The following is a 101,560-nucleotide window of genomic DNA, read 5'->3' on the forward strand; positions in this document are numbered from 1 at the left end:
GCCTTGCTGGAGAGGATATAGCTATATCAAAAAGCTTACACTTTTGACACAACTATTACATTCTAACTAGTGTGATTGTAGCAATGAACTCAATAAACTTTCAGGAAATGGAGAAAGAAATAGAAACTATAATCTTCAGAGAAGACTTAAAGGAGGAAGTGAAACGGAGCTAAGGCTTAAAAGATGGGTAGACTCTAAACAGTTCAGGAGTATATAGAAGACGAAAAGACAGTACAGGCTGCAGGTGGAGGCAGGTAGTAATGAAACTAACCTGATAGCACCACACAATGTAGAGAGGGAGCTTCCAATTTCTACTGCCCACTCCTTCATTCCCTCTTATTCTGAATTCCCCTCTTTCTGAAACAGCAGTGTCCAAAATCTCTGATAATTTGTTTGAACAAAATCCCCATAACTCACGCTTCTAGGTTTCCAGGCAATTGATTCTGTGAGCATTCCCTCCTTCCTGAGTCCTCCTCCTATCTCTCTGACTACACCTGCTTTAATTCTTTTTTTTTTTTTAACTCTGTTTCCCACTGTTTTAGTCTGAAGACAAATTTCTTAACTCTGAACAGGGAATTAAGACTAGGAATTTTTTTCTTCTAACCAAGAGACCCCTTACCTAGAAAGTACAGTCTTACTATATAGGTGTAAGAACAAAGCAAGCCAGAATTCTGTCTCCTACTAACCTTTGTTCCCTGGAACACCTGGTGAGGACTGAGGCGAGTCTCCAGCTCAGGGAGAGAGAAAGGGTTTACAGTTCTCTCCAGTTTTGCAGGGCAATGACTTGGGAGGGGGGGTACTGGATGCCCAGAAGGTACCTGAGGAGCAGAGCTACCTGCAAGTTTACATCAATAGCAGAACCAGAGTTTTGTCTGGTTTGTCTGACCTGGGATCCTGAGGAAAGGGCCAAAGGATTCTCTTCATGGGGTTAACTGAGTATAGTCATAGCTCTTAAAGAGAGTGGCCACAGATCCTGGGCACATGCCCAAGTAAGCCAGCAACCCTTTAAAATCATACCATGGAAACTTTTGTGCTTCAGATACGGCTTTTGCATCTAAAATCAAATTGCTACACTTTAACTAAATTGCTTCATTTTGTGCATATGTTAAACCCTGCACTGCACACTCTGATCAATTTCCAATCAGTCTACTAACCAACACCATGAACTTCTCAACAAGGTAGCATTTTTTGGCAGGCTTAGGCCCCACAAGAAAGACTTTCCCTCCTATCAGCACAGTGTACTTGATCTCTGCAACAGCTGATCCCCCCGACTCATCTTTCCCATCTCTAATTCATCTGCTCACTGCTACTGGCATGATCTAAGTAAAACAACACCTTTTATCATATTAATCCCCTCCTCAAAAACTTCCCTCTTGAAATTCAACTTTCCAGGGCAACCATAATCTGGCCTCACCCTACTTCCCACCATTCATTCCACTAGTTTTCACTTGGCGCTTTTGATTGAGGGAATGACAAAATGATACTTGTGTTTTAGAAAGGTTAAACTGCTCATGAAACAAGGATGAATTGAAAAGCAGAATAGTGGCAGGAAGGAGACTGTTGTAATAGGGAATGGTAACCTTTAACAAACAGAGCAGTTTCAGGAGAGTATTATGTACAAGTTTAGGTAACATGAAGTTAAGTGACTAGGTAGACAGAAAACTGGAACAACAGTTTGGATAGTGCAATTTATCTTGACAAAATAAAGGAGTTTTTCTAATTAGGATGACATCTTATGTTTGAAAGAAGTAAATATAATAATAACTTTGAAGTTTTAAAGTTTTAAAACTAAGAAGTTATTGATCTAAAGAATTTTGACACTAAAGATTTTGAAAATGTGCCTTATTTTTACAATAAAAGTATTTTACATGATTTTTTTGTGATTTATATGAAGGTTTAGGTGTACAAAATCAAAAGTTTTCTTCTCTGGTTAGTATTCATTGGTAGACTTTTATGGTCCTGCTCTCTTATCTATGACCTGTGACACTGAAGGAGAGACTACCAACTGTGAAAAAACAGTTCATGGGTGTCAATGAAAAACTTAATCAACAGTCGATCTAAGAAAGAAGTGGAAAATTTTATTCCAGTCAACCTGATGATTGTAACCCAAAAAGCTCTGAGGACTCTTCTGTCCATTAGAGGTCAAAGCATGGTTATGTTGCAGGAAGGGGGACCTCTTCCAGGGCCTGAGAGAGGGCTCTTGTCTAACACTTGGAAATGAATTGTCCGAGGAGACACACATGTTGACAAAGCAGGAGACTTTATTGGGAAGGGGCACCCAGGTGGAGAGCAGGAGGGTAAGGGAACCCAGGAGAACTACTCTGCCATGTGGCTCCTAATCTCGGGTTTTATGGTGATAGAATTAGTTTCCAGGTTGTCTCTGGCCAATCATTCTGACTCAGGGTCCTTCCTGGTGGTGCACGCATCACTCAGCCAAGATGGATTCCAGCGAGGAGGATTCTGGGAAGTCGGTAGGACACGTGGACTTGTGTCTCCTTTTGACCTTTCCCAAATTCTTCCAGTTGGTGGTGGCTCGTTAATTCCATGTTCTTTACCAGGTCATCCTGTTTAAGATAACTCATTCAAATGGTTACTGTGGTGCCTGGCCAGGGTGGGTGGTGTCAACCAGTGTTTCTTCTAAAGTTATATAAGTTTTTGAGACAAATTAGGTATTATTGACAGTTTACACAGTCCATATCTACAGTACAAAGCGAGTACTTTGTACTCACTGGGGGCCATCGTGGCCCCTTACAAGATTAAGAGGGAAGGTTATCTTCTAAGGAGTTGTGACCTTGTGTGAGATTAAGAAGGAAGGTTATCTCCTAAGGAGGTCTGGTTAATGCAGATGCACAATACACACTAAAGGAGGCCCAAACGGGCAGTGAAAATTTTGTTTAAAATTTCTTGTCATGCCATAAAATATGAATTTTATTTCATCACGGGTTATCTAGAAGCTCCAAATGAGCATTAACTTTCCTCATTATTAGTTATCATTATTTAATAGGTGTTACATACACAATAATAAAAACTAAACAGTGCACAAGGTTATACACATAGTTTCAAGTGTTTTGTCTGTGCACTCATCTAGAAGAGGAGATGCAGCTCTTTCAAATTATCGAAGTGGTCTGTAAATCAAAAAGAAGTTCAGAACCACAGTGAAAGAATTTCAGTAATAAAATTCTACAATAATATTTGGATGGAGGGGCTAACTACTCTGCCTTATTATTTTTTATTTTATTTTTATTTCTAGCTGCATTGGGTCTTTGTTGCTGCACGTGGGCTTTCTCTAGTTGCAGCGAGAGGGGGCTACTCCTCATTGAGGGGCACAGGCTTCTCATTGCGGTGGCTTCTCTTTTTGCGGAGCATGGGCTCTAGGCGCGCCAGCTTCAGTAGTTGTGGTTTGTGGGCTCTAGAGCGCAGGCTCAGTACTTGTGGCACAGGGGCTTAGTTGCTCTGCTGCATGTGGGATCTTCCCGGAGTAGGGCTCAAACCCCTGTCCCCTGCATTTGCAGGCAAATTCTTAACCACTGCACCACCAGGGAAGCCCCTGCTTTATTATTATAAGGAGGTTCTAGCTGGGCTTCTGTCTAGAGATTAGTGCTGAACAAATAGGAAGCTCTCTCTGGGAGAGGAAAATAAAATAGTTTGGGGGAACCAGTGAATGATTGTCTCCACCACCCCTCTGGATGTAAACTGCCAGCCCACCATTCTCCAAAGCAGTGAGATTTCAGGAAGGCCAACAGAACAGTCTTAAAGAATTGATCCCAAATAGCATGAAATGTCAGGGCCAAAATAATTTAGAAGAGTTAGCCATCTCAAGATGAGATACTAAATATTTTATTTTATTTTCCCCCATATGACATATCAGCTAATATCTGAGAAAAAGAAGAGGTGAAAGTAAAAATAAATTTCAAGAATAAAGCCACTGTCACATATATACAATGGAATATTACTCAGCCATAAAAAGAAACGAAATTGAGTTATTTGTAGTGAGGTGGATGGACCTAGAGTCTGTCATACAGAGTGAAGTAAGTCAAAGAGAAAAACAAATACCATATGCTAACACATATATATGGAATCTAAAAAAAAAAAATGGTCACGAAGAACCTAGGGGCAGGACAGGAATAAAGACGTAGACCTACTAGAGAATGGACTTGAGGACACGGGGAGGGGGAAGGGTAAGCTGGGACAAATTGAGAGAGTGGCATGGACATATATACACTACCAAATGTAAAATAGATAGCTAGTGGGAAGCAGCCGCATAGCACAGGGAGATCAGCTCGGTGCTTTGTGACCACCTAGAGGGGTGGGATAGTGAGGGTAGAAGGGAGGGAGATGCAAGAGGGAAGAGATATGGGGATATATGAATATGTATAGCTGATTCACTTTGTTATAAAGCAAAAACTAACACACCATTGTAAAGCAATTATACTCCAATAAAGATATTTAAAAAAAAGAGAATAAAGGCACTGTGAAATACTTTTCAGGTGACTTTGCCTAACTAACTGGGAAGAAGATGACTTTTGTTTAAAAGAATAATAAAGGAGGGACTTCCCTTGTGGCGTAGTGGAGAGTGCAGGGGGGCCGGTGTTCGACCCCTGGTCAGGGAACTACATCCCACATGCATGCCACAACTAAGAGTTCGCACGTCACAACTAAGGAGCTCACGTGCTGCAACTAAGGAGCCCTGGAGCCACAACTAAGACCCGGTGCAACCAAATAAATAAATAAATATTTTTTTTAAAAAAAGAATAATAAAGGAATCCTTGACAGCTTTATTTCATCATCTCTTTTGAAGTGCTTCTAAAAGGCAGTGAAACCTATATAAGTGATTCATCATATTTCCAATTCAAAATTAAGTGTATGTTTAAATAAAAAATTGTAATTTTAATTTATATTTGGAACACTATGAGTGCTTAAAAGCTCAAAAAGTTCATTTTTATAAGAGTGGTAGTTTTACTCTCTACCCCACCCCCCCAACATGATTCATTTTTTAAAAATAAGTGGTGCAGGGACTTCTCTGGTGGTCCAGTGGTAAAGAATCTGCCTTCCAATGCAGGGGACTTGGGTTTGATCCCTGGTCAGGGAACTAAGATTCCATATGCCGCAGGGCAACTATGCCCGCACGCCACAACTACTGAGCTCATGCACCTCAACGAGAGAGCCCGCGTGCTGCAAACTACAGAGCCCACGTGCCCTGGAGCCTACACACCACAACTAGAGAGAAAACCCACACGCCACAGCTACAGAGAAGCCCATGCACCACAACTGGAGAAGCCCGCGCACCGAAATGAAAGATCCCGCACACCTCAATGAAGATCCAACGTGTTGCAACTAAGACCCAATGCAGCCAAAAAAAAAAAAGAGAAAAAAGTGGTATAATGGTTAATTTCATGTGTCAACTTGGCTCGGCCACAGTGCCCAGATATATCATCAAACATTATTTTGAATGCCTTCTGTGAGGGTGTTTCGGATAAGATTTACATTTAAATTGGTAGACTTTGAGTAAAGCAGATTGCCCTCCATAATGTGGGTCAGCCTCATCCAATCAGCTGAGGATCTAGATATAACAATAGACTGACCTCCCTGGAACAGCGTGGAATTCTCAGGCAGTCTTTGGACTTGAACCGCAACACTGGCTCCTTGCTGAGTTTCCAACCTGCCAGTCCACCCTGCAGATTTTGGAAACCCCAGCCTTCACAATCATGTCAGCCAGTTCCTTAAAATAAATCTCTTCATCTATATATCTATCTATATCTATATCTATCTATATCTATCTATATATCTATATCTATATCTATATCTATATCTATATCTATATATATATATACTATTGGTTCTGTTTCTCTGGAGAACCCTGGCTAATACAGGAGGCAGAGAGGTAACCAACTTCCAAGTAGCTTTTAAATACTAAAGGCTTCATTTTGTAATTATATGTGATGGTTCACCTCATTTGGGGCTCCATTGACATCAGATAGAGGTATGAAAAATTTAGTCAGTTCTGAAAAAAATTTCTCTGAAGAGAAAGAAAATTCAGAGTATCAGTGAATTATGTGTCTCTCATATATGGCATACAGCAGTGTAGCTGATATAAGTGATCTAGCTACAGTAATTATCAGAATAGCTTTCCTACACAGTTGCTTGTACACAGAATGTTACACAAGTTTTCAAACCTAATTTAATTTGCAAAAAATAATCTCCAGGGACTGCCCTGGTGGTGCAGTGGTTAAGAATCCACCTGCCAATGCAGGGGACACAGGTTCAATCTCTGGTCCGGGAAGATCCCACATGCTTCAGAGCAACTACTGAGGCCCACATGCTCTAGGTCCCATGTGCCGCAACTATTGAGCCCACGTGCTGCATCTGCTGAAGCCCAAGCGCCTAGAGCCCATGCTCCGCAACAAGAAAAGCCACCACAATAAGCCCTCGCATGGCAACAGAGTAGCCCCCGATCTCCGCAGCTAGAGAAAGCCTGAACGCAGCAACAAAGACCCAACTCAGCCAAAAATAAAATAAAATTTTAAAATAATAATAATCTCTAAAGGAGTCTAAATATATCTTTAGATGTTCTCTTTGTCCTTCAGGATATATTTTCTATTTTAAAATAATGTAGCATGCGCCAACTTTAAAAACATGTTACTGTAAAAATCTTAGAAAATATAGGCAAGCAAAAAAGTAAAAATAACAATCTTCCGTAATTCCCCTACGCAGAGATAGTCACTGTTAACATGTTGTGTTTCCTTTTAATCTATTTTTATCTATGGGACTATATCTAGATTCCCTGCCTCCCGTATTTTTTTTTTAACAAAAATGGATGTATACTGCACATAGATTTGAGACTGCTATTTTCAGGTAATATGTTTGTAAATTTCCCTGTGACCTATTTTTGGTTATCTCATGCACTTTTAAGAAATTTACCTTTTCTTCCTTTCCAGTTAAGAGAGGATATTGTCGAACAGAAATATATAAAGTATATTACTACACTGAGGAATTCAAGTATATGTGTTAAATTTTTCTCTTCTGAAATTGTACTTTCAAAACTTTGAAATCACTAAGATTTTCACATTTAACTACAACACAAAGTCTATAATACAGAAAGAATATTAATAATCTCTTTAAGCTAAAATACAAATTCCCTTGGGATCGACATATACACACTACTCTTCTTGCCTCAGCACAAAAGAATTCAGAGATGAAGTGATAGGTAAGAAATGGATTTATTTAGAAAGAAACACACTCCACAGACAAAGTGTGGACCATCTCAGAAGGCGAATGAGCCTCGAAATATGCTGTGGTAAGTTTTTATGGGTTGGGTAATTTCATAGGCTAATGAGTGGGAGGATTATTCCAATTATTTCGGGGAAGGGGTGGGAATTTCCAGGAATTGGGCCACCGCCCACTTTTTGACCTCTTATGGTTGGCCTCAGAACTGTCACGCCGGTGGGTGTGTCATTTAGCATGCTAATGTATTACAATGAGCATATAATGAGGCTCAAGGTCTACTGGAAGTCAAATCTTCTGCCATCTTGGACTCAGTTGGTTCTAACCAGTCTTTGTCATGTCCTATGGCTGTATCATTGTTTTAAAGGTTGTGCCCTACCCCCTTCCCTCCTGTTTCACTACTATATATAAAATAGATAACCAATAATGACCTACTGTATAGCACAGGGAACTCTATTCTGTAATGACCTATATGGGAAAAGAATCTAAAAAAGAATGGATATATGTATATGTACAAGTGATTCACTTTGTTGTACACCTGAAACTAATACAACATTATAAATCAACTATACTCCAATAACATTTTTAAAAAATAAAATATAAATTTCCTTCCATGAAATAATAAACTCAAATGAAATAATCAACTCAAACGTCTACTTTACATAGATATTCTCTAGCAAAGGTTGGCAAACTACAGACTATGGGCTGAATCCAGCCTGGTGCCTAATTTTGTACAGCCTACAGCTAATATGGTTTTTACATTTTAAGTGACTGGGGAAAAAATAATAGTAACATTTTATGACACAAAATTATATGAAATTCATATTTCAGTGTCCATAAATAAAATTTCATTGGAATACAGTCATATTTATTTACCTATTGTCTACAGCTGCTTTTACACTACAATAACGGAGTCCTCATGACTGAGACCATATGTAGCATTCTGAGCTCTTATTAGTGCTGCTACACACTACAAATCACAGTAACACTTTTTTTTTTTTTTTTTTGCGGTACGCGGGCCTCTCACTGCTGTGGCCTCTCCCGCTGCGGAGCACAGGCTCCGGACGCGCAGGCTCAGCGGCCATGGCTCACGGGCCCAGCCGCTCCGCGGCATGGGGGATCCTCCCGGACCGCGGCTCCCGAACCGGGGCACGAAGCCGTGTCCCCTGCATCGGCAGGCGGACTCTCAACCACTGCGCCAACAGGGAAGCCCACAGTAACACATTTTTACTTGACAGCATTTCATGTGCCATGTGTATCGCCATACTGTGACATTTTATTATTAGTTTTATGACCAGCATATACCTATCATGTCAAAACAAAAAAAAAGAAAATGGTAAGCTTAAAATATTCCACCTTTTTTTTTTATTGCGGTGCGCGGGCCTCTCACTGCTGTGGCCTCTCCCGTTGCGGAGCACAGGCTCTGGACGCGCAGGCTCAGCGTCCATGGCTCACGGGCCCAGCCGCTCCACCGCATATGGGATCTTCCCGGACCAGGGCACGAACCCGTGTCCCCTGCATTGGCAGGCGGACTCTCAACCACTGTGCCACCAGGGAAGCCCAAAATATTCCATCTTTAAGATACTGTGAACTGCAGATTATTTTGTTAACAAATTAGATGGCAAAGCATTATGTTTATTACGCAGTGAACCTATATGCTAAAAGAATACAATATATGTCGACATTACCAGACTGAGCAGTCATTACAATATTCAAATCACAGAAAACAGAAAAGTTAGAAAAAGTAAATATAATATCTCATCATTGTAAAATTTCTTCACCAAAAAAAAAAAAAAGAGAGAGAGAAAGAAAATTAGGCTGCAACCAAAGTAATTTCCAAGTGGCTCATTTGTTAGGCAAGCAAGGAAAGTCATTTACTTATGGTGTGTTAATTAAATGATGTTTGACTGCAGCAGCTGAAGAAATGTATCCAGAAAAAATAAACTTGTTTAAGATCGTTAGCCTTTAGGTAAGAACAGCTGCTTTAAGTGTTGAGCACACTGGGAACATCAATAGTCAATTTAAATTATTTAGTGAAGCCTAATTATTTTGAATCGTTTTCCTTGGCTCTTAATGAGTTGACAGGTGTTATTGAAACTGCTCCTTTGTTCTGTTTATTCAAGGAGTCAATTTTTCAAGTGACTTTAGAATTAGCCTTTATGAATAGGCTGTATTGAACAGGTGAGAATATTTTTAAAGAAGTTGAGAAAACACTAATTCAATACACCTAAGTGGAATCTTCTGTTTTAAAAAGGTAGAAAAAGCCTTAGTTTGACAGATTTACAACACTTGTGAAAATGTAAGGTGTAAAGCCTATGGTTATAACATCATTGTATTATTAATTAGCAGATTCTTTGTGGAAAACATTTGAATCCACCACGTGTTGAGCCAGTGGTGTCAACAATAAACTTCATTTGTTCTTATGGGTTTACCATCATCAGCCCATGAATTTTTGTCAGAAATAGCAGCTGAATATCCTGACTTGCCCTACCACACAGTGTTTGATGACTTACCAGTGGTATCATTTTATTATTATTATTAATTTTTTTTAGCTCAGGGCCAAGATTGAAATTTTTTCAAATGAAAAGAACCTCCCTTAACCACTATTTTGGAACACTTATTGAATGGCTTTAGGATTCGTTTTTTGCTAATTTTGATCATGTGATGATGCTTCTTAACAAACTCAAGCTAAGGACAATGCAGCACTTACATGCAAAACTTATTCTGTGGTAAAGTCATTTCAATAATCACTAACGTTATTTGATTCAAAAGTTAAAAAGGAAGCTGTCCATTCTCAAACAAATTTGCAGTGGTTATATTTTTCGAGCTCAAATTACAGTTTTAGTAGTGTTGTTGAGACCTCAATGCAAATGCAAAGAAAATTTCCATGTTTCAAGACCAATTTAACTGTGCATTTTGGAGCTTTCACTTAACTTTCAATTGGAAATAATTAATCTGACATGCTAAAAGGAAAATATCAAGAAAATAGTCTAATTCTATAATTGCCTTCCAAGAGATTAATATGTTCAATTTAAATCATATGTCCTTGGATTGATGGCAGTATTTGTCAGGGTGAAAAGACATTTTTCAAAGACAAAAGTTGTAAAATCTCATTAGAGATCAGGATTAACAGATTAATATTTGCAATTGATTTTGATGATAGGGAAATGTTAAGAGAAATGTTATCCTCCCCCTCCCCAAAAAGAATTTCATTCTTTTCTTTAGTAGATCTGTTTTACAAAAACGTACTCAATATTATTATATTTTAAATTTTGTCAATGGATATATTGTGGAAATTGGTTTTCTCTCTTGTTATAGAAATACTTATATAAATATTCTCAATTTTGCCTCTTAGCCCATGAAGCCTAAAACACTTAATATTTCCAAACCTCTGTTCTGGAGGAAATAAAATCTGAGTAGGAAATTAGCCAGTGAAAGGGAGGAAAGATTCCAGCCAAAGAAGACAGCTGGGGCACATGCGTGAGAACCAATAGAGTATGTGAACAGTACTAAGCAGTTATTGCATTCTGAATCATATAAATACCATGCTTCGTTCCTCTTGCATTTTTGAGCCAATCGGTAATACCAGTTTCTTCCAGAAGATGGCTCCCTTCATTTAGCCAAAATTTTATTATGAAACATTTCCAACATACAGAAAATTTGAAAGAACTTTACAGGGAACACTCATAAACCCACCACTTTGATTCTCTTATCAACATTTTATTATACTTATTTTATCACATATCTATCCCTCCCCTCCATCCATCTCGTTTTTTGATGTATCTCCCTATATACTTCAACAAGTATTTCATTAACTAGTGTTCAAAATTTATTTAGTTTCCTGTTTTTTTTAAATAATAGTTACGGTAATTCCCTGGCGGTCCAATGATTAGGATTCCGAGCTTCACTTCAGGGGGCACAGGTTCAATCCCTGGTCAGGAACTAAGATGGTGCATGCCGCGTGGTACAGCCAAAAAAAAAAAAAAAAAAAAGATATAAAGTAAAATTTACATGAATACTCAAATCTTAAATGAACATTCACTGAGTTTTGACCAACTGTGTTTAATTAACCCAAAATCCATAAAGACATAGAACATTACCATTAAAACAGAAAGTTCTCTCATACCCTTTCCCATTCAATAATTCCTCTCCCACCCAGAAGCAACCACTGTTCTGATTTTTTTTTCCATCATAGGTTAGATTTGTATGGTGTAGAACTTGATACACACAGAATCATACAATATGTACTTTTTTTTTTTGGTAAGGCTTCTTTCATTTAGCATAAGGTTTTGGGGACTCATGTTGATGAGTAAGTCAGTAGTTTATTCCATTTTATTTGAGTAGTAGTCCATTATATGAATATATATTATAGTTTGTCTATATATTCACATTTGATACAACACCGAGAGTGTTTCTTGTATGTATTATGAATAAAGATGATATAAACATTCTTGTATAAAGTGGGTTTTTGTTTGTTTTAAAAATTTTTTAAATTACAAAATAATACAGGTGGTACTTATTCCTCCTATTTTCAGGATTGAATTGCGGGGCTTAAATCTTTCAATCCCTAAACACTTTATAATTGTTTGAAACTTTTTATCATGGAAAAGTAATTAAAAGAGTACATAACAGGACTTCCCTGGTGGCACAGTAGTTAAGAATCCACCTGGCAATGCAAGGGACACGGGTTTGATCCCTGATCTGGGAGGATCCCACATGCCGCGGAGCAACTAAGCCCATGCACCACAACTACTGAGCCTACACTCTAGAGCCTGTGAGCCACAACAACTGAGCCCACATGCTGCAACTACCGAAGCCCACGCGCCTAGAGCCCGTGCTCCACAAAGAGAAGCCACCGTGATGAGAAGCCCGGGCACCGCAATGAAGACCCAATGCAGCCAAAAATAAAGAAGAATAATAATTTTTTTAATTAAAAAAAAAGTACATAACTATATAGACTATTGTGATGAACTCTCCTACACAACACCCAGCTTCAACTATTATCCACTTCTGGCCAATCATTTTTTTCATCCATGCCCTTACCCACTAGTCCCTTCCTCAGATTATTTTAAGGCAAATCCCAGCCATCCTGCTATTTCATCTGTAAATATTTAGTATGTATCTCTAAATTTCAATATAAGAACTCTTTTTTTTTAATTAAACACACAGTACAATTACAATAGCTAAAGAATTGACAGTACATCTTAATATCAAAAGTCCAGTCAGTATTCAAATTACCCCTATGGTTTATCCAGCTTGGTTGTTCAAATCAGGCCTCAGTTAAAATCCATATGTTGCAATTAGTTGAGGAGGCTCTTAAATTTTTTTTAATCTATAGGCAGAGCCAGCTTCAAGTTGTGCAACCTATGCAGTCACACTGGGTCCCTTGCTCAGGGGTATCCCATGCTTGGAGTTTAATGCTCTGCAGTCGCTGTCTTGAAAGTCTTAATAATTGTATCCTTGCATTTGTGTTTTTTAAGTGAAGTATAATGGGACGATAGAGCATGTGCCTGGGGCTTGCCACCTCAGCTCCCTTGTAGGCCCACTCCTTGCAGCCTCCTCTCTTTCCAGGGATGGGTTCCAGAGGGCCGCTGGTTCTACAGTCCCTTGACTCACTCCTTCCCCTCCCCCTCAGCTCTCTCCAAAGCAGGCAGCACCATCATGCATTATGCCAGTTTGACATCTACCCAGGAGGATGGTGGAAGGAGATGGCTGGCTGAACTTCCCAGCAGCACTGAGGCAGTTTGTTGGTCCGGTGCCTCTAAGGAGGGGGACCTGAGAGCAGGTAGGCCTGGAATGTTCATGCACAATGTCAAGTCTCAGGGCAGGACCCTGGGCACCTATGAGGGGCTGCATTGGCCCAGCGAATGTCCTTGCCTGAGAGAGCATGAAGTTAAATAGCAATTGAAAAAATATCATGAAAGGTCGAGAGATAGATTGCAGAAGAAAGGAAATAGCTTATTTTAGTACTTTAAGGACATCTTTTTCCTGCTTTTTGACAAAGGGACCCCATACTTTCATTTTACACTGGACCCTGCAAATTATTTATATAGCTGGTTCTGTTCATTCGTTCTTCTCTCTCTCTCTCAATTTTACATGATGTTGAAGAAATTAAGTCATCCTGTAGATGCCAGTTGCAACCATGTGGAGTCATTTCACATGTTCCTCTGTCCCCTATAATTTATATAATGGGTAGATATGAAAACTTGATTAGAGTTATATTTTTAAGAGAATTCTTTAAATTTTAATAATGCTTCATAATTTTAAAGAAAGATTCATAATTGTTCACTTAGTAATTTATTGATTTATTGATTTATTTATTTTGCGGTACGCGGGCCTCACTGTTGTGGCCTCTCCCGTTGCGGAGCACAGCCCCCGGACGGGCAGGCTCAAAGGCCATGGCTCACGGGCCCAGCCGCTCCGCAGCATGTGGGATCTTCCCGGGCCGGGGCATGAACCCGTGTCCCCCGCATCAGCAGGCGGACTCTCAACCACTGAGCCACCAGGGAAGCCCCACTGAGTAATTTTTAAACCTAGTTATTTTCTAATCTAGTTACTAGGCATTCCTTTCAAAGCCCTCCCTGAGGCCAATGCCTGAGAGTCTTGGGATTGATCAGCCTACTGGGAACGCTGATGATAGATTCTAAAAAGGCAGGATCCCTCCCCACAACTGAGGAGAGAATGCTATTGGAAGAAAACACTAAGATTGGTGCCTAAGTCATTCCGAAGGCATTCGTGTTTACACATTCCTGTTGTTGTCTTATTTTAACTTTTTCTGCCTCTTAACGCTGTCAAAATTCTTCCATAGGCTTCTGTGAGATGACTGTCATGGATATCTATTTCCTTTGACCTCATCTGCTCAGCCTCCTTCAGTAAATTCTTTCTCCATTTCTCCTATCCCGTAAATATTAGTATTTCCTGATTCCTTTGGCTGACTCACTCTAGTCACTCTTTCTAGGGGTGGCAGACCCAGAGATGCCCTATCCAGATCCCTCTTCAAGCAAGAGCTTGAAGACATCATAGTTAGCAATGTCCTCCAGCTGTCAGCAGAGTCTGGCTCAGATGCTGAGCACCACCTCACTTAGGTCATGAACTCCCTGGGTCAACCCACATCTGCTGACTAAGCAAGGTGGGGGTATAAAGAGAATTGATCATTTGACTCAAAAAGGGATACTCTGACAGGCAATAATTGTTCCAGAGCTCCTGGCAGGGTTGACTGGGGTTTAGTTGGGCCAGTAATGCATTTGCCTTCTTCTGCCTAACATTGCTTCCTCCTTCCTTTCATAGGACCTGGTCCCTAATAAATACCTTTTACTCTAAACATAGTCTCAGTAAGTGCTTCCAGAGAAGACAGCCTGTGACAGCAGGTGATGCTATCCCACATATTCTACTATCACCTATAGATCCATTACTCCTAAAATACATCCTATTCCAAACACTCCTCTAAACTTGTTTATCTTCCCACTACACAATTCCACCTTAACATCCTACGGGCATCGTGAACTTGGTCTTTCCCAAAGTGACCCTTTCCTCACAAACACGCTCCTTCCTCTTATCTGTCTTCTTTTGACAAATGATACCGCTATTCACTAAGTCTCCATCTTCAAATTTTCCTTACTTCCTGCATTATCTATTGCTATGTTAACAAATTATTCCTAAAACAAAGTAGTTTAAAACAACGAACATTTATGATCTCACCATTTTTATGGGTTAGGAATTCAAGAGGGTTTATCTGGGCGGAAACTGGAAGAGCAAGAAACATGTTCTACCCCAGAGCCTCCGGAGGGAGCACGGATCGCTTGACTTCAGCCTAGTGATACTGATTTCAGACTTCCAGCCTCTAGACCCATAAGAGAATACATTTGTCATGTTTTAAGCCATCAAGTTTGTGGTTATTTGTTACAGCAACCACAGGAAACTAATACAGCAGGAGACTATGTATAAAAGGTGAAGAAACAGTGAAGAGAATGCTCTGTTCTCAGGAAGTATATAGACGCCCAGAAAAGCACCAATTTTGGAGTGAAGCTGTCTTTTGCCTATGAAAGAGAAAGGATAAAGTCTGCAAAAATTTATGGATGGTGTTGGAAACTGTGCTTTATGACACTATATAAAATGCTTTTAGGGGTTTCTGTATAATTTCTTCTTATTATAAGAGTGTTTGAACACAATGTAAGGTGTGATACATACAAAGTGTTATAAAGAACCCTGAAATGCCAGCTCTAGGAAAGAGTAAAAGAGCTAAAATCCATAAGACCGAGTCTCCTGCTTTTCCTCCACGGAGTTAGACCAAAAATAATTTCGAGGACCGACAGAACAAAATCTTCCTAAAATGCTTGGGAAGGGACTATAAATTCTGGGGTTCTGTGAAGTAAACAGATCCAAAATCCTGCAGGTAGATCTTGGCTCCACCCTCTACTCACATCCAGCTCTGCCTTGTGGAGCTTGTAGAAGCCAGGACTATTCCAGAAAGATTTTTTTTTAAGTGATCAAACAATTTTATCACCAGTAATTTAAAACAAAGAAAGTTAGATGGATGTCAGAGTCAAGTTCAAAAACCATGGAAGCTGAGGTATCCATCTGCCTGTAGTCTATTTAGACAAAGTCTTCTAAGTATACCAGACACTCTCAACAGCTGGTCAGAGTTGGTCAGGCTGTCAAATTCCTTCCCTTTGCTTCTTTGGTTTTTCAACTCCATTCATATCTCTATTCATTCATTCTTGAGATTGTTTCCAACATATGTGCAGCTTTCTTAATATCAGTCAGCCACCTTGTTGGACTTTTTAAATCTCTTCAACCACCTATTTGCAGAACTTTTTAGGGTGCGTTGCTTATATAGAGAGTGTCCAGAAGAAGGAAATTTCCTACTCTACCCATTTTGAGTTCTTGTGGCTGGACTAATAATAAAATCAACACACAACAGATGAACAGGAGAAAAAGAAAATTAAACAAATTTAATTCATGTGCACAGAGGTCTCACAGAAATAAGTCCTAAGTAAGAAGTTGCAAAAGCAGGCAGCTTTTATATTTTTTAGACAAAGGAACAATAATTAGTAAGGAATTTAAGCAAAGTTTGGGCTTTGGGTAGTAAATTAGTATCAAAGTTTGTTTACACAAGCTTCTGTGCCCTGAATTCCCTATCTCTGATAATAATGATGTCTTCCTATCTTCTGGTACAGTACAGCGAGAGAGTATGAGAGATTTATTTCCTGCTTCCAAGGGGACACAGAGGAGGGTCTAAGTATCCCTCTTGCACCTACCGGTTCTTAAGTAACATGAATGCAAAATATCCACTATGCCATTGAGGCATACTTTGGAGCAGCCTGCCAATGGGCTCCAACAACAGCATAAACCGATCATTAGATTTGTTTCCTAGTCAAGTACTCCAGCCTCGCACACAATTCAAGGATTCTCTTTTGCCATTCCCCATCATTTGCTGAAGTACAGAGCATTACAGAAGGGGTCAAGCGATCCAGGCATCGGCCTTCCCGGTGGGCCCGGGCAGGGCTGCCTTTTCCAGAGAAGGGCTTTACCGTTTCCTGAGCAACCACCGGCCGCTACCCCCACACCCCCGCCTCTAGGTAGCAGCCGGCAGCCTGGCAATCGACCGCCACCGGCAGTCGTCATTTTGCAATGCTTCGGCGCTTACTTAATATAGAGTTTGTAAACTAAATGAATTAATGTATGCATATGATTTAGCACGAGTCCTGGCACACAGAAAGAGAACACTCAACGAACGTTAATTATAATTAATGCAAAACGCCATCAAGCACAATTCCATTTGCACGGCCTCAGAGACAGTTCAGATGTCCTTATTTTTTTGCAAATGTGGAAACTATTACAATTTAATTTTGTTAGTTAAGGAAATGGGCCAGCACAGAAGGCAAAATATGATTTTAGGTTTTACCTAAGCGGTATTCATCTATACATCACTAAACTATAAGAGGGAGGGGAGAGAGGAGCCTCTTCTCTTTACCTCACGTTCCCTGCAGTAGGACGAAGCTCTAGGAGAGACGACAGAATGACTCAGAAAGCAACTGCCTGCCTGTCCCTCCCTCCCCGCCTGTAGAGCCTTAACGGCCTCTAGCACAGTTACTCCAGAGGCAGACGGCCACCGGGGAACTCTAGACGTGTCTCCCCGGCGAGGTGACGTCATCACCGAACGCCGGGGTTAGGGAAGAGAATTGTGGGAGGAGATTGCTTTCCCACGACCTTATAAGGGCTTTTCCCATGATCCTTTCCTTCTTTTCGCCATCTTTTCTTCTCGCCGGCGCTAGCAGCAATGAAGTAAGCAGGAACCTTATATCCCAATCCTCTTGCATCTTCGGGCAAAGGGCCTCTCCGGCATCCCAGGCATGGCTTCTTCTTTCCGAAGATATCCCCTACCCCACCTAATGTGCTTTCGCTTTTCGTTACAGGGTCGAGCTATGCAGTTTCAGCGGGTACAAGATCTACCCAGGACACGGGAGGCGCTACGCCAGGACCGACGGGAAGGTGAAAGGCCGCTTGGGCTAAACGCACCTTTGCTGCTAAGGAAAGACCGGTCTCGTTCAGTCTAGGCGGGATCCTTCACCACATCACCCTTGGTCCCTGAAAAGCTTGTTCCGGGGACCCTGTGTGCAATGATTGTTAGGATCAGAAACCTCTAAGTGAATCAGTCTTGAGCTTTGATCGAATGTAAATCAGGTCGGAAGTTAGGAGCTTGTGTAACATTAATGTTCCAGTGTAAGGGCAGTGGGCCACCGGGGTATTTGGCTATTTTATGGGCACCAGGTCCTTTTGGAATCTCGGGAGGGACAGGAGTTAGATGCCTTCCAGAATTTGACACCCAACTCTCCTCTGCGTTATGAACTTAGGTTTGTCTACTCGAGAAAAGGCAGGGCGAAACGCAGAGTTTCCTGCCAGTTCTGTGATACAAGCCTTTTGGTCTGTATGGGCCTCAGTTTTGTAAAATGAGAGGATAGAATTAGAATATTAATTCACTAGTAATTTCAAGCTCAAGACTCCTACTTTGAACTTGTCACGACAGGTTTTCCAATTTCTTAATGCAAAATGTGAGTCGGCATTCCTTTCCAAGAGGAATCCTCGTCAGATCAACTGGACTGTCCTCTACAGAAGAAAGCACAAAAAGGGACAGTCGGTAAGTGAAATGCACTTTCATGTTGTTGAAACTGAGCATCATTTACTGCTTTTTAAAGTTAAATGAGACAGTATGTGAAAGTACTTCTAACTGAAAAGCATCAGACAGTGAAGTGAAAATGATGGATATAGAGAGTGCCTCCTTATACATCTTAGGCTCACAGTAAAAATATCAAGTTGAAATTTGAAAGCATTCCCCCTTCCAGAGTTAGGTAAATTACATTAAGCTCACTTGGGTTATAGTGCACCATTAAAGTGTTTAAGATGTTCAAGTGGTGGCAACTAAATAGTTCTGTGAAAACTTGGTATTGGTTATAATGCTTATAGAATTATTCCCAATGTAGGTATCATATTGTGGAGTCTTCCAGCATATTAGTTCTTAAAACTGGTTGTGTTTTTTGAAGTGGTCTTTTAGGTTGTTGAAACAGATTTTTGAGAAAAGGTTTGAGTGTCATGGCAAGAGAATTAGTATTCAGGAGGCTTGTGAATATTTAGTGAGTGAGCACCTCCTGGGTGAAAGACATGGCTAGGTATTATGGGAGTTCAGAGGAAGGAAAAATTCTAAATAGGGGGATGTGACATACCCAGTAGGGTGGCCGTTATCCAAACGGGGGTGGGGGTGGGAGGAATTACAAATGTTGGTGGGGATGTGGAGAAATTGGAACCCTGTGCATTGCTGAATGAAGATGGTGCAGGCACTGTGGAAAGTGGTTTGGCAGTTTCTCAAAAAGTTAAAGAGAATTACCGTCATATGATCTAGCAATTCCATTTCTAAGTCTATATACGCAAAAGAATTGTAAGCAGGGACTTAAACAGATTACTTGTACACTGATGTTCACGGTGCTGTTATTCACAGTAGCCAAAAGGTGGAAACAACCAAATGTCCCATCAGTGGATGAATGGATAACTAAGTGTGATAAATACATACAGTGAAATATTATTCAGCCTTAAAAAGCTGACAGGCCTGACATTATGCTAAGTGAAATAAGCCAGACACAAGAAGACAAATATTGTATGATTCCACTTTTATGGGGTACCTAGTTGTGGACAAATTCATAAAGACAAAGTAGAGGTTACCAGGCAGGACTAGGGGGGAAGGTGGAATAGGGAGCTATTATTTAATGGGTGCAGAGTTCGTTTTGAATTATGAAAAAAGTTCTGGAGATGGAAGTTGGTGTTTGCACAATATTACAATGCCACTGAATTACACACTTAAAAATGCTTTAAAATGGTCAACTTAATGTTATATATATTTTACCACAATAAGAAAAATATTTTTTAAATGGATTTGAGGTAAGAAAAATATAAACAGGTAAATACTGGCATTTTCTACAATAAAATTTCACCTCTGTATAAAGTTTAAAGTATTGGTAAAACGAGCATTTTGGTTAACCACAAATGTGCCCTCTTTTCTCCATATGTCCTGTTTAAAAATTTTAAGATATTTTGCGTATCCCTGCTTTAATAAATAGTTCATTTTATTTTTTCTTGGACTTAGACAAGATCTTTTTTCTCACAAGCACTGTAGCATAGGTTTCAGTATAGAATCTGCAGCAGATGTGTGAATTGTACTGTCTTGACTCCCAGACATTCCCTACATTTGGTGGCTTTCCTGTCTTAAATCATCTACTAACTTGACTGTTTCTCCCAGTGTCAATACTTGGAGTAAAAACAAAATAGAGTTGAGGTTTGATAATTTTTTTCCGAAAGCACATTCTTTATCATAAAGTCTTGTTAAGATCACTTTTAAAGTACTATTCAGTTAACTTCCTTAGAGTTTAACTTTCTGTTCTTCTAAATAATGGCCAGGATTTGTAATAGATGGTTTAACCAATCCATAATCGGAAAACTTATCTGTGTATTGTAGTATTTTACATATAGATACTTTAAAAATATATATTTGTATGTATATTTCATTTCAAATAATTGCATGGATTATTTTTGGTCTTTTTTTTTTGCTGCACTGTGCAGCATGTGGGATCTCAGTTCCCCAACCAGGGATTGAACCTGGCAGTGAAAGCCCAGAGTCATAACGACTAAGCCACCAGGGAACTCCCTGGTTGTATATTTCTGTGGTCTGAATTGTGTTCCCCCCCAAATTCATATGTTGAAACTGAGCCTCCAAGGTGATGGTTAGGAGGTGGGACCTTTGGGAGGTGATACAGCCATGAGGGCAGAGCCCTCATGAATGGAATTAGTGCCCTTATAAAAAAGGCCCGAGAGAGAGCTCATTTGCCCCCTTCTGACATGTGATATATTTCCTTTCTTCCCGACATTCATGAAGCAAGGTTGCTAAGTGTGGTCCCCATCTTTTTGTTCTGTAGGAAGAAATTCAAAAGAAAAGAACCCGCCGTGCAGTCAAATTCCAGAGGGCCATAACTGGTGCATCTCTTGCTGATATAATGGCCAAGAGGAATCAGAAACCTGAAGTTAGGAAGGCTCAACGAGAACAAGCTATCAGGTGAGGAAGCTTTCATTATGAGCATTTCAGCTGTTGGAATGGATTTTAGGTTATGTTTGGGTTTATAGGCACAGAAATCTTAATCTCATGTTATTTTGTGTTGTGTTACTTGCATCTGTATAGGAATTGTGAAATTGTAAACACTCATGTTTAATAATACAGAAGTTTATACTATAGTCTAAATGATTTGTTGAAATTCTATATACAATTATAAAGATACTGTACAATTTCTAACAAATGTTAAGCTCACTTGGTGGTTAATGACATTTGTTAATAAATCCTTTGGATTTATCATACAAATAATTGCAGGTGGGGAAGGAATATGTTAATTCTACTTTTCCCAAACACTAGCCTCTTGTTAATAGACTATACCCTTAAGGAGTAAAGTGCTTTGCTTATGTTATTTTTAACCCCACAGGGCTGCCAAGGAAGCAAAAAAGGCTAAGCAAGCATCTAAAAAGACAGCAATGGCTGCTGCAAAGGTAATTGTGGGATTATCTTGGATTTCTCATTTAAAGCAACAGAAAGACTTATTTTTAATCCAAATTGTGGTAAATGAAAGTTTCAGTTTTTTTAAGGAATTTAGTGCAAGGCTCTAATGGAAATGGTGTCCATAATTGATTTCTGAGTGAGTGATTCCGGTCTCCAGAGAGGTCCCTTTGCTAAAGCCAAATGCGTATGTTAGTGCTATATAGAAATAGAAAGGGGGAAAATAAAGGTGTTTTAAAGTTTATTTTGAAATAATTCTAGATTTTCAGTAAAATTTTCTATAATTGTACAGAATTTACCCAGCTTTTATCAGTGTTAATTTCAATAACCATAGTAAAAATTTCAAACCAAAAAATTAGCATTGGTCCTTCTTCTGTTCTTAGGATACAGTTCAGGGTCCCACACTGCATCTAGTTGTGTCTCTTAACTCCTTCAATCTGATATCTTTGTCTTTCGTTTATATTTCATATAAAGGTGGACTTCATAATATTAGGAACACAGATAATTAGGAAAGCAGTCTAGGAAACAAACAGAATCTGGGCATAAGAGAGCAGTGATTGGGGGAAAAAAACCAAAACAAAACCTCACATGGAATAATGCCACATAACATATTGTCTTTTTACAGGCTCCCACAAAGGCAGCACCTAAGCAAAAGATTGTGAAGCCTGTGAAAGTTTCTGCTCCCCGTGTTGGTGGAAAACGCTAAGTTGGTAGCTTGGATTTTTAAATAAAGATCTGACTATAACTAGATTGTGGTGGAATTTTTACTCCTAAATTAGGCATGTTCAGCCTACACAGTAATAGCTAAACTACACAGTTAGGAATTTAAGAGCTAGGTGGGTTTTTTTGTTTTAATAAATTATTTATTTATGGCTGCATTGGGTCTTCTTTGCTGTGTGGGCTTTCTCTAGTTGCAGTGAGCAAGGGCTACTCTAAGTTGTGGAGCATGGGCTCTAGGCGCGCGGGCTTCAATAGTTGTGGCGTGTGGGCTCAGTAGTGTGGCTCACGGGCTTAGTTGCTCCGCGGCATGTGGGATCTTCACAGATCAGGGACCGAACCCGTGTCCCCTGCATTGGCAGGTGGATTCTTAACCACTGCACCACCAGGGAAGTCCAAGAGCTAGGTATTTTTTAAAGAGTTCATTTCTTGGGAATAGTGCCTCCTAATGTAAGCCTCTTGGAGAGATGTTAAGCAAGATGATGTAAATAAAATAAGATCTATATGGTTAAATGCAAGCTTTGCTCAGCTGAGGCTATAAGGGCATGTTACAGACTGCATTGTCTAAACTTTTTTTGTTACATAGCTACAAGTACTAGGATGTTGCATAGATTTTAGCCAGGTTGATTGCTAAAAGATGCATTTTTTTCTTATGTCTGCAGAAAGGAAGCCTTCTTAATGAGTTATTTTCTTGTTAAATTACCCTTCTCCATAATAGACACATTTATTTCATATTGGGGATGCCTTTTGGTTCACTAGTATCTCACCTTTTAACGATTAGCTTATAGCTGAGTTAAAACTACTTAGAACTATCACCTGTATAATCTGCTCTTGCTTCCAGAAAATAAGCTTAAATGAATACAATTTCTTTTACATAAATGGGGTAAGGAAAATAGTAATTGTAATTGTTGTTAAGAATAGGCTTACAGGGCTTCCCTGGTGGCGCAGTGGTTGAGAATCTGCCTGCCAGTGCAGGGGACACGGGTTCGAGCCCTGGTCTGGGAAGATCCTACATGCTGCGGAGCAACTGGGCCCATGAGCCACAATTACTGAGCCTGCGTGTCTGGGGCCTGTGCTCCGCAACAAGAGGCCGCGATAGTGAGAGGCCTGTGCACTGCGATGAAGAGTGGCCCCCACTTGCCACAACTAGAGAAAGCCCTTGCACAGAAACGAAGACCCAACACAGCCATAAATAAATAAATTAAAACTTAAAAAAAAAATTGGCTTGCACTTCTTCAAAAAGCAGATCATCACGTACCACACTGTGCTAAGTTGCAAGGAAACGATGAACAAGGTACATCCTCTTGAGAAACATGCTTTTTATACATAGGAATAGTATGTGAAGGTAAAATACATCAACACTGCCCCTCACCTCCATTCTATCCAGGGTGATGGAATTAATGATTATATCTGGTGCTTGTTAAATTCAGGCATTGGTCTAGGTGTTGGGGATAAAACAGTCTTTGGAGGACTTGAAAACTGAAAAGGTTTATAAAGTAAATATACATATACAAGGTAAGCTGGTTGGCTGGCTTTTGCTTAGATTTTGTTTGGAAAAAAACCCTTTTTATTGTGATTTTTAAAAAATATATGAAAAAAGAGGTCATGCAGCTGTGAACAGAGAAAGCTTAAAAGCCAGTCAAAATACCCAACGTGAATGCAGAGCTACATGTTCTTACTTCTGAACACAATAAAATGTCCCCTTAAAAGCACTGCTTTTTTCGTCTAAATGCCTTAAAATGGAACTGCCCATTCTGATTAACTTTGAGTCCTGAACAGCTTGCAGCTCAGGACAGTATAAACACTAAATACTTGTTCTCACAGGACAGCAAGTTTAGCTTTTCTCAGGAAGACCACTGGACCACGTGTAAAACATTTTACTAAAACATTTCTCTATTGGCCCAAAGGCACAGAGGAGAATCCCAAGTTTCAGTGGACTTCTCAGGGTTTTCACGGGGTGTGTTTTGATAGAAACTGATTTGGGTGTGGAGGGATTTCGACTAACTTAGCTTCTCTTAGCCATGTCCACAACTTGTTTACTTAAAATTTTAATCTACTTACATTAAATTTAGTTTTTTTTAATGTGTTTTCTTTAAAGGTTTATTTTTAATTTTTATAATTTTGGCTGCATCGGGTCTTAGTTGCGGCACGTGGGCTCTTAGTTGTGGTGGTGGGTTTTCTCTAATATAGTTGTGCGCAGGCTCCAGAGTGCATGGACTCTAGTTTGGGCAGGCAGGCTCTAGCTGAGGTGGGCGAGCTCAGTAGTTGTGGCATGCAGGCTTAGTTGCCTCGCGGCATGTGGGATCTTAGTTCCCTGACCAGGGATCGAATCCGCATCCCCTGCACTGCAAAGCGGATTCTTACTACTGGACCACCAGGAAAGTCCCACATTAAATTTAGTTTTAAAGGAAGTCTATTTCACAGCAAAACTGGTGGTGCTGGCCCAGCACATATACATCCCTTGGAGGGTGGATTTGGAAATCCATTCTGGGTGCCCCACCCCTTGGGAGCAGGGGTGTGTCTCCATCTTCTAATTCCTCCCTCACCCAGCTGTAGTCTGTGGAATGAGTGGCCCTAAGGCCTGGTAGTTCTATCTTTCCTCAGGGCCTGGGAGCTCATGTACCTACAGCTAGAATGTTCAACTGCCTCAAACAACCGGGCCGTTTGGAAATTCCTGCAATCCCCACCCCCAAGTGCTGGGGAACTGAGTGCATCCCGCTTTTTTTTGTTGTTTTAATTATTTCATTTATTTAGCTTGCGCTGGGTCTTAGTTGCGGTTCGTGGGCTCCTCTGTTGTGGCATGCAAACTCTTAGTTTGCATGTGGGATCTAGTTCCCTGGCCAGGGATAGAACCCGGATCCCCTGCATTGGAAGTACGGATTCTTAACCACTGCACCACTAGGGAAGTCCCGCATCCTGCTTTTTGAGCCCACTGTTCTCACCATCTGTCCACACCTATCTCCAAAGGGTCACCTCACTCTGACTGCAGACTCTAGGCTGGGAGAGGAGAGGGTTGGCCCAGAGTTTTCAGGCTCCAATAAAGCACCGCGCAGTCTGAGCCGCCTCGGCCTTTTGTGCATTCAGTATATGTTGGGTGTAAAATGGAGAATTTTTTCCCCTAAGTTTATGTAAAAATATATGCCAATAAAGCTGTAAGAAAACACTGCTAGCTGATCTTCCTCACTCCTTGCCAACATGACTACCTTCAGGTAAAAAATCGTCAATACATAAGCTGATCATTCCAGAAAAATGACTATTCCATGGGTAGTTAGGAACCAGCAGTCGCTTAGAAATTACATTAACTCCTATCACGGAGGGATTTAGATTTTATAACACTTAACTGGAAGCTACATTTCCATGTGAAAGGGCTTTCTTTGGTCTTACATCCAGTGGCTAATATTATACTAGGGGCCTCAAAATCTGGCGCTTTTATGTTGTCGGGTGTCTCAAAACGTAGGCGGGGTCAAAAAGACTCCTTTACACCTTGGGGTATTTCCGACGGGATTAACAACTGCCCACCACCGCCTCCTACACGTGCTCAGATCCTGGGAAAGAAGGGAAAAACAAAAAGGGAAACTGCCAGGACTTAAGATGTCTGCTCAAAACCACTTCGATTTCCCAGGAAGGGCCTACCCGCTACCAAAATGTCCGTCCGCAGTCCTAACGTCACTTGGTCGGCTAGATCAAGCTAGAAAGCCATTGCGCTCCAATCAGGTCTTAGCCCCCTCACCCACTGCCCTTGATTTGCGTCACTTCCGGTGGTGCAGCAGCCATTTTGTCAGTCGCCAGCGGATCCCGCGCGCTGGAGAAGTGCAGTTCCTTTTGGTTACCAACTCGTCAGTTCTCCCTCCACGGTGCGGGCGCCCTCGAAGAGCACTCACCACAGACACAGCCAGTCCTCCCTACAGTGCCGCCACTGCTGTTGCATCCGCCCGGAACTAGTGCGCTGTCTTCCTCCCTTGCCACTGACAGGCGCCCTCGGGGAGCCGCCGTCAGCGATGTCAAGCGAGGAAAGCTACCAGGCCATCCTGCGCTACCTGACGAACGAGTGCGAGCCGTACGCGCCGGGCACCGAGGGTAATGTCAAGCGTAAAATCCGCAAGGCGGCCGCCTGCTACGTGGTGCGCGACGGAACGCTGTATTACCAGCGGAGGCAGCGGCACCGCAAGACCTTCGCCGAGCTGGAGGTGGTGCTGCAGCCCGACCGGCGCCGGGGGCTTATCGAGGCTGCGCACCTGGGCCCGGGCGGCACTCACCACACCCAGCATCAGACCTGGCACGACTTGTCCAAGACGTACTGGTGGCGAGGTAAGACCTCGCCCGCGGTAAGGGGGGAGGGCGGGCGGCTTGCTCCCAGAAAAGGCCCGCAGCCAGAGGCGGGCCTGTCTGGGCACCCGCGAGTGTGAGGGTCCGGCACCCTCCTCCCGGACGCCGCTCGCGGGCCCAGCCTAGCCCGTGCCCGGCGGCGGAGCAGCTGCCAGGCGGAGCCGAGAGGGTGGGGGACGCGAAAGGAGCCGCACTTCCCACAGGAAGGAGGCCGGGGAAGCTGGGGGCGGGCCCTGGCCCGGGGTGGGGCGAAGGGGGCTTCGCCGGGGGCCGGCCCAGCCGCGGGGAGGGGCCGGGACGCGCGGGGTGCGCTGGGCCCGCCTCCTTCGGCGGCGCGGGAGGCGGTGGCTTCTTCCCTTTGCGGACGCCTTTGGGCGGCCGTTGCAGGTGCAGTGTGTGTGCGTTTAAAAATTCTGTTTGTGCGGATGGTTTGGGAGCGGCGCGGTCCGCCCAGAGCCCGGCCGCTTTCTGCAGTGCGTTCCGCTAGGGTGTTGGCCAGCGGGTTTGAGCTTCTGCTGATCCGCTTGCCGGGGTTCCTCTTTGTGCTACTGCGGCGTGAATAAGGAATCATACAGTTGTGTGCAGAAGTGATTTCGAGTGACTGTGTGGAAACAGTCATTTGAGCCTAGTTTTTAGGACAAGAATTTTAAAAGCAGGTACTCTCAATTCTGGGTATTTTAATATTCTTCCGTTTGCCGTAGTGAAGAGCGATTTGGACACTGTGAGGCACTGTGTATACCCCAGAAAAGATGAGGTTTCTGGGACTGTTATGGTTCGGGAGTGTGGCTTTAAAGTTTGACTCCTTGGGAACCAGGTTAGGGAAGGAGAGAAAGGGTCCTTCGGGTTTTTGTTTTTGTTTTTTACCGTCCTCACTCTCCAAAAAGTTGATGAATATTCAAATCGTTTATAATTTGTAAAAGTTTGCAGGCCTATAGAATAGGTTTCGTCAGGAACGATTCCGTATGGTTCTGCAGAAATTAACTTATGGAACTTAATCTGTGAGTAAGGAAGTTAGACTACTGAATATGAACTTTTCTGGACAGGTCTTTTTGCATCTTAAATAATTTTTTCGTGTTTTCAAAAACAGTCCAGCTCTCTATATTCTTCTTAAAAGCTTTTCCTTATTTTATATTTTAAACCAATATCTGACTTAAATTCCTATAGCGACATGACTGAAGGGTAAATATGGAGTAATTGCTGCATTTTGTTAGGATTGATTTGGTCAGACATAGTTTTGTTGAACAAATGTCTCAGGTTTAATATTTTATGACATGTTAAAACGATAATTATAGCTAAAGATAACACGGATCAAGCTTTTACATGCAGGCATAGTGCTGAGCACTTAATTTATTTTTACATAGTATTTAATCCTCATCAAACCTTGTAAGATGGAAACATTTGTCTCTGTTTTACAGATGGGAAAACTAAAAGCACCAGGAGCTGACCTTTGGGATTTCAAACTTTTCTTAATCACTATTATATGGTGCTAAATGGGCTTAGTGTTCAGAATTTTCCTTCCCTAAATTGATTATCTGTGAGTGATAATCTAATCCAGTATTTTGTTTGTTTGATTTTTGTTTTAGTGTGCAGTGTCTTAAAAGACAAAAAAAAAAAACCTGGGACTGTGTTGATGTTTATTTTTTTTAACGAGAGATACATTTGTGGATAAGTAGACTTTTGAAGTCCTTAAATGTCCAGAACAGCTGTTCTCTAAATTTGGTACTAAACCCCTGAACAGGGAGGCCCTGAGATCCTTTCAGAGAATCCCCAAAGTCAAAATTATATTCATAATAATACTAAGGCATTATTTGCCTTTTTACTTATTGTATCACAAGTATACAGTGGCGTTTTCCAGAGGTTACATGACATGTGATAATATGGCAATAGATTGAATGCATATATGATAATCTGTCTTCTGTTAAACCACGCATTAAAAAGACTTGCAAAAGGGGCTTCCCTGGTGGCGCAGTGGTTGAGAGTCCGCCTGCCGATGCAGGGGTCACGGGTTCGTGCCCCGGTCCGGGAAGATCCCACATGCTGCGGAGCGGCTGGGCCCGTGAGCCATGGCCGCTGAGCCTGCGTGTCCAGAGCCTGTGCTCCGCAACGGGAGAGGCCACAACAGTGAGAGGCCCACATACCGCAAAAAAATAAAAAATTTAAAAAATTAAAAAAAAATTTAAAAAAGACTTGCAAAAATGTAAAGTAGCACACTTTTCTCACTAATTTTTTTATGTTTTGGTAAATAGTGTTTTTCGTATAAATGCTATTTTTGTTAATATGTAATGGGTTTATGATACTATTTTATATCATTATTTTTATTATTTTAATATTTTTTCATTTAAAATGAGAATTCATAGCATCAGAGAAGTTTGCCCTCGATTATTAGCTATTCATTTTGATGTTTATTACATTAACACTTTGCTCATTTTACTTGTTTGTTATAGGCCTATTAAAATTATCAACACTGGGGACTTCCCTGGTGGTTCAGTGGTTAGGACTCCACGCTTCCACAGCAAGGGGCGTGGGTTCGATCCCTGGTTGGGGAACCAAGATCCCGCATGCTGCTTGGGACTGCCAAAAGGAAGAGAAAAAAAAAATTAACAACGCTGCATAGACAGAAAAATAAACATTCTTGGACCTGGAACTGATAGCTGATAAAACATTCTTAACTGTCAGTTTTTAATGTGTCATACACTACAAATGGACCCTTTTTATAACAAACATACTCCAAAGCCCTGTAGATGTTTATCTGGGAATTAATAAGATCTAATCAGTGTAGATGCCAAGAAAAAAACGATTCCAAAGTCAGGGGTAGTTTACTGGGATTTATTATTTATGCTGCTTTTTCTAGAATGTTGCCATCATAAGCAATGCCATTATATCCTGGTAATCAAGCAAGTTTGTAGCAACTTCACTTGTTTGAGCACCGTGAAAAACTGGCTCAGTGCCTAAAGTTGACATATAGCAAATTTATTTCAGAACGTAAAATGTTAGTAGATAGTCTCACCCTCTCAACCCCTTATTTTATCCTGTATTATAGTTGTATGCTGGAGTTTCAAAATAAATGACTCTCTCCCCTGCCTCAGTCAAATGCTGACTTACGGGGATCTACAATTAATGCAAAATGTGAAGAGAAAATTAAATTAGTAGGAAAAAAGATTAAACTACGAAAATTATGTAATAGGTTAAATTAGCCACCTGCAGAGGTTCCTACCCTAAGAACTGATTTGTTTTATGGGGATAAATTGATGCTGACATTATCTAATCTAGAAGAGGAGGGTGTAATTTCTGAAAACCCAGCAAGAACTGGGTCTATGTTAATACAGCTATAACTGATCACTTTGTAACCTCTTTGAAAAAAAATCTGAATGACTAATATGTGTGGAGAAATAGAAATAGGAGCCACTATTCTCTGGATCTCATCACTGATAGGGAGGGAGGGAGGTTCTTGAACAGCTAACAGGAGCAAATTGTTCAATTTGGCAGATCTCCGGAGTAAGGGTTCTCAACCCTGGACAGTTTTGCCTCCCAGGGAACATCTGACTATGTCTGGAGACAATACTGGTTGTCATAACTGGTGGTGGTGTTTGAGGGGCTGCTCTTGACGTCTGGTTAGGTGGAGGTCAGGAATGCTCCTAAACATTCCACAGTGCACAGGACAGGACAGTCTACCCACCTCTCCCTGCCCCACAAAAAGAATCATCTGGCCCAAAATGTCAACACTGCTGAGGTTGGAAAACGCTGCTCTAGAGTGAGAATCTGTTCCTCGAGTTGTTTTATCAGAGGTTGTTTACCCACTAAGTCTATGCTCAGTAAAGAACCTTTTAATGCTAATTTGGTATTTTATGTGGACTTTCTTTTTGGGGGGAGGGGCTGCATTGGGTCTTCGTTGCTGCGTGCGCTTTCTCTAGTTGCGGCGAGTGGGGACTTCTTTTGGTTTCAGTGCACAGGCTTCTCATTGTGGTAGCTTCTCTTGTTGCGGAGCACAGGCTCTAGGCGTGCAGGCTTCAGTAGTTGTGGCATGTGGGCTCAGTAGTTGTAGCACATGGGTTTAGTTGCTCCGCAGCATGTGGGATCTTCCTGGACCAGGGCTTGAACCTGTGTCCCCTGCATTGGCAGGTGGGTTCTTAACCACTGTGCCACCAGAGAAGTCCCCTATGTGGACGTTTTTATGGAGGTTGACCATTGAGCATCATTTAATGCTTACGTAGTAGTTACCTTGTCTCAGACACTGTTCAAAGTGATTTATAAATATTAATATTTTATCATTATAACATGCTGTGAAGGTAAGTGCTCTTATCCCCATTTTGGCACAGAGAGGTTAGGTGACTTGGACATGGTCACAAAGCTAGTCAGTGGATTCAAATTTTCCTGCATAAAGTAATTTCTACCCCTTGTGGTAATTACCCACTCTTAAAATAGTAAGTTAACTACCTTTACACATTTATGTCTTTTCAGTGATTAATTTGAGTCAGATTCTTTCAGCTTAATCAGCTCTGGGCAAGCTAAAGAGGTCAGGTTCATGAATCTGTAAAGCTAGATTTAAGATGCATCCCATCAAAACACTAACACTAGAGTTAAAGAACTCCTAAAATATGATAGGATGATTTTTTTCAGACAGTTGATCGACTGTCATACATTAATATCTTTTTTTCTATAAATTTATTTATTTTTTTATTTTTGGCTGCGTTGGGTCTTCGTTGCTGTGCAGCGAGCGGGGGTTACTCTTCGTTGTGGTGAGTGGGCTTCTCATTGCAGTGGCTTCTCTTGTTGAGGAGCAAGGGCTGTAGGCACACGGACTTCAGTAGTTGCGGCACGCGGGCTCAGTAGTTGTGGCACTTGGGCTTAGTTGCTCCGCGGCATGTGGGATCTTCCCGGACCAGGGCTTGAACCTGTGTCCCCTGCATTGGCAGGCGGATTCCTAACCACTGCACCACCAGGGAAGTCCCGAGAATATAATTTTCCGAATTCATTAGTCCAGTGTGTACTTCTTTTAGTAAGTATGGGATATCATACAATTTGAGGAATATTGCTTAAATACTATCTGAAGGTTGATGTGCAAGTAATTTGGTATAATTTATCATCTTGAAACTCTTTTCAGGAATTTTCTATATACCTCTGTATCATTTTAGCTAATTAACAGCCTTTTCATTGGCATTTTACTTGGGGATTGTGGGGGAAGAAGTTTCTGTCACAGGGATTGATAAATGTGTTCCTGGGTAAGTAGCATAGTATCCTGAAAGTCACATGACTTCTGGAGGCCCACTTATGCAGTTTACTAGGTGTGACTTTGGACAGGTTACCTCTTAGGGCTTCATTCTCCTTGTCTGTAGAATGGGAATTAATTGGTCCTCCCTTACAAGTATGATGGAGAGGGGGGAGTGTGTGTTAAGTGTTCCTCCCTGCTTCCTACCCCATCCCAACATATTGAGTTGAAAGTTGAAATTCAAGGAGCTTCCCTGGTGGTGCAGTGGTTGAGAGTCCGCCTGACGATGCAGAGGACACAGGTTTGTGCCCCGGTCCGGGAAGATCCCACGTGCTGCGGAGCGGCTGGGCCCGTGAACCATGGCCGCTGAGCCTGCGCGTCCGGAGCCTGTGCTCCGCGACGGGAGAGGCCGCAACAGTGAGAGGCCCGCGTACCGCAAAAAAAAAAAAAAAAGAAAGTTGAAATTCAAAGTAGGGTTTTATGAGTGGCTCGTGTATAATCAACTTTTGATAGATTGTGTATACTGTTATTTAATAAAACTCTAAAAGCTCATAGCTTTCAAAGACAAGAGATATATTTTACACTCATTACAAGTTTTGGTTGTGGTCCTTTTCAGGTTGCAGATTGGCTCCACCTGTTTTTTTCATCTACATTTCAGGCTAAAGGGCAGTATCCATCTGGAACATGCTGCTCTTTGACAGAGGGGACATAAGTCAGGGAACCGATGGCAAACATTGCTTCTTAAAGCTTCTGGTGACACATGGTATCCATCATATTCATTCATATTCCATTGGCCAAAGCTAATTGCATGGTGAAGCCTGATGGTAGTAGGGTGGAGAGTTATTAGCGTGAACCACATTATTATATTACTGTTTATGAAGGTCAAAAACAGTTGAATATTGGCAATTTCATATAGTTCCTATTGCATGAGTGAGTTGAAACTCACATGGAGATGGATGGTGCTACATAATCATACAGCGAGTAAATGAATAACTAAGAGTGAACAACAAAACAGTCTACTTCGGCATGGAGACAAATTGTCATTATAACATATCTTTGAAAAAAATGTATCTTAAATTCTAAATAATTCACTCTACATACTTTATGGGCATGTGTGTGTCTGTATACATGCACTTGAATATACATTAGTATACACAGATTAAATAATGAACAGTATAATCTTCAGTTTTCACATGAGAGCAGTATTAAATTTAACTAGTTAATTTTTGTTTCATTGTAGGTATATTAAAGCAAGTCAAAGATTACATTAAACAGTGTAGCAAATGCCAGGAGAAACTAGATCGATCCCGTCCTATATCAGATACTTCAGAAATGTTGGAAGAATTGGGACTAGACCTTGAATCTGGAGAAGAAAGTAATGAATCAGAGGATGACCTGAGCAACTTTACTTCGCCTCCAACTACAGCTTCCAAGCCTGCAAAAAAGAAGCCAGTATCCAAACATGAACTTGTATTTGTAAGTGGAACTTTCCATTCAGCTTAACATTGGTAACTAGTGTGTTAGTATTTATAGTCTTAACTGAATTTTTTCTTAAACCACTAAAACTGCTTCCCTTTTGGCACTGTCATTGTCATGTTGTTATATGCCCTAAAAGTTTGCTAATACTGCCTCTTCCTTAATCATAAGTATTCCTGTTGTTTCTTCTCATCAGAATGTAACTTGTTGGTTTGTTCTTAATTACTCCTCCTCTCTTCCTTTTAATAGTATATTGGTACAGGTAGACAGAATACATTTCTGGAAGCAGTCTCTGGGTCATGCAGCAAGGTAAAATTAAGCTGACTAGGTCTTTGTTTTTTGCCTGCATTAGTTTCTTATATCATCAAATAAATTTCTGACTAATAAGAGGAGGCAGCAAGAAGTGAGATGCAGATTTTCATTGGGTCAAGTAGAATGAACATAGCAGAAGACAGTGAGAACAACGTATCTTTTTATTGAAATACATAGGTAATAAAGAATATCAGGTTATTTCTTCATATTAGTGGAATCTTTTACAAGGGAATAATGTGTCTTGTTTTAAATTCTGTTAAGGGTAAAAATACAGATGATATGTAATGCAACTCTTGGTCTCAAACTTATTTTGATAGGTTGACACCAAAGGAGTGGTGAAACGTTCTTCTCCAAAACATTGTCAGGCTGTCTTAAAACAGCTGAATGAACAGAGACTCTCTAACCAGTTCTGTGATGTTACTTTGTTAATTGAAGGAGAAGAGTACAAAGCTCATAAATCTGTTCTGTCAGCTAATAGCGAATATTTTCGAGATCTTTTTATTGAAAAAGGAGCTGTTTCCAGTCATGAGGCAGTGGTGGATCTTTCTGGTAAGAATTTTCTGATATTCTTGTTTTTTGTTAATAAGTATATACTGGAAGAGGGGTGTGTATATCTTACAAACTCAGGTTTTATGCTCAAGTGAGAGAAGCCCACTTACAGAAACAGACTAAGCTGAACTGTAAGGTCCTTCCTTTTAGTAGGGTTTCCAAGATAGAGTTATGAAAAGGCTGTCATTTCCTATCACTATCCGTTAGCGGAGATGATTGTAGCAGTAGTAGAATTTCTGGGATTTACACTGTTAAAAACAGTTTGAGAGAAATCCATAATTGCACCAGTGTTATTACACTAAGTAAATATATTACTTTAAAATTGACTGCCTGAATCTTATGTTGTGCAACATGAAATTGTAGAGCACTTATGTAGGTCTGTTGTTTTTCATTTTTTAAGATTAATAATCGTCATTCATTAGATTCGATAATCAAATTGTCAATATAGAATAATCAGAATTCCAGATGTGGTTTTTTCGTTTCTTTGGGGCTGCTGCTGTTGTTGTTATTATTATTAAATGAATAATTTGACTTTCTTTTGGCCTCACTAGAATTTATGTATTGGCTTAGGAGTCAACAAATGAAAATTTAGGAAGCATTAAAATAGGTAACCTTATTTATACATTTCCTCATAATATTAATTTGCTGTAATTCTTGAATTACTGACACCACTGTGTGAAATGTCATTTCCCCTTTCTTAAACAAAAAAATGACTTTATCCAGATATATAAATACTTACCTAGTTAACCACTGATCCTTTTCTACCTTATACTTGTTAAAACTCACCTTCTCTGGAAAGACAAATTCATATATTTTTCCTTAACAGTAGCTATATGTTTAATTACTAAAAAATATTTCTGAAGCATCCATTGTTTGCAAGGAACTGGCCTGGGCTATGGGGATACAGTGGTGAACAAAAACTTTTACAGAGCATAGAGTTGCATTACATCCTAGATTCGTGATATTTACTTTGGTGACTCAGAGGAGAAAATACATCTTATTCTGGGCCATCTGAATAATAAAACCTATCACAAGTGTAGTCTTGATGTGTTAGCTTTGGAATTTTTTCCTTATCTTTCATGCATCTTTTTTTTTTTTTTTTTTGGCGGTATGTGGGCCTCTCAGTGTTGTGGCCTTGGGCCCAGCCACTCCGCGGCATGTGGGATCTTCCCAGACCGGGCACAAACCCGCGTCCCCTGCATCGGCAGGCGGACTCTCAACCACTGCGCCACCAGGGAAGCCCTCATGTATCTTTTTTTTTTTGCTGTATGCGGGCCTCTCCCACTGCGGAGCACAGGCTCCGGACGCGCAGGCTCAGCGGCCATGGCTCATGGGCCCAGCCGCTCCGCGGCATGTGGGATCTTCCCGGACTGGGGCACGAACCCATGTCCCCTGCATCGGCAGGCGGACTCTCAACCACTGCGCCACCAGGGAAGCCCCTTCATGCATCTTTTATGCATCTGAAGCAGAAAGAAGAGTGTGTTGCTCTTTTCCAGTTTCTCAGCAGCTTATAATAGCAAATGAAATGTCTGCCCCCAAATAACTGCAGCACAGCATTCTATTATTCCAACAAAATATCTCATTTATTCTTCATTCTATATGCTTATTTTTATATATTGTTCAGCAAATATGGTGTAAACCAATAGCAGGTGAAGTAGACATTGTTAAAAATTTTGTTTGATTTTTAAATATTTAGTAGACTAATTATAAAATATGTGTAATGTATAAAAAAGCAATGATAAATGACATCTGTTTTCTAATTACCTAGTTTAATGGTTGTTGAATTCATCAGTATTTTCCTTTATGTTGTTTATGCTTTAAAAAAAAATTCTTCCCTACTCAGTCGTAAAGATATTTTCATATACTGCCTTATAGTTTTCCTTTCATATTTAACTTTTAATCTATTTGGAATTTTTTTTTTTGATGGTGTGAGATAGGTGTTTGATTTCATTTTTTCCCATTTTGTTTCAGAACCATTTAGTGAAAACTCCCTTCTCTTCCTACCCATCAGCCATGCAAATTCTCTTAAAAAACACATTTTCACATGTTTGGTACTGATTATAAGCTTTTTTCCAGTCTATTGGTTGTCTCTTCTCACACTATTATTGCTTGGTCTTAATGACCTTAGCTTTATAATAATGAAAGTCTCCCACCTTAATTATTCAGGTGGGTCTTAGTTATCCATAACTCTTTGCTGTTCCATATAAACTATTAAAGCAGCTTGTCTGCTTCCATAAAAAGAAGAAAAATGTATTTTGTTAGGGATTACATCGAATTAATAAAGTTTTAGAGGTTTTTCCATAAAAGTCTCACACATCTTTTGTTAGATTATTCTAAGGTAGTTTATACTTTTTGATACTACTATAATTTGTTTTCTTAAAATTATATTATTTCTGATTTATTTTTGGTAACTGTTGATTCTATATACAGTAGTACTGAATATAGAATCAACAAAGTAGTACTGTATATAGAGTACTGTATATAGTAGTACTGTATATAGAATCAACAAAGAATCTATAGATAAATGTCTGAATGACTACTAGTCATTCAGACATTTATCTATACTCTTTGAGATTTTCCATATAAAACAAATACTGAATATATTAATATATTATCTGCTAATAGTAATTTTTTTTTCCCTACCTTTCCAGTCCTTATATTTTGAACTTTTTTTTCCTCACTTTACAGTGCTGTTTAGGACTTCAAAAGAACCCCAGCAGTTAAATAGAGGTAGTGATAGAGGGTTCATTTATTCCCATGGTAAAGAAAGACATGGGAATGCTTTTTTTTCTTTTTTAACCATGAAGTATATTATTTGGTGAATGTTTTAAATAGATAACCCTTTACCCCCTTTAACATTAAGGAAATTCCCTCTGAAATAGGTGTGGACTTACCACATACTTTTTCTGTATCCGTTGAGACCATCTTTTTTTCATTAACGTGGGAAATTACATTGGTTTACTAATGTTAACTCAATTTTTCATTCCTGAGATAAATCCAGTTTAGTCATAATATATCATCTTTTGTACAAACTGCTGTGTTTGGTTTAGAATGCTAATATTGTTAGACTGTTTCCAAGTGTATTCATGAGTAATTTTCCTTTTTCACACTGTTTCTGTCATGTTTTGATATCAGAGTTGGTTTAGTCTTATAGATTGTGTATTCCCTCCAATTTTTTACATTCACTGAAGTAGTTACTATGAGATTAGAATTATTTGTTTCTTGAATTTTTGGTAGAATGGTGGCTAAAATTGACTGGACTTTTGGGGGAAGATTTTTAGGTACTAATTCGACAAGTTTAATGGTTAGGGAATTCTTTAGGTTTTCTATTTCATCTTGAGTAATTTATAGAAAGTTTTGCCATAATATGTCCATTTCATCTAAATTTTCAAGTTTCTTGGCACAATTTTTGTTGGTGGTGGTGGTGGTGCCACGTGGCCTGTGGGATCTTAGTTCCCGACCACAGACTGAACCTGGACCCTCGGCAGTGAAAGCGCAGAGTCCTAACCACTGGACTGCCAAGGAATTCCAGCACAAAATTTTTTAATATTCTCTTCTAAATGCCTCCAGTGACTGTAGATTTGTCTCTTTCATTCCTTCTGCCTTCTCTCTCATTTCTGAATTTTTTTTACTAGAGGTTTACTGACTTTTTAAAAAAAAAGTTGGCAGACTATAACTTGTAGGGTGGCCCACTGCCTGCTTTTGTAAATAAAGTTTTATTGGGAGACAGCCACACCCATGTATTTATATATTGTCTGTGGCTGCTTTTGAGCTTACAAGGGCAGAATTGAATAGTTGCTACATAAACTAGTGACCCACAAAACCTAAAATATTTGCTTATCTTGCTCTTTACAGAAAAACTCTCCTAAGCCCTATGCCAAAGCATAATTTTTTAAATGTTAAAAACCTAACTTTTATGCAAATACTATAGTACAAGGTTTTATATGATTAATTTAGGAAACCAGTAAGATGTTAAAACTGTTTCTAATAGAATTCTGAAGAAAAGAATTGTATATATTGTCTTTCAACCAGAGGAATGAATTTGCTCAAAATGAGTTTGCTAACAGATTGGTTAATACTCTATAGAGAAATGAACTGTAAGTTTTGGAGTTATATTTCCTACCCTGATAGAAAAAGCTTCTTAATCTTTCACATTTCATTTGCATTTGCAATTACTTTTCTGTAAATTAATTTTTAGAGTTATAAAATAATCTAGTCAATAGCAGTCAATCAGTGGTGCCTGCTCAACACTACTTTTTTAAAAATTTTATTTATTTATTTTGGCTGCGTTGGGTCTGTTGCTGCGCGTGGGCTTTCTCTAGTTGCAGCGAGCAGGGGCTACTCTTTGTTGCGGTGCGCGGGCTTCTCATTGCAGTGGCTTCTCTTGTTGTGGAGCACAGGCTCTAGGCACACAGTCTTCAGTAGCTGTGGCATGCGGGCTCAGTAGTTGTGGCACATGGGCTCTAGAGCACAGGCTCAGTAGTTGCGGCACACGGGCTTAGTTGCTCCACAGCATTTGGGATCTTCCTGGATCAGGGCTTGAACCCGTGTCCCCTGCATTGGCAGGCGGGTTCTTAACCACTGTGCCACCAGGGAAGTCCCTCAACACTACTCTTAAAGAACACCTGACTACAAGGATATATTATACAGAACAGAAAATATAGCCAATATTTTACAGTAACTATAAATGGAACATAACCTTTAAAAATTGTGGAACACTATGTTGTATACCTGAAAATTATGTAATACTGTACGTACACTGTACCTTGATAAACAAAAACCCAATATTTTTGCCTGATAACCAAATTTTTCTTTATTGAAGTAGAGTTGGTTTACACTGTTGTGTTAATTTCTGCTGTACAGCAAAGTGATTCAGTTATACATATATATACATTCTTTCTTTCTTTTTTTTTTTTTTTTTTGTACGCGGGCCTCTCACTGTTGTGGCCTCTCCCGCTGCGGAGCACAGGCTCCAGACGCTCAGGCTCAGCGGCCATGGCTCACGGGCCCAGCCGCTCCACGGCATGTGGGATCTTCCCGGACCGGGGCACGAACCCGTGTCCTCTGCATCGGCAGGTGGACTCTCAAGCACTGCGCCACCAGAGAAGGCCCCTATACATTCTTTCTTAATTCTTTCCATTATGGTTTATTACTGGATATTGAATATAGTTCCCTGTGCTATACAGTAGGACCTTGCTGTTATCCATTCTACATAGAATAGTTTGCATCCGCTAACCCCAAACTCCCACTCCATCCCTCCACCACTCCCCCTCCCTGTTGGCAACTACAAGTCTGTTCTCTATGTCTGTGAGTCTTTCTGTTTCGTACACAAGTTCATTTGTGTCATATTTTAGATTCCACTTAAAACTGATATCATATGGTATTGTCTTTTGCTGTTTGACTTACTTCACTTAGTATGATAATCTCTAGGTCCAACCATGTTGCAGCAAATGGCATTATTTCATTCTTTTTTATGGCTGAGTAATATTCCATTGTATATATATGTACCACATCTTTATCCATTCATCTGTCAGTGAACATTTAGATTGTTTCTATGTCTTGGCTATTGTAAATAGTGCTGCTGTGATCATAGGGGTGCATGTATCTTTTTGAATTATAGTTTTGTGTGGATATATGCCCAGGAGTGGGATTGCTGGATCATATGGCAACTCTATTTTTAGTTTTTTGAAGAACCTCCATACTATTTTCCATAGTGGCTGCACCAATTTACATTCTCACCAACAGTGTAGGAGGGTTCCCTTTTCTCCACACCCTCTTCAGCATTTGTTATTTGTAGACTTTTTGGTGGTGGGTGGGGCGGTGGCACAGCATGGCTTGCGGGATCTTAGTTCCCTGACCAGAGATTGAACCAGCAGCGGTCCTCAGCAGTGAAAGCACAGAGTCATAACCACTGGACCGCCGAGGAATTCCCATTTGTAAGCTTTTTTTTTTTTTTACATCTTTATTGGAGTATAATTGCTTTACAATGGTGTGTTAGTTTCTGCTTTATAACAAAGTGAATCAGTTATACATATACATATGTTCCCATATAGCTTCCCTCTTGCGTCTCCCTCCCTCCCACCCTCCCTATCCCACCCCTCTAGGTGGTCACAGAGCACCAAGCTGATCTCCCTGTGCTATGCGGCTGCTTCCCACTAGCTATCTATTTTACGTTTGGTAGTGTATATATGTCCATGCCACTCTCTCACTTTGTCACAGCTTACCCTTCCCCCTCCCCATATCCTCAAGTCCATTCTCTGGTAGGTCTGTGTCTTTATTCCTGTCTTACCCCTAGGTTCTTCTTGATATTTTTTTTCTTAAATTGCATATATATGTGTTAGCATATGGTATTTGTCTTTCTCTTTCTGACTTACTTCACTCTGTATGACAGACTCTAGGTCCATCCACCTCATTACAAAGAGCTCAATTTCGTTTCTTTTTATGGCTGAGTAATATTCCATTGTATATATGTGCCACATCTTCTTTATCCATTCATCTGATGATGGACACTTAGGTTGTTTCCATCTACTGGCTATTGTAAATAGAGCTGCAATGAACATTTTGGTGCATGACTCTTTTTGAATTATGGTTTTCTCAGGGTATATGCCCAGTAGTGGGATTGCTGGGTCATATGGTAGTTCTATTTGTAGTTTTTTAAGGAAGCTCCATACTGTTCTCCATAGTGGCTGTACCAATTCACATTCCCACCAGCAGGGCAAGAGGGTTCCCTTTTCTCCACACCCTCTCCAGCATTTATTGTTTCTAGATTTTTTGATGATGGCCATTCTGACTGGTGTGAGATGATATCTCATTGTAGTTTTGATTTGCATTTCTCTAATGATTAATGACGTTGAGCATTCTTTCATGTGTTTGTTGGCAGTCTGTATATCTTCTTTGGAGAAATGTCTATTTAGGTCTTCTGCCCATTTTTGGATTGGGTTGTTTGTTTTCTTGTTATTGAGCTGCATGAGCTGCTTGTAAATTTTGGAGATTAATCCTTTGTCGGTTGCTTCATTTGCAAATATTTTCTCCCATTCTGAGGGTTGTCTTTTGGTCTTGTTTATGGTTTCCTTTGCTGTGCAAAAGCTTTGAAGTTTCATTAGGTCCCATTTGTTTATTTTTGTTTTTATTTCCATTACTCTAGGAGGTGGGTCAGAAAGGATCTTGCTGTGATTTATGTCATAGAGTGTTCTGCCTATGTTTTCCTCTAAGAGTTTGATAGTTTCTGGCCTTACATTTCTGGCCTCTGCATCTGTTGAGATGATCATATGGTTTTTCTCCTTCAATTTGTTAATATGGTTTATCACATTGATAGATTTGCATATATTGAAGAATCCTTGCATTCCTGGAATAAACCCCACTTGATTATGGTGTATGATCCTTTTAATGTGCTGTTGGATTCTGTTTGCTAGTATTTTGTTGAGGATTTTTGCATCTATGTTCATCAGTGATATTGGTCTGTAGTTTTCTTTCTTTGTGACATCCTTGCCTGGTTTTGGTATCAAGGTGATGGTGGCCTCGTAGAAGGAGTTTGGGAGTGTTCCTCCCTCTGCTATATTTTGGAAGAGTTTGAGAAGGATAGGTGTTAGCTCTCCTCTAAATGTTTGATAGAATTCACCCGTGAAGCCATCTGGTCCTGGGCTTTTGTTTGTTGGAAGATTTTTTTTTTTTTTTTTTTTTCCAGTACGCGGGCCTCTCACTGTTGTGGCTTCTCCCGTTGCAGAGCACAGGCTCCGGACGCGCAGGCTCAGCGGCCATGGCTCACGGGCCCAGCCGCTCCGCGGCATGTGGGATCTTCCCAGACCAGGGCACGAACCTGTGTCCCCTGCATCGGCAGGTGGACTCTTAACCACTGTGCCACCAGGGAAGCCCTAATAGTCTTTATTTTAAAGTCTGCTTTGTCTGATATGAGAATTGCTACTCCAGCTTTCTTTTGGTTTCCATTTGCATGGAATATCTTTTTGCATCTCCTCGGTTTCAGTCTGTATGTGTCCCTAGGTCTGAAGTGGGTCTCTTGTAGACAGCATATATATGGGTCTTGTTTTTGTATCCATTCAGCCAGTCTGTGTCTTTTGGTGGGAGCATTTAATCCATTTACATTTAAGGTAATTATTGATAAGTATTGTTCCTATTCCCATTTTCTTCATTGTTTTGGGTTTGTTATTATAGGTCTTTTCCTTCTCTTCTGTTTCTTGCCTAGAGAAGATCCTTTAGCATTTGTTGTAAAGTTGGTTTGGTGGTGGTGAACTCTCTCAGCTTTTGCTTGTCTGTAAAGGTTTTAATTTCTCCATCAAATCTGAATGAGATCCTTGCTGGGTACAGTAATCTTGGTTGTAGGTTTTTCTCCTTCATCACTTTAAATTTGTCCTGCCAGTCCCTTCTGGCTTGCAGAGTTTCTGCTGAAAGATCATTAACCTTATGGGGCTTCCCTTGTGTGTTACCTGTTGTTTTTCCCTTGCTGCTTTTAATATGTTTTCTTTGTATTTAATTTTTGACAGTTTGATTAATATGTGTCTTGGCATGTTTCTCCTTGGATTTATCCTTTATGGGACTCTCTGTGCTTCCTGGACTTGATTAACTATTTCCTTTCCCATATTAGGGAAGTTTTCAATTATAATCTCACATATTTTCTCAGTCCCTTTGTTTTTCTCTTCTTCTTCTGGAACCCCTATAATTCGAATGTTGGTGCGTTTAATGTTGTCCCAGAGGTCTCGGAGACTGTCCTCAGTTCTTTTCATTCTTTTTTCTTTATTCTGCTCTGCAGTAGTTATTTCCACTATTTTATCTTCCAGGTCACTTATCCATTCTTCTGCCTCAGTTGTTCTCCTATTGATCCCTTCTAGAGTATTTTTGTTTTTTTGTTTGTTTTTGAGGTATGCGGGCCTCTCACTGTTGTGGCCTCTCCTGTTGCAGAGCACAGGCTCCGGATGCGCAGGGTCAGCAGCCATGGCTCACGGACCCAGCCGCTCTGCAGCATGTGGGATCTTCCCGGACCGGGGCACGAACCTGTGTCCCCCGCATCGGCAGGTGGACTCTCAACCACTGTGCCACCAGGGAAGCCCCCTTCTAGAGTATTTTTAATTTCATTTATTGTGTTGTTCATCGTTGCTTGTTTCATCTTTAGTTCTTCTAGGTTCTTGTTAAATGTTTCTTGTATTTTCTCTATTCTATTTCCAAGATTTTGGATCATCTTTACTATCATTATTCTGAATTCTTTTTCAGGTAGACTGCCTATTTCGTCTTCATTTGTTAGGTCTGGTGGGTTTTTATCTTGCTCCTTCATCTGCTGTTTGTTTTTCTGTCTTCTCATTTTGCTTATCTTACTGTGTTTGGGGTCTCCTTTTTGCAGGCTGCAGGTTCATAGTTCCCGTTGTTTTGGGTGTCTGTCCCCAGTGGCTAAAGTTGGTTCAGTGGGTTGTGTAGGCTTCCTGGTGGAGGGGACTAGTGCCTGTGTTCTGCTGCATGAGGCTGGATCTTGTCTTTCTGGTGGGCAGGTCCACGTTTTGTGGTGTGTTTTGGGGTGTCTGTGGACTTACTATGATTTTAGGCAGCCTCTCTGCTAATGGGTGGGGTTGTGTTCCTGTTTTGCTAGTTGTTTGGCATAGGTTGTCCAGCACTGTAGCTTGCTGGTCATTGAGTGAAGCTGGGTGCTGGTGTTGAGATGGAGATCTCTGGGAGATTTTCACCATTTGATATTATGTGGAGCTGGGAGGTCCCTTGTGGACCAGTGTCCTGAAGTTGGCTCTCCCACCTCAGAGGCACAGCACTGACTCCTGGCTTCAGCACCAAGAGCCTTTCATCCACATGGCTCAGAATAAAAGGGAGAAAAAGTAGAAAGAAAGAAAGAGAGAAAGAGAGGAAGGAAGGAAGGAAGGAAGGATAAAAGAAAATAAAGTAAGGTAAAATAAAATAAAGTTATTAAAGTAAAAAAATATTTTAAAAAATTTTTAAGTAGAAAAACAAACAAAAAACTGGTCGGATAGAACCCTAGGACAAATGGTGAAAGAAAGCTACACAGACAAAACCTCACACAGAAGCATACACATACACACTCACAAGAAGAGGAAAAGGGGAAAAAATAATAAATCTTGCTCTCAAAGTCCACCTCCTCAATTTGGGATGATTCGTTGTCTATTCAGGTATTGCACAGATGCAGGGTACATCAAGTTGATTGTGGAGCTTTAATCTGCTGCTCCTGAGGCTGTTGGGAGAGATTTCCCTTTCTCTTCTTTGTTCTCACAGCTCCCAGGGGCTCAGCTTTGGATTTGGCCCCGCCTTTGCATGTAGGTCGCTGGAGGGTGGCTGCTCTTCGCTCACACAGGACGGGGTTAAAGGAGCCGCTGATTCGGGGGCTCTGGCTCACTCAGGCCAGTGGGAGGGAGGGGTACGGAGTGCGGGGCGAGCCTGCGGCGGCAGAAGCCAGCGTGACGTTGCACCAGCCTGAGGCTCGCTGTGCGTTCTCCTGGGGAAGTTGTCCCTGGATCCCGGGAACCTGGCAGTGGCGGGCTGCACAGGCTCTCGGGAGGGGAGGTGTGAACAGTGACCTGTGCTCGCACACAGGCTTCTTGGTGGCGGCAGCAGCAGCCTTAGCGTCTCATGCCCATCTCTGTGGTCCGCGCTTTTAGCCGCGGCTCGCGCCCGTCTGTGGAGCTCCTTTAAGCGGCGCTCTTAATCCCCTCTCCTTGCGCACCAGGAAACAAAGAGGGAAGAAAAAGTCTCTTGCCTCTTCGGCAGGTCCACACTTTTTCCCGGACTCCCTCCCGGCTAGCCGTGGTGCACTAACCTCTTCAGGCAGTGTTCAAGCTGCCAGTCCTCTCCCTGCGCTCTGCTCCAACTGAAGCCAGATCCTCAGCTCCCAGGTGAGCTGACAAGCCTCTCGGGCTGGTGAGTGCTGGTCGGGCTGGTGAGTGCTGGTCGGCAACGATCCTCTGTGCGGAAATCTCTCTGCTTTGCCTACTGCACCCCTGTGGCTGCGCTCTCCTCAGCAGCTCCAAAGCTCCCCCCGCTCCGCCCCCCACAATCTCCGCCAGTGAAGGGGCTTCTAGTGTGTGGAAACCTTTCCTCCTTCACAGCTCCCTCCCACTGGTGCAAGTCCCGTCCCTATTCTTTTGTCTCTGTTTATTCTTTTTTCTTTTGCCCTACCCAGGTACGTGGGGAGTTTTGTGCCTTTTGGAAGGTCTGAGGTCTTCTGCCAGCGTTCAGTAGGTGTTTTTTAGGAGTTCCACGTGTAGATGTATTTCTGATGTATCTGTGGATAGGAAGGTGATCTCTGCGTCTTACTCTTCTGCCATCTTTCCCCTCCGAGCACCCATTTGTAAACTTTTAATGATGGCCATTTTGACCAGTGTGAGGTGGTACCTCATTGTAGTTTTAATTTTCACTTCTCTAATAATTTAGCAATGATGAGCATCCTTTTTTTTTGTTTGTTTAATATTTATTTATTTGGCTGTGCCAAGTCTTAGTTGCAACATGCAGGATTTTTAGTTGTGCCATGCAAACTGTTAGTTGCAGCATGTGGAATCTAGTTGCCCAACCAGGAGTCAACCCCAGGCCCTCTGCATTGGGAGTGTGGAGTTCCAGCTCCTGGACCACCAGGGAAGTCCCTTGAGCATTTTTTCATAAACTTATTGGCCATCTTTGTGTTTTCTTTGCAGAAATGTCTCTTTAGTTCTTCTGCCCATTTTTTGATTGGGTTGTTTGTTTTTGTTGAATTGTATGAGCTGTTTGTATATTTTGGAGATTAAGCACTTGTCAGTCACATCTCTTGCAAATATTTTCTCCCATTCCATAGATTGTCTTTTCATTTTGTTTATGGTTTGCTTTGCTATGCAAAAGCTTGTAAGTTTAAGTCCCATTTGTTTATTTTTGCTTTTATGTCTATTGCCTTGGGCGACTGACCTAGGAAAACATTGGTACAATTTATGTCAGAGTATGTTGGGCCTATGTTCTTTTCTAGGAATTTTAGGGTGTCATGTCTTTTTTTTTAAATAAATTTATTTATTTTTGGCTGCATTGAGTCTTCGTTGCTACGTATGGGCTTTCTCGAGTTGTGGCGAGTTGGGGCTACCCTTCGTTGCGGTGCACGGGCTTCTCATTGCAGTGGCTTCTCTTGTTGTGGAGCACAGGCTCTAGGCACGTAGGCTTCAGTAGTTGTGGCATGCAGGCTCAAATAGTTGTGGCTCACAGGTTCTCGGGTGTAGGCTCAGTAGTTGTGGCGCATGGGCTTAGTTGCTCCGCGGCGTGTGGGATCTTCCCGGACCAGGGATCAAACCTGTGTTCCCTGCATTGGCAGGCGGATTCTTAACCACTGTGCCACCAGGAAAGTCCCGCCCCTTTTATTTTGATTAAAATGTTTTCCAGAGTGTGTGTATGTGTACATAAAAAGGCTAGGAGTAAAAACAAAATATCAAAATTATCTTGTGGCAATAGGATTATGAGTGGGTTTTTTTTTTTTTTCCCCGGTACGCGGGCCTCTCACTGCTGTGTGGCCCCTCCCGTTGCAGAGCACAGGCTCCGGACGCGCAGGCTCAGCGACCATGGCTTACGGGCCCAGCCGCTCTGCGGCACGTGGGATCCTCCCGGACCGGGGCACGAACCCGTGTCCCCTGCATCAGCAGGTGTACTCTCAACCACTGCGCCACCAGGGAAGCCCCTATGAGTGGTGTTTTTATCTTATTTTCTTTCGTGTTTTATAGCATTTTACAGTAAACATTTGACTTGTATCTTTGGGAAAAAATGGTTTTTGATATTTAAAGTTACTTGGAGCAGAGTTATTTCTTTCATGGAAAATTTTTCTTATGACTTCAACTTAGAAATTAAAAAGGTACTAGGTAAAAGACCAAAATACATTATTTTGTTGGTATCTGTTGCTTTTTTTTTAAGAAATATTCTTTCTTACCTCAACCTTATTTAACCCGGTTTTATAATTTGTAGCAGTATTAATATGACTTTAGCCTGGTTGATTATCAGCTTTCCTAGGAATGGCTGAATTAGCTATGATGGTCATGTTGATGTGTAGTCTCCCCAGCTTTCAACCTGAATCCTAATAGATCTCACAGTTTAAGGTTTCCCTGTATGCTTGTTACTTGTTTATCCACTATTTGCCTATATAAAAGGACCACATTTTATGTATCTTGAGTCAAAACTGAAAAACACAGCAAACATGAGTTTTTTGGTTTTGGGGGTTTTCTGGCCATGCTGCATGTCTTGCGGGATCTTAGTTCCCTCACTGGGGATTGAACCCGTTCCCCCTGCAGCAGAAGCGCAGAGTCCTAACCACCGAGCCAGCAGGGAATTCCCAAACATGAGTTTTTAAAAGGTTGCTTTGGCTCCCTGTATTTTAATAAAATATCTCTTAAGATAAATTATTATATGAGAAAAGCAAGGCACAGAAAAGAATGTGTAGTATAACACCTACTATAAGAAGGAGGCATAAGAGTATTTGTTTGACTGTATAAAGACTCTAAAAATCTGTACAAATTCTTAATCATTCTGGTCATGGAGATGGAGTTGGACTTTTCACTGTGTAATCTTCTGATATTTGAATCATGTGAATTTTAAAAATGGGTTTCGAAAGTGAAGTACTGAGAACTTAGAAATAAACTGATCTTATTTTCTCACATAAAATGAGAACCTAATACCTCATGTGTATAGTAATTGTCTTATTCCTTAGAACAAAGATAAGCAAACTATAACCCAAAGGCCGCCAGTCCTCCTTTCCCTCCCTTTTTCTGAATAAAGTTGTATTGTACCATAGCCATGCCCATTTGTATACATATTATAATATATGGCTTCTCTTTCCAGCTACGATGGCAGAATTAAGTAGTTGCAACAGACACTTTATGGCCTGCAATCTTTATTATCTAATTCTATACAGAAAAATTTTGCTGACCCTCTGCTGTAGACCTTGTTTTAAAGTTTTTAATAGTAGAACCCTCTGTTTACAGTCAAATTTTTATATGGACTTCTATTATTAAAATATACAGCTATACTTATTGCAGTGAGGTTAGGGGACAGGTTGGTTGAACCCTGCCTACTCACCTGCCTCCCTCTCTTTTTTTACCCTCCATTCTCCAGCAGATGATTCTTGAGGGGAATTTGAGGAACCCCCGGGGTTCTAAGGAGTACATTTTGAAAATGACTGCCTTACAACAACTCTTTGAGGCAGTAAGTGTGATATTATTTTCTATTTTAGGTATTGAGAGACTCGGCTCATAGAAGTTAGTTAGTCAAGGCTTAATAAGCAACCAGAACTCAAAACAAATCCAGGGTATTTAATTGCAGAATAAATGGTCATATTTGCCTTTATATTCTATTTTATATTGTCATAATTATACAGTAATTGTTTCTACAAGGTGTTTTAGTGGTGATTTGACTTTTTTGTCTTTCATCTTTCTTGTTTCGCATAGGCTTTTGTAAGGCAAGCTTCCTTCCTTTACTGGAATTTGCCTATACTTCTGTGCTAAGTTTTGACTTCTGTAGCATGGCTGATGTAGCCATCTTGGCTCGTCATCTTTTCATGTCAGAAGTTTTAGAAATCTGTGAAAGTGTACATAAACTAATGGAAGAGAAGCAGCTAACAGTATATAAGAAGGGTGAGGTACAAACAGTTACATCTACACAGGACTTAACAGAACAAAATGGAGGTACAGCACCTCCTGTGGCTAACAACGAGGGAACCACAACAACTTTATCCACTGAACTTGGGGATTGTGAAATTGTACTGCTGGTGAATGGAGAATTGCCAGAGCAGAATGGAGAGCTAGGACAACAGCCTGAGCCCCAGGTTTCTTCACAGACCGAAGCTGCTCTGTCACCTGTAGGCTGTGTAACTGATTCCCATCCTGAAATGGAGTCTGTTGATTTAGGAACAAAAAACAGCCAGACAGAACTAGAAACTTTAAACAGCAGAGAAGATGGCACAGTCTCTAATACTCATCCTAAGCTTTCAAAAGAGAATGTAATCAGTAGCTCTCCAGAAAACAGTAATATGGGAAATGATACAGCAACAGAGGATATCTGTGCTGAAGATATCTCAGAGCATAGGCAGAAGCTTGGCCAGTCTTTAAAAAATCAGGAAAATCTAGTTGAACCGACAGCACAGACAGACCATAGTCCCGATGATGATGATACTTACAGAAGCAGGCTTCGGCAGCGTTCTGTTAACGAAGGAGGATATATCCGACTACACAAAGGAATGGAGAAGAAGCTGCAGAAACGGAAAGCCATTTCCAAGTCAGCAGTTCAACAGGTATGATGAAAAAAGAGTTTACCTTTGTAGTTTTAGCTTTAAGTTGAAAACATTCTGCAGTTAAACTTATGGTGATAATTATCTTGGGGGGAAGGGGAGTGGATGCAGGAAAGCAATTTAATGTTTTAAATACCAATATTAAGATAATGTGAATTTGAGATAGTTAATTTATTTAGATTGTGTTTTCTGTTCTTTAATTAGGTGGCTCAGAAATTAGTTCAAAGAGGAAAAAAGATGAAACAACCAAAAAGGGATGCTAAAGAGAATACCGAAGAAGAAGCATCCCATAAATGTGGGGAATGTGGAATGGTTTTTCAGAGACGATATGCTCTTATAAAGCACATACTGAAACATGAAAGAGCTAGAGATTACAAGTGTCCAGTAAGTATCTGGAAAGCTAATTATAGATGGCTATAACTTCATTATAAATAGAATCCAATTTACTGCTTCATTTTTATCCTGCCATTTGTGTTCTCTCTTCTCTCTGTCACCCTTACATTGCCGTAAGAGTTATCTTCTGATTTGTACATGTCATGTTCTTGCCAAAAAATATTTACCTCTGCTGCTTCTTGATACCCTAGTAAGACAACAGTAAAACGATCTTTTTAAAAAGCTCATAGAAAGGAAAAGAACAGGAGACCTTAGCAACTAAATTCTGGATTCTGATAAATAGATGGAGTGGTTTTTGTTTGTTTGTTGGCTGCCCCATGCGGCATGCGGTATCTTAGTTCCCCAACCAGGGATAGAACCTGTACCCCCCTGCAGTGGAAGCACAGGGTCTTAGCCACTGGACTGCCAGGGAAGTCCCTAGATGGAGTCATTGATTCAGCAGATTTGAAAGGGCTCATTCCCAGGCTTTCAGTGTGGAAAGCTAAGAATCAATCTAAATTGTATTGCAGAACTACCAAAAGGCTCAGAAATTAATGGTACTAGCTACCTTGAAAGTAGAGATGAGTCTGGTTGTTAGAAAGTCTGTTTTGGTTTTTTTTCTGGCTGCGTTGGGTCTACATTGCTATACATGGGCTTTCTCTGGTTGCGGCTAGCGGGAGCTACTCTTCATTGTGGTGCGCCGGCTTCTCACTGCGGTGGCTTCTCTTGTTGCAGAGCATGGGCTCTAGGTGCGCAGACTTCAGTAGTTGTGGCGCACGGGCTTCAGTAGTTGTGGCATGCAGGCTCTAGAGCACAGGCTTAGTAGTTGTGGCACACAGACTTAGTTGCTCCACAGCATGTGGGATCTTCCTGGACCAGGGCTCAAACACGAGTCCCCTGCATTGGCAGGCGGACTCTTAACCACTTTGCCACCAGGGAAGTCCCTAGAAAGTCTTTCTAAGAAGTAAGTAAATCACTACCACCATGCCTTCAGCCAAAGATTCATCTTCTACTCTCTGAAAAAGATAAAACCCACCACTGCTCTAGGGAACACTGTGAATAATGAGGGTGAATGTACTATATACCAAACAAGGGAAGGTAAAAGCATATATACTGAATATTGAATCCTTTCAAGCTCTCTTTCCCTACTCAAGTTCTAGAATATTAACAACCAAACCCTTAATCTTAAAATAGAAGGATTTCTTAAAGGTGAGAAATCCGAAGTCTGATAACAAAAGATCTAAAGATACTGCTCATTAAAGCCTGTGGTTAATAGTTTACTCCTCTGCTTACACACAAGTTCCAATCGGTTTTTAAATGTCTTATTTTGAAATGTGAATAGACATCAGGTATACAGACTCACAAATATTTGAAGCAAAAAAACAACTTTGAGGAATCCAATACTATGCAGTTAAAAGAAAACTCAAACACCCCCCCACACACAACCCAAACCACAAACTATGATTTATATTAGAGATAAATAAAACAATTACATCAGTAAAACAATAACTATGTACTGTGTTTTTAAAAGGACACATCAAGAGAACAGAAGAGTTTTTCTTAGGAATAAAATACATAATAACACATATAGAAAAGTTAGGAAATACAATTGACTAAATCACCCAGAAAATAAAGCAAAAGACAAGGTAAAAATGGGAGTGAAAGAAATTTTAGAGGATTGGTCTAGGTTGTCTTCTAATATCCAGATAATTCCAAACAGCATAGAGAGAAAGAAATCACTAATGCAATGAAAAAAAAATTTGAGAACTTGAAAATAGAAGTTTCCTTGTTAAGAGGGTGCGTTGAATGTCCAGAATCATGGGTGAAAATAAATCTATACCAAGATATATTATGAAATTTCAGAATCAAGGTACAAAGAAAATCTTATAAATTACAAGAGAGAAAGGATAAGGGTCAGAATAGTTTCAGGCCTTTCAGCAGCAACAGTGCAAGTTAGAAGACAAAGGCACAATATCTTTAATATTATAAAAGGAAATGATTTCTAACTTGGAATCAGTATTCAAACTATATTTATGATGGTAGAATAAGAACAGTTTCAGACATGCAAGGTCTGCAAAGTTTTACCTCCCAAACTCCCTTTCTCAGGAAGCTGTCGGCAGAGGTATTCCTCTAAAATGAGCAAGACATGGGAAACGGGAAACATGGGGTCCAATCTGTAGAGTCCAAGCGTGGGAAACAACCGCCCCAGTCTGGAACACCAACGTAGTGCTTTGACAGCGATCTCCCACAAGGTGATGTTTTAAACCTTCTCCCAATAGACAGTTGAGAGAAAGGTTTGATGATGAATTAGCAGTAAATACAAAGATAAATAAAACAGAAAAGGAAACGAAAGGAAAGGAAAGAGACTCATACTGTCTGTATGGTCCAGCTGTAATAACATGTATGTCATCCAGATAATGTAAGCACTGAAATTGATCTCATCAAAATGATCATAAAGCTGTATTGAGAAAGTATGGTAATGGGAAGGATCATGTACGTGTAGAGAGTGGAGAGGTAAAGGAGAGGGTCACTTCCTATTATTCATATTACTCAGAATTACAGAGATAATCATTAAGAAAGAGTCAAAAAAGTAGAGTAGTGAACCAAGAGGCCAGTTTTACTTATTAAAAAAAAGTTTTGTAGATCATGACTATAAATAACTCTGATTTTAAAATAAAGAACAGAAGCTTTCAGGAATACTCAACAAGTACAGGGTAAAACCCAAGGACTATCACAGTTTTATCTTCCTACTTTTTCCAGCCCCTATTTTTGCTCTTCCTAACAACTGTTAGTACTCATATAATAATAGTATTCTTGTCTTTGTCTGTGTCTTACCATTCCTTCAACACCCAGCCTCGGTGATGATGCCTTTCCTTATACTCTGATTATTCCCTCTTCCTAAGTATTGATCTTTCACCTATTTACATATAAATCCTGTTTTTGTGGTTAGATTATAAATCTTTGCAGAGTAGAGGCTGGGTCTGTCCCTTTCATTTCTATAGTGTGGTACCTAGCATATTGTCTTTTACATAGTATATATGTTTATTGAGTGATATAATTGTAACAAAGATATGGAATGTTGAAGTACAAGTTGAGTTTCACTTAACATTTGTGATGGAAATACATTCAGGCAGAATTTTGTTTACTTTTTCTTTTAGTTGTGTAAGAAACAGTTTCAGTACAGTGCCTCCTTGAGAGCACACCTTATTCGACATACCAGGAAAGATGCACCTACTTCATCCTCTTCCAGTTCTGCACCTAATGAGGCATCAGGATCATCATCTGAGAAGGGCAGAACCAAACGCGAATTTATATGTTCGATATGTGGAAGGACATTACCTAAATTATATTCTCTTCGAATACATATGTTAAAGCACACAGGGGTAAAACCACATGCATGCCAGGTAAAGCCATTATATTTATTTTGTTATTTAAAGAAGATTGGAACATAACCGGTGATAAGACTGGTTGATTCTGGCGTCACATCACTTTGGTAAAATGTCACAGGAAGTCCATAACTTTTTCAGTTTGTTGCCTAGGTCAAGGGTGATTCCCAGTTCTGTTCTTTAATTTGGCTGAAGTTGTAACTTGAAATTAATCTATTTAGGATGTTCGGGAAACTTGCTAGGATTCAGAGCGATACAGGGTGAGAATAACCAATTCATCATCTCAGTCATCCCTTAACGTTCAGTAGGACCAACCTGGCTTGGGAAGGAACCTGTGAGTTAAACACGTCTTAGTAGAAATTCTGCCTAAGCTATGTGTCCTTCTCTAGAGCTGAAGACTAAATGCCAAAATGTGATTCCTGGGTAAAGAATCCTGTGATAAGCCAGCTTTGGGCTATTTGCAACGGTGAAAAATTTCTAGTAGCACCTATAGCCTTGCATATAAGGATGACCCACTATTTTTATTAATAAACAGTTTTGGAACCAGTGAAATTTTTAATGTTTTTCTCTCTCTCTTTCGTTTCTTAAGCTTCGTATTATAAGAAAAAAGAATGTAAGAGAGTAGAATAAACCCTCATGTACTCTTCACCCAGCTTTAATAGTTATCAACACATAGTCAATTGTGGGATTTTTTTTTAATTTTTATTGAAATATAGTTGATTTACAATGTTGTGTTAGTTTCAGGTGTTCAGCAAAGTGATTCATTTATGTATTTATTCATTCATCCATTCATTCTTTTTTAGATTCTTTTCCATTATAGGTTATTACAAGATATCGAGTGTAGTTCCCTGTGCTATACAGTAGGTCCTTGTTGGTTACCTGTGGTCAGTTGTATTTTATATGTACTGTCTCTCACTCCCTTACTTCCCCCTCCCTTCAGTTATTTTGAAGCCAAGTCCTAAGCATCATTTTATTCATATATTTAAAAACTAAGTGTTAATTCGGCCTCTGGTCTTCTGGTGTAGCACTACTCAAAATGTGTGGTCCATAAAAGATAAGTGCAAAGATGGAGAGTAGCATGTAGAAACTGTCATGGTAATTTGATACTGTGACATTTTCATTGTGTTTAACAAAAATCTCTCCCTAATAGATTGGGGAAAGAAAAAAACTGGTTCTTCAACATAGAGAGTTTAAGAAGCACTGTTCTAGTTGGTATAGCAGGAGTTGAGTATATTGTTCTTGATTAAGCTCCCATGTCTCTTTTAATATAAGATATATTGTTTACCAGTCTCACAAAGGACAGTATGAGGTTTTTTTGCATACTGTTTTGAGTTCTTCTAGTGATCTCATGGGTGTAAGAAAAATAGCAATATTGGTTAACTACTGAATCAGAAGATGATCAGCCAGCTAAAATCCTTGGCCCTTGTATCAACTTTAACTTTGTCATTTTGTTTATAATTTAAGTTTTTAATTTAAAATAGCATAGTAGATCCTGTGTCCTCATTCTTCAGAAACAGCCCTTATCTCTTTTCCTGTTTTACTGGTTTAAACACCTGTGCTCTCTTAGGTCTGTGGAAAGACTTTCATCTACAAGCACGGTCTAAAATTACACCAGAGTCTCCATCAATCACAGAAGCAGTTCCAGTGTGAACTATGCGTTAAGTCATTTGTTACCAAACGGAGTCTTCAGGAACATATGAGTATTCACACAGGTAATGAGAAACTTATATTGACATAGTTACATGTTATATACTATTAATTTACTAGTATATTGATTATGCTGTAAGATGACTGTATGTGTGCAGTTTTTTATTAATGAGAGTAAGGTTTTTTTTGTTTTTTTTTGTTTTTTTTTTAGAGTAAAGTTTAAAAGTTGTTCTTATAATCTAGTTTTAGAGCTATCTTATTTGTGTAAAAATTTTGTTTCAGTCAGTGCAGAAAAATGTGTACTGAGTATTAAATCCAGGCACCTAAGGAAATGGTCTTGCTTTTAAAAAGTTAAGCAGTAGACAGATGTAACTGTCAGCATGGTATGTGGCTTATAATTTTATTAGAACTTTTAGTCCACATATACTTATTTTCAGGTGTTTAAAGCAGTTATGTGGAAAATGGCTGATGAAGGGTAGATAATCTGCTCTAGAACTTGTATACAACTCTACACTGTTATAATCCAGATGATCATGCAAGCCTGTCACATTCTGTGGGTAGTAGTAGTAGCCTCTCTAGTACTCTGGTTGAGAGAAAATAGGGATTTTGACATAGTTTGTTATTCTTAGAAGGTGGATGCCACATGTTACAGCTTCCGTGCCCACTTGATAAAATAACTTCTGAAATACAACGTAAAGCATTCTGTTGGAAGAGCACCTGATTGCTGGATTTGTGACATGGTTTTTATTTTTTATAGGAGAGTCCAAGTACCTTTGCTCAGTTTGTGGAAAGTCTTTTCACAGGGGCTCTGGGCTCAGCAAGCACCTAAAGAAACACCAACCAAAGCCTGAAGTTCGAGGCTATCATTGTACTCAGTAAGTATTTAATATGTGAACCATTCAATTAATTTCCTTGTGTTCTTACTCAGTTTATTTGAAAGTTGTTTCAAAAGAAAATATTTGAGGTGACTATAGTTGATAACACTGTATAATATGATTGAATTTTGCTAAGAGAGTAGGAACTTGAATATTCATATGTAATTATACACAAACGTATATATATGTGAGGTGATGGGTGTGTTAACAAGTGGGAGGATTCCTTTCACAGTGTATACATGTACTGAATCATCACAGTATACACTTTAAATATCTGACAATTTTATTTGTCAGTTACACCTCAGTAAAACTGAAAAGGCAGAATACTTGAAGATAATATTAAACTGTTATTTGTTTACTCTTGATTTTATCAGTTTGTTTTTGTCTAGATGTTCCTATTTATTTATGTAACAGTTTTATTTAGACACAAATTTCATACCATACAAATCACTCATTTTAAATGATTTAAAGAAGTTGTTCAAATGTGCAACCAGTTCTTTCCTACAGTAGGGACTGTAGGAAAGAAGGGTCCCTTGGTGCCAGCCAGAGATTCTTCCTAGGCAGTTCCTCGGAAGTACTTGGCCCTCTGCTCATTTCTCCCTTCTTCAGATTCCTTTTTCCCTCTTTTCATTTTCCAAAGCCTCTTGAAATCTTTTTTATAATTGAAGTAAAGTTCATAGAACATAACATTCATCATTTTAAAGTGTTCAGTTTAGTGGCTTCCAGTACATTCACGGTGTTGTGTGAGCATCACCACTAATTCCAGAATGCCTTCAATACTCAGGCCAGGCAGTTTACAATTCTGCCTTGGTCTTCTCTTTCTGTTTGTGCAGAGTCAGCCATTGGTGAGAGTATAGAGCCTTTTCGGGTCTTTTCTGAGCATGTGCCCAGCACTGGGCAGATATTTGGACTTCTAGATTCCTGGGAATATGTGAGAGTTTTTCAAAGCTCTCATTCCCCAAAACATCTCGGTCTCCAGCCTTTTCCTCACAGGCTTTTGGTTTGGATATTGTTTGCACCGAACTGCTGTTCCTTGCCCCAGCAGCTGTGGCTAATACATTTGCCTGTAAGTGTTTCCAGCCATCTGCTCCTCTGTACTCCCCACCCCTCCCCGAGTCCTCAGCCCTGGAAGAGTTAGGGTAAATACAAGCAGACCCTTTGAGGGGTAACCTCAAGAAGTCATCAGATAGCTCAGAACAACTACAGCTCTGTGAGAATAAGTTCCTCTGGTACTAGGGACCCGTAGCAGGAGTGCAGTCTGTCTGCTGAGCTGAGGAGCCCGGGGATGGGGCCAGGGTGAGTTGAAATGCCACAGAGCTCTCTTACCAAGATTCAGCAATTGCTTTCTTGATTAAATATTTACCTGGTCACTGTAAACTTTTAATTAGTTTCCAGAGGTCCAATAAAATTGATTCTGACAGTTTTTGCCCATGTGTTTACTGCTTTCATGTAGGGATGGGCTTTTGGAGTTACCTGCTCTGCCCTATATGCTGATGTCACTCTATAATCAGTCTTATTTTAAAACAAAGATAGTTTAGTATTCATACATTTTTAGTTGCAAGTATAAGAAAACCCAATTTAAACTGACTTGAGGGCTTCCCTGGCTTAGTGGTTGAGAACCCGCCTGCCAATGCGGGGGACATGGGTTCGAGCCTTGGTCCGGGAAGATCCCACATGCCGCAGAGCAACTAAGCCTGTGTGCCACAACTACTGAAGCCCGTGCGCCTAGAGCCCATGCTGCACAACAAAAAAAAGCCACCACAATGAGAAGCCTGTGCACCACAAAAAAGTAGTAGTCCCACCTCAACAAAGAGAAAGCCCGCGCACAGCAACAAAGACCCACACAGGCAATAATAAAAACAAATAAATAAATTTATTCTTAAAAATTTAAAAATAAAATAAACTGACTTGAATGAAAGTCGAATCTAGGAGTCTGAATAGTTTAATGTAAACTGGTTTCAGATTCATTAGCACTTGATGTCTCTGAGACTCCGTATGGACAAGGCAGTGGCAATGATTTCAGCCTTACATCCTCTCAACTCCCAGATTGTCAAGCTGCTTTTCTCGTAGTTCCTATAAAAGCCCTGAGGTTCGCTACCATTGGATCTGGTTAAGGCATTTGGTTTTCTGTGAATCGATCACTATGGCTAAGAGAATGCTGTGCTCTGATTGACCTAGGCCTAAGTCAGTTGCTCCATCCTTATGGTCAAGAGTGAGGCCTACTTCCAATAGATGGACAGAGACTGGGAGAGGGTGAAAAGGGATGTAAAAAGGGGAGATCAGATGGGGTTGAGGAGGAGACAGAAAATAATAACACCTATGATAACCCTTGGGAGCTGTGCAGGATTCTTTCTAAAATGTTTCTAGTACTCTGCAGCTAAAAGAACTTAAGACCCTGTAGCCTTGATGCAAGATTGGAATAGTAAGAATTGTTTTTGTTTTAAATTGGGATCATCTTGTGGAGTTCTAGAAACCCAAGAATATACTGAGTTCTTGGAAACTTCTTTTAAAAGAATAAGATGATCCAGTTGGGTGAATGAACTTTGTTATTGCAGATGTGAGAAAAGTTTCTTTGAAGCTAGAGATCTTCGCCAGCACATGAACAAACATCTTGGTGTGAAGCCATTCCAGTGCCAATTTTGTGATAAGTGCTATAGTTGGAAGAAAGATTGGTATTCCCATGTGAAGTCTCACTCTGTCACTGAGCCTTACAGGTGGGTAAATCTGAGGAGGATCTAAACTTAAGATATAAATGTACTTGGATTAATTATTATGGATTCTGGTGCTTTGGAAAAAATAATTTGGGGTTTTCCTTTATTTTAGGTGTAATATATGTGGCAAAGAATTTTATGAAAAGGCATTGTTCAGAAGGCATGTAAAGAAAGCTACCCATGGAAAAAAAGGAAGAGCAAAGCAAAACCTGGAACGGGTGTGTGAACAATGTGGAAGAAAATTCACTCAGCTGAGAGAGTATAGGAGACACATGAACAACCATGGAGGTAACTATACTTCATATAGTTTTATATATATATATATATATATATATATATATATATATATATATATATATATATAAAACTTTCAGTAGAATAAAAGCCAGTCCAGTAGTGATTCTCCTTTTACCATTCCTCTTGCCTATTATCTCGCTTTCCTTAATAAGAGATTAATCCCATGTTGTGGAAGATTTATTCAAGTGATAGAGGTGATCCTGAACCTGACTACCTAATTGTTGTGTAGATAGATAGATTCCTGTTTTAGTGAGCTTAATACTCTATATCAATATTTTTATGCTGGAATGGACTACTTGAAGTTTCTGGTTTTTTATCCTAGGATTATAGGATTGCTGTGAAGGCTAAAAGAGACTATTCACAGAACCTCAGGATTGTCTCTCAGTAACTTCTATCAATAGGAACATCTTTAGAGAGATTATATCCAGAATCTGCTTTATTCTAAGAGAAACCATTTGGTTCTAAATAAAAGACCGCCATAGTCAAGATAGAAACGTTTATGGGCTACTGTACTTAAAAGAAAAGCATTATTTATCAGGCAGCTGTAATATATTTTGGTACTTGGACCTCACCACACATACACCTCTCTTGTTTCTTTTTTAATAGGAGTTAAGCCATTTGAGTGCTTAACATGTGGAGTAGCTTGGGCTGATGCCCGATCTCTAAAACGCCACGTCAGAACACATACAGGTGAACGGCCCTATGTCTGTCCGGTATGTAGTGAAGCCTACATAGATGCTCGAACACTCCGTAAACATATGACTAAATTCCACAGAGATTATGTGCCTTGCAAAATTATGCTGGAAAAAGATACCCTTCAGTTTCATAACCAAGGAACTCAAGTGGAGCATGCTGTTAGCATCTTAACAGCAGATATGCAGGAACAAGAAAACAGCGGTCCTCAAGAACTTGAAACTGTGGTAGTGACAGGAGAAACTATGGAAGCTCTCGAAGCTGTTGCAGCTACTGAAGAATGTCCGTCAGTATCTACACTTTCTGACCAAAGTATTATGCAAGTGGTTAACTATGTGTTAGCACAACAGCAAGGACAGAAGCTGTCTGAAGTTGCAGAAGCTATTCAAACTGTTGAAGTAGAGGTGGCCCATATTTCAGAAACAGAGTGAATGTAGTAATCGAGATGAACAGAAGGGACATCTCACATAAACTGAACTCACAGAACATTTGTTTACAGTACTATGTGGCTGTCTGCCTAGAGTTTGTACATCAAGGCTCTGGGCTGTTTTGGTGGTGTTTTAACATTTCTAAACGGTTTGTCTGGCTAATGGGTTCTGTAGAAAAGTCCATTTACTGTAAAGAAATTGAAAACAAATCTGTTTGATGGCAGTGGATTATCATGGTATACTTTTTATGAATTAATGTTTATAAAGAACTGTACTAAATAAATTAAAAACCGTACAGTTTCATTTGCATTTTGACATTATTATATACTTTGAGTTTAAAAGGCTGTACTAATTGGCTTTTCTTCTCTTTTATTCTCAAAATATAGAGGTTCTGTGATTTCATTTGCCTTGTTTATGGTTTAAAAATTCTAATATAAAACGTTTTAGTGCGATGCATAAGTATATTACATTTTTTTAAATGCTTCAGATCTGTGATTCTTGACTTACTATTTATTTTAACCCCTTATAAAGTCAGGGATTCTTTATTTTAAAGCACTTAATGAGTTACATGTTGTAATCAAGTTTGCACAGTGTACTTAATCTATATGGGGAACCCCTAAATGAATAGCTGATTTTTTTAAATGCCATTAAAATGCATGAAATGCCTATTAAAGCCTTACTCTACTATCCTTCAAGGCAAGTAAATTGACCATGAGCAAAGAACATTGTTTTTAAACTGTTGATGGGAAATTTCTCCATGATTACATAAGATGATAAATGGGAAAAAAGTTAAAACTAGGTTTGGTATGTTTGCAGCTTTTGTATCATGTTTAATTGTTCAATTTTGTTGAAGAACTGCAGTTTAGAAGTAGGATAGCAATATAGACATCTACAGCGGTCCTGTGGATACCATGTAATTGTTAAGTAATTTCAGAATATTGAAAATTCTTCAGCCCTCATTACAGTATACTACTTAAAGAAATTGATTATGGCCCACCAAATTGTTAAAATTAAATTCTTTTTAAAAGTTGCCTGAAAGTTAAATTAATTTGTGTGTTTGATTTTTAAATTCCCACCTCTTTAAGCTATCCAGTTTTCTCGTTTTTCAAAATAGCCACGGGGAGATGCCACATTTCTCTCCTGGGAAACTACCACTCAAGCTGTAATTGTTAAAATTAAACTTCTAAGTATTAGAAGCTAATATAAGTTGTAAAATTAAGATACGAGCAGATCACATGTAAGTCATTCCTAAAGCACAAGAAAAGAATGTGCCTTGATGTACATATATTATTAAGATGCGTATTCCAGTTTACTTTAAAAGTGGCTTAAAAGATGAAGAATAAATGTGATGCCATGCATGCATTGTACCTGTATATGTAATATTTGCATTTGCAAATTTCCCATTGTTTTGATAGCTGTGTGGCTGACTTTCAGTTTTAAGTGGATTAACATACAGTCTGTAACTTTATAATGGCTGCTTGTTTATCATATCTTTCAGTTAATGAAAATGTATTTCAACCTGACAAAAATTTGGAATTGTGTCTTTATGTTCCCTTGTCACCATTGTTATTAGATTTAGTTAATTGTATAAGACCCATTAATGTATGTCATAAATATGTAAATAAAAGATGTTGAATCTTGTTTAAGGCATAAGCTTTGGAGTTGAGCTTGTCACTATTTTCAGCTCATAAATCAGTTGCTGTTATTTGATATGTTATTGAGTTAATCCGTTTGTTTTTTTGTTTGTTTTGCGGTAAGTGGGCCTCTCACTGTTGTGGCCTCTCCCGTTGTGGAGCACAGGCTCCGGACACACAGGCTCAGCGGCCATGGCTCATGGGCCCAGCTGCTCTGCGGCATGTGGGATCTTCCCGGACTGGGGCATGAACCCGTGTCCCCTGCATCGGCAGACGGACTCTCAACCACTGCGCCACCAGGGAAGTCCGAGTTAATCCATTTTTAAAGGGGAGGAGAATTGAACACATTAAAAAATAACCATTGACAGAACACATAATACTATTAAGACTTATTACACTTAATCTTACCACAAAATTAAAAGTAGTACAATTAACCGCCATCTTTGGATCATTTAAATGTGTTTAGAGAATTACATAAATTACGTGTAGAAATAAGTGTTAAGGTTCCAAAAATTCAGTTTTATATTTCCATGGGGAAAATTATTTAGTTTATAATAATTCATTTTTAGAAGCACACGTTGATTTGTTGTTGTCAGATGACTTCCTTCCTGATTAAATCTGCTTGTTACTGCTGTTTTATTAAAAGCCATTGGCTGTTTACATAATTTCACAAGGTTACCTAAACTGATAAATTTAGAGTTAATCCAGACCTTCAGTGTCTTGTCTTTTTTAAAATAATAGCTTTGATATAAACTTCATGATGCTTCCCACTCATAATTGAATCAGGAAATTTAAACCTATAATCTTCATGGAGGTTCCTAAACAGGGGTTTTACATCTGTTTGGAAAATAAACAAAAAAAGTCTTTGTCTCCCCTGATCTTATAAATGTATAGTTATAGTTTGTAAAGGCTTAGAGCAAAGATGCAAAGATAACTTGTTTAATTATTTTAAATATACCAGTCTTATAGTCTATTATCTGAAGTTTTGAAGTTGAATACTGCTGTTTATTGGATTTCTCCAGAGTTTTATAAATGTTAGAGTATAAGCGCATCTCCAGTAGGGCCTTATCTTTGGAATCCTGTGCCACCTGCCTACGTTGAAAAAGGGTCCTCCCAGATCAGTTTTATGTTTGCTTTTGTTAGATTGTTCCAAGAGTATCAATGGCTAGGCACTATTTTCATATTAATTTCTCAAACTCTGGTTTCCTAGACCAGCAACTGTAAATTTGAACTTTAGACCAGTGTGAGAACAAGGTCATTGTTCTAAATCTTAAAGGGAGGCTGTTTGCCCACCTCGTGCCCAGTCTGGGACAGACAAATATCTTTGCCTGGGTTGGTGAATGGAGTTTTTTTCTGGCTTGTTCTTTCACTAAAGGTGTAGCTCTTCAGTGGTTCCAACCCAGCTTTGTGTGGAATTCTTAGTTCCGATCTCTGTGGACCTAAATCCTGATCTCTTGTCACCTTTGGGCTTTCAAAAGCCAGCGCCTTTGAAACTGGCAGTCCCATCTATCACAAGGTTACTACAGTTTCAACTCAGTTTCCTCTGATTTGGGGACCCTAGGACATTTCGTTTCTTAAAGTCTTAGTACTACGATTTTCTTTTTTTTTTAGTTTTTATTTATTTGGCTGCGCCAGGTCTTGGTTGCGGCCTGCGGGCTCTTAGTTGCAGCATGCATGCAGGATCTAGTTCCCTGACCAGGGATTGAACCCAGGCCCCCTGCATGGGGAGCGTGGAGTCTTAACCACTGGACCACCAGGGAAGTCCCACTATGATTTCAAAGGAGTTTGTTCTAGCAGCGATTTATAGGTTAGTCTTTTCCAAATCCTGGAAAACAAATAGTGTTGTTTCTTTAAATATTTTTCTCCTCTGGTTACTTCTTTATTTCTAAGAGAAGGTTTTATTTCTACCCTCAATACCTGTCTCATTCTCTCCTTTTTCTCCATTCCTGATAACCTTATGGGAGTTGCTCAACTTCATCTTTAACTGTTTTTTTAATTGAATTATCTATTGAATTCATTTTAAAATTTGTATTTCTTATACTAGCATTTCCACTTAGTTCTTCATACGTGCTTATTCCTGCTTCTCTTTTCCATTCTTTCCTTGTTGATTGGATTTATTGTGCTCATTTGAATTCTTACTGTGTTCTGTGTGCTCTACAAAAAACATTACTTTCTGTGAATATACCACAACTTTACCTTTCTACCACAGTTAGATGTTTGGGTTATTTTCAGTTTGGGGTTATGAAGAATGCTGCAAGGCCCATTTTTATCCTCTTGGTATATATATGAACATGCATTTCTGTTGCGTACATAACTAAGAGTGGAATTTGAGTCATTTGGATTTGAGGATGTTCAACTTAAGCAGATAATATCGAAATATTTTCCGAAGAAACTGTGCCATTTTACACTCAGCAGTGCTGGTTGCTTCACATGCTTGCCAAGTACTGTTGGTCTTATTACTTAGCACTCTGCAGGGACTTCTAGTACAATATTAAATAGCTGTTGTGTTTGCCATCTTTGTCTTTTTCCAGTCTCAGTGAAAATCTGAGATTCACATGGTGGGCTAGATGGCTTCACCATGGGGGCTTATTGCCAGAAAAAAAAACAACCATGTGATTAAAGGGTTGAAATTTTCTGCCCCACCCCCTGACCTCCAAGGGAGGGGAGAGAAGCTGAAGACTGAGTTCACTCACTATGGCCATTAATTCATTAATTTAACCAATTATGCACTGTATATAATGCAACTTCAACAAAAACTTGAAGAGGCTCAGAGAGCTTCCTGGTTGGTGAGCATATTGATGTACTGGGTGGGTGGCACACTCCAACTCCACAGGAACAGAAGCTCCAGCACCCCTCCCTCCAAGACGTTGCCCTATGGGTCTCTTCCACTTGGCTATCCCTGAGTTGTATCCTTTATAATAAAATTGTAATTGTAACTTTAGTGCTTTAAGTGAGCTCTGTGAGTTGTTCTAGTGAATTATCAAAGGGGGGGGGCTCCATAGAAGCCCCTAAATTTATAGTTGGCCAGGCAGAATTGCGGGTGGTTTGGGGATATCCAAGACCTGCTGTTAGCATCTGAAGTGGGTGCAGTCTTGTGGAATTGAGGCCTTAACTCATGGGGTATGTGCTAACTCTGGGTAGTAATGTCAGAATTGAATTGTAGGACACCCAGCTGTCAGAGAATTGGTGCTGAAACATTCCATCCACGTAGAGGATTGGTCTGAATCGGAGTGTCAGAGATCAAGTGGGGTTAGAGGGGGTGATGTCCATGTGGGAGGTTAAGGCAACCTAGGCAATGGGAGATTGGTTATATAGAGAGGATGAAATACGTAAACACTAAGGATATTGAAAACCAGCATTTTTGCTGTCGGAGAAGGGCGTCGCAAAGGTAGAAAAGGAGATGATGAAATGTGAAGTATTGGTTAAACTGGTAGTTGTCAGACACAAATGCCATGTAAATGTGTGTATATGTATATAAGTGTTTGTGTATACACGCATGTATTCTCTAGTTGTTTATTGAGATGGCCTGGGAGCAGTGATACCCACCAGAAATGATTACACCTAGTACTAAGTATTGGTTTCTAAAAGCCATTCCCCAATAGAACAAACTAGGGCTTCTTGGGGAAATGGCTAATTTCAGGGCTGGGTCAGGAAAAGTACAAAACGAGTCTGGAAAATCTTCTGTCAGAAAGCAAGTTAGATGCTCAGAGAATGATGGGGACATGTCAACAGGGCACAGAAGTCCTCGAAGGGACTTCTACTGGCCAAATCATGGCAAATTGAGTGAGCATAATAATAATGAGAGTAACAGATTATACACCATCAAAGAAAATAGGAAATCGTAAGTCCACTATCAGGAGTCCTTAAAACCACCCCCAGGTTCAGTGATTCACTAAAAGCACTCACAGGAACCAGCAAATACACACACTCATGGCTATGATTTATTACTGAGAATGGATATAAGACAAAATCAGTGAAGGGAAAAGGCAAAGTCCAGAGGAAACAAGCGTAAGTTTCCAAGAACCCCAGTGGAGCCATGCTTAATTCCTCCAGCAATGAGTTGTGACAACACACGTGTGGAGTGTTATCTATCAGCAGGCTCATTAGAGATTCAGAACCCAAAGTTTTTACTGGTGCTGGTCACATAGGCACCCTCTGCATAGCACATTCCAAAATTCCAGACTCCGGGAAGGAAAGCAGTTGTTCAGCATAAACCACACTGTTTGCATAAGGAGTTTAAGCACAGAGAGCCACACTTTTTAAGAAAGGTTTTGTATCAGTGTAGGGAACTGTTTACCAGTCAAGTTTCCAATTGCCAGCCAAAGGTCAAACTTTGGCTTTAACAGTCCTCCTAGCAGGACTCTAAGGTAGCAGGCTCAGACCTGCTATATTAATCTTTTCTTCACAAACAGTAATACAAATAAATGAAAGAATAAATTGAGGGACTTCCCTGGTGGCGCAGTGGATAAGACTCTGCTCCCAATGCAGGGGACCCGGGTTCGATCCCTGGTCACAGAAGTAGGTCCCACATACCTGCCGCAACCAAGAGTTTGCATGCTACAACTAAAGAGCCCGCCTGCTGCAACTGAGATCCAGCGCAACCAAATAAATAAATATTCTTTTAAAAGGAATAAATTGTAAAGTTGAAGAGGAGCAGGACATTTCCATATTTCCCCCACAAAATACTTATTAATATTACAAAGGAGAGGGAGCTGTTACAGTGGAGGATTCCTGGACTGAATGTCAATATTATGACATAGTGTGAGTGTGTTTTGTGTTTGGTAATTGCAATCATTGTTGCTTTTGTTGTGGTCATCCATTTACAATGCTTGGTGTCAGTTTATCTCTTGTAAAAATAAAATACAGTGTGTGTGTGTGAGTTGTGAAAAAAAAAAAGAAATGTACACTTAAAATGGGTGAGTTTTATACCTCAATAATTCTTTAAAAAAAAGCTATTTGGAGGTCTAAATAAAATACATTAGCTTATAAAAAAATATTACAAAGGAGGAAAGAGAAACTTCATGAGGGAGAAGTCTGACAGACACCTTAATCAAGTAATCAAAGTGATCATGGTCAGTAATAGGATAAATCAAAATTGTGTACCACTTATATAGAATGCAATTAGAAGAATATAACATCATGTGATATTTCTGTCAAAAATGCATAACTTTAATCATGAGGAAGCATTAGACAATCCCAAATTGAGGGATATTCTACCAAGTAACTGGCCTGTGATATTCAGAAGTGTCAAGGTCACACACACACCCACACACACAAAGACTGAAGAACTGTACCAGATTAAAGGTGACTAACCAGACATGACAACAATGCAGTACATGATTCTGAACCAGATTATTTTGCTGTAAGGCAATTGGTGAAACTTGAAAGCGGTAAAAAGATTAGATGGTGGTATCCTATCAATGTTAATTTCCTGGCTGTATGCAGTTACGTAAAAGAATGTGCCTATTTATAAGAATACTTAATTCAGATGTGACGTGGCATCAGGTTGATAAGTTACTCTCAAATGTCTCAAAAATTATTCTACTTGTAATTTTTCTGTAAGCTTGAGATTGTTTCAAGATAAAATTATCTTTTAAATGAGTTGGAGGATTGACTTCTGGTACAACAGATGAGGTACTCTGCTGATATGTTTCCCAACGAAACTGTAAAATTGTGAAAACAAAAACAACCATTTAAGGGATCTGTAAATAGTCCTAAGGGCAAACAGCAAATGAGGAACATCTGTTCAAGAAGAATCTATGAGAATTCATTAAGAAAGGCAAGAGTCTGTGGTATTTGCATATGATATCACTTATATGTGGAATTAAAATATGACACAAATGAACTTATTTGAACTTATTTTCTGTTCAAATGAACAGAAAAAGACTCACAGACATAGAGAACAGACTTGTGGTTGTCAAGAGGGAGGAGAGGTGGAGGAGGGAGAGTGGTAGTTAGGGATAGTATATATAGGATGGATAAACAACAAGGTCCTACTGTATAGCACAGGGAACTATATTCAATATCTTGTAATAAACCAGAATGGAAAAGAACATGAAAAAGAATGTATATATGTATGTAAAACTGAATCACTTTGCTGTGCAATAGAGATGAATACAGCATTGTAAATCAACTATACTTCAATAAAATAAATTTTTTAAAAAGTGTCTGTGGTGGGTTTTTTAATATTTATTTATTTATTTATATTTGGTTGCACCAGGTCCTGGTTGCGGCAGGTGGGCTCCTTAGTTGTGGCATGCATGTGAGATCTAGTTCCCTGACCAGGGATCGAACCCGATCCCCCTGCATTGGGAGCATGGACTCTTAACCACTGCACCACCAGGGAAGCCCTGCGCCTGTGGTATTTGAACAAAGACCACTCCTTCCCTTCCCTGTCTCAGCTCAGTAAGGTGGCAACGCCATGCCAGACTGCTGCATCCTAGAATATCAGGCTCCCTCTCCCATCAGCTCCCGGTTGGAGGGTGGTCCTCCCAGGAAGTCCAGGCCGTCAGTTTTTCTCATCCTTTTCCCAGCTACCTGTTGCTGAGATAAGGCCTGAGCAAGTGTGGTTGAGAGGTTCCTTCTCAACCAGGAAGGAACCTCTGGGGGTTCCTTCTTCCACCCAGCCCCCACCTGTGGAACAGAGGTTCTACGTTGGGCCAAGTGAGCTGAGAAGACAGAGGTCCTGCCCGCCCTTGTCTCTGTTCATGAACTGGTGGTTCCGTGACAGGAGAGGAAGGCCGAGAAGACCTCAGGCTGCAGCCACCTCTTGGCCAAGAACTCAGCTTGCAGAGAAGGGGTGTCACTCAGAAACTTGCCATGGTCTTCACCTCCAGTTCCAGAATCCTGGCAGAGACTTTGCCTGGAAGTAGAAGCAGACTGTCGAAAGCTCCTAATCTCTTCCCAAAGGGCTGACTGCATTTGCAACTGAGTCTGAGGATATTGAGGCCTATTGAAGCAATTGAGAGGAGACTCAAGATATAGGATAAACTATAGGCCTGCTGGTTTGTAGGAGAGAACTAGGGAAAAAGACAGCTGAGGGGAACCCTCTTGGAATCAGAATGAATATCAAACACTGACCTCAGAAATTATTATTGCAGGGACTTCCCTGGTGGTCCAATGGGTAAGAATCTGTCTTGCAACGCAGGGGACGCATGTTTGATCCCTGGTCGGGGAACTAAGATCCCACATGATGCAGGGCAGCTAAGCCCATGCACCGCAACTACTGAGCCCATGGGCCACATCTAGAGAGCCCACGCACCACACTAGAGAGAATCCTACACACTGCAATGAAGAGCCCTCGTGCCGCAAATAAGACTCGACCCAGCCAATAAATAAATAAAATATTTTTTAAAAGGAAATTATTATTGCAAAGGAACCAGAGTTTGACTGGATTAGCTTGTTTGAACACCAAATTATTTCTCTAATAATCTAATCCCAGGGTATTATTCAAAACAAATGAGCAATTAGCCAGCAATTAATGGAGTTTAACAGCTCATGTGATCATGGAAACAGAGGAAGAGAACAGTACTAAAATAACTGTCATCCCAAGGTGACTTGGCATACTGAGAAAAATCAGAGGCTTAGACTATTGGAGGGAAAATAGACCATTAAAATAATCCAGCTATTCACTGAACAAACAAACAAGCAAAAAACAATAACCAAGCCTTGGGAAGGGAGAGGGGCATGGGATCAGTACCCCGACTTTCTACAATATGTTATCTAAAACGTCTAGTTTCCAACAAAAAATTACAAAGTATGCAAAGAAGCAGGAAAATATTCCCCATACACTGGGGGGAAAGTAGGCAACAGAAACTGCCTGTGAGAGTAACCACCTGACAGATTTAAAGAAACAGAACTAAAGAAAGCCACTGTCTTAGTCTGTTTGGGCTGTCATAACAAAATACCACAGGCTGGTGGCTTAAACAACAGAAATTTATTTCTCACAGTTCTGGAGACTGGTAAGTCCAAAATCAAGGTGCTGGCAAGGTAGGTTTCATTCTGAGTCCTCTTCTCTTGGGTTGTAGGTGGCTGCCATTTTGCTGTGTGCTCGCAGGACCTCTTCTAGAGAGAACATTCTGGTACCTCACCTTATTAGGACAGTTATTCTATCTGATCAGGACCTCACCCTTATGATCTCCTTTAACTGTAGTTACTTCCTTTGAGGCCCCATCTCCAACTACAGGCACACTGGGAGTTAGGGATTCAACATATGAATTTGGGTTGGGGTGGGGGTAGCGCGGACACAGACATTCAGTCCATAGCAACAGTGACTAAACAAGCAAAGGAAGGTGTACCTATATCACCTCAAATAGAGAATAAAGAAAAAGGAAAAAAAGAACCAAATAAAATGAGTTGAAAAGTAAAATAACTAAAAGAAAGGAACTTCAAGATAGATGGACAGAGATCATGCAAACCAAAGAACAGAGAGGAAAAATGATGAAGAAAATGAAGAGCCTCAGAGAAATGTGGGACATCATAAAATGTACTAATATATACATAACAGGAGTACTAGAAGGAGAGAAGAGAGAAGCAGAAAAAAATTTTTTTGAAGAAATAATAATTGAAAACTTCCAACATTTATTGAAAAATAATAACCTACACATCCAGGAAGCTTAATGAACTCAAATCAGAATAAACAGAAAGAGGGGACTTCCCTTGCAGTCCAGTGGTTAGGACTCCACGCTTCCACTGCAGGGGGCTCGGGTTCAATCACTGTTTGGGGAACTAATCCACCAGGCTGCGCAGCGCAGCCCCAAAAAAAGAATAAACATAAAAGGATCCACAAACAGACTCATCATACTAAAAATGCTGAAAGTCAAAGACAAGGAGAAAACTGTAAAAGCAGCAAGAGAAAAACAACTTGTCACTTACAAAGGCACCCCAATAACAGATGACATCTCAGCAGAACAACAGAAGACAGAAGCAGTGAGATAACTTATTCAAAGTACTCAAAGGAATAAACTGTATACCAAGAGCCTTACATCCAGAGAAGCTATGTTTCCAAAGTGAGGTTACTTTACCAGATAAACAAAAACTGAGAGAATTTGTTGTAACAGACCTGACTTTATAAGAAATACTTACAGGAAATTCTTTAGGCCAAAAGCAACTGAACTCAGATGCTAATTCAGATTCACATAAAAGAACAAAGAGCACCAGTAAAGGTAGTTATGAAATTTTAAAAAATAAATTTATTTATTTTTTGCTGTGTTGGGTCTTTGTTGTGGTGCGTGGGCTTCTCATTGTGGTGGCTTCTCTTCTTGCAGAGCACGGGCTCTAGGCACGCGGGCTCAGTAGTTGTGGCTCGCGGGCTCTAGGTGCATGGGCTTCAGTAGTTGTGGCATGTGGGCTTAGTAGTTGTGGCTTGTGGGCTCTAGAGAGCAGGCTCAGTGGTTGCGGTGCACAGGCTTAGCTGCTCCGCAGCAATGTGGGATCTTCCCAGACGAGGGGTCGAACCCGTGTCCCCTGCACTGGCAGGCAGATTCTTAACCACTGTGCCACCAGTGAAGTCTGGTAGTTCTGAAATTACAGCAGGTTGTATGCACAATTATTCTCCTTTATTCCCTTAATTGATTTACCAAGCAGTTGTATAAAGTAATGTGTAGAATGTATTACTGAGCCAATAACATATAGAAATGTAATATATGTGTAAAATATATGCCAATAACAACACAAAGGAGGTAAGAGCAAAAAGGTATTGGATAAGGGAGTGGCTGTGGATGGTAAAGTAATAATTATATTAATGTATTGTCGGGGTTGTAACATTAATAGATGTAACAAGTGTAACAGGACCACAGAAAGGGGGACAAGGGAACAGAGTAGAGCTATATAGGATTAACGTTTCTATATATAACAAACTAAGCCAGTATAAATCTGAAGCTCATTCTGATAAGTTAAAGTGTATATGGTAAACCCTAGAGCAATCACTAAAAACAAAAAAGAAAAAATCATTAAAGAAATTAAAATGCTACATTGGAAAATATTCACTCAATACAAAAGAAAGCAGTAAGGGAGGAATAGAGGAACAAACAAACAAACAAAAAACCCGACATATAGAAAACAAAAGTAAGGGTCTTCCCTGGTGGCGCAGTGGTTAAGAATCCACCTGCCAATGCAGGTGACACGGGTTCGATCCCTGGTCCAGGAAGATCCTACATGTCGCGGAGCAACTAAGCCCGTGCGCCACAACTACTGAGCCTGCACTCTAGAGCCTGTGAGCCACAGCTACTGAGCCTGTGAGCCACAACTACTGAAGCCCGCGCGCCTAGAGCCCGTGCTCCACAACGAGAGAAGCCACTGCAATGAGAAGCCTGTGCACCGCAACGAAGAGCAGCCGCCACTCACCGCAACTAGAGAAAGCCCACATACAGCAGCGAAGACCCAACGCAGCCAAAAATAAGTAAATAAATAAATAAATACATGTATATATAAAAAAAGAAAAAGTAAAATGGCATACAAAACTACAACTACATCAATAAAACATTAAATGCAAATAGACTGAACAATCCAATCAAAAGGCAGAGGTTGTCAGGCAGGATTAAAAAAAAAAAACCATGATCCAACTGTATGCTGTCTACAGGAGACACACTTTAGATTCAGAGATACAACTAGATTAAAAGTAAATGGATGGGGACTTCCCTGGTGGCACAGTGGTTAAGAATCCGCCTGCCAATGCAGGGGACACGGGTTCGAGCCCTGGTCCGGGAAGATCCCACATGCCGCGGAGCAGCTAAGCCCATGTACCACATCACTGAGCCTGCGCTCTAGAGCCCACAAGCCACAACTACTGAGCCTACATGCCACAACTACTAAAGCCCACGCGCCTGGAGCCTGTGCTCCGCAACAAGAGAAGCCACAGCAATGAGAAGCTCGTGCACCATAATAAAGAATAGCCCCCACTCGCTGCAACTAGAGAAAGCCTGTGTGCAGCAATCAAGACCTAAAGCAGCCAAAAATAAATAAATTAATTAATATCTCTGTATGAATGTGGATTTGCTATTTCTTCTGCTTTTAATTCTGGCAATTTTTGCTTTATACAGCTTGAAGCTATTATTAGTTGCATATTGTATAGAATTGTTTTCCTGGTGAGTTGAACCTTTTATCATTATGAAAGGATAAAGTAAAGTGCCTCTGGTAATGCTTCTGGATTTAAGTCTTTTTTGACTGAAATTCAAAGAGCTACATCAGTTTTTTTGGTATTCATGTGGTACATTTTACCATCCTATTGCTGTCAACCTGTTCATATCCTCATACTTAAGGTATGTCTGTTGTAAACAGTATACGGTTGTCTTTTTTCTTTTTTTGGCCACTCCATGCAGCATACAGGATCTTAGCTCCCTGACCAGGGATAGGACCCTTGCCACCTGCAGTGGAAGCATGGAGTCCTAACCACTGGACCACCAGGGAATTCCCTATGGTTGTCTTTATAAAAAAAAGGTCCAGGCCATCAATCTTTGTCTTTTCATGGGAATATTTAGTCCAGTTATAAAACATGACACAATTACTGACATATTTGCATATAAATCTGCCATTTTAGTTTGCTTTGTTTTCGGTCCTGCCTGTTCTACATTTCTTTTCCTTTTCTGTCTTTTTATGTTTTATTTTTACTTATTTTTACAAAAGTACTTATTTATTTATTTTGGCTGCACCAGGTCTTAGTTGTGGCATGTAGGATCTTTAGTTGTGGCATGCAGGCTTCTTAGTTGCAGCATGCATGTGGGATATAGTTCCCAGACCAGGGATTGAACCCGGGCCCACTTGCATTGGGAGCGTGGAGTCTTACTCACTGGACCACCAGGGAAGTACCTACTTTTCTGCCTTTTTAAAACACTCCATTCCCCTCCTCCCGTTAGCTTGTGAGTTATGTATTCTTTGAACTGTTATTTTAGTAGTTAGCCTAGACATCACATTAAAGTTCTTAGCACAATGTCTTCTACTTCACAGGCATCCACTTCATGCATGAGCTGTAGGCTGTGTAAGTTCAGATACATATCAACCTTTTCAACAGATGTGAAAACAGAAAAAAGAGGCAGATTTATCAACTCCCACACCAATGGTACCCAATACAATTAGGCCTCATGTTGACCCCATTTCCCCTTGAAAACCCTCTGTGGATTTTCTGTCATCATCTGCTTTCCTAAATTCTGGCTGGAGGTTTTTCTTAAACTTTAAAAGTTATCCTGTTTATATTTGTCAATTTTTTTCCTCTTTAACATCTACCATTCTCCTAGGTACCTAGGTCCAGACCTCTAGTCATCTGGATGCTTCCATTTCTTCTATCATTGATTCAACCACTGAATTCCTTAGCAATGTCTCTGATCTGTTACTTCTATTACATTACCGCTAATTAATGTTAACATATTACTCTAAGATTTTATAAACTCATGCATGTAGTGTATTACCATTATCTTGGTTTCCTAGCTCCCATGCTGGCCCTGTTTTCCTTTCTGCCTTACACACATTACTTCCAGATTAATATCTGAAATTGCTCTTAATCTTGAAGCTTCCGAGTTTTCTAATGACTCTATGTCCATAGCAAGGAAATCACAATAGGAATGAAAGTAACTAACTCTGTATGTGAAAAGAGATCACTGTTATCAAAATCTTTCTCCATTTCAGCATGGTGGCACTACCAGCAGCCCTTATTTTAAGGGTTGGCACAGCAGACTTCCCTGGTGGTCCAGTGGTAAAGAATCTGCCTTCCAACGCAAGGGACGTGGGTTCAATCCTTGGTCAGGGAACTAAGATCCCACATGCCAAGGGGCAACTAAGCCCGTGTGCGCCACAACAACTGAGCTCCTGCACCTCAATGAGAGAGCCTGTGTGCAGCAAACTACAGAGCCCACGCGCCACAACTAGAGAGAAGGCTGAGTGCTGACAACGAAAAAAAAGATCCTGCATGCCTCAATGGAGATCCTGCGTGCCGCAACTAAGACCCGATGCCCCCCCAAAATAAAGAATAATAAAATAAAATTAAAATATATTAAAAAAATAAAAAGTTGGCACAGAACAGCAGCTGCTTCTTAAGTTCCTCTACTGGAGAAAGCAAGGACTGTAGTAAAATTCATACTTAAGATTCCCAGTTTTCTTCCTTGGAGCATCTCATAGTCAGTGCCCACTGTAGAATTCAAATGAGATAGAATGAGAAGAAACACCTGTTTATAATTACCTGGGAAAGGGACATTTTCATTTCAAAGTGGCCCTTTGAGAATATAACTCCACTTAAATCCTGTTTTGGGAAACTTGCTGGTATGGTTATGTATGTAACTGTCTATACACAGATTAAATTAATATTCACACACCGCATTACGACAGTGTTGTTAGAATATTTGGGGAGTTTTTTATCCAACTCAGTATTATTTATATTTATGGTTAAGAGACATACCTTGTGAATCTGAGTCAAACCACTGCTCACATCTTTTTTTTTTTTTAAAGAAAACTTTATTTTTTTAAAGAGCAGTTTTAGGTTCATAGCAAAACTAAGTGGAAAAGTAAAGTGTTCCTATATACCCCCCTTTCCATTCTCAATTGCATCTTCAGTTAGATTTGCTTTAATGATTTGCAAGTATTTTATCATCTAATTAGTACTTACTTCCTTTCCATATTACTTTCTTTGCAGTACTTGATGTAAGTGTCCTGCCACTTGTTTTGATCTCTTTTCCTTAAAGTCAGGATATAATATATATTCCATAAATACTTAGAAACTTTGTTTTATTTTCAGTCATGGTTACATGGGTAAATTCATAGTTTCTATTGATCTAACCAAGTTTTACATCAACTGTGGTTTAATCATGGAATTCTAAAAGCAGAAATAAAATAAGTAACTCCAGGTGTATGACTAGTATGAGATCAGGACAATGCTGGATTCTGAGTGAAATTCATTTGTGGTGTATTTGGATGACATACCAATCAGTGATATAGATGCACCAGCATTCAGAGGTAACTCTTCTTGCAGTAAAGTTATAGTGCTCATCCTTGATATTTTACATAGTACACAACAGTTTTTTTTCCCCTAAATACTAAGCAATGTAAATTCAATGGATACCACAGATAAAATGCTCCCAAAGAGGACTTATATTTAGAAAAAACCCCAAAAATATTTATAACAGCACATTTGTATTATATTTTAAAAGTACAAGATGTGAATAAGAGTTCTATGTCCATGTGCAATAATTGAGTGGGTGTCTATTGCGATGTAGCCCAAGGTCTTTGGTCTGAAAAAGTTCTCACGTATCTGAAGCCCTAGCATGACAGTTAATTTGCCTTAGAGATACCTCTACTCCCCACTCAGTTCTCCAATTATCAAAGTAATGTAGGATCAATGTAGGAAATTTGGAAAGTATAGGAAAATGAAAAGAAGTAAAAAGTGAAAAACTAAAACCAATAATTATTGCTAACTAACAATGGATTCTTGTGGGGGTAAAGGGCTACAAATCGCCAGGGACTTTTCGTGAGCAAGTTGAATAAGGAATTTCCAAAATTTGTCTTCAGTGTGGTGATGGGCAGCTTGGTGTGCTGTTCTTCCCTGCAGCCAGCAGCTGTACCTCCTCAAAGATCTGAATTTCAGCCTCTGGGCCCCTCCTCTAAGATGTTGTCTTTTGCTTGTTCACTTATTCCCTTAGCCCTGCGGGTGGTGGTTTCTTCCTGCAGTTGCTACTTCTACTACACCGGAGAGTTCTCATGTTAATTCTATATATTACAGTTTCCCCTCATTGATAAAATGCTGAAAGAGCTTTCAGCAAAATTCAACACCTATTTCTGATAAAAGTACTTAAGAAAATTAGGAATTGATGGATATTTTTAACATGATAAAATATGTAGTCCTAAAGCCAGGATCTTATTTAATAGTAAAATGCTGGAGATATTTCCACTGAGAAAAAGACAAGCATACCCATTTATTCTACTACTATTCAGTACTGTATTAGTGGTATTAAGCAATGCAATTAGACAAGAAAATAAATCGAGGCACAAAAATTGATAAAGTAAAGCCATCTTTATTTGCAGGTGATATGATGGTACACCTGGGAAATTCTTGAGAATCGATGCTAAAACTCAAACAATAAGGAGTTTAGTAAGATAGCAAGACACAGAATTAACATACAGAAAATTGTCTTCATATCTTAAAACAATAACCAGCACAAAATGATAGAGAAAACCTCATTTCAATAGCAACAAAGATGATTAAATATTGAGGAAGAAGCTTAACAAGAAATAGGCAAAACCCATATGAGAAAAAATTTAACACTCCCCCAAAACACAAAAGCAGACTGCTTCCTATTAGGATGGCTTAATATCATACAGATGTGTTAACTAAAATTAGATCTTGATCTCACAAATGCACAAGTATATATTCCAAATGGATCAGGAGTCTGTTTAAATTTGAAAATGAAACAATACAAGCACTAGAAAAACAAGGGTGAATTTATCTTTAACCTCAGTATAGAGAAAGGCTTTCTAACTATTAACAAAACTGAAAGGCAACAGAGATGAATAAAATTCACTACATTACAAAAAAAGGAAGCTTTTTGTATTACAAAGAACACCATAATCAAAGCCGAAAGACAATTAATAATTAGGATAAACTCTTTATAACATATGTATAAAGAGTTAATATATGACAAATTCTTAAAATTTGAGAAAGGACCAAAAACCCAATAGTAAAGTGGGAATGAAATAAACAGACTATTCATAAAGATATTCAAATGGCCCTTAAACATATGAAAAGATATTCAACCTCACTCATAGCTAGAGAGATGCAAATTAAAACTATTCTAACATGCCTTTTTTTTTTAATTAATTAATTAATTTATGGCTGTGTTGGGTCTTCATTGCTGCACGCGGGCTTTCTCTAGTTGTGGCGAGCAGGGGCTACCCTTGGTTGCGGTGTGGGGGCTTCTCATTGCGGTGGCTTCTCTTGTTGCGGAGCATGGGCTCTAGGCACACAGGCTTCAGCAATTGTGGCACGTGGGCTCAGCAGTTGTGGCTCACGGGCTCCAGAGCGCAGGCTCAGTAGTTGTGGCACACAGGCTTAGTTGCTTTGCGGCATGTGGGATCTTCCCGGACCAGGGCTCGAACCCGTGTCCCCTGCATTAGCAGGCGGATTCTTAACCACCGCGCCACCAGGGAAGTCTCGTGCCGTTTTTTTAAACCTATCAGATATGGCAAAAATTAAAAAGCATGACAAACACATTCTGCTGGCAAGGCTGTGGGAAAAGGCATTCATATATTTTTGGTGGGAAAACAAACTGGTACAATCCTTTTGTAGGAGAATTTGGCAATATCTAATAAGAGTAGATATGCACTTATATTTTGACCCAGCATCCTACTTCTGGGAATTTACCTGAAGGAAGATACACCCCAACGAGAAAATACACCTGCACAGGTTATTTGATTACAGCATTGTAATGGCAAAACATTGGAAATGACCTAAATGCCCATACAAGTAAGAGTAATTGCATTGACTATGGTATATTCACAATGGAGTACTATGTAGCTGTTAAAAATTTTTTTGAGAAAGATCTCCATGAGCTAGTATAGTTTCCAGGGTATACTATAAAGTGAAGAAAAAAAAAGGATAAAAGAATAACTGTAGTATATTACATTTCATGTAAGATAAAAGGAGAAATAATAAACACCCATCTATTCATTGATTTAAAAGGAAACACAGGAAGGATAAACCAGAAACCAGAGATGGATTACCTATAGGGAATAGGTGTAAACAGGATAGAAAGGACAGGAGGAAGAGAATGAGGCAGAAATAGGGAGGAGTTACACTTTTTGTATCGTTCCAACTTTTAGACCTATGCTATTTCACATGCAAAACAAATTAACAATGAGCAGTAATTCATTATGAAACACAAACAAAACCAAACTGCATTACAAATGAGTAATACAATCATACTGAAAGGGGGAGCAAAGAACTAACCTACGTAACTTTGTAAAATAGTATTTTGATTATGTACTCTTAAGACTAAAAAGGAAAGGAACTACATACAAATACTGCACTCTGGTTAGTTTTTCATAGGGAAATATATGAATTAATTCTGAAACTTTATGTGTATTCTAGAAATTAAGCAAATAAGTGAACAGATTATACATAGTCAGATTTCTTACTGTTGGACAAGAGTAGTAAGTAGAGAAAGGAGGAAGACTAGAATGTATCTGGTGTTGGTCTGGTAATGGAAGTATATGAACTCATGGAGATACATACAGTATACACATACATACACACACACACACATATAGATCTAGAAATTGATATAGATATATATACATACATATTCTAGCTCTGTCAAGTAGGCTAGAAGCAATGACACTTCACAACCAATGAGTACACTTAGTGCAGATTTTGATTCTAAAAGGAACCATGGATGCTTAGAGAAATCACTGATTCCAGGGTTAAAGAAGAGAAAATATGAGATGAGTCCAGAATATCTTCTGGTGCCAGAAATTAAAGATGTATTAAAAAAAAAGAATGGGGACATGTCAAAAAGACACAAGGGTCAATGGGGAGGGGTTTATGTGGGCAGATCTGGGACATTTTGAGTAACAAAATATATGATAGTAGTGCATTATAACCTATAGAATAACATAAGAATACACAGGCCCATTATCAATACAAAATTGAATAAAGAATGGAGAAGGAAATTTCCTCACAGAATTTGAACTACAAAAAATAGAAGATGAAAATAGAAAAATCATCATTCGGCAAATCCTACACTAACAATTGTTTCAGTAAAGAACCATGGGGGAAACACCCAAAAAACAAAAACCATGAATGTCTGCCAATTAGTGGGCAAAAGTATGAGAATACGATACTTACAAGAATTTTCCCATAAGATACTAATTACAAACAGAAAATTTACAACTTTGACATTGTATATATCTGGCAGATACCACCCTAACCAAGTGATCAAAATTAACATCACACTGGTAAGAGGACAAATTGACATCATGTGCTTGCTGATATACTGAAGACACATCCGTTCTTATTTTTGCCAAAAATGCATAAACTGAATTTGTGAGGAAACATTAGGGAAATCCCAAATTGGGAGATCTACAAATAATTGGCCTGTACTTTTCAAAAAGTCTAAGGTCATAATAGACAAACACTGAAGATTCCCAGATTAAAGGGGTTTAAGAGAGATGACAACTAAACAATATGTGATAATGTAGTGAATCTTCAACTACGGAGACATTAGTGGAGCAAATGGTGAAATTTGAATAAGGTCTGTAGAATAATAGTGTAAGGTGATATAATATTTTAATAATGTTAATTCCCTGATTTTGACAATTGTCCTGTGGTTGTATGTTATCATTTGAAGAACATGGAAGTACTTCACTATATTTTTGCAATGTTTTGAGTCTGAAATTTTTTCAAAATGAAAAGTTAAAAAAAATTAAAAAGTATCTTCATCTCAGCAGGGAAGTAACTTGAACAATCCCTCCACAGTATATCAAGCTAACCCTGATTATTAGCGTTAAGAAAAAAACATTTGAAATTCATAGCCTTCATTTGTAATTAGTCTAACTAGAAACAAACCTTAATTTTAAAATGTAGTTCGATCTTTTCATTTACTCACACCTGACCTATAGGGCAGCAGCATTATAAACATTAAGAAAATATTTAGAGATAATGGATGGCAGACACAAGTAAGAGAATACCTTCTAACACTTAGGGATTTTCAAAGGTATGCCTCAGCAGGATTTTCTACAGCACATTAATAGATGATACTTTGGCAGTAGAGGAGAGGGAGGATTTGGACTAGGTCTTTTTCTAACCTGAGATACTGTAATGTTCTAGAACTATGTGCTAAGTTAGGTAGACTCCAAAGAGCAATTTAAAATCTCCCATTACTCTGGCCAACAATCTGGGCAAGAGCACCAATAACATCTGTCTCTTCTTTGTTTAAAACAAACCCAGCAACAATTAAGTGTAACAGAAAATAAGAACACTGATAGAGTTGGACAAATTTATTGGTATTTTAGTAAAGACATTCATCTCAGTCGTTTTGGGATGTTATTTCAACATAAACATTAAAATGAACAAAAATGGGAAGTTTGCCTACGTTAAAGCAAGTTAAATTCATGTATCTTGATATAATTAAACCATGTAAGTAAGAACTAATCGTTCTATATACATTTCCATTGTTTTACTTGGGGCTTACTCTAAACTCATATGCAAGTGAACAAAGTATTAGGAATATATACAGGCTGCTTCTCTGGAGTTATTACCTATTAAAAGAGCTCAGAGAGTAGTTATCACCAATTAAACAGTATGAAGCTGCCTCCAAATCTAACATTGTAAGAGTTTTCAAGGAAATCATTATACTGTATGTTTCTTTTATGTGTGACTATGCTTTTAAAGATGTGTTTAACTGTCACATTAAAAAAAGAATTCATATACAATACAAAAATACAAAATAAACACAATCCTACAACACAAAGATTAACAAAGTATATGTGGTCAAAGATTCCATAAAATATGTTTAAAGATGCATTTTCTTTCCTTTTATTTTCAGTATCTAAAATGTGCTTTTAAAGAGGCCACTGGTTAATATGTATACAGTTAAAAGAAACAATATTATTGTGCTAAATAAGAATTCCTGTAATAAGTTCAAATCAAATTGGATTTCACAAGTTAGTAACATAAATGCTTTGATAAAGTTACAGAAAGTGCATCTTTCTTATTTTCCATCTTCATACAATGTTGCCTTTTTTTTTTGGTGTTTATATCCTTTAAAAAATAAGAACAGCCAAATATTTAACTATTATGTACATTTAAATTTTTGGTGGTGGTTTGTTATTTTAAAAGAAACAGCTTCCTTATGATTTGCCTGAAGATCTGGTGGAAATACTTACAGGAACTAGCTAATAACAAAAACCAAGAGAAGCACATTCAAAATACTGATTTACTTTGGTAGCAAATGGTTGTTCTTCGAAGACTATCAAAGGTAGACAAGACCCTTTAAAGTGAAGTGGGCTATTTTAAATACTCAACAGTTTACATAAAATTTTAAAATGTTCTTTTTAAAGAGCTAAGCATCTGTATCCACTGATAGCAATGCAATAACTAGTTTATGATGATTCGAAACAAAACAAATGCCCATTAGGAAAAAAAAAAGCTGTATTTTAATTTTTATCTAATTTACTTTCTCAGTCAATAGTCCAGCAACATTTTCCTCCCAATACAATACTCCCTTCTCTATAAGGCTGTTCCTGGGAGCCAGACTTTAGGTTAACAAGGGAGTTAAGTTAGAGAGTAACTGCCTACAGTTTAAATAGACAACTTTTTGCTTCCCTCTTAATGTGCTAGTAGTTGTGTCTAAAAAAATATGCAATTCTTAGAAAGGTACCATTTATGATTTTTTTAATCATCTATAACCTTTGGAAACTAATCACGTGAAACTACAAAATTAGCAAATGTCTTGAAATCTGTATATAAAACATAAATTACCTCTAATTTCAAATTCTCATTTATTAGTGTACCAATCTTTAAAAAAAGAAAAAGAAAAAAAAAAGGCGGCTCCAAAGATAGTCTTATACCATTCTTTAAAAAAGGAAACTGTTCCTTTTAACTTTACACCCACCCCATACCCCAATTTCAAAACACATCATTTAATTGTCTTGGTCATGGACATTTCCAAGATGAGATTTTATATTTCGCTCCCATAGCTTCTGGTTATCAGAAAACCCATGCTTTCCTTTATTGAAGGAATTTGGTCCTGCTGATGTTGGTGTATCCCTGTGTTAAAAGAAAGGAAACTTATTTAAAATGTTATATAATGATTTTCGGGCTATGTTTTTAACTCATTCAAAACACATTTGTTTAGCACCTATTATAAATGCAGGCCAAACATCAGAAGCCTCTACAGATCTTTTTAAAAATACCCTTTACACAGACCCTGTCCTAAAATTTCAGATTCAGTAGGCCTCAGGAGAAGCCAGGTAAATCTGTAGTTTTAACAAACATCTAAGGTGATTCTGATATGCAGCAACCACTATAGTGGCAACCACTATAGTTTTAAAAACCGTTGCTTGTAACCCATTAGCAGGGTCATTAAATCAATTTGGTGGTGGCTTGCCATCAGCATTTATAAAAAATGAAACAGAAGATGTCATTTTATGAACTCCTGTTTCAGTTTTAAATGTTTAGATATATGAAGATATATGTATCCTGGGTGTTTAGATTTGGTTATAATGCCAGATGTATTTACTTTAGGTCCCAGTCCGAAAGAGAGGCAGGCAGACAGCCACTGGGACAGTTCCCGTTTGAATCATAGATGAAGTCTGAAGACTGATGCTTGAAGACTCAGCACTTAGTTCTTTGGGAGAATATATACATTTGGTAGAAGTGGGGACATAGTATAGGTTGTTTTGAAGCCCAGCTTTCTTATTAGCCTCGAAGTTATCCATTTACACATACAGAGACAGGAAACTGAACATCGTGTTAACTTGAAATTTATGTTATTTTCACAATAACAGAAACAATGGAGGAAAATTTTTAAATGTTTTTGTCTTCTTTTTATATTTGGCATTTAAATTACTAAGGAAAATGGGACACATACAATCAAGATTAAGTGGTGGGAATATCTTAAGTGAGATGAGTGAAAGCCATTTTTTTATACCTGAAAAAAACTTTTAAATTTTATATCAGAAACATTTCTCATAACTGTTTATTTGAAAAAATTTAGATTACATGTATCTGAAAAAAAATAGCATTAAATTATCATTATTTTTTCTTTTCTTAAAATACTAATTTTCTTTTACCAGGAGAGTAATCTCAGAAAATAAAACTCTTTTGCCCAAATATGCAACAAAAGCTTGAACACTAATAGATTATGTGCAATTTATTCTTGCTCTTAATTCACCATAATTTTCTACAATATTATACAAAAATTATAATACCTTCCAATATTCTTCATCCTCATCTTTGCTTCTGGAGGCATTTCCTCTGGTTCACTCTGGAGAAAAATGTAAGACAGAAACAGAGATGACTGCATGTAGATAGAGCTGACCCTTGAACAATGCAGGAGGATTAGAGGCACTGCCTCCACAGTGCCACAGTCAAAACCCCGTGTGTAACTTTATAGTTGACCTTCCATAGCCACGGTTCCACACCTGAGGATTAAACCAACCTTGGGAGAGTGTAGTACTGTAGCACATTACTGAAAAAAATCTGCATATAAATAGGCCTGTGCAGTTCAAACCTGTGTTGGTCAAGGGTCAACTACATTAAAATCACTTGATTACCAATAATGCTAAATTTTATATCTAAGTCTGAAATTTTGGTGAAAGGAGAAAATCATTTATCTTAACTACAGTAAATAAAACCCTCATGCTTCTAGTGTGCTGATTCTGCATAAAGAAAAAAAATTTGGTAAAAACTCGATATTCTAGGGACTACCCTGCCGGTCCAGTGGTTAAGAATTCCGTGCTTCCATTGTAGGGGGTGCGAGTTCGATCACTGGTTGGGGAACTAAGATCCTGCATGCTGTGCAGCGTGGCCAAAAAACAAACCAACAAAACACAAGAACAAAAAAACCCCCCAAAACAAAAACAAAACCCCCCAAAAACTTGATATTCTAGAACTAAAACTATTTGTTTACTAGAAGCTACACATTGTGTTAAATGCTTTAATATGCACTGTCTTTGAAAACCCTAACAATCCTACAAGGTGGGTATGAGTATCATCATTCACATTTTGTAGGTAAGGTAAACAAGGTTAACTTGTCCCAAGTCACAAAACAGCTAGATGCCAAAGCAAAGGCTCTTAACCATTTTACTGTATTGCTCCTTCTCAAAAATGTCTCCTTTACTGAAAAGACATCTTGAAAGCTCATTCTCTACTACTTTTCCATAGTTACAGCTCGTGAAAAGATATGTGACAAGTGTCTTTTAGATGTTTTTTAAGTATAAATGTTACTGGTGAGCTAAATATTATTTTTTACACAGTCATCTGCCAAGATCCAGCTTAAAGGGATTTCTACTGGTCAAATCTGAGACAATTTGAGCATTATAACGTGTTGAATAGAGCCTACACTTATAAAAGCTCTTCCTTACAGTAAGAAACATTAAACATAGAAGGGATGAAAGAATGAAAAAAAATCACCATTCAGCAAACATCATAATAATTGATTCCGGTAAGAATCATCAATGAATGTTAACACTCATGAGTGAACACTTAAGAAATTATGTATTTTCACGTATTCTTTTTTCAAATTTTATTTATTTATTTATGGCTGCGTCGGGTCTTCGTTGCTGTGCGCGGGCTTTCTCTAGTTGCAGCGAGAGGGGGCTACTCTTCATTGAGGCGCACGGGCTTCTCATTGCGGTGGCTTTTCTTGTTGTGGAGCACGGGCTCTAGGCACACAGGCTTCAGTAGTTGCGGCACGTGGGCTCAGTAGTTGTGGCTCGCAGGCTCTAGAGCACAGGCTCAGTAGTTGTGGCGCACAGGCTTAGTTACTCTGTGGCATGTGGGATCTTCCCGGACCAGGGCTCAAACCCGTGTCCCCCGTACTGGCAGGCTGATTCTTAACCACTGTGCCACCAGGGAAGTCCCCTCCACATATTCTTAAAACATATCCCCACAAGATAAATTTTAATTATAAAAGATAAAACAGTAATTTGACAGTAGAGAAATCTGGCAGACATCACTTTAACTAAATGATCAAAGTTAACACTGCCAGTAATGGGATATACTGACATGTGCTCCTGATATGATGCATTGAGAACTTGGCATCACTTCTGTGGTACGCCTGCCAAAAGGAATGTGAATCTAATCATAAGGGAACATCAGACAAATCCAAACTGAGGGACGTTCTACAAACTAACTGGCCTGAACTCTTCAAAAATGTTAACGCCATGAAATACGCAGAAAAACCCAGGAGTTGTCCAAATTAAAAGAGACTAAAGAGATACAACTGAAAAAGTATTTTTAAATTTCAAAATTAACTAAATGAACACACTCTTTGTACAATATATTTCAGGCTTAGATATATATCCAAGGTTAATTAATATGTGCTGCAGAAAAAGGAAAAACCAGATGAAGATTTTATTTCCTTTTATTTTTTTGGCCATGCTGAGCGTCATGCGGGATCTTAGTTCCCTGACCAGGGATCAAACTGGTGCCCCCTGCAGTGGAAGTACACAGTCTTAACCACTGGACTTCCAGGGAAGTCCCAGATGCAGATTTTAGATGCCTGTGTTCTTTTACCTAAGAGACAAGTTTATCCCTACCTATCATTACCATCTTATAGCAGAAAGAGTGTTGTCTGAACCTGTCTAAAATTTCTTTAAAAACAGGGAAAACAGTAATGTATGATGCAAAGAACAGAGGACAAGAAACCAGAAAGCTCAGTTCTAGTTCAACACTTGTGCACAATACTTATGCACACTTAATTTCTCCATTTGGAAAATAAGAATAACCATATCACACAATTCACAGGGATGTATGGAGGATAAAATAAAGTTGTGTGAAAAGATTCAAACTGTTAGGCATTCAAAGCAAGCCATTACTATTATGTAGGTGCTTACTATTTCCAGCCTCTCTACTTCTGCACATGTTGTCCCCTTCTTCCCACAATGTCCTTTCCTGATAACAATCTGTACAAACCAAAATGCTACCTAATCTTTTTTAAAATTTATTTATTTATTTATTTTTGGCTGCATTGGATTTTCGTTGCTGCAAGTGGGCTTTCTCTAGGTGCGGCGAGCAGGGGCTACCCTTTGTTGTGGTGCGTGGGCTTCTCATTGCAGTGGCTTCTCTTGTTGCAGAGCACGGGCTCTAGGTGCACAGGCTTCAGTAGCTGTGGCTTGCGGGTTCTAGAGTGCAGGCTCAATAGTTGTGGCGCACGGGCTTAGTTGCTCCACGGCATGTGGGATCTTTCCGGACCAGGGCTCAAACCCGTGTCCCCTGCACTGGCAGGCGGATTCTTAACCACTGCGCCACTCTGGAACACGTACATATTGACTAGATCTTCTGGCAGAATCACCTGCACTATTGTTATTCCTCATGGGGATACAAGAAGAAAGCACTATAGCTGCTTTTTAAAGCTGAACACATGCATAATGTCTCACTGAAGACTCCAACTATAAAAATTATTGAAGACAGCAGTATTGAATTTTCCTTTTTTTGGATCCTACATATTTCATAGCACACATATATATTATTACTCATAATAAGCATCTGTTGATTTGATTAAGTTCCTTGCCCCCCCAAAGTCAGTAATATTTTAAATAATCCCACAATCAAATTAAATAAACAGAAGAAATATCCAGATTTTGCAGATGTCATTTAAAAAACAACAACTGTTCAGAGCTGCAAAAAAAGTTCACTAGTACCATTAGTACAACTTGACAATTTGCCACTAACATCTTTCTTAAAGAACTTGTTAAAGTAAAACAAACAAAACCAGGTATCAACTTACATCTTCATCTTCATTAAAGGCTGCTGCTACTGAAAGGGTTTTTGGAGCAAGAGTTGGAACGGTTTCCTTAGGTTTCTGAAGAAGAAACATTAAAAAGAATATAATATGATGTTTACACAGGCTTATTTAATGACAAAAATAATTTATCTTCAAAGATTCAACTTTATGTTTTCATAGAAACATACAGTAAGGAACTAAGAACAAATATTGGAGAAATCTTCTTTCTTTTTGAAAATGTGGGTTATCAATGTGTAGATTTTACTTTATTAATTATATGTCCATTTGTTTTCCTCCTGTCAAAGATTTTCTAGTTAGGGTCTATAATTTAATATCACTTAGCTAAAAGGTACCTGGTACAGGTAAGAGAAAATGAATATTAATACCTGCCCATAGTAACATTAAAATTAAGCACAGTGTGCCTTGAGAAAGATATGAAGACTCATCTTTCTCTACTAGCTAGCTGCCTACTGGACAGCACCACTTAGAGCTCCCAGGGGTACTGCAGTGCTCATTAAGTGCTCAAGTCAGAAAACCTTTTCTTCAACTTGCATATTTTATTGTAAGGTCCTGTTAACTAGATCTCTATTAAACAGACTTAAATCTCCCCTGCCTTCCCAGCTTACTACCACACTACCAACACTAAGGCCCCTTATCATTACTTGCCTGAACTGCTGTTAGAAATACCATCTCCCCACCTTCTGTATTTATTTTCCTCTAATTCTCTATACTGGCACCAGAGTAATGTTTCTAAAATGCAAATCTGTTTAAGGCTCGAGACTCTTTATAATGATTCCATGGCTCCTCTAGAACCCAAAGAATAAAACCAAACTATATTATGGAGTACAAGTCCTTTATGATTTGGTCCTGTGGTCTTATTTGGGGGGCTTTCTATCCCTGCATTTGCCTACCAAACACTTCCTAACTATGAACAATTTCCTGAATGCATCATGTGGCTTCACATCTAAACTGCCTTTGCATAAGTCTTTTTTTTGGCTGTGCTGCACGGCTTATGGGATCTTAGTTCCCCGACCAGGGATTGAACCCGGGCCCACGGCAGTGAAAGTCTTAACCACCGGACCACCACGGAATGCCCTGCATGAAGCTCTTTTTATCTGAGATGTCCCTTTGCCTCTTGCCTGCACTTAAAGCCAACTCTAGCATCACCTCACCAGTAAAACCTTCTCTGAACTGCTGAAACAAAATTAACCATCCCTTCTTGTATAACAGAAACACTTTTTATAAATAATGTTTGTTTTTGAATAAAAATGTTCATTTGGAAATTATGCATAGCGACTCTAGAAGCATCCTTTACTCTTAAAGATGTCATGTATTTGATGTTGTACATAAACATAAGACACAAGTAAGTATTTGTTGGTTGTCTATCTTTTCACATCATATAATCAAAAGCAACAGCTTCAACTATTTTCATATCCTACACCTCATTTCGCCAAGATTATGTTTACACTTTGGTTTACTTTATGAAAAAAAGGTCTTTTGTTTTCTAAAGACTGAAGTTTTACTGAATAGGCCTTTTCAAGCATAACCCTCCCAACTAAAATGATCAGCAATTACTAAATCACGTCAATGATTTAGCAAAAGTAGGGATATGGATATCTGATTTAGGAGGTGTGTTCAAGTACCGTAAAATCTATTATCAAGGGGAACACCTGTATGAGAAGTGTACATGAGAACCACATGTTTAATGACTATCAAAAAAAGTAAATATCTATGCAGGTAGGCCTATGCAACTTTATAAAAAACATATTAAACCAAAAGAATCAGCTCAAATAGGGAAAAGAGTCATGAAGTAATGAAGTTACAAGCTGAATGTCTTTTGTTCACACTAAATTTTTTAGAAAAAGGAAGAAAAGGAAAAAAGCAAAACAGCATAGGGTGGGAGTAGGGGTTGAGGAATGGTAGCTTTTTTAAAACTAGTGTAGCTCAAACACACTGACTCTAGTAGGAATCTGATCCATATCATATTTTTAAGATCTTTGAATGACATCTAATGAAGAAATCAAGCTGTATGCATCCAGGCAACTGAGCATTAATTTTCACAGAACAGACATGAACAAACAACTTAAAAGCAATTTTAAGATTATTCTCCTTACATAAGAATGTAACCATTTTCTAAAGCCAATAGCAATACACTATTCAAGTAACTTTTTTTCTTAAAGAGATCTGTTTAGTTGAACCACATGAAATTAACACTTCTGTAGATCAGAAATAGATAAATCTCTAAACTTCATATGCTTCAATCTAATACTTCAAATACTTTCCAGATACTCCAGGGTTAATAAGTATTAATTTAAGGTTTACATCTTAAAACAAGGAATCAAAAGTTGATCTGTAAAGGACTACTATCATAGATTACAATACTCAATGTCCATTTGTAGCTTCAAAGTAAGGCAATCAGGAAGCTCTTATTAAGCAATACCTTACTAACATTAATCTTTTAAAATACAAATAAATGATTTCTAAATATTATTTTTAATATCACTGGAATTAAAAGATAAGAAAAATAAACTGAAACTCTAAAAATATTTTTCAGGTTTTGCTCACCTTAGGAAATCTTAAGGTATTATTACTTTATAAATCATATAGTCCCTATAATAGTTGTTCCTTCTCATATTCCAACCCCTTCTTAAAAACAGCTTTGTTGAGTTATAATTCATCCAGACCTTTCTTGAATATAGAGCCACTAATTTCTTAAATACTTACATGTAATAAGTTCATGCACCAATGTATCTTTTTATACATCTTTGTATACTTAATTTATCATAATCCAATAAAAGCACGTTTTGAAAACAAATTTTCAGACCCATAACAAATATAATATATAAAATAACAACTCACACTTGAGCCAAGTTTGATGGATATGGCTGAGGCTTTCTTTGTCATCTGACTACCTATGGCAAATCCAAACTTGGAGATCTTTGTAGGCTTTGTAGGGAGGTCTGCAGCTTCTTCTTCAGCTGATCGCTTCTCAGCGCTGCGACTGGAATTTTCCCCTCCATTACTGGAAGAAACAGTCTTAGTTTTCACAGGTTTTTCTGCTTCTTCTTCAGGTCCTGGTGAAGTCGAAACAACTTACCAAGATGAGCTATTTTTACTGAGCAGATTGATGGGAGCAGCAACCTCAAAAAGCATCGTTATAAAGAAGATACCTCTGCAGTTGTCACCTACTGAACCCAACAGTCTCTTCCACTGTTTGTTAGAGTATACAGCAGGAACTGAGATTGTGTGGCAGTAGAAGAGGCTCCCATGAATTAACTAGCATAAAATACAGAGCAATTTAAAATTATAAATATAGAGTTCACAAAAAGTAAGACCCTTCAACTAAACACTGTAAGTTGTACAATAATCTAGTTATTTGTGGAATTTTTCTTTTTATAAATCAAGATCTATAAATTCTATACAAACTGGTTTGCTGGCAGTTAGTCACATCATAGGATAATACATTTGACTAATAAAAAGTCTAATATTCTTCAATAACGTACTACTAGTTATACAAAGTACCCTGTTATGAACAGCCCATTATTACCCAAACTACAGTGTTAGTACAGCCTGGAGTAATCTTCTTGAATGATGTGTTCTTCCTGAACATTTCACAATTTTTAGTTAGAAAGGAACTTCAAGGAAGACTTCAAGGTCATCCCCTCTTGAGTAACTGCATTCTACTCTCAAAGCTTGATTAACATCTGTTTAGGCTACTCTTAATATCAACAACTATATTTAGGTTTATATATTATTTTTTCTCATGAAAGAAAGATGAGCTAATGATAATTTCAAACAGAAGACATACGTATGTAGATATGGAATGCAAGATGTCTTTCAGTAATTTTGCTTCTTTATATTAATAAATGAAATTAGTTCTCACTTGAATATCTTAGGCCTGTTACACATGCAGCCTATTTAAAAACATACTGGGAGGTAAGACAGAAGGCTGGCTGATTATTAAATATTTTATTTTCTTTCCCAAGTTTACCAATTTACCTTTTGAATGTATTCTGCTACACTGGATGAATAGTTTATGGAGAAAGAGAAGATTCTCTAAGGGATGGCCCTGACAACAGCTAAGAAAACATGACAAAAAGCTAGAATGGGTAGAAAAGGGGAAATCAAACAGACTGACAAGGAATGAATTAAAAGACGGGATGTTATAGATCCCGATCTATATAGTCTTGGAATGATGGGGTAGCTAAATTAATAAGCACTTTGAATAGAACATTTTATTTTGTTTACAGGAAAATAAAATGAACTCTTTATTACCTTTAGACAAGAGGTGAAAGTTTTAATAACAATGTAGGGGAGAAATTAAGCAGGATTAGGTTTTGGGATTTCCCTAAGAAGCAAAGACAGCACTGGAATAGTTGTCTGAGGTGCCATTCACTTATTTAGATATAAAATTACAAAAGCACCTGAAGAATGTAAGATTGCTATTCAATATTTGAAATACAGAACTCAATTTAGAATTTCTTACAAAAAAGACAGTATTATGCAAACATTTTTTCAGTCTACCACTAAATGCATTTATGCTAAATTTTATTCTGTATTCTATGTATAGTTTTTTTTTCATGTATAGTTTTAATCAAGTATGAATTTTACAGTAAAACCCAAACAGTAATAACTACTTCTTCTTTGTGACTGACACACAGCTAAAACTGGAAACTCACTGGCTCTACATATCAGAGCATATAGAAACACACAAAAAAGCCACTGGATTTACATATAGAAGCAATCTGTATACTAAATGCACAAGTCTGTGTAAACACAAAGTCTGAAAAACATCAAAACAAATAGAATAAAGAACATTTAGTCTTGATTTTAGTGTAACTCTGCTCTTTGAATTGTGACTCAAGGGTTATAATTAGTCAAAATTTCTGGTTCTTTTAAAACCTATCTTTTCTTAATTCTAGGTCTCCTTTTACCCAGAAAATAATTCTGGAACAAAGAATCTAGAAAAATCAAAGCATAAATACGACAAAAAGTGAAAAACATAATTCTTACTATAACATTAATAACAACATCAAGTGTGACAACTAACTGAACTAGTATGTGCTAACACATGAAACACAATACTATCTGTTCAATCCTATGATTCTTAGGGAAGATTTCTATAGTGAATGCTCTAGAAAAATGTAGCATGAACAGGGGAGTTGGGAAAACTACTCTACCATTAATTAAGTAATCAACTGTCAGCAACTCAATTTTATTCACATCCGTGGTTCTGTCATCTGAAGAGGCAAACTATCAAGACCACTTAAGTGTTTTAAAGTCCATTAAGTGTTTTCCTTTAAATACAACATGTACTACTTTAGTTTGTATTCATTCTAAGCAAACAAAATGTGTAGATTAGTTAATGTGAAATCAAATTACACATGGTACTAGCATTTTTGGGGAGGAGAGGTGGGCCTTGGAGTACAAAGGTACCTTACTTTGAAAAAAATTACCCAATAAGTTTTAAGTCCATAAGGATACCCTTCATGACGCATTGGCATTCTGGTAACTTCTTCAACTGAAAAAAGGGTACATACCTATCTCTCTAACAGGACATATTCAAGAACCTCCTGGCACAATAAATGTCAATTTCATTAAAGTAGTTTTAGATAACTTAAAATAGCCTGAGGTGGGCATGATTACAATATGAATAGCTCTTCTCTAAAGCGTCTACTTATTTCAAGGAGCTACAAAAATTTAACCAAAGGGAGGGGAAAAAAATCTACCTAAAACCTTACCCTTAATATCATCCCTTCTCTTTAAGGTGAGAGCACCTTACTTACTTACTTCAAGTAAGTAGCTTCTCTTATTAACATAAATTCATGTTAACTATGTTAACTCATTAAAAAATACTTATATTTCCAACTTACTGGACTGTTCAATAGGAGTTAAAAATCAGAATAATCTCTAGGTAAGTCCCCCAAGACAAACTTGATACTGTTTTAAAAATTTTAAAACTTGATAGTTTTAAAAATTTGCCGTAAAATTATCAATTTAACAATATCCATGGTATGAATGTTTTAACTATGATTTCTTTGTACAATTTCATTAAAAATATCTGACATGCAAAAATGGTTTACATGTAACAGTAGTATTTTCTTTCAAAGGAAAGCACACCCAAGGCAAATTATGTAGACGTTATTAAGGGATATTACTTACTCTAAGTCACCAACAAGGAGACAATAATTTTTGATAACAATTAGCAAAGATAACTTTATATCACCCCTTCACAAATATATGCTAAAGTAGAAACATCAATATTCATACTACAGAGCAAATTATCCCTAACTGAAAGGGTGGTGGACAAATTATATAGTGGAACTATGCTGACACTTAAGGTATATTTGTTTTGTTTTGTTTGTTGGCCACCCGGCGCGCCTTGCGGGATCTCAGTTCCCCAGTCAGGGATTGAACCCCGGCCAGGGCAGTGAAAGCCTGGAATCCCAACCACTAAGCCACCAGGGAACTCCCTTAAGGTACACTTTGGCTCACATTAAACACATCTCAGATACTCAGTCAAGACAGCTGGAAACCCATTCTTAAAGTTAAAAGGTAGTCTAAAAGTCAGATAAGATTCTTCAGGCTACAGATCTTTGTTTTTCCTCAAACTACTAATTTTTAAATGTAGTTCTACTTGATAATTTCCAAGACAATTTTTGACGAAAAAAATCGCTAACGAGGTAGCACTAAATGGCTTAAACTGTTGTTTCATAAACTATTTTACTAGTAAAACAACAATAACAACAACAAAAAACAAGACGGGAGGGGAGTGTGAAGAGGGAAAGGAGTTTGGGCTCAACTAATAGCACCGTACGTGTTTTTTAAAAAGGAATTTCTGGGTCCAAAGTAACTGAACATTACACTTTTCTCAATTTTTGTTTCCAAGTCAAATCACATTAAACTTGTTAGGAGGTCCTAACAGTTGCCTTCATATACTATTAATCTTCTGTATTTTCTCATATTAAATACTTTCAGGGATAAGACGTGAAGAAGAGTTAAGAGTGTGGTACTTAAAACGTTCTAAAGACATTATGCTCAGCTCGCACGTGTTAACTCACTAGCCTTGTGAGGACAAAGGGGCGGGAGGGCTGGAGAGATTACCGGATGTTTCTTTTCCTTAATGCACAAGACCCAAATTTAGAGGAGTGGAGGTGACAGAATAAAGATAGCTGTAACCTGAGTTTACATCGTAACAAAATACAGGAAGAGTCACACTAGCCTATTTAGCCACCTAAATATCTGGCGTGCAGTTAGCTGGCAACAGCCTAGCACAGAAAAGGCAGACAGTTCAAAGAAAGGCAACCAAACCGTAACCCTAGACCCGGCAGATTAAACCAGGAGGCAGGCAAAGATATTCCTCTTTCCCTCCATCGCCTTGACCCATCCCATTACAGGATCAGAACTAGGCTTGAAAATAAAGAAAAAGGCCAGGGTAGTCCACCTCCTCAGTGAAAAGGGAGCAGCAAACTAACTCCTAGGTGTAACTGAGAGGCCGGCACCGTCGGAAACTCGGCCTGCGGCCAATTCCTGCGGCCACTGCTCGGTGACTCGCACTGTGCGAGCGCCCGTGTGCGTTTTGTGTGATTGCGTCCGCACCACCACTCCTAGTCCCACCCCGACTTCGGTCCCCCTTTCTGGGGCCCATCTCCCTTCTCTTCGGAAGCAGGGCCTCCGCTGGGGCCAGGAGGTGACGAACAGTGACCGGCTCTGCCCCGGCAAGGAGGCGATGTGGGCCCGGATGCCAGCAGGCCGCACCGGGCGTGCCCAGGGCTTGTGTGGGCCCAGCACCTGGCCGGGTGAGCGCCAGATCCGCCCTTCTCGCCCCGGCCTACTCCCCCCACCCAGGGGAGCTCAAAGAAAGGCCCAGAGCATCCCACGTAGCCCGCGACGCTGGGGTTATGTTCACCTCCGGCGGCTCCAGCTCGCTGCGGCTTTTCAGGCTTCTCCTCTCCCGCCTTTCCGTCCGCCATTTTCCCCGCCGCGGCCTCCCCTGCAGCCACGCCAAGGACGTCACGGCCCCGCCCAGCAACCATTGAGCTTCGGAGCCCGCCTTGGAAGCGGCAGCCTAGAGCGGCCCTAGAGAGTGAAGGGCCTCTCGGAGACTGAAGTGAATATGATATCATCGGCGAGCGTCCTCTGAGGGAAGGGCGGGGTAGGTTGAGCGGTCCGAGGACTGGTTAGGAACTTGACTAGAGGTGGGTTAGATTTTCATGGTTTACTGGCGGATTCAGGGAAGTGAGGGAAGGTGGGATCACAACCCTGGAAGCGTTGGTGAGGTCAGGTGAGGTTTCTGTAAAAACTGGCAGACCGAAGCTAGCCAGGCTCTTTCATTCTGTCTGGTTTGCTAGATCACGTGTACCCACTCAAAAAAAAAAAAGGACCGAATTCTTATTCCTACCTAAAAGCAAAATCAACGTTTATCGAGCGCCCTCTTGTGTCAGGCGCTATCTCGTTTAATCCCCATAATAGTCCAATGCGGAATTGCCCTCTTTTAATTAGCTGTGAGAGTTGAGGCCAAAGAAAAATTAGTCTAAGGTCGCGTAGGCAAGTGGTAAAACTGATTTTTCTACAAGCTGCAATTTCTGTGTCAAGAGAAGTTACTTTGTTACGTGAAGACCACAGTAGTTTCTGCCTTACTCAGAAACCTTTAGTGTATCCCCAGAGTTTGCAGAAAGAAGTCCAAGCGTTATATTGGGCCCCAGCCTAACTTTTCAGTTTCATCTTCGCTTTTTCTCTCTCTATATACTGCCCTCTTGCTATACGGGGTCGGTTCCTTGCCTAGGGAACTGTAGTTTCTGGGTTTGCAGTACAATATACAGTGAGTGTTACAGAAATTGGTCTTACGGAGTCAGAACTTGGGTTGGAATCCCTTTACTGGCTGAGTAAACCTTGAGGGTTTCTTACTGTCTACAGACCTATGTTTCCTTCTCTATAAAATAGAAATAATAATAGTACATCCTCAAAGGGTGGTCCTGGGGATCAAATGAGATAATAAATTCCATATACCATTCTTTGATCATTGTATACTTCCCTCAATATGTGTTAAAAAGAAAAAAAAGTTCTCCCTAGGCGGCTCAAAAATTCCTTGACCACAGAGACCATTAAAAAATTTTTTTTTTTCTTCACAGCAGTTTGTATTGCACATTTCATATATGAAAGGTGCTCAGTATTTGTGAATGGATGACTCCTCAGGCTCCGAGTCTGGAGAATGCAGAAAGAATCAAAGTGTGTTTCCCACGACAGAAACAGGGTGGTTTGCTGATACGGTGATTTGGTGATTTGAAGTCCCTGGTCCACCATCTATGACAGTATATGTAAAAGTGCCCAGCAAACTATTTTACACAGAATAGGTAATTCATGTTTGTTTTATTTTTCCTAGATGTGATCTTCAAAAGTTACTTAATCGCTGAGTCTCTCTTTTTTTTTTTTGCCCGTACCAAGCGGCTTTCAGGGATCTTAGTTCCCCGACTAGGGACTGAACTCAGGCCCTCTGCAGTGAAAGCGTGGAGTTCTAACCACTGGACAGCCAGGGAATTCCTGAGACTCTTACTTTTAATCATGTTTTAAATGGAGACATAGGGACTTGCCTGGTGGCACAGTGGATAAGACTCCATGCTCCCAATGCAGGGGGCCTGGGTTCCATCCCTGGTCAGGGAATGAGGTCCCACATGCATGCCACAACTAAGAGTTCACATGCCACCACTAAGGAGCCTACCTGCTGCCACTAAGGAGCCTATCTGCTGCAACTAAGGAGCCCATGAGCGGCAACTAAGGAGCCCCCTGCCACAAGTAAGGAGCCCGCAACTAAGACCTGGTGCAACCAAATAAATAAATAAATAGAGACATAAACATGTGATTTTTATTTGTAATTATGTATGTATTTGCTTATATATGCTTTTTTTGAGTTTTTATGTGTACCCATTTATTGATTGCTGGGAATACAGCTTATTGAGGATACATGACGTGATGCTTATACGTTTTTTTTTTTTTTTTTTTTGTGGTACGCAGGCCTCTCACTGCTCTGGCCTCTCCCGTTGTGGAGCACAGGCTCCGGACGCTCAGGCTCAGCGGCCATGGCACACGGGCCCAGCTGCCTCGCGGCATATGGGATCTTCCCGGACCGGGGCATGAACCCGTGTCCCCTGCATCGGCAGGCGGACTCTCAACCACTGCGCCACCAGGGAAGCCCTGATGCTTATACTTTTAAATGAGAAAAATGAAACTTAGAGAGGTCACATACAGCTATCCAGTTCCATATACCACACTGCAGAAGTTAAGGATGGAAGATATTAATCCATTCACCTGTCTGTTCCATGAGGTCATATTGTGCCTATCTTGCTCACCATTGTTTCCCTAGGACCTAGATTATACCAGTTTTCAATAAATATCCATTGAAGAAGTGAATGCAAGCTTCAGTAACCCCCAGCAAATGGGTTAATGGATGAAAAGGCAGTGGAGTGCAGGGCAAAGAGCAGCAGCATTGACTGCATCAGACAAAACCGAATTTAGATTATAACCCTGCTATTTGCTAATCTGTGAGTTTGAACGGGTAAGGTAATCTTACTGAATATATTTTAACTATAAAAATGTACTAATACTCATAGGGTTACTGAGAGGAATAAGTGTGATAATACAGGTAAAATTTGTAATACAGTGCTTGGCTTGTGGCGGGCACTTGCTTAATAGTAGCTATTGTTTGCAGTCTCTAAAGAGCTATTCAAATAATGAGTAAACAAGCTGAAAATGGAGAGTAACATAGACAACTATTATTATAATTTATGTAGGTTTTTAAAAAATTATTTATTTTTGGCTGCGTTGGGTCTTCATTGCTGTGCACGGACTTTCTCTAGTTGTGGTGAGTGGGGGCTACTCTTCGTTGCTGTGCATAGGCTTCTCATTGCAGTGGCTTCTCGTTGCAGAGTATGGGCTCTAGGCGTGCGGGCTTCAGTAGTTGTGGCACGCGGGCTCAGTAGTTGTGGCTCGTGGGCTCTAGAATGCAGGCTCAGTAGTTGTGGTGCACGGGCTTAGTTGCTCCACAGCATGTGGTATCTTCCCGGACCAGGGCTCGAACTGTGTCCCCTGCATTGGCAGGCAGATTCTCAACCACTGCGCCACCAGGGAAGCCCCTCCAACATATATTTATGCTTACTATATGCCAAGCATAGTCTGCATTTTTTTTAACATGAAATCAAGTACACTAAATCATCACCCTATGAATTAAGTGCTACAATTACTTTGTTTTTATAGAAGAGGAAACTGGGACACTGAGAAGATAAGTAAGGGGTGGAGCCGAGTGTGGAATTCAGGCACAGAGCTACAACAAATTAGAGAGGAAAAGTGACTAATCATGGTTTCACTAACCTTGTTTTTGTTTTTTAACTTTCAAATTTCTTTACAGCCCAAATTAAGATGAAAACATATTTCTATTCATCCAAGTAATCCAAAACATTCACTGGTTAGATCAGGGTTGGCCCCATGACCCTGTAATATTAAATTACCCAGTTGGGCTTGAACTATCTATCTGATGTTGTACCATGAAATACAGAAACAGAATTGCACTGGGTGTCAAGTGACAGCAGCTCATGGGCTTTGTTTTGTGTGTGTGTGTGCTTACATTTTTTAATTTTAATTTTTTATTTTTTTTCAAATTCTTTTCCAATTTATCACTAACGTTGGTTCTTAATTCAGCCTGTAATCCCATTATATTTCCCTATACCATTCTCAAGATTTAGTATACATCAGAGTCATCTGAAAGGCTTCCCTTTTTTTTTGGCTGCATTGGGTCTTCGTTGCCATTCGCAGGCTTTCTCTAGTTGCCGCAAGCCGGGGCTACTTAACTCTTCGTTGCGGTGCGCGGGCTTCTCATTGCGGTGGCTTCTCTTGTTGCGGAGCACGGGCTCTAGGTGCGTGGGCTTCAGTAGTTGCAACATGCGGGCTCAGCAGTTGCGGCACGCGGGCCCTAGAGGGCAGGGCTTCGATAGTTGTGGTGCATGGGCTCAGTAGTGGTGGCACATGGGCTCTAGGGTGCTCGGGCTTCAGTAGTTGTGGTGCACGGGCTTAGTTGCTCTGCGGCATGTGGGATCTTCCTGGACCAGGGATCGAACCTGAGTCCCCTGCATTCGTAGGCGGATTCTTAACCACTGTGCCACCAGGGAAGTCCCTGAAAGTCTTCTTAAAACAGTTAAAACTGTAGTGCCATGGACAGAGTTTTTGATTCAGTAGACTCAGTGGGTGGGTCCCCCCAATTTACATTTCTAACTAGTTCCCAAATGATGAGGCTGCTAGTCTGGGGATCACACTTTGAGAACCATGACCCTAATTCACTCACTTTCCTAGACTGTTTCCCACTTTCTCTGCCCTCCCCTCAACTGATGACTTTGATTCTTATTTTCAGTTAGAAAATAATAGAAATCAAAACAGAACTTCTGTATATTCTCACCATATCTGTGGTGTGGTACCTGCGTTTGTACCTAGATTTTCTGTCTTCTTTTCTGTTACTAATGTAGTAAATCCCATCTTTCTTGCTTATATAAGGTTTCACTCCACTGTTTTATCAGATCCTCCCCACCCCGCCAACTACTGGATCATTTCCAACAGCAAACATACATGCTTTGTATCTCCCATATCTACAAAACAACTATAGCAAAATTAAAAACTCTTCTCTTGATCTCATAACTCCCTCTAGCTCCTTATTACTATTCCCCTTCATATAGTAACTCTTTGAAAGGATTGTTTATACTCATTGTCTCCAATATCTCTTTGGTATTTGGTACCTACTCTGCTACCACCCTGGTCCAACTCACTATTATCTTTCACCTTTGTTTCTGCAGTAGCCTCCTAGCTGGTCCCTCTCTTCTCGTCTCAATACAGCAGCCAAAGTGACTCTTTTAAAATGAATCAGATTGATTGACTTAATAAATTTTAAGGTGCTTGTTATGTGCCAGGCACTGTACCAAGTCCTGGGGATACAGCAGTAAATAAGACAGAAAAGGGAGTTCCCTGGTGGCCTAGTGGTTAGGATTCTGGGCTTTCACTGACGAGACCCAGGTTCAATCCCTGGTTGGGGAACTGAGATCTTGCAAAAATTGATACAACATTGTAAATCAACTGTACTTCAACAACAAAAAAAATTTTTTTTAGGGATTTCCCTGGTAGTTCATGGGTAAGACCCCACACTGCCAATGCAGGGGGCCCGGGTTCGATCCCTGGTTGGGGAACTAGATCCCACATGCATGCCGCAACTAAGAGTTCACATGCCACAACTAAGAGTCCACATGCCACAGAGGAGATCCTGTGTGCTGCAACTAAGACGTGGTGCAGCCAAAATGAAAGAAAGAAAGAACCAACGAAAGAAAGAAAGAAAGAAGAAAGAAAAGAAAGAAAGTAAGCAGTTTTAAAAAATGTTAAAAAGGACAGAAAAAAAAATCCCTGCCCTCATGGAGCTTGCATTCTAGTTATCCTGTTAAAATATCAGGAACGTGTCACTTTTTTGCTCAAGACCATCTGATCTTCCCATCTTATTCAGAATAAAAACCAAGTCCTTACAATGAGAGGCTTACATGACAGACCCCTAGCTACTCCTCTGACCTCATCTTTATCTCTCTTTACCCACTCTGCTTCAGCTACATTAGCCTCCTTGTGTCTTGAACCCTCTCTCAGGGCCTTTGCACTCATCATTCCCTTTACTGGAAATTCCCTTTCCTCGTATCTCCATAGCTCACTCTCACTTTCTTCAGGTCTTTGCTCAAACGTCATCTTATCAGTCTTTGTGCAAATTAGAAAAGGGATACCCTGTTATTGGTTGCAATCTTTTTTTTTTATACATTTATTTTATTTTATTTAGTTTTGGCTGTGTTGGGTCTTCGTTGCTGCACGCGGGCTTTCTCTAGTTGCGGCGAGCGGGGCTACTCTTCGTTGCAGTGCGTGGGCTTCTCATTGCGGTGGCTTCTCTTGTTGTGGAGCATGGGCTCTAGGCACGTGGGCACGCGGGCTCTAGAGCGCAGGCTCAGCAGTTGTGGCGCACGGGCTTAGTCACTCCGCGGCATGTGGGATCTTTCCAGACCAGGACTCGAACTCGTGTACCCTGCATTGGCAGGTGGATTCTTAACCACTGTGCCACGAGGGAAGTCCCTGGGTGCAATCTTTTAAGCACTTGGCTTAAAGGCAGATAGTACCTGTGTATGAAGAAAACAGTGCTTCTTCTAGCAAACATGGCCCTGCACCAGAGTGCATGGCTTGGAGAGGGTTGTATGGGTGTTCTTGCACAGTGAGCAACCTACTTAGAAGACAGTCCCCAACCACCTTGTATAAAATAGTAATGCCTCCCCACTCCAGTATTCCCCTTTCTCCCTTAACCTTCATATTACTTATTACCATCTGACATTTTCTATTATTTATGTCTTGTCTCCTTTCTGCCTGCCAGAATTTAATATCCATGAAGGCTGGGAATATTCTGTATTCCCACTGCTGTATCACCAACACCTGAAATGCTTCTGGGCACGTAGTAGGTACTCAATAAACATTTGATGAATGAATGAATGAGCCAATGAGGAAGATAACCTGCTAGACTGGGAAAAGTAAGACAATTGCTGTCATATGGAAATCAAGGAAGAAGTTTTTCAAGCAGGGAAGAGTTCAGTGAGATATTCATGGTCTTTTTTAATTAGTAAAAAGTGGCCACTGAATCTGGCTGGAAACAGTAGAACTTATGTAAGCACAGATCAGTTTTATCAAGCAGTACTCAAGCTGCACAGTTCGACATGGCAGCCACTAGCTACATGTGACTATTAAGCACTTGAAGTGTGGTTCGTGCAACTGAAGAACTGAACTCAATGTTATTTAAGTTAAAAAACCGAAGCCGTTAGCTTTTTTAAAACACAATTCTGTCATTTTCGTAGGATTGCATTTTACTTTAACAATTGAAAATTTAGCATTCGTATATTTTTTCTTA

The 101,560-nt window shown here is 39.5% G+C and overlaps 3 protein-coding genes across 3 annotated transcripts; 2 read left to right on the plus strand and 1 right to left on the minus strand.

Annotated features, from left to right (window-relative positions):
* Positions 1-17,457: 17,457 nt before the first annotated feature.
* On the plus strand, positions 17,458-22,057 carry RPL24 (ribosomal protein L24). The gene is made up of 6 exons (XM_082654166.1): positions 17,458-17,505; positions 17,637-17,712; positions 18,248-18,358; positions 20,682-20,818; positions 21,237-21,300; positions 21,933-22,057. Exons 1-6 carry the CDS (start codon positions 17,501-17,503, stop codon positions 22,011-22,013), a joined length of 474 nt encoding a protein of 157 aa, XP_082510292.1. The 5' UTR covers positions 17,458-17,500; the 3' UTR covers positions 22,014-22,057.
* Positions 22,058-25,768: 3,711 nt separating this feature from the next.
* Positions 25,769-61,153, plus strand: ZBTB11 (zinc finger and BTB domain containing 11). Its single transcript, XM_082655203.1, has 11 exons — positions 25,769-26,332; positions 32,797-33,032; positions 33,662-33,893; positions 48,302-49,143; positions 49,345-49,524; positions 52,671-52,916; positions 54,466-54,610; positions 55,303-55,420; positions 57,976-58,134; positions 58,244-58,419; positions 59,035-61,153. Exons 1-11 carry the CDS (start codon positions 26,023-26,025, stop codon positions 59,550-59,552), a joined length of 3,162 nt encoding a protein of 1,053 aa, XP_082511329.1. The 5' UTR covers positions 25,769-26,022; the 3' UTR covers positions 59,553-61,153.
* An 18,987-nt stretch (positions 61,154-80,140) lies between these two features.
* On the minus strand, positions 80,141-94,643 carry PCNP (PEST proteolytic signal containing nuclear protein; the record flags this gene model as incomplete). The annotated part of the gene is made up of 5 exons (XM_082654205.1): positions 80,141-81,926; positions 83,090-83,145; positions 86,611-86,685; positions 89,467-89,681; positions 94,517-94,643. The coding sequence occupies 5 exons, from the start codon at positions 94,641-94,643 to the stop codon at positions 81,800-81,802; spliced, it is 600 nt and encodes a 199-aa protein (XP_082510331.1). The 3' UTR covers positions 80,141-81,799.
* Between the last annotated feature and the right edge of the window lie 6,917 nt (positions 94,644-101,560).

Source organism: Grampus griseus, assembly GCF_964374135.1.
Source record: "Grampus griseus genome assembly, chromosome: 5".
NCBI lineage: Eukaryota > Metazoa > Chordata > Mammalia > Artiodactyla > Delphinidae > Grampus > Grampus griseus.

What these genes read in the sequence shown, in the direction of transcription:
- ZBTB11 (XM_082655203.1), top strand. Translation starts at nt 26,023, where the DNA reads ATGTCAAGCGAGGAAAGCTACCAGGCCATCCTGCGCTACCTGACGAAC. An exon ending in CGAGGCTATCATTGTACTCA is followed by an intron (nt 55,421 to 57,975) that starts GTAAGTATTTAA and finishes TTGTTATTGCAG; the next exon opens with ATGTGAGAAAAGTTTCTTTG. An exon ending in ACACATGAACAACCATGGAG is followed by an intron (nt 58,420 to 59,034) that starts GTAACTATACTT and finishes CTTTTTTAATAG; the next exon opens with GAGTTAAGCCATTTGAGTGC.
- RPL24 (XM_082654166.1), top strand. An exon ending in ACGCCAGGACCGACGGGAAG is followed by an intron (nt 17,713 to 18,247) that starts GTGAAAGGCCGC and finishes TTGTCACGACAG; the next exon opens with GTTTTCCAATTTCTTAATGC. An exon ending in AGCACAAAAAGGGACAGTCG is followed by an intron (nt 18,359 to 20,681) that starts GTAAGTGAAATG and finishes TTTGTTCTGTAG; the next exon opens with GAAGAAATTCAAAAGAAAAG.